The sequence below is a fragment of the Sciurus carolinensis genome, chromosome 11 (genome assembly GCF_902686445.1).
Source record: "Sciurus carolinensis chromosome 11, mSciCar1.2, whole genome shotgun sequence".
Lineage (NCBI taxonomy): Eukaryota > Metazoa > Chordata > Mammalia > Rodentia > Sciuridae > Sciurus > Sciurus carolinensis.
In genome coordinates, this window is record NC_062223.1 from 30,699,260 (window position 1) to 30,843,438 (window position 144,179).

At 35.4% G+C, this 144,179-nt stretch overlaps 5 protein-coding genes and 5 pseudogenes across 5 annotated transcripts; all 10 read right to left on the reverse strand.

Moving 5' to 3' along the window:
• Window positions 1-1,639: 1,639 nt before the first annotated feature.
• LOC124960201 (olfactory receptor 4C15-like) lies at window positions 1,640-2,574 on the reverse strand (annotated as a pseudogene).
• A 10,797-nt stretch (window positions 2,575-13,371) lies between these two features.
• Window positions 13,372-14,307, reverse strand: LOC124959889 (olfactory receptor 4C15-like). Its single transcript, XM_047518351.1, has one exon. It carries the CDS (start codon window positions 14,305-14,307, stop codon window positions 13,372-13,374), a length of 936 nt encoding a protein of 311 aa, XP_047374307.1.
• A 9,452-nt stretch (window positions 14,308-23,759) lies between these two features.
• Window positions 23,760-24,698, reverse strand: LOC124960574 (olfactory receptor 4C15-like). The gene has a single exon (XM_047519428.1). It carries the CDS (start codon window positions 24,696-24,698, stop codon window positions 23,760-23,762), a length of 939 nt encoding a protein of 312 aa, XP_047375384.1.
• A 10,886-nt stretch (window positions 24,699-35,584) lies between these two features.
• LOC124958035 (olfactory receptor 4C6-like) lies at window positions 35,585-36,436 on the reverse strand. The gene has a single exon (XM_047515701.1). It carries the CDS (start codon window positions 36,434-36,436, stop codon window positions 35,585-35,587), a length of 852 nt encoding a protein of 283 aa, XP_047371657.1.
• Window positions 36,437-39,688: 3,252 nt separating this feature from the next.
• Window positions 39,689-40,597, reverse strand: LOC124959427 (olfactory receptor 140-like; annotated as a pseudogene).
• A 6,442-nt stretch (window positions 40,598-47,039) lies between these two features.
• Window positions 47,040-47,966, reverse strand: LOC124958202 (olfactory receptor 4C12-like). Its single transcript, XM_047516014.1, has one exon. The coding sequence runs from the start codon at window positions 47,955-47,957 to the stop codon at window positions 47,040-47,042; it is 918 nt and encodes a 305-aa protein (XP_047371970.1). The 5' UTR covers window positions 47,958-47,966.
• Window positions 47,967-58,340: 10,374 nt separating this feature from the next.
• On the reverse strand, window positions 58,341-59,243 carry LOC124958155 (olfactory receptor 4A15-like; annotated as a pseudogene).
• A 9,225-nt stretch (window positions 59,244-68,468) lies between these two features.
• Window positions 68,469-69,457, reverse strand: LOC124959429 (olfactory receptor 4A16-like; annotated as a pseudogene).
• A 12,042-nt stretch (window positions 69,458-81,499) lies between these two features.
• LOC124959430 (olfactory receptor 4A47-like) lies at window positions 81,500-82,420 on the reverse strand. The gene has a single exon (XM_047517894.1). The coding sequence runs from the start codon at window positions 82,418-82,420 to the stop codon at window positions 81,500-81,502; it is 921 nt and encodes a 306-aa protein (XP_047373850.1).
• A 19,451-nt stretch (window positions 82,421-101,871) lies between these two features.
• LOC124958164 (olfactory receptor 4C45-like) lies at window positions 101,872-102,797 on the reverse strand (annotated as a pseudogene).
• Window positions 102,798-144,179: the final 41,382 nt, after the last annotated feature.

Consider the following 144,179-nt stretch of genomic DNA (forward strand, 5'->3'; position numbering starts at 1 on the left):
CTGAATAGATTTCTGTTTTTATTTCTCTATATACAGAGAGCAAATTCCCCAGGCCTATTGTCACACAACAAAAAATTCCTTTCTGTTCCTATTAATAATATATTCACATGCACATGCTTCCCAGGAGAAAGGTATGGACATGCATCTTAATTTGTTCATTCTAAACAGTTCTGGAACAGTTGCTGTTTTTAGGAACCAACTGTGGGGTTCTAAGCTATGTCTAGCCGGGATGAAGGAAGGGTTAACTGCCTGGAAACAGTGATACCAATAATAAATCAATTACTAATAAACTTATCTAATCAGTAAACACACAAGAGTCAATCCTCTTTTCACTTGCAAGGGGTTATAACAGATGGGGCCATATCAGAAATGACCTCCAACAAAATGGAGTGGCTCACCTCTGCTTTGTTTATAGTTGCATAAGCAAGTGGGGGCCAAGACCAGGAGAGGCATTTTCTGTGAGGAACAGGATGGTGTGGAGTAAGGAAAGCCATTTGCTTTGGGAACTAGCATATCACCAGTTGGTAAACCACTCCCATACAGGGGCACTTGCTCCTGGGCAGTCTGGAAGAGTCTCTCATGACTGCCAGTTCCTGAAAGTCAGACCTCTGTATCCCATGGCTTGGTATCTGAATCTGCTAGATGGATTCCCACATCTGATTATCTCCAAGATCTCACTTTCCAATACTGAACCTCACTTCATTCTCTCAGTCGCCCAACTTGCTGAGTAGCTCCTCTCCAGCTTTTTCTACTTTGAGTAATGGAGAAGGTGAGAGTGCTAACAGGTTCTAGTTTGCTTTCTTTACCTCCATCCAAAAGAACAGCATTGGGTATGTGTACTTAAAATATTATAGTGAGGAAGGTAGAAAGGTTAGAGAGAGGTAGGAGAAGTCAGGGTCAAAAGGAAAAATGTCATTTTGAGCAACAGCAAGAAAGGAAGAATAGCAGGGGATTAGATAAGGAAAAACCCACAGTCCAAAAATGAGCCAATCCATGGTAGGATAGACCATAGCTGGGAGGGAGAACATTGCAAGATTTGCAGTAGAATGGTCATTTTCATCTGATTTATGATGTGGCAAATAAAATTCCTGAATCAATTAAGTTATTAACCAGTTCACCATTAACTTATGTCAGATATACAAATGCACTAATTCCCACATTTTATATTGGCATGGCATTTCTAACTAAATTAATGACACAAGCCAACTTATGTTCACACAACAGTTGCAATGCCTAAGATAAATTCATTGAAATGAGTGTCATCATGGCCAGGCCAAAAATCAATATAGAAAATCATATGTAAAATAAATATTGTAGCCAGGATTCTGCAAAATTCTGGTAAGCAGACTTGTAAGAATAAAAAAATGTGAGTTAGATGTCTTCTGGTATTTATTTATTGACTGAATATTATATCATTACCTAAAGGTACAATAAGAGGATGGGAGTGGAAATGATAAAATGTGTTGTATTCAAGCATATAATTGACATATGGGTCTGAGTTGCCAACTCAGACTAGACACCCACCTTTTCTTCCATAGACATGTATTACCTCTTAATAGGTACTGAGCATCTCATAAAATTTTGTCTAGGATCATTCTGATTACTTTGCTCTTTATACAAATTTTTTAAATTTACTGTCTTATTTTTCATCAAAAACTCATGCTAATCTCTTCCACATTTTTCTTATAGCATTTTTCACTTCCTTATTTCTAAATGTATAAATCAAAGGATTGAGCAAGGGAGTGATGATGGTATAAAACATTTCTACCACTTTGTCAAAAGGGAAGACAAAGGAGGCCGTGCATTTATAAATATGCATGGTACAAAGAACAAAACCACAACAGCAATGTGAGATCCACAGGTGGACAGAGCTTTCCTCCGTCCTTCAGCACTGTGTGTCCTTAGGGAGAATAAGATGACACCATAGGAAACAAGCAATAAGCAGAAGATTATAATGCACATAAATCCACTAGTAGCAACCATGAAAAGACCTATGAGGTGAGTGTCAGTGCAGGCCAGCTCCAGTAATGGGTACAAGTCACATAAGAAATGATCGATGACATTAGGGCCACAAAAGGGCAGCTGGTAAGTGAAGAGGACCAGTATAATGGAATGCAAGAAACCCCCTGTCCAGGCCACCCCCACCAGAATGCCACAGAGCCTCCAGTTCATGATGGAAGAGTAGTGCAAGGTCTTGCAAATGGCCACATAGCGGTCATAGGCCATGACTGTCAGGGTAACCATCTCTGCTCCACCAAGGAAGTGCTCAGCAAAAAGTTGAATCTTGCATCCTGTATAAGAGATGGTTTTCCTCTTATGTAAAGAATCCACAATCACTTTTGGTGTGATAACACAGGAGAAAACAGACTCCAGAAAGGATAAGAATGCCAAGAAGAAGTACATGGGGGAGCCCAGCAGTGCAGGACTACAGAGGATGGTCACTACAATCAGCATGTTGCCTACAATAGTTGCAATGTAGACCATCAGAAACACAACAAATACTATTTTCTGTACAGTAGGATTCTGTGAAAACCCCAAAAGAACAAATTCAGTTATGAAGCTTTGGTTTTGCATCATTTTCAAGGGGATGGTGAAAATCAACATTTATTGAAATTGCCCAATTGAAATTTGCAATTATGATAAAGGAAGATTTGCTTCATATCAGATTACTATTTTATCATCATCAATGTTTCAGTGCACATTTACCTTTATTGCTTCCTTTGTCATTGAAAACACCAGTTCAGACATTTGTTGAGGAGAGATGTTGGAGATCAGGCAACATTGATTTGGAGTTAATTGATTCTGTACCTTAAATTTGCTAGAGATTCTATATAGGGAAATGCAAGCATCTTCATGTGGTAGTGATGATTAATGGTTTCTAACTCAAATACCACCTTTGAGAATTTACTAGTGTCTTCTCTAAATAAAACTTTGGGAGGCATTCTGAAGACTCATTCATTTAAGAAAATGAGGACAGTTATTTTATTAGTCTTGCTTGACACTGTCATGAAAAAGGAAGGGGTGACTAGCAAGTCATCTCTGATCTGGAGACTCTCATACCTGTAAATAGAAGAAGAAACATCATTCATTTTAGGAGGCACTTAAAGTACTATCTATACTTCAAATTTCTTTACAGTCTATACTGGATTTGCCTTTTCATGGATTAATTCCTTCTTTATAAAAGAAAAAGACCTATAAAATTGTGACTAGTCACACACTTAATACCTCTTTGAATGGAGAGGCCTTTTTTTTATTTTTCTCATCTTTGAAAATGAGAATGGAAACCCATGAACAAAAGAAAGCCTAGCTCCAAATGTTGTACTACTTACTAAGTGAAATAAGGCAAGGAGAGAAATCACACAAATACCACTGTCTAGGGTATAGTCCAGGTCTTATTAACACTATTTTACTGATAGGAAACACATGCTTTAAGATATTGAGTTTAAATAAGCAAATGATGAAGGATCAGGGACCTTACACAGAACATTCATCCCCAATGAGGCCCTTTCCACTGGATCAACAAGAAAAGAGGTAGGGATTTTTCTTTCCCTCAGGAACTTCAGAGCAAGCATGACCTTCCTGGAGTCTGTCCATCTGAAACATTAAGAACTCTCATAACTTCTGTGAAGGTGGCATCTCAGTAAAGGAAAGAGCAAATGATGAGGAACCAGAAGGTGGTAGCTCAATCACCTCCATATGACAATTGTCATCAACCACATAGGTGAGAAGGAGAAACAGGTGTAGAATATCAATCAGAGTCCTCAGGCCTTATTGATCATTTTCTAATTTTTTATACAATAAGCCCAATCTGGTCAAGTATAACTCTGCAAAATGCATATTACCTTTATCTGACTTTCTTTTAAAGCAGAGTTGCTATATGTAGCTTACCTGGTCATTTTCCAGGCTTCTGATGAATGTCAAATTTGAAAATGTGAAAGTGTCATTTATAATAATTTGCTCTTACCTTCGGTGGTTATCATATATTTACATTACAAGCCAGCTACCTTAGCCACACAAAGCATTTCCATTGGTCATGCAGATAATTGTCTGAACTCTGTTTTGTTTTGTTTTGTTTTGTTTTTCCCTCTGGAAGTAGGGATTGAAACCAGGGATGCTTTCCTAGTTAGCCACACCCCAGCCCATTTTTCATTGTTTATTTAGGAACAAGGTCTCACTAATTTGCTTATGACCTCACTATGTTTCTGAGGTTGGCTTTGAACTTGCCATCCTCCTGCTTCTGCCATCAAGCTGTTGGGATTACAGGGACTGCACACCACACCAGGCTAGTAATTAACTAAACACTTGCTGTCACATTCCCACAGGTAGACACAGATTCAAAAACTGATTAATCCTCACCTGTACAAACTCCTGTAATGTATCAGGCAAATAGCACATATTTGTGTGAATAACTTTATATGCATAACTATATCTATCTATATATGTTTGTTTAAAATATAATAAAAGAATAGTAGTGTTTATTATGAGAAATAGAAAATAAGCTTGCTAATGAATGCTTCAGTTAACAGAAACAATTTTAAATGTCAATAAAACTTACAAACATGTAATATGTCCTTTACTATTGGCCCTTCTGCTTACTTTAAAATGACCATTTCCTAACCAATGTTCTCAGGACCATTCCTAACCAATGTCTGTACTAGAAATCAATAGCCTCTCACTACCTCTTGGAAAATAATTATTTATTATAAAAGAGAGAGGATCCAATGATCCAGTTCTGGGCAGCTTACTATAGGCCTCAGCAAGGAAAAATAATTAAGTGAAACCAGTGAGAAATCTGGCTTCAGACTTACGCAAGCCTGGATGCAAATTCAGGACCTTACACTACTTCTGTGGTGTGGATCAGGATGCTTGAAATTCTTAAAATTCTGTAAGCCTCAGGTTACAGTTCTGCATCTGGCTTCAGTTAGAATGTCTATCACTAGAACTCCTGTGAGTATCAGATTAGGTCCTCAGGTAGAAACCTTGATGCAGTCAATAGCTCAGGGGAGGGTGATGTGTGGTGAGAACAAGCTGCCACTGCCCCTGAGCCAGAGCAGAAATGACAGCATGCTTACTTGTAATTCTTGCCTTGCCACAACCAAGGCTGATGACTGTATTACTCATCTTCAAACGTGCATGAAAATGTATTACATATTTTTAAACTTAGCAAAAAATATGTTTTTAAATATATGACAGTTTTAAATGTCCCTGGTGACCCCTAAAAGCATTATTGGGTTCTCAGACCCACATACATTTACTCCTGTTTTGACAGACTCATTGTATCAGGAAAACCAAATTGAGTGGGAGCCTTAAAGAAAAACAGGGCCCTAGGTTAAACTAATAATTAAATAAGATTTTCCTCTCCACTTCCTTCTTACAGTGTTCTAAGATCCATAGTATTTAAGTTTTTACACTTTCAACTAAAAACAAAACAACTCCTACTTTTATCAAATAAAGGGATTTCCAAAATTAAAGTCAAAACCTTGACAAAAGAGTATATACTGTGCTCATGGTTTATGATTTTAAATCTTTGGAAAGATTTAAATTGTATTGAATGCAACAAATATCCTGCATTGAATCCTATAACAGATAATGAACAGCAGTAGAAAAAATAATTACATATTATAATATGTTTAATTAATATAATATATCCACTATGATTTCATATTCTTCACAAATATTCTTTTTTCATCTAAAATTATAATATTACTATCTTGGCAAATGTTCTGTTAATCTAAACTTACTCTAATAAATTTGAAAATCATTGTGTCTGCCATCACAAACTAGAATCCCAGCTAACCTGGTTAATACTGTGTCATTAAACAAAATATCAGGCTTCCAATGTTTTAGCAATAAAAGAATTAACACTTGTCAAGCTGCGTAACCTGTAAGAATTGGTTTTAATTAGTATATCAAAAGGGTGTCAGAAAATATTGATATCAGCATTATTTTTAAGAAGTTTCTTCATATACAATGTGAGACTGAAGTTGAATTATTCATCACTTAGTTTATCTTTTTAAAATCATGTTATTTTAAATTACACCTCTTAAAATTTCAATGAAACTAATTCTTTTGGAAAACATATTAGTAAAAATTTTATATTCATAAACATGTTTGTATTTTATACTAGCAATCTCAACCCTAAAATGTGCTCAGGAAGTGAAGCAAGATTGGGAAGATTTACAGTGGAAGATGGTACTGGATCATGTACAATAGTGAAATGGAGAGATATGTAAGTGCTCAATACTACACTAAAGTTTAATGTGAACCAGGCTGTTGCAAATTCACATGCCATGGCATGATCAATAAAATATTAAAATATGAGGATTTGACATTTTTAAAACATGTTGAGAAAATCAGGTAGAAAATTCTAAACAACTCAACTTTTTGCATGAATGTATCATACAACTTTATAATCAAGATGGAAGTCTACAAAATAATGGTCTATTAAACTGCAATGTAAAATTGGTCAGTATTATAAAAAATATTTAAATGGATCACACATTAAATTTACAATGCCAGATTATCCATCATGTACATATAGTTCAGTTCAGAAAAAGAATAGGAGGTTTGAGGAAAATTTATTTATACTGGAAGAACTAAGTGACTAACATAGAATCTTGCATGAAAATGTTTACATAATTAGCTTTCCATAAATGACTGTACTACAGATGGAGCTCTTCCTTTGTACTCACCTGGTTGTGTCAATTGTAAACTCACATTCTCTCATGGGTGATGGTTTACTGTGTCCTTAAATTTTCTGGAATATTCCAGAGCCTTTTATTTCTTGATAGCCATGCCCTGAAATGTGTTGGGGCTGCAGGTGGGATTGCTAAGGGCTCCCTCACAGCAAGATCTGTGGCCATCTCCTGGGGCAGTGACCTTGGGAATTTTGCCTCCCTGGGCCCAACTATGCAAAATCAAAACTAATTCTAGCACCAATTGTTCTGCAAACAAGGGATTTTCTGTTTCAACTTCAAAGTACATATGACATTTAAAATTAAAACCAGTATTATAGGTAGTTTGTTGCAACAATATTCAAGCAAGAAATTTCATAAACATTCAATATGCATATGCATGCATATCATTCACATTTGCAGCTAATTCTCTAAACAAATATTGCTGTTATAAGTTAAAAGAATAAACTAACATTGTATCTGTAATTGTACATTTTAATTTCACAATTCACCATATTTTTGATTCAGGGTTATTATTCACCCATGAAAGTTTTTTCTTGTCTAGATATCTCAGCATGTTCCTTTTCTTGACTGGCTGGGAAATATGTTTTCTTCCAATTTCTGTACCTGTTTCTTCTCTTCAGTGTTGCTCTGCTGAGTTCCCTAATTGTCTCAACCTTTGTACTCTTAGCAGAATTTGAAAAATCAAAAAATATCAGCAAAAAAAAAAAAAAGACCTTCATTTCTGTCTTTGTCTACCCTAATTGATGCAAGAACCTGTCATTTCTGTTGTCTCATTTTAAGGGACAGACCACACCTCTACAACTAGCACACAACCAGCAGTAAAGCAGTTAAGAACTTCAGTGTCCACAGTTCTCCTGAGCAATTCTGAGGCACAAATCTGACATCAAATGAACTCAAGGAAAATCAAGAGGACACTAATAAATCAGAAGATTGTACTCAAAGAATATAGTCACTCTTTCTTACCTTTAATGTCCTTCCCTGTGGCAGTGGTTAGTGTGTAGGGTAGAAAGAGTAAATGTAAAATCTCTTCCAACAGTGTGAAGGTGCACCAGCACATGCATTTACCATCTCTTCACAATGCTATGCTTTATGTAGCCTCAAAAATTCCACTTCATAAACTAAAACATTAGGATGGTGAGAGCATTAGAGGTTAAAATGATAAATGAGCATATATTTTGAAAGAACCAATAAAATACTCTTTGAAATCCAGTTCAAAAATATGCACTTGAGGCATTTCTAGTATATTTGGTTTATTTTGAGTTGATGATAGAAATCTAAATAAAGGTCTAATTTTATTAGAATTGAAGGAATAAATTATAACCAGCACACCCAATTCAAACAAAATTTGAGTCTTATAGAAGAGCTATTGTTGCTTACTTGGCACTTATGTATTGCAAACTGTCCCATGGGCTCCACATGTATTACATCAATTACTTTCACTTTTTTTGATGTTGGAAATGCTCATGAAGAAGGAAAAGGAGTCTGAGTCCGAAAGGCTGCATAATTAGCACAAATATACAGTTTTGGAGGGGCCTAGGTTCTGCATTAAACTTGGTGCCCTGTGATTGAACCCAGGTTTAATCACAACATTACAACTTGAAATCTTCCATGCAAATCTGTGAATTATAAATCTCACCATTTATAAGTTCCTTGAAAATTCTAGTGACAGCTGTCTCCTCTTCTCCATGGAAAAATGCCTATTCAGTGGTGACCAAACTGTGTAGGTGGTTTTCAAGTCTTCCTTCCACATCTAAGGAAGAAAGAGGTAGAGTATCCCAGGCATTCAGGATAGGGGATATTCCCTCTGCACCACTAATGCTGCCTTCAATGTGGTCAAAGAAAAAGAACAAGTGAGAAAGTCATACTTTGCTCCTTGATTTCCAACCACAATTTAATGAGGATTCCCTGAGAGCTCGTGAACCTGTAGAATTCCTTTTCAGTTCCCCTAAGGGCTTGGGAATTTTCCATCAGCACAATTTGCTAAGACACAATTTTGTGTGGGTTTTACAATTGCTCAAGTGTTTATGAAACTACTAAATACCCCCAAATTTAATAGTTTCCCTCTTTTATTTTAATTTCTTTATAATTTCTATTTGAAAATGGGTTCATTTCCCATCATGTAAAAAATAGGACACTCTGGAGAGAGGATGGAAGATAGTGTCTGCTTGGAGAATTAGAACAAGATGTCAGTGCACTTACAAAATGTAAGAGCTGAGTTCTGCAACAAGGCAGCATATGACAGCACATGGTGTTTTGAGACTGTGGCAGCAAAAAGTTCTTATTTAATAAATGTATGTATATTTAGGGAAAGAATCATGTCAATTAGAACATAATTTTTAATCTCAGAAATTTATTTTAAGAGTCCTTGACCTTAAAACTAAAATAACAATTTCTGCAGAATAATTTTTATCACTAAACTCATTTGAATAGAAGTTATGACAGGTCTGTTTATTATAAGAAAAGAGAACATTAAGACTGAAACTGGGACATAAGACCTCAGATCCCATGAGGAGTGCCCAAAGTCTTCTGAACCACATAGTCGGGTTAGTCACAGCAACAACCCTATTTCTGTTTTAATTAGCTCTGTCACTGTGACCAAAAGGCCTGATAAGAACAATGTATATGAGGAAACTGACCTTATTTTGTCTCAGGTTTTCTGAGGTTGAGTCTATGGTCAGTCTACGCCAGAGCTCTGGGCCTAAGGTGAAGCACAAGACATTGTGGAAGTGTTTGGTACAAAATATGACCACCAAAATCATGCTACCAGGGACATACTTATTGCACTGACATCCTTCCTGATTACAGTAGTCACCTCATTAATTCATATCACAGGATTAATTTGCTGATTGGATTGGGGATCTCATATCCCAATCATTTCACCCCTGAACATTCTTGCACATCTCACACATCAGCTGTTGTGGGATACTTCATATTTAAATCAGAACACCTACTTTTAATAAAACTTGAAAATGATCTCTACATCTTCACTAACCAAAGTAAAGAAAGGGAGAGTAATAATGTACAATAGGCAGAAAAACTAGGAATTAAGGGAAGTAAAATTAATATTAAGATATAGAGAACATTGGAAGGAACATAGAAGGAGGAAGGAGAGAAAGAAGAACAAATTATAAGAGAAAAAAATGAGGGAAGGGAAGGGAATTCAAATGAGATAAAACACAGGAGATGGAAAATATCCAATTAATGAGTTTTTAAAAATATCTAAAATGACTTAAATATGTGAAAATATAACAAGGGAAAACAAAACAAAACAATATAAACACAATACAAGAGAAATAAAAGAACAAACAAAACAGTCTAAAAATCTTGTCAGGGTATTAAAGATGGTGAGATCTCTTTGAGAAGTTTTGGTTTTGGAACACACCAGGAATCCAGGTGTGACAAATGTTCAAGCTACAAAAGCTACAAAAGCTATGGCTTTTGAATGCATATGAGTGTGGAGGTGGTGACCAAGTCAACCAGATCAGAACTGAGATGGAAAACTATTTACTTTTTACCACATCTAGACCAGCAATCTGCTGCAAAAATTGTGAGACACCCAGGTTCCACAGTTCATTCACAAAGCCCTCAGCCTGCCTACCTCTAGTACAACTGAGGTAATTTCAGTAGCTCATTGAGCTCATTAGATCCCTCTTACACAAATAAGTGGAAGCTCTGTGAAACCCATGCCCTACCCTCATCACATAATCCTCAGTTCCCCAGGACAAGCACAACTTGTCCACATGATAGAGGACTTTGTCCAAGGGTAGCCTAGGATCTGTTCCAGCTGCCAACTGGTAGGTAGGCTTGGTGACTTTGGCTTTCAGCCATCTCACAATATATATTACTCAGAAGACTTGTGCTTTAGTCAGCTTTCATGTCACTGTGACGAAAATACCTGTGAAGAACAACTTAGGGGAAGAAAAGTTTATTCAGTGCTGACAGGTCCTGAGGTCTCAGTCCATAGATGGCCAATGATATTGCTCTGGGCCCAAGTGAGGGACCACTTCATGGGGGGAAGGGCCTAGCAGAGGAAAGGCGCTCCCCTCATGGCAGCAAGGAAGCAGAGAGCAGCATGGAAGGACTCCAGGGAAGATGCAGCCTTCCAGGGAATACACCCAGTTACCTAAATCCTATAGGTCTACCCCACCTTCCTACACTTACCATGCAGTCATTCAGTCTAGGACCTACTGATTGTTTCAGCTCTCATGATCCAACCAGTTATCATCCCTGCATCAGTAAAGAAGCTTTGGGTGTGGATACCTCATATCCAAATCGTAACATTTTGCTTGTGGCATTCATTTGCTCAGGGCCATACTATGCCACAAGGTAGATGCTGGCTGGGACAGCAGAGCAATATTTCCTGTAATCTCCAGGGAAAATGAAGATGCAGGGACTTTATATTTCCCAAAGCCTCAAACTCAGGCCTGATCCCACAAGATGGCTCACCACAGAAGCTCTTCATTTGTAAGTGCTGAAACTCAGAACACTTCTCACACACCTGCCTGCTATGTAGCTCTCAGATCAGCTAAGTTCAGACTTACATCTGTTGTACAGATTCTTCTATAACAATATTGTTCTTTATCTCATTTCTTTCCCTTCCCCCTTTTGTCAGAATTCTCCCCTGCCTGGCTCCAGATCTTCTAGGACTGGATTGGTGCAATGTATAGTTTCTCCCTCTGTTCTAATAACCAGAACCTCTGACTATCTCCAAGTATCTCACTGTACAATACTGAACCTCACTTCATTCTCTCAGTCACCCACCTTCCTGAATAGATGCTCTCCAGGTGATTTATGATTGAATACTGAAGAAACTGAGAGTGCTACCAGGTCCTACTCTGCCATGTTTACCTCCGCCCAGAAGACCAGCATTGGGTACGTGTATTTAAAATATTACAGTGAGGAAGGCAGAAAGGTTAGAGAGAGGTGGAGGAAGTCAGTCAAAAGGAAAAATGCCATTTTGAGCAACAGCAAGAAAGGAAGAATAGCAGGGGATTAGATAAGGAAAAACCCACGTCCAAAAATGAGCCAATTCATGGTAGGAGAGACAACAGTTGGGAGGGAGAACCATTGCAAGATTTGCAGCAGAATAGTCATTTTTATCTGATTTATGATGTGGCAAATAAAATTCCTGAATCAATTAAGTTATAAACCAACTCTCCATAAACATGTCAGATATCAAAGTGCACTAATTCCCATAGTTTATTTTGACTTGGCTTTTCTTACATTAACAAAACAGTTTTAATGCCAAAGATAAATACATTGAAATGCATGTCACCATGACTATGCAAAAATCAATATAGAAAATAAAATGTAAAAACAACTATTGTATCAGGATTCTGTAAAATTCTGGTAAGCAGACTTGTAAAAACAAAAAAATGTTGGTTAGTTTTGTTTTGGTATTTATTTATTTATTGACTGAATATTATATCTTATTTACTAATGTATATCATTATCTAAAGTTATAAGAGTATGGGAGTAAAAATGATAAAATATGTTTGTGTATGATGGATCAGAAATAAATCTGTGGTGGCCACTACAATCTGTCCTGAAAAACATTTTATTTTATGCTGTTTCAAATAATAGATTCTCAGGTCCATAAATTGATTGACCCAATGATATCAGTTCCTTGTTTCTCAAGCTGCATCTTAAAACTACATGAACTATTTAATGAAGAGAACTGTGTGAAAAGACAGGACATGAAGCTACCCCTGTTATGAGAATGGACAGCTAATGGAGAAGAAAGGGAACAGTGAAGGACAGGTACATTCCCATGCCTAAAATTTGTGACACACCTAGGACAGGTACATTCCCATGCCTAAAATTTGTGACACACCTGGTCTGCTACCATCCCCACACTTTGTCCAATTGGTGTTTCAGACCAAATCTTAATACCTCAAGTGCTTACACCAAAGAGCAATGAAATTTAATCTATATTTGGCCATGTCTGTTCTGGAAGAAAACTAATATATGCACTATTCTACTTTGGGCCTTACCTGGATGAGTAAGAAAATGACAGAAAATTTCAGTATTTTTGCTCATGATATTCAATAGGTATTTTATTAGTGTTGATAGGCTAGTAGAAAATTGAGATTTTTTTGTAAATCTATTTATCACAGCAGCCATATGGCAACCTGATATTAGTCACCTTAAGGGTGGGAAGGACAAATAAGAAGTGTCTAAATTTGAATGATCTCCTTATTGATAATTGCTCAAATAGAATTATTTTCAATTGCCAGCACAAAATCACAAAACTTCAAATCACTGAGTAAATTGAGATATAATCTTCTGAGATTTCCTTTTACTCTCTGGTGTCTCTAGCTTCAGGAGTAAGCTTCCTGATCCTCATGTCAAAAATATGTTTGTTTTGCCTCCTCATGTTTTGGGGAATCATAAAATTATTGTCATACATTCTGACAAGTAATGTTTCTCTCCATTCTGTTTTTTATTAACTTCCAGATAAGTGTGAAAGTCAACTATCTTTAATTAATGTATCTGGATACTGATGTTTCAACTCAGGATAGACACCTGCTATAAAAGTAAAAACATCATCTTTGTCAGCCCAAATACTTTTGTTCTACTGAAGTGTATTACCTCTTAATAGTACTGAGCATAAAGTTTTGTCTAGGACCATTCTGATTACTTAGCTGTTTACATTATTTTTAATTCTAATATCTTATTTTTCATCAGAAACTAATGCCAATCTCTTCCACATTTTCCTTATAGCATTTTTCACTTCCTTGTTTCTAAAAGTATAAATCAAAGGATTGAGCAAGGGAGTGAGGATGGTATAAAACATTTCTACCACTTTGTCAAAAGGAAAGACAGAAGGAGGCCGTGCATTTATAAATATACATGGTACAAAGAACAAAACCAAAACAGTAATGTGAGATCCACAGGTGGACAGAGCTTTCCTCCTCCCTCCAGCACTGTGTGTCCTCAGGGAGAACAAGATGACACCATAGGAAACAAGCAACAAGCAGAAGATTATAATGCACATAAATCTACTAGTAGCAACCATCAAAAGACCTAGGATATGAGTATCAGTGCAGGCCAGCTCCAGTAATGGGTACAAGTCACACATAAAATGATCAATGACATTAGGGCCACAAAAGGGCAGCTGGTAAGTGAAGAGGACCAGTATAATGGAATGCAAGAAGCCCCCTGTCCAGGCCACCCCCACCAGAATGCCACAGAGCCTCCAGTTCATGATGGAAGAGTAGTGCAAGGTCTTGCAAATGGCCACATAGTGGTCATAGGCCATGACTGTCAGGGTAACCATCTCTGCTCCACCAAGGAAGTGCTCAGCAAAAAGTTGAATCATGCATCCTGTGTAAGAGATGGTTTTCCTCTTATACAGTGAATCCACAATCACTTTTGGTGTGATAACACAGGAGAAAACAGACTCCAGAAAGGATAAGAATGCCAAGAAGAAGTACATGGGGGAGCCCAGCAGTGCAGGACTACACACAATGGTCACTACAATTAGCATGTTACCCCCAATAGTTGCCATGTAGACCAACAAAAATACAGCAAATACTATTTTCTGTACAGTAGGATTCTGTGAGAACCACAAAAGAACAAATTCAGTTATGAAGCTTTGGTTATGCATGATTTCCACAAAAAGGGCAAACATACTACAATTTTTGAAGTTTGTAATTATGATAAAGATTGGCTTCAGACTAGTTTATAGTTTTAGAGTCATCAACCATTTTGTCATTCCAAACACAAATTTAAACATTTATTGAGAATAGGAGCTAGACATCAGTCAGAACTGAAGATATAGTATTCATTACCTTTGAATTATTAGAGCTTCTATAAAGATGAATAAAATCATCCATGTATGGTAAAAAAAAAATATATAATAGATTTTAATCTCCAAAGACAGCTTTGATGATTTACTAGTGACTTTCCTAAGTGGATCATTGGGAAGCATTCTTTACTTCAGCCCCATAATGAGGAGAGGAGGACTGCAGCTGTATTACACATTTCTGCCATGGTCACAGGAGGAGGTAGGGGTGACCAGCAAGTCATCTCTGAGTTGGAGACCCTCATTCCTACAAGAAGAAATGATATGTAAAATAAGCAAAAGTTTTAAAGAATGGCTACTCCTCAAAACTTTCTTTAAATTGAATTTGTTTTATATCATTCAATTTCTTCTTTTTCAAAATGAAGTATTTGTGAGAAAGTACCAAGTGACAGACAACACATAAAACTGCACTAAATGTTAAGGTTTTTCTTTTTAATTACCTAATGGTCATTAGAAGAGCATTTCATGAAAACAATAATTCCTACCTCTGAATGTTGAAATAGTGAATAAGTGAAATAAAGAAAGGGGAGCATTTATACAAGACTGATTGCCTAGTGAACCCTGAAGGATTTATATTCTTATTTCATTGACAGAAAATTCATGCTTCAGGAGGATAAGTTCAGGCAAACACCAAATGTTTGCTCTAGGATGTTACACAGAACATTTTTCACCACAGCCAAGTCCTTTCCACTGGATCACTCAGGAAAGGAGTAGGAATTTCTCTTTTCTATCAAGGTCCTCAGGGTTGGGGATATCTTTCTAGGGTTTTCATCCATCTGAATCATTAAAGCTTCTGATTCTTTGTTCATTAGTGAAGGAGCATCTTAATCAAGGAAGTATAAAATGATGATGAATGAGAAGATGATGACCAGCACTCATCTATACAAATAGACAACTGCCATAGACAAGACTCTTCAGACTCTATTAGTCATTTTTCAATACTTTACACAATGTGACTGGGTCTGATTAAGTGAAACTACCCAATATATTCTTATTGAGCTTACACATTCATCTCCCAAGTTCATGTTGAGGGTCATATTTGGAAGCTTGAAAATGTTGCTTATGATAATAGACTGTTACTAATTATAGTTATTAAGTACTGCAGGAAAAGCCAGTTGCCTTTTCCACTGAAAACATTTCCATGAGTCATCCAGTTACTCCATAAGGTTACTTAAAACAGTTAAAATTCTGTAACCCTCAGTTAACACTTACATGTGAGTTTAGTTAGAATGTCTATCAATAGGACTCCTGTGGTGATCAGACTAGACCCTACATGTGGGAACCTTGCTGCAGACAGGAACCAGGGGAAGGTGAGACGTGGTGAGAACTGCTACAGCTCCTGACCCAGAGCACAAATGGCAGCATGCTTATTCCTAAATCCCACCTCGCATGACCAAGCCTGATAAGTATGTTACTCATCAAATCTATTTTATGATGAAAAAATATATTCTTCAATGAGTAGCAAAGAAGAAATAACCTGTTTAAGTGTGCAATACATTTAAATATAATTGACAGACCTTGAGTACATCATTGTGGCCCTCAGCCCACATGCATTCATTTCTGTCTCAGATACATTCATTGTGAAAAGAAAACCAAGTGGAGCAAGAGGGTAAAAGGAAGACAGGTTTGATGTTAATCTAATAACTAAATGAATCTTGCCCTTTCACTTACTTTTTTAAGGGTATTTTTAAAATAATTTAATTTTAAATTTTAAATATTCATTAAATATAAAAGAAGTAACCTCTCATTTTATCAATTAAAGACATTTGCCAAATTGGTGTCAGAACATTGACAGTGGAGAATATAGTGAATTGATGGTGTTGCTCACAAATTGTATCCTTTTAATTTTTTTGTAAAGTAATTGTCTTAAAAGCAATTGATTATTTTGGATTGAATTCTAGAACAGAAAAAAATAATAGTAGAAAAATTAGCCAAATATAATCTAATGTTTAATAAAGAGTAAGTTAGTAGCCATTATCATTTTGTATAACTGATAAATATTTCTATGCTAATTCATGGTGACAATATTAGGGGAAAGTGAGTAGTACACAGGATGTTTGCAATGTTATCAATTTTCTGTTTACCTGGACTTACTTTAACAAAATGTTAATTTTAAAATTCTTTCAGTGTTTGGTATTGGAAAACTATCAAATCCAGGGAAGTACGTGGTAGTCATGTGTCACTGAAGAAACCAGCATTGACACTTCCAGGAGTCTAAAATAGAGAAGGCTTCAACTGCATGACCCCAAAGAGTTAGTTACTTATAAATAATATGTTTTGTTAAAGTATAAATTAAAAGGATGAGACAGAAAATTGGTAGCAGCAGTGTTTTAAGCACTGCCTATATACACAAAGAAAGATGAAGTTGAGTTACTCTAAAAATTTATCCTTATAAAATCACAGTATTTTGTTATACCTCTTAAGATAGCAATGAAACAGGTTCACTCATTTAATTCTTTTGTAAAATATATTTAAAAATAACTTAAGAATCATAAATGTTAGTAATATTATACTAGCAACCTCAACCCTAAATGATTATTCTGAAAGTGAAATGAGGAGAGGAAGCTTTACAGTGGAAGATGGTACAGTGCTGTGTGTGATGGAGAAAAGGGAAACATATCTAACATATTCAATTACAGAAAGATGTTTATGCAATCAAATAGTTACATATTAAGCATATGCTAACACCATAGGACGTATCAAAAGTGTTTAAAAATAGGTGAAGCACTTTTACAATATGTTAAATAGGAGAAAACAACATTTCTAATAGTTTGTTTGCATTAATTAGTTAAATATAATATATCTGGAAGAAACAAAAATGATAAAAATAATTTTTAAAAAACTCTTAAATTGCAATATATCTGGTTATGATTTTAACAACTTTAAAATTGATCATAAGTTTAAACATACAATACCAAATTTTCCACCATCTGGAGTTCAGCAAAAAAAAGGTGAAATTAAGGGAGATTGGCTTGTGTAGGAGGAAATAACTGGTTAAAATAACAGAGAATTTACATCAAAAATTTTTAACTATTGTTAAGTTTCCATAAAAAGTCATACCATGAACAGAATCCTCCCTGTCCTTATGCATTAATTTTGATTTCAAATTTAAACTGATTGTCCTACAAGCAGCAGTTTATTCTGACTATTTTTCTCCTTGAACACTCTGTGGTCTTTTCTTTCTTGATTTGCCATACTATTGAATATGGTGGAGTTGTATTTGAAATTTCTCAGGGCCTCCTGGGTGCATGGACTGTGTGGACACTGGGCCATCTCCAGAGCAATGATCTTGGGAAGTTTACCTCACTGAGTCCCACTACCCACATTGCACACTGTTTCCTTTTGTGCCCACATTGCCCACTGTTTGCTTTCCATTCATTTTAGCAATAAAACTAACTCTATCACCAATTGTTGTGAAAATAATAGAATTTCTGTTTCAACTTAAAGTACACGTAACATTCACTACTGGAAAAGGGGTTAGTAGTGAAGTTTTCATTATAAGTAGTGTTTTGTAACTATATTCAAGCTGTAAATTTCAGATGCAGGTATATATACATAAACCTGCATATCAGTCACATTTCATCCATTTTACTAAGTAAGTATTGATATTGCAAATTAAAAAAAATGAATTCAAATCCTGTCTGTAATTACATTTTATGTTAAACTACTTAACAATGTTTTGATTCAGGATTTTTATTTACCTATATAATATTTATTCCCTATCTAGCTAAGCATATTCATTTTGTGGGCATTGAGACATATGTTCTTTTCAGATTTCAGTGCCATTTCTGTCTTCAAGATATCCCCAAATATCTCATTATTTATACACTTAATATTTGTGAAATTTGAAGGGAAGCCATTTCTTTGTTTCCACATTTGACCTTTCTTATGGGTGCAGGAACCCTCTTATCTCAGTAATTTAGCTCATTTGAAAAAAGAGATTAAGTCTTATCAACTAGCACCAAAGCAGTTCAGAAATTCAGGCCCTTAGATTTTCCTGAACAATTCTGAGGAGGGAAACTAAAGCATTTTCTTTTTAGGTTTAGAAAACATTTACTAAACCTTTTTGTTTTCATCCAATTCACAAAAAAGAAAAAAAAAATAAGATTCTTTGCTTTATTACAAATACATCAGGACCATGTAGGGATTGTCTTTTTGCATATGCTTGGACAATTTGATATGTATTGCTGCAGGTGAGTAAGACCTAACTTACTAAGGATTTGAGTCAGAACATATGTTATGTTTCATACATTAATTTATATCTATTTGTTTTGTTGGCATCTTTCTATGGCTGAGTGGTAAGTGAAAATATGTTTGCGCTAACACATAATATATTCCACTTTCTGGTCATATGCAAACAAAGATGAAAATATTGTCCTGCTTTTTCAAAAGTCAAAAACTCTGTCTTAAGAACATCTCTTTAAACCCCATTCTAAGGGATTCTTACCACATTTTAAGCCAGTTTTTCTTTTTGCCATCAATGTTTCTACTGCTAGGGATTTACAACCCCTAATGCACTAAAGGAAAATTAAATGGTCATTATTAGAAGGCTGGACTCTGTGGCTTGAGTCCTTCTTTCTTACATTTAATATTCTTTCCTGTGCTACTTGTGAGTTTGTAGTTGTGGAAATAGCAAAGGCTATATTCTACATCAATAATTGTGAACAGCAGTACTTGGATTTACCATGGTTCAAGTTCAGTGTATTATATACAGCCTCAGAAAATTCCACTTTTTGATCTTAAACCTGCAGATTGGGAGAACATTAGAGGATAAATAATAAATGAAATTTTATTCAGAACAAAAAATTGCTGTAGGAGAACGAGGACAAAAATATGAAGTTGTAGCCTGTAAAAATTATTTGGCCTTATCTTGATGATGAAAATCTAAACAGTAGGTCTAATTTTATTATACTTGAAGGAAGAGATTCTCCCCACCACCAGATCCTGACTGAAAGAAATATTTGAATCATTCAAATAGCTGTTGTTATTTCTGGGTACTTAGTTTTTACCAACTGCTGCCTGAGGCTCCACATGTATTATTTATTCCATTTCACTATGACTGAGCTCAGTAAAATAAGGTCCATTAAAGATAAGGACTCTGAGAACCACAATGGCTAATTAGTTCAATATGCACAGTTATGGATAGGCCAAGGCACGGCTTTAAACTTAGTACCCTGACCTCAACACAAACACACACTTTTAAACACTGCTTCACTATTTGAAATCTCTATGAAAATGCAGAAATGTGAATTATAAATCTTACCCCATATTGATTCCCTGAAAATTCTAATAATGGTCACCCCCTATTCTTTGTGGAGGAAATTCCATTCAGTGGTGGGCAGAATGTGAAAAGTCTCCCGATTCTTCTTTGTACATGTACAATGGGGTGGCAGATCCTCTCTGGCAGTCAAGGTGGAGAATGTTCTCAGTGGTCCACAATTGTGGTCTTGAACATTGTTTCAGGAAAGGAAAAAGGAAGAAGCAGGTTTCCTCCTTGGTTTCCTACTGGGATTTAAAGAGGCCTCCCTGAAAGGTTATGAACCTACAGAATTGCTCCTCAGTTCTCCCGAGACTTGGGAATTTTCCATAAGCACGATTTGCATGAGGAATTTTGTGTGTTTTTTCAACTGCTTAAGTGTTTATAAAGCTTTGTGTCTACCACCAATTAAAAAACACACAGCCCATTTTTTAATTTCTTTTGGGTTTCCGTGTGTGCATTCACTTTCCTTGATGCTCAGGAATGGAACACTGTGTATGGAATATAGGGCCTGATTGTAAAAGTAGGACAAGATGCCAGGGCACTTTTTAAATTCATGACTGAGATTTGGGACAAGACAACTTCAATCTACCTGGACAAGGTGTGCTGTACTCAGACTGGGGCATGTGCTTGTTAAAGAGACACATTTCTGTACACAGATAGAAATTTTTATGTTAATTAAATTGTGTTTTTTTTTTTTTTTTCTCTCGGAAATTGAATTTGAAATTCTATGACTTTAAAAATAAAGCACAATTTCTGGAGATTAAACTAAATTTCTCTTTTCATTTTATTTGAAAAGAAAGTATGACAGTTTTCTTGAGTCTACAGCCATATCATCCTGATGCTCCTGATCTCATCTGATAGTTCTGTTGAATGAAAAGGATCCAGTTTTTAAAACTGAAGCTTGTATATATACACAATGGAATATTATTCAGTCATAAGGAAGAATAAAATTATGACACATTCAGATAAATGGGTGGAGTTGGAGAATTTCATGCTAAGTAAAATAAGCCAATCCCAAAAAACCAAAGGCCGAATGATTTCTCTGATAAGTGGATGAGGATACATAAAGGGGGGAGGCAAGAATGGAGGAAGGATGGATTGTGTAGAAGAAAATGAGGGGTGGGGAGGGGATAGGGTGAAGTAAAGATAATAGAGTGAGATAAACATCATTACCCTATATACATGTGTATTATGCAAATGGTGTGACTCTACTTCGTGCACAACCAGAGAAATGAAAGTTGTACCCATTTCTGTACAATGAATCAAAATTTTTAAAAAATGAGGGGAAAAGGGAATGCAGCACCTCAGGCCCCTTTTTGGTGGGACCACACTAAAAGATTTGCTTCTCTGGAGAGTCTTTACATGAATATTCTACCTTTAAGAATAGCCTTCTTTCATTTACACTTCAACATCTTCTATTTTTTCTATTTTACCATATTTTGTGAAACAAAATGATACCAGTTCTACTTGTGTGCTTCAACCTAAAATAGAAGAGAGAGTTTAGCACAGAGAAAACATTCCAGAACAAAAATCCAAACTCTTTTTATACGACAAGGAAATCTCTTACACCCTGTCCCACCGTGGCAAAGCCTCACACTGCAACATTCCAGGTGCAGACAACCTAAGTCCAAGAAACCATAGACCATCAAGAACACCACTACCATGTTCAGAACACATACCACTTACCATGGATGCAAACTTCAGGATGAGTCAGCCTGACCAGCTTGCCCTATGCCTATTTGTAAATGATAGTAAGGAAGACATGGGAATATTAAGTAACAATGGGAGGATTAAGAGCCAAAAGAAAAAAAAAATGTTATTTTCATTGAAAGTAAGACAAGGCAGGATAATTGGATAGTGAAATAAGGAAAAAGCCACAAAGCAAGGATGGGAAGAGATCCGTGGTAGAAATAAACTGAATTTTGGGATTGGGGAACACTATAAGATATTGAGCCAAATCATGATTCTATTGGACCTGTGATGTAACACAATATACTTCATAATTAATTTCATTATTTAAACTTAAAATCAACTATCATCTTCCTTCTGGTATCTAGTTTTTTAAAAATATTCACATTTTATATTGGCATTGTGTTTCTGAAAATTATTTTGATAACTATATTAACTATAAGTCGATTACTGTAAACAACTGTTACATAGCCAAGAGTAAACATATTGGAATGAATTTTACCACACCTGGACAGAATCACCATGAAATAGGATACAAAACTAAAAGAAATAACTGTTGTAAAGATGCTTATGCAAAATTCTCTTAAGTAAATTAGAAAGGATTGAAACCTTAGATAGATGTCTTTCAGCATTTGTTTATGCTTCTGCTGAATGTTTTGTTTTCTTTAACTAGGTATCATTACCAGAGTACACAATGAGGGTTTATGATTAAAGTGAAAACATTTGGTCTATTTCAAGTTTATGATGAATCAGAGAGGAATCGGGTGGTCACTGAAAACAGTGCAGAATAATGTATTATTTTATACTATTTCAAAGTTTGGTAAAGTAACTGAGCCAATTAGAGCAGATCTCATTTCTTGAGCTAGTTCTTGGAGGTGAATGACTGCTTAGAGTTTGTAGGGATGAATGTATCTCTGTGTGCCTCAGAAGGACATGATATCTCTACTATAAGAACAGACAGATGATAGAAAGAAAGGGAGAGGTAAAAGACAGGTGTGCTGGTGTGTCTAAACCTTTGTCACACACCTGGTCTGCTGCAGGGTTCTCACATTGTCCAGGTGAAAATTTAGACCCTAATTCTCAGTTCCTCGTGGATTTATAAATAGCAGTGAAATCTTATCTATCTCCTATAACATTTATTCTGGAGAAGAAAAGTATTATCATTAACTCTTTTACTTTGGGTATGGCAAAGGAAAAAAACAGAAAGATTTAGTACTTTTCCCACCATAAACAATAGGTGTTTTACTAGTGTTGATGGGCTAGGAAAACTGAACAATATTACTGTAAATACATTTATTCCAGAAACCACATTGCAACCTCATATCAACCAGCGTTCACTGTGAGACTGACATATAAACTGTATAAATTTGAATGATCTCCTTATAGATACTTGTTGAAATTAGTGTGTTTTAACTTGGGTACAAAAAAACACAAAAATTAAAATACCAAATAAATTGAAATATTTTCTTTTTTTTTAAATTCCTATTTCTCTCTGGTGTCTCTGAACTTCCTCTTTAGCTCTGGGAGGAGTCTGCTCTCTACATTCACAGTTGATCCTGTTTTTTTTTTTTTTGGTTATGCCATACATATGTCAATTCCCTTTGATTGTACTTGAATAAGAAATACTCGTTGTTGAGTCCCACATGAAATCTGCCTCCCCTTACTCTCCAAAGTTGATTGATATGAGGTGGTGCTGACTGAAGAGGAACTCACCTTAGGCAGGCAGCTCTGGGCCATCAGGGTCTACCTGTCATGAAATTCAAGAATGACTAAACCTGTAGAAATGGTAATGGACCCACCTTAAAGAACAAGATTTCAGCAAACAGGAAACCTGCAATCAAAGTTCCACTAATGTTCTTCTAAAGGCCCCTCCTGAGTTCAGGTTGATTTTCCTCCAGCATCACTGTGATTAATGAACTAAGTAAAAATTTCTTATCAATTGAAATACTTTGAATAAGTATCAGTCTCTAAATTCTAAGATGCTTTTGTCATCTGTCCACAAATTTTTTCAAAAATGGAGACAGTGACCAACAAACTAAAAAGTATTTTATCTTTCCATTTAAAAATATTTGACTCTAATTAAGCATAAAAATCAAGAATCCTAATTTATATAAAAGGATGTTGACTTGCCAGCTGGAATAGAGACCTGATAAGATAGTGAAAACATCATCTCTGACCTCACCCTAGTGACATTTCTATAGAATTTTTACCACTGTAGAGATAATTAGAGTTCCATCAATATTTTTGTTATAGGATCATTTGGAATTTGTTACTCATTGTTTTGTTTTCATAAAGTTTGATGATTTTATTTTTTATCAGAAAGCACCACCAAACACTTCCACACTTTCCTAATGGCATTTTTTATTTCCATATTCCTAAAAGTATAAGTCAAAGGATTGAGCAATGGGGTTAGCATGTTGTAAAATATCTTGACCATATTGTCAAAGGAAAAGGCAGATGGAGGCCGTGCATATGTAAATATGCATGGAACAAAGAACAAAACCACAACAACAATGTGAGATCCACAGGTGGACAGAGCTTTCCTCCTTCCTTCAGAATTGAATGTTCTCAGAGAGAGCAAGATGACACCATAGGAGACAAGCAACATGATGAATATTATAAAACAGATAAGCCCACTGTTGGAAACCACAAAAAGTCCAAAGATGTGGGTGTCAGTGCAGGCCAGCTCCAGTAATGAGTACAAGTCCCATAAGAAATGATCAATGATATTAGAGCCACAAAAGGGCAGCTGGAAAGTAAACAGAATCTGAATGATGGAATGCAAGAAGCCTCCTGTCCAGGCCACCCACACCAGAATGCCACAGAGCCTCCAGTTCATGATGGAAAAGTAGTGCAAGGGCCTGCAAATGGCCACATAGTGGTCATAGGCCATGGCTGTGAGGATAATCATCTCTGCTCCAGCAAAGAATTGTTCTGCAAAAAGTTGAATCATGCATCCTTTATAAGAGATGATTTTTCTCTTATAGAGTAAATCCACAATCATCTTTGGGGCCATGGCAGAGGAGAAGCATGCATCCAGGAAAGACAGGAATGCCAAGAAGAAGTACATGGGCGAGCCCAGTAGTGCAGGGCTGCAGACAATGGTCACTACAATTAACATGTTGCCCCCAATAGTCAAATGTAGACCAACAAAAACACACACAAAAAATGCTATTTTCTGAACAGTAGGATTCTGTGAAAGCCCTAGGAGTACAAATTCAGTTATGAAGCTTTGATTGTGCATGATTTCTGGGGAAAAAAGTATTCTAATAAAAGATGTTTCTACTAGAAGATAAGGTATTCTCTTAATCTGCAATTATGATAAGGAAACATTTCCTTCAGACCAGTTTATAATTTTGTGATTCTCAATAGTTTGGTGCACCCATATGAAAAATTATCTTTCATGCTTCTTTTGTCACTGACAACAAAAATTAACTCATTTTCTGAGGGTGGAAGTTGGAGATCAGGCAGACTTAAGGTAGAGATGAATCTTTGAGGACTAAAATACTAGAGTGTCTATAAAAGGGGAATGTAAACATCCACAGGTGGTAGAGAAGATTCGTAGTTTCATCTTGAGTTCCAGGTTTGGTAATTTAATTGTGACTTCCTGAAATTCCTTGTTCAGAAGCATTCTGAAGTTCATCCATGTAATGAGAAAATTTGGACTACAATTGTATTAGTCCAGTTGGCCACTGTCATGGAAGTGGGCAGGGTTGAATAGCAAGCCATTTCTGGTCTAGAGACCTGGAGACTGCTGAAGCTATAAGTAGAAGAAATAAAGTAAATTTTACAGGGCACTTGAAAATCCTGGCTACTCTTCAAAATTTCTTTAAATTTTTCTACTGAATATGCTTTTAAATGATTTGATTCTTCTTCATAAAATACAAGGATCTATGGAAAAGTGCCCAGCTACAGGAACAAGTGTCCATAAAAATTGATTTTTTTAAAAATCATCATTTAAAAATGAGAACAGAAGTTCGTAGAGACAATAATACCTGCTTCTGAGTGTTGACATAGGAAAAATTGAAATAAGGCAAGAAATCATTTAGTATAATTATTTACCACACCGTTTACAATAATTACTTGCTACAGGGGAAAGAATTTCCATATGGAATCCACCCTTGGTCAGCTCCCCCATGGGCCAACACAGGAAGGAGAATGAAGTGAAAGCAACGAGAACCCTGGCTCCAGGCTCTTCACTGGCTCCATGGCAGGCTACCCATCACTTGAAAGTCTGGGGGCCTAAAACTCTTCAGCCTATGGTTTACTAAGCATGTCTGTCAGTAGACTTCTTGTGAGAATCACGTAAAGACTAGATTTAAAAACATTGCTACCTTCAGAACCACTGGGGAGATGATGTGTGGTGAGAATAACCTGCCACAGCCCCTGATCCAGAGCAGAAGCAGCATCATGTTTACTCCTAATTCCAGCCTCACCATATTCTATACTTGTTTTACTCCTCTTCTTGTATAATAGGCCATATATTTTCTTTAGGTATTCACAGTGATAAACATATTTTTAAATGTGTAACACCTTTAAAGTTCCCTGGTAGACATGAATATTTAAATATTTAATAGACCTTGAATTACTGTGGTCTCAGACCCACATACATCTACTCCTGTTCAGATGACCTCATTGTCCAGAGAAAAGCCAAGAGGGTTGGAAGTAGGAAGGAAGGAAATGTTCTATATTAATCTAATCAATATTTCTTCTGCTTCCACTTTCTTTATCCTAGGTGTTCTAAAGTAATACCATTTTAGAATTGAAATATGCATAGAACCTAAACAAACCAACTCTTCCATTAATCAAATAAAGAAATATCTAAAATATTGGTGACGGACTTGGGCAAGGTGGTGCGGGCCTATAATCCCAGCAGCTCAGGAGACTGAGGTTGGAGGATGGAGAGTTCATAGCAAGTCTCAGCAACACCAAGGCTCTAAGCAACTCAGTGAGGCCCCATCTCTAAATAAAATACAGAAAAGGCTGGGGATGTGGCTCAGTGGTTGAATGCCCTGAGTTCAATCCCCCATACCACCCCACTCCCGAAAATAATGGCAATGAAAACCATAGTGTGCTCATGGTTCATGATTTCATATCTTCTAAAGGAAATTGTCTTAAATTCAATGAGTTATTTTGGATTGACTCCTAGAACAGAAAAATAACAACACTAGAAAAATCACTTAAATATAAATAAAATTGGTATTTAGTTTAGAGTAATGAATCCATATTTATTTCATCATGTTGGTGGATGTACCTATGATGATAATAGGATATATTGAGTGAGAGGTGTGCAGGGAGTTTCTATACTATCTAAGCAAGTTTTCTCTTCATCTGAATTTATCCCAAATAAAAATTCAATTAAATAACTTCATTTTCTGCTACCAAAATGCTGGCAATTTTAAATTCATCATCTAATAGACCAGTGTCCTTGAATGATTACCTTGCTCCTCTCTCCTATACTGTACAGCAGCAGTAGTACCACTGACCCAGTTGTCTGACCTGCAAGAATGAAGTGCACAGTCATTACGAAGAGTTTTATTAAAAATGCATCAGAAGGAAGGTAGGAAATGTCAATGCTGACATTATTTTTTAAGCAGTAAAACAAACACAAAAAACCTGGAAATCAAAGCAGCAAAAGAATAAAATATGCATCTTAAATATCAGGCAGTTAATTAGTAACACCTATTGCAATTGCAATGAAACTGGTTCATTCACGTAATCCTTTTCACAAGATGTTGGTAAATACTTACAGAATCATAATCTTTGTACCAGTAACCAATCTTAAAACTTTATTCTAAAATTTAAATGACATGAAAAAGCCTTATTATAGAAGACAATGCATTCTCATTTGAAACAGTGAAGCATCTAAAATAGAAGAGTAAGATGTTTATGCAAATCAGATGATTATACATTAATTTAACCTGATGCTATGAATAAGCTGTAATAAATAATATGAGGATTGAAAAGGTGAAGCATTTTGCATTATACTGTGTATGTGTGTGCGTTTGTGTGTGTGTGTGTGTGTGTGTGTGTGTGTGTGTGTTATTGGGGATTGAACCCAGGGACATTTTACCACTGAGTCACATCCCCAATTTTATTTATTTATCTTTGTTCGTTTGTTCATTTACTTTGAGGCAGTCTTGCTAAGTTGCCCACACTATTTTTAAATATGTGATCTTCTTGCCTCAGTCTCCCTAGTCTCTTGATTACAGGTGTGTGCCTTTGTGCCTAGCACAAAAGAAAACATAATAATTTTTTCCATTTGTACAGATATTTTCAATATAATTTTACAATCTGTAAAAGAAATATATAAAATTGATAGGGAGTTTAAATTTAAATACAAATTGGTTACTATTTGAAGAATATTTAAAATTGCACATACATTTAAAACAGCACAAGGTTCTTTATTAAACAGTTCAGAAAGGGTATTAGTTTGAAACTAATTTGTTTATAAAGGTAAAACTAACAACCTAAAATTACAAAGAATTTTATATTATATGTTAAATTATCGTTAACTTTGTTTGGTTAAGGAAATGAACAGAGACCTCACAGAGGAAGATCTACAAGCAATCAAAACGCTTGAAAAATCAAAAATATTTGAAAAAATGTTCAACATCTCTAGTGATATAAGAAATGCAAATCAAAACTACCCTAAGATTCCATCTCACCCCAATTAGAACGGTGATAATCAAGAATATAAGCAACGATAGGTGTTGGCGAGGATGTGGGAAAAAAAGGTACACTTATACATTGCTGATGGGGCTGCAAATTAGTGTAGCCACTGTGAAAAGCAGTGAAGCCACTCTAAAAAGCAGTGTAGACATTCCTTAGAAAACTTGGAATGAAACCACCATTTGACTCAGCTAACCCACTCCTTGGCCTATACCCAAAAGACTTAAAATCAGCATACTACAGTGATGCATCAATGTTTATAGCTGCTCAATTCACAATAGCCAGATTGTGAAACCAACTTAGATACCCTTCAATAGATGAATGGATAAAGAAATTGTGGAATATATACACAATGGAATATTATCTAGTCATAAAGAAGAATAAAATTATGGCATTTGCAGACAAATGGATGAAGGTGGGAAATATTATACTAAGAGAGATAAGCCAACCTCAAAAAACCAAAGGACGAATGATCTCGCTGATAAGTGAATGATGATACATAATGGGAGGTGGGAAGGAGGCAAGAATGGAGGAAGGATGAACTATATAGAGGAAAAAGTGGGATGTGAGGGGTAGGGTGAAGGAAAAATAACAGAATGAGTCAAAAATCATTACCCTATATAAATGTATGATTACACAAATGGTACGCCTCTGCTTCATGTACAAACAGAGAAACAAGTTGTACCCCATTTGTTTATAATAAAAAAAGAAAAATGGGAGGGAACCTAAACTTGGGAAGACTAGGGTTGTTAAAAATAGAATATAGGTCGGTTGCAGTCGAAGAGCGAGCTGGCAGGTGAGTCAGGTCACCTGCACCACAGAGGTAGCAGGCGGGCACCCAACCCGCCTACCTTGCGGAGCTAGGCAAACAGCAGCCAACCCACCCAACCACCAGGCCAAGCACAGACACCATCTCTGAGCGACCCTGCCTGACCACCACGCCAAGATCTGTTGCTATCGCTGAGCAAGCCGGCAGATGAGCCAGCCCGCCTGCATCACGGAGCTAGCCTGAGGCTTCTTTATAGGCTGGTGCAGGCATTTCAAATTATTTCTGAGGTGCGACCATCATCATTGGAAGACCAGCTCCCTTCCTGAGACACCTACAGGAGGCTAGAGGACCTTTGACAAGACCCAGGAGTCAAGAAGAGGTATTGAGAGACTAGGGACCAACTCAGAGCCACCTGCTGACTCTCTCCCACTGGTCAGACTCCTCAGATGGGGCAGTGGTCCCAAAACACAGGGAACTTCGTGGAGTAAAGTGGCCCAGTGAGACTCCCCCGCTGAAGCTGTGAACCCAGTCAACCAGGAGCATTGCAGAGGAGGGTCACACAGAGAGAGGCTTCCACTCAGAGTGAGGGTCTGAGGCCCAGGCAGTAACTCTGGTCCCCAGAGAATGTAGCAGAGGAGGGCTGCTCAAAGAGGGAGTCCCTCACAGGGACAGGCTCCCCAAGCAAGGTGGTAAATCAAGACCCCTGGGAACATCACAGAGGAGGGTTTCCCAGTCCAAGTGGTAGTTCTGGACTGAAGGGAACTGCTCAGAGGACAGCTGCCCAGCAAAACTTCCCCACCAGGTTAATCTGCCCCACTTGGTGAGGCTTTACCAACAGGGTAGTAGAACCAGAGACACAGGCCCAGATCAGACATGATCCAATCTGCAGTCTAGTCCCCTTTTGACTGACCATGAATCAACAAGTGGAGGCACCTTGGCCACTGAGAGGGAATATACCCCACCTGAAGGCAACCACCCCTAAAGGAGCAACTTCCTAGTGGACCACCCCATTGTCAAGTTCCTCCAAGACTTCAGGCTACTGAAGTCTAAGAGGTGAGCTACTGGAAATCTACAGAGACAATATTAGTCAATAGAGAAAATCTGCAATATCTCAGAGTTTCACTATTAGAGGAGAAGATACCTGAGCAATATGAGAAAACAAGGGAAGAAAATGTCCCAAACAAACCTAGAAACTGTATCAATAAAACACAATGACAGCATGGCAGAAGAAATGATGGAAAGGGAATTCAGAATGTACATAATTAAAACAATCAGGAAAGCAAATGAGGAGATGAAAGAGCAAATGCAGGCATTGAATGATGAGATGAAAGAGGAAATGCAGGCATTAAATGATCGCACCAATTGACAGTTAAAAGAGCAAATATAGGAAGCAAAAGATCATTTCAATAAAGAGTTACTAATATTGAAAAAAAAAAAAAACAAACAGAAATCCTTGAAATGAAGGAAACAATAAACCAAGTTAAAAACTCCATAGAAAGCATAACCAATAGGTTAGAACACCTGGAAGACAGAATTTCAGACATTGAAGAAAAAATATTTAATCTTGAAAACAAAGTTGACCAAACAGCGAAGATGGAAAGAAATCACAAACAGAATCTATAAGAAATATGGAATATCATGAAAAGGCCAAATTTAAGAATTATTGGGTTTGAGGAAGGCTTAGAAAACTAACAAAGGAATGAACAATGTATTCAATGAAATAATATCAGAAAATTTCCCAAATCTGAGGAATGAAATGGAAAATCAAGTGCAAGAGGCTTATAGGACTCCAAATACACAATATTACAACAGAACCACAATAAGGCACATTATAATGAAAATACCTGACATACAAAATAAAGACAGAATATTAAAGGTTGTGAGAGAAAAAAAATCAAATTACATTCAGGGAGAAACCAATAAGGATATCAGCAGATTTTTCAATCCAGATCCTAAAAGCTAGAAGGGCCTGGAACAACATTTTTCAAGCCCTGAAAGAAAACGTATGCCAACCAAGAATCTCATACCCAGAAAAACTTACCTTCAGATTTGATGATGAAATAAAATCCTTCCATGACAAACAAAAGCTAAAAGAATTTACAAAAAGAAAGCTGGCATTACAGAACATTCTCAGCAAAATATTCCATGAGGAAGAGATGAAAAACAACGATGTAAATCAGCAAAGGGAGGAACTACCCTGAAGGAACAGCCAAATAAAGGAGAAATCAAGTCGTGTCAAAAAAAAAAAAATGAGCCAAATGACTGGGAATACAAATCATATCACAATAATAACCCTGAATGTTAATGGCCTGAACTCATCAATCAAAAGACATAGACTGGCAGATTGGATTAAAAAAAAAAAAATCCAACAATTTGCTACAAGAGACTCATCTCATAGAAAGAGATTCCCACAGACTAAAGGTGAAAGGATTAGAAAAAACATAATATGCACATGGACAGAGCAAAAAAGTTGGAGTATCCATTCTCATATCAGATAATGTGGACTTCAAGTTAAAGATAGTCAGAAGGGATAAAGAAGGACATTTCATACTGCTTAAGGGAAGCATAAATCAGCAAGACATAACAATCATAAATATCTATGCCCCAAATCATGGCTCATTCATGTACATCAAACAAATCCTTCTCAATGCCAGAAATCAAATAGACCACAACACAATAATAATAGGTGATTTTAACACACCTCTCTCACCACTGGACAGATCCTCCAATCAAAAATTGAACAAAAATCCATAGACTTCAATAACACAATCAATAATTTAGAATCAACAGACATTTACAGAATATACCATCCAACAAAGAGTGGATACACTTTCTTCTCAGCAGCACATTAATCCTTCTCTAATATTGACCATATTCTATGCCACAAAGCTAATGTTAGCAAGTACAAGAAAGATAGAGATACTACCTCATATTTTATCAGATCATAATGGATTGAAATTATAAATAAATGACAGAATAAAAATCAAAAACTACTCCAACACCTGGAGATTAAATTATATGCTATTGTATGATGAATGGATAACTGAAGACATCAGGAAGGAAATTAAAAAATTCTTAGAGATAAATGAGAACAAGGAAAACATCATATCAAAATATCTTGGACACTATAAAAGCAGTACTTAGAGGAAAATTTATTTCATGGACTGCATTCAATAAAAGAAGAAAAAATCAACAAATTAATGACCTATCACTGCAGCTCAAAGTCCTAGAAAAAGAACAGAGCAACACCAAAAGTAGTAGAAGACAGAAAATAGTTAAAATCAGAGCTGAAATCAACAAAATTGAAACAAAAGAAACTATTGAAAAATTGACAAAATAAAGAGTTGGTTCTTTAAAAAAATAAACAAAATTGATAAACCCTTAGCCATACTAACAAAGAGAAGGAGAGAGAAAATCCAGATTACTAAAATTCTGAATGAAAAAGGAAATATCACACAGATACGATTGAAATACAAAACATAATTAGAAGCTATTTTGAAAATCTATACTCCAACAAAATAGAAAATCTTGAAGACATCAACAGGTTTCAAGAGACATATGAATTACCTAAACTGAACCAGAAGGACAAACGCATTTTAAAAAATGAATTTCAAGTAATGAAATGGAAGAAGTCACTAAAAGCCTACCAACAAAGAAAAGTCCGGGACCAGATAAGCTCTCAGCCGAGTTCTACAAAACCTTTAAAGAGAGCTCATTCCAATACTTCTCAAAGTATTTCATGAAATAGAAGAGGAGGGAACCCTCCCAAACTCATTCTATGAAGCCAATATCACCCTCATACCTAAACCAGACAGAGACATATCTAGGAAAGAAAATTTCAAGCCAATATCCTTAATGAACATTGATGCAAAAATTCTCAACAAAATCATAGCAAATCACATACAAAAATATATTAAAAAGATAGTGCACCACAATCAAGTGGGTTTTATCCCAGGGATGCAAGGTTGGTTCAACATCACAAAATCAATAAATGTAATTCACCATATCAACAGACTTAAAGTAAAAAATCACATGATTATTTTAATAGATGCAGAAAAATCATTTGATAAAATACAGTTTCCCTTCATGTTCAAAACACTAGAAAAAATAGGGATAGTGGGAACATTCCTTAACATTATAAAGGCCATCTACGCTAAACTGATGGCCAATATCATTCTAAATGGTGAAAAACTAAAAGCATTCCCCCTAAAAACTGGAATAAGGCAGGGATGCCCTCTTTCACCACTTCTATTCAACATTGTTCTCAAAACTCTAGCCAGAGCAATTAGACACACCAAGGAAATTAAAGGATGTGAATAGGAAAAGAAGAAGTCAAAATATTCCTATTTGCTGATGACATGATTATATATTTAGAGGAACCTGGGAATTCCACCAGAAAACTTTTAGAACTCATAAGTGAATTCAGTAAAGTAGTGGGATATAAGATCAATGCACATAAATCTAAGGCATTTCTATACATAAGTGATGAATCTGCAGAAAGAGAAATTATGAAAACTACCTCATTCACAATAGCTTTGAAAAAAATAAAATACTTGGGTATCCGTCTAACAAAAGTGGTGAAAGACCTCTACAATGAGAACTACAGAACAGTAAAGAAAGAAATTAAAGGAAACCTTAGAAGATGGAAAGATCTCCCATGTTCTTGGATAGGCAGAATTAATATTGTCAAAATGGCCATATTACCAAAAGGGCTATACAGATTCAATGCAGTTTCACTTAAAATCCCAATGACATATCTCACAGAAATAGAACAAGCAATCATGAAATTCATTTGGAAGAAAAAGAAACCCAGAATAGCTAAAGCAATTCTTAACAGGAAGAGTGAAGCAGGGTGTATCACAATACCAGACCTTTGACTATATTACAAAGCAATAGTAGCAAAAACAGCACGGTATTGGCACCAAAGTAGACAGGTAGATCAATGGTACAGAATAGAGGACACGGACACAAACCCCAATAAATACAATTTTCTTATACTAAACAAAGTTGCCAAAAATATGCCATGGAGAAAAGATAGCCTCTTCAACAAATGGTGCTGGGAAAACTGGAAATCCATATGCAACAGAATGAAACTAAACCCCTATCTCTCACCCTGCACAAAAATCAACTCACAATGGATGAAGGACCTTGAAATCAGACCAGAGACCCTGCATATTATAGAAGAAAATTAGGTCCTAATTTTGAACATGTGGGCTTAGGATCAGACTTCCTTAACAGTACTCCCATTGCATAAGAAATAAAAGCAAGGATCAATAACTGTGATAGATTCAAACTAAATAGCTTTCTCTCAGCAAAGGAAACTATCAGTAATGTGAAGAGAAAGTCTACAGAGTGGTAGAAAATCTTTGCCACTCATACTTCAAATAGAGGACTAATCTCAGGAATCTATAAAGAACTCAAAAAACTCTACACCAAGAATACAAATAACCCAATGAACAAATATGCTAAGGAAATGAACAGACATTTCACTGAAGAAGATCTACAAGCAATCAACAGGTGTATGAAAAAATGTTCAACATCTTTATTAATAAGAGAAATGCAAATCAAAAGTATCCTAAGATTACATCTCATCCCAATTAAAATGGCAATTATCAAGAATACTAGCAACAATAGGTGTTGGGGAGGATGTGGAGAAAAAGGTACACTCATACATTGCTGGTGGGGCTGCAAATTAGTGTAGCCACTCTGGAAAACAGTGTGGAGATTCCTTAGAAAACTTGATATGGACACACCATTTGACCCAGCTATCCCACTCCTTGGCCTATATCCAAAGGACTTAAAATCAGCATACTATAGAGATACAGCCACAACAATGTTCATAGCTGCTCAATTCACAATCAGCAGATTGTGGAACCAATCTAGATGCCCTTAAATTGATGAATGGATAAAGAAACTGTCATATATATATATGTCATGTATATATATATACAATGGAATATTACTCAACCATAAAAAATAATAAAATTATAGCATTTGCAGGCAAATGGATGAGACTGTAGAATATCATGCTAAGTGAGATAAGCCAAACTCAAAAAACAAAGGATGAATGATCTTGCTGATAAGCTGATGATGACTCATAATAGGGGTGGGAGGGGGCAAGAATGGAGGAAGGAGGGACGGTATAGAAGGTTAAGAGTGGTGGGAGGGGTGGGGGGAAGGAAAAAATAACAGAATGAAGCAAAAATTATTACCTAGGTAAATGTATGATTACACAAATGGTATGCCTCTACTTCCATGTACAAACAGAGAAACAAGATGTATCCCATTTGTTTACAATAAAAATGAATTAAAAAAAATAGAATTTAATTTAAAAGTTTTTCCGCTCACTTTTGGGGAAGGTGAGTCAGTACAAAATATACCCATGTGAGGTCCTGGAGGCATATCACTCACTGTTAGACAGGACACTGTGGTATCTTGTTTTTTAAGAAGTGGATTCTGCTGTCATGTGTAACTAAAATAACCAATAAATAAAATAAAATAACATAAACTAAAATAAAATGATGCATTGGGTTTCCTGTGCCCAATGGATTGGAGTCATCTGGGAACCAAGACTACATCGACTTTTTAAGGAATATATGCTGCTTGGAATGCAATCTAGTGAGTACCAGGGCCCCTTACTTCACCCATAGTTTCCTCATGGCACTCTTCACTTCTGCATTCCTCATGGTTTAAATCAAGGGATTTAATATTGGTTCAACAACGGTAAAGGACACAGCCATCGCCTTGTCTATGGGATAAGTGACCACAGGCCTCACATACAAGAAAATACATGGCACAAAGAACAACACCACAACCGTGAGGTGGGAGATACACGTGGAGAGGGCTTTATGGCTCCCTTCAGAGCTGTAAGACCTCAGGGAGCAGAGGATGACCACGTAGGAGGCAAGCAGGATGAGGAAGATGGTCACACACATCACCCCACTGTTGAGGATGACTAGAAGACCAAGGACATGGGTATTCATGCAGGCCACCTCCAACAGTGGAAACAAGTCACACATAAAGTGATCGATGATATTGGGACCACAGAAGGGTATTCTGTACATGAAGAGAAGCTGTATTGTTGCGTGCATGGATCCACCCACCCAGGCCCCTCCCACCATCAGGCAGCACACTTGAGGACTCATGATGCTGCTGTAGTGCAGGGGCTTGCAGATGGCCACGTAGCAGTCACAGGCCATCATGGTAAGCAGGATGATCCCCACACCACCAAAGAAATGCTCTGCGAAGAGCTGGGTCATGTAGCCCTCGAGGGAGATGGCCGTACTCTCAGAGAGGGAGTCCACCATCAACTTGGCAATGACGGAAAAGTAGGTGACATCCATGAGGGATAAGGAAGCAAGGAAAAAGTACATGGGAGACTTCAGACTCTGACTTGCACTTATGGTCACCATGATGAGTAGGTTTCCCAGTACTGTGACCACATACATGATTAGAAACAAACCAGAGAGCATTTTCCTCAGCTCTGGATGCTTTGTAATGCCCAAAAGGATGGATTCAGTGACGTTGTTTGGATTCTCCATTGAATGTGGACTGAGGACAGCATGTCACTCTGCACTGGAAAATCTGCAGAAGGATTATCATTTTTAATTATCAACCACTAGGTCGTGCTGTCCCAGACCCTCCTAACCTGCCTTTGTCTCCAGCTGCTATCACAGAATCCAGCTAACAATCCAAGTCTGACAGCAGCTTGACCCTACTGATCCCTCAGCACCTCCTCCTCCCACCGGCACAACTCTTTGCTCTCTGTCCCACTGCTTGTGCCTGAGACACTTAAGAAACTGCTTCATTGTGGTGCACATACCTACTCCTGTGGTATGCAGACATCAACACCCTTGGGGAATCCACTGACCATGGGTCCATAGGAGCCAAGGGATAAATGGAACCAGCTTAACATTCTTTTATTTCCCTCATTCTCTCCTGTGTTTCCATTCAGTTTTCCAAAATAAACCTGTTTTGTTTTTGTTTTTGTTGTTTTTTAGACTACCATGCTAGGTTACTTCCTGTCATTTCTCACACCCAAGATCTTAGAAAAATATGATTTTTCCATTGATTTATTCCATATACTTATTGAACACTTAGAATGTTCTAGTTGAAGTACTCTGAGATAGGTCATAGCTAAAGGACTCTCTATTTATTATGGATTACATTGTTTCCATCTATATGTCTACCTCCTAAAATTGAATAATGGATAATAATATTATTATTATTGTATAACACTGATATTCAACTAGTCCTTACCATGTGTCAATACCTTGTGAAATAGTTTCCAGTTGAAATTTATGTTCAAACACAACTTTGTTTGTATTGTGAAACATTGTTTATCTAGCCCCTGAAATTATCGGACTTACTATAAGAACTAAACAACATTTTGAAATAGATAACATAAGTCAAAATTTCCTGATTATAATTGTCAAGTAGTCCTATTCATGTATGGAAGAGTCTGGGAAAATCCCTGTAGAAACATCATTTGTCTCTTCAAGTTCCCAAACTTATATCCATAAAGGACATCAAACCATCTCCCTGACTGCATGGCTTATCTTCCTCTAAGCATCTCCCTCACCCATGTGTCAACTTCCTTGGAATTGAATCACTATTCATTCCTGGAGTTCAGTGCATCCCAGTTTTGATGATGATCATACATGGGTGGGAATGAGAGGGCCAGATGGCTTTTCCCTGACACAAAAGGAATAAAGAGAGTGTGCGTATTCTGGGAAGTGGAGGCCAAGCAGAGCTAAAGGGAGGAAGGTAACCCCAAAATAAACAAGGAGACAGACCTGAGAACAATCTTCACGACACAGACAGAGACCCGGGCCATGTTTTGATGTTTTGCATGCCACCAGCAAGAAGTGTTGTGACAAGAATGGCAGAGAGGGTAAAACCCAAGATATCTGGAACCTCTCTTAGCTTTGCTGAGTCTCATTTTTCTCTTGTACAAAATGTATTCAGTCTGAACTAATAATACCTGCTGCTGCATTAAGAGATATAAAATGTGTAAAGGAACTAACAATGCACATGCCTCCCAGCAGGCTTAACTATAGTTCACTTACTCTCCTCATTAAATAATGGCTAATATTTTCATTGAATTAAACATTGAGTTTAAAGCAAGAATCCTTAAATATAAACTTCCAATGCAGTTTCTCTTAAAAGATTTTAGAAGAAAACCTACATATTTCTTTTTAGGTTATTTTATTTTCAAGCACTAGAAATAATCATATGCAGTGTCTGCATGAGAGATTCTTAGTAATGGATGCCAAGGATCATCTTAACAGTCCCTAAAATATTTACAAACCAGTAAGACCATCTACTAGGATGTCAGGATTACTTAGATATTTTCCTTACAAGTTTGCTGTTGAAAATTTATAATTTCATTAAACTCAATCCTCCACTGAGCAGTTGATGTAACCTCAAAGACATAATCCTTGGCCTTAGTTTCCCCCTTCAAACATTCTCTTTTAATTTGGAGTACAAATGAAAATTTTCTCACTACTGTCCCCATCCTTATTCTTGGATTACCTTTATCTCCTGTCTATCATAAGACAAAGTGAATCACAAATTATTCAGTCTGGAGTCTATAGAAATAATTATTTTTCACCAGCAATGAAAACTTATCATTTTTACTAGATCAGGGGCTGACTACATCAGCTTCCAGGCCTATACATTGTTGGGAAAAGGTTCTATTTCTTATGAATTTTAGACATTCATGCATAAGTCAGAACATACAGTCCCCCTACCCCCCAACAAAATGGGAGTTATACATCTGAATTTACTGCATGTTGAAATTAAAGGAGAAAAAGCTGCAGGTGACCAGTGAGTCTGAGAAAGGAAACATTTGTTAGAAGAAACACAAGTGGACAGTTAAAATCAGAAGCTTTGATTTACAAAGATATTATGGTAACGTAGAATGACCTGATATTTTCTGAATATAAGATAAATATATTTATGACACATATCACATCCAACAGCTTTACAAACTCATACCTTTTTAGTAAGAGTAAATAAAAGAATGTTTACACTTGTTGCTGCAAATGACTCCTAAAGTATTGGTAAGAAAAAAAAAATCCTTGATATTCAAGAAAAACTGAGCCATGAGAATATCTAAGAAAAGAAGAAGAAATTAAGAGTATTTTCAAAAATTCTGACTTATTCTGACAGGAAAAGAAACAGAGACAGATCAGGAATCATTTCTTGTTAGGATATGAATTGTTCCTTTCATCCTTTTATGGGTCTCTTTCTTTATTTTGTGTATTCAGGTTGCAAAAAAAAAAGCAAAATTAAGAAAATCAACAATGATTCTTTCACTCCTCAACTGTCAACACTTCATATGTTCATCTAAGGATTTCCTTTACCACAAAAGGCCAAGCAAATCTTTTTTTTTTTTAAAGCTCTGAGACCAATTTGCAGAAACCCTTCTATAGAAAGCCAATTTCACACAAATAACCCATGTATGAAGAATATAATAAATTCTCCCTGAAACTGTGGAGAAACACACTCCAGAATCATCAAACCAAAGATTTACAGTTCTTTCCATTGAAGATCCAGAACCTTTGCATGTGAACATTGCAGCTTTAGTAAAACACATTAAACACTACTAAAAGCACCATAGCAAAAGTCTAACTAACCACTATTAAGTAACCAATAAATGTTAGTTTTTTGAGGGAGCCCTTTTGTGTTTTTCCAGTGATATGTAAAATGTGCTACTCCTCTTGCACTGTGTGTGCAGTAGGTTTGATCTTCCATATTTAGGGTAGTGATCACTTGGCACGATAAATGGACTACATAACTCTTTTCTTCAACAAACTCCTTATGGCACTTTTCACCTCTGTGTTTCTCACTGTGTAAATTATAGGATTCAGCATGGGAGTGAGGATTGCAAAGAACACAACCACCAATTTGTCCACTGGGTAGGTGGCCACAGGATGCATGTAGGTAAAAATGCAAGGCACAAAAAAAAGAACTACAACTGTGAAGTGGGAGCCACAGGTTGAGAGTGCTTTGCACCATCCTTCAGAGCCTTGGGATTTCAGGGAGCTCAGGATGACCATGTAGGAGATGAGAAGCATGGAGAAAATGAGCAAGCACATCGCTCCACTGTTGGCTGCCACCACCAAGCCTGTAGGTGTCTCTACAGGCCAGTTTTAATAATGGGAAGAGATCACACATGATGTGGTCAATGACATTGGGACCACAAAAGGGCAGGCTATCATGAAGAGAATTTGCACAGTTGTGTGCAGGATCCCTCCAATCCAGGATACCACCACCAGGAGGCGGTAGAGTCCCTGCCTCATGATGGTCATGTAGTGCAGGGGCTTGCAGATGGCCACATAGCAGTCATAGGCCATGACAATGAGGAGGATGATCTCTGAGCCTCCCAGGAAGTGCTCCACAAAGAGCTGAGTCAGACAGCCACACACAGTGATAGTCCTCCTCTGGTAGAGCAGGTCGACGATCATTTTAGGGGTGGTGACAGAGGTGTAAGAGGCGTCTATGAAGGACAGGTAGGTGAGAAAGAAGTACATAGGAGCGGAAAGCGTGGGGCTGAGGGAAATGGTGGTGATGATGAACAGATTGGCCAGCACAGTAAAGACAAATATCAACAAAAAGATGATGAAGAGCAGTCTCTGCAGGTGTGGATTCTGTGTGAGCCCCAGGAGAACAAATTCAGTCACGTTATTGGGAGGCATGAGGTTATCCTTGCAGGAAGTAATGCCTTCCTGGGGCCTGAATTACCTGCAAAAAACGATAAAGAAAGATAGCCAACTAGTTATAAATGTATTGCATGCTGAGTGTCATAGTATGGAGATGGGGCAGTCATTGCTACTGCGGAGCATATCCTTGCCCACAGTCCCCCACCCTAGTAACTGCCTCAGTTATTCTTCTTCACTCTCCTCCATGATGCTTTCCTCTCCTCAGATACCTACATGTTACCTATAGCCTCCGTGGGTTGACAGTTATTGTGTAATTTACTGAGAAAACACTGAGCTATACACACAAGCTCTTGATTCCCGTTTCCAGCTCCATGTGATCCTGCTAATAATCCCAGTGCCCTCTGCCTTTGAGTCCCCTCTGCATCTGTGAAATCACAAATTATAACTTTGGGATGTATTTTGTAAGCTGTAAAGTGCTGCACACTGATAAAGACTATTCTTTCTTCCAAAATTTACATTTGAACCCACTGCTTTACCCATGAAAGGACATGGACAATACATATCTGCAGTGAGCAGGCAGATAGGAAATATACATAAATTACAGGAGACTCACCTCTCTGGCACCTACCATAGCAATATGCTATTTTTGTCTCTTTTCTTGGTGTACTTAGTACAGGGTCTGGCACAGTGTCTTCAACATCAGGTACCTGTGAGGTAATGAATAAATGTACAGTGAATTCCCTCACTTCCTACATTTCCATATGTGATGATACACAAGCTTCTGTGGCCATAAACCAAGAACTCAAGTATCCCTGTCTTCCCAATCTGCTTCTCCACATCATCTACTTATGAAAAATATAAACTTCTCAAACATAAACTTCAGTTCAGTTTCTGGCATAATTTTATGTAATGTTATTGGGGAAGTTGACTTTCAAGATAATAATAATGTTGGTTAATTAAAAGTACTCCTTTAAAATTATGCTATACATATAATTTAATATAATTACTTTCATTAAATTTATATTTCAAATATACTGGAACCAAAAAAAGCCTTTTGAATTGGATTTCAGTTTATTACAATCTACTAAGCCAAAAGAAAACCTTATTACAAAGTTCTTAAAAAAGAAATTTAATGTGGAAACTAGAAAGTGATGGTCAGATGGATAGATAAAGTACTATGCCTCAGCACACACCTATAAATACAAATACATGATTCATAATAACTGCAAGTAACTATTATACTCAGCTCCACAAATATTCACTGGATACCTGTTATACATATTAATGTATTTTTGTGGATACAAATTATACAATCATCGCTACCAAAATCCTTTAGTGATCCCTCCCCTGGTTTTTTCACTACACAGCAGCAGCTCATCCATTCATGAGCTGGATGATATCCTCTACTTCTCTGTTTCTGCAATGCACAGTCTCATGTCTTCATCTTCCCACAGCATCCATCATGCATAACTCGTGGTTAAAGAATATTTCACCATGAACAGAATGGGGAAAAATCATCCCAATTTGGAGACATAAATTCCCCAATGTATTGAACAGAAAAAAATAAATAAATATAACCAAATATATTCTGAGAAAAGCAAACATTTCTTTCCCTTTCAAAGTTAAGCAGATAAAGTACTCTCTATCTTAATTTTAAAAAAATTGTGTACATAAAGGAAAAGGAAATTGAGCACTTTCATTGTATTCCACTATTCTGAGGTCTAATTGGTAGATATGAAGAGTATGGTGTACGTAAAATGAGAAACAATCAATAATAAAAGTGACTGAGAAATAACGCTGAAGAAATAGAAATCATTTTGTCTTTTCTCTTTGACTTCACACTAACCTTTCTGGAAATAAACCATCTAGGGAAATATTTTTAGAAGTGGAGAATTCTTAGGTAAAACACATTCAGCACAATTACAAAAACCATGAAAGATTGGAAACTGCAGGTCCAACGTTAGGTAAGTTTATGAGTATAATATAGTGCATCCCATAATGGGTAGTTGTTAACAGAGATATTTAAAATTTGTATAATTTCATAATTTTTATGTTGTAATAATGGGTAAAATTAAGAATGCAAATTTTAATTTCTACTATAATTCTTATTAATTTTAATATTTGCATCTAAAAAGAAAAAAAGACCCAAAATATTTTTACTTCTAAATTGATAGGATTATAGTTGATTCAATCTTTTTTTTTTTTTGGTGGTGCTGGGGATTGAACTCAGGGTCTTGTGCATGCAAGGCAAGCATTCTCCCAACTGAGCCATATCCCCAGCCCCTCAATCTTTCTTGGTGACTGACATGCCAAAGAAGAGATTAAAAACTCAGCATGGTAGAGATGAGAGGTTGTTATATGATTTTTAAGGTGCATTAAATCCTGTGAATCTGTAATTACATGGTTTCTCATCTATCTCCTATCATCTTGTCTGACATAGCTCCATGGCCAGGGCCCCAAGCAGGTGCTAGTTCACCAAGAAGTAGAGTGAGGGTAAAAATGCCATGTAGCTCAGCCACAGTGAGCCCTTGTTGATTTATAAGTGCACCTCTGGATGGTGCCTTTCTCTGGAGCCTTAGCAAGAGCTGCCACATATCCTGTTTGTACACACTTTCTGTGACCTATCTTAGCTGTGGCTAATTAGACCTCAGGGGTGTTTCACGCCATTAGCAGAACTTGCCAAAACCCAATTATTTCACCTTAACTGAACATTAGAGGACTTTCACAGCACTCATGTTTAATTGTTAACTTTTTCCTTAAATCCACACGAAGACAAATCCCTCTGTCAAGAAAAAACACAGCAAAAATGAGTCTGTCATTACAGAATTTGGATATTTGATAATATAGGAACTTAGTATATTACTATGGAGTTTGAATATTTGGTGTGCTATAAATTGAACATTTGAGTAGGTAACTCTGATGTCTTAAATTTTATTATAATATTGTCTTTATCAACCGATTCTTCATTGTTATACTTTTTATTTTTGCAGTGCTGGGAATAGAACCCCAGCTTTGAACATGCTAGAAAAGGGCTCTACCACTGAGCTACACTCCCAGAACTGTGACCCATGTCATAAGAACAGCACTTCACAGCAGGTACAATTCATAGTACTTCTTCAAAGCAGTCGTTTCTAATGCCAACTCTGTAACTAGATTAATGTTATAATGAAAATAATTGCATTCACAAATTATATTTAGACTTGTAAAATACATTTTTTCAACTATTTAAATTTAATCTAATAAAATCCCTCTGGAATAGACAAAAGGCATCCTGCCTAATAGCATGGAAAACTAAGTCAAGGAATCAAAACATCACCTCTCAAGGTAACACAAAAGCATCGGGCCAGGGTCTTTATTTATAGATTGTTTTGCTTTGTAACTAATGTGTGATAACACTTTTATGCTGCCAACAGTTGTGAGGTCTATTGGAATCATCCACTAATATTCAAAATTATTTTTAAGAACAAACTGAATTAAATTAAAAGCAGGAATATTCCTATATAGAACTATATTCACTCATCATGTTCAAATATATTTTCTAAAATAAGAAAAATAAATTGTACATACCTCTGAATTGGCACAAATGTCATCACTGTGAGCAGTGTGTATCAGCATAGAAAAACAGTTTCAGAAAACTGAAACCAAATGATCAAACCTAGTTTGACCAGATACTTGAATTATTATAGTGCTATTACATTTGTGATAGAAGGTGACAAAGAAATTTGAATGAGGGATTGGAACTGTGAAAATAACTATAATGAATATGTATTTTGCTAAAGTTTCATTTGTGAAAAGTTCTTCAATTTTTCATTCAGTTCTGGAATAAACGCACAATCTCAGAATAGAGAAGGAGCACATACTTAAGTTTCTCATGTCCAATCTAATAAAGATTAAAACCCATTCTTCACAGCCCATTCATCATTCATCCATCCTCTACTGAAAAGACAGATGTGTAGAGAATATTTTGGATTCCCCACTGCTGTCTAGTTGAGTTCCCCAGAGCATAGAATTCTGTGAACTGGAGATAGGCAGAGTCTATGGAGTTAGGTCCAGATCAGTGAGCATTGTACAAGAAGGGAACTTTATAACAGAGGATTTCCGAGAGCTATAAGGGAAAGTCTGATTCCAGAAGGAAATCCAAGGAGTGAGTATACAAAACTCTGAAGGGACAGCACCACAGATATTTCAAACATAATGCAAACCAGAAAGAAAAATGGGAGAAATTAAGTATGGATCAGATCGCAGTCAGTAGGAAGGCAGTCATTGTGTTAGCATGACATTTGACAGGTTCATGACAACAAAAACCACATACCCGCCTACCTGGAAGCCTTATAGAAATTTTCATGGCCTTTCATAGGCAGAGGAACACTCCTCAGGGCAACAAAAGACTCACATGCAGGGCTCATATTGCCTTAGTCCAATTCAAAACCCCTTTTGTCCCAGGAAGACACTCATAAACTGCTCACAAAAATGAAAAAGTTTAGAAACATGACCAATTATTCATCTATCATATATAATCTCTCAAAAGCCTTCCAGTTTGACTTCTTCTAGTAAAGTAGAATAAAACAATAATTAAGGTAATAAACATATTAACATGGACAGAATCACTTATACACCTTCTAAATTTCCTAAGTAACCTGCTTGTAGAAATAGGATGAGCTATTTAAGGTCATGGAATGAGATGATGACTCAGTGAGAGGTAGACCCAGGCTTCCTGATGCTGAAGCCTGCATTCTTATTCTCCAGGAAGCTTCTGCAATCAGTATAAGCTTGCTAAATATTGTTACATATCAGAGTCCACTGATTCCTTAAACAAAACATGTGGTAGCTGTGAAGTGGGAGACTGACTCTACCCAAAGTGGCAGCTTAGACACATCTATAAGCATGACATTTGTATTTCCACTGTGGTCACAGACTGCAGTTTTTGAAAGACCTGAAAGTTATTCCCAACAAAGACTTTTAAGTATGCTGATCTGGTTAGCTGAGAAGTATTTTCTTTGGTCAATTATAGAGTTTGTTTTTGTTTTTTTTTTTTTTCTTTATGATTATAAACCATCTCCTAAAGTAGTTGTCAAAAAGGATTCCAGATTCAAGGAACTAAATATAAAAACAACTTTTTAACAGTGGAATAGTTGTGTGGTGTGCTTTTGAAAAAAATCAGAATTTTGTTACCACTGATGATTTTTAACCTAATAAATTGGCACTTCTTATGACATATGATAAAAATATTTTTATGCCAACTTTTAATTAAACACTAGCCCAAGGGAATTCTATATATGGAAAATACCACAGGATATGTATTAAGAATATTTGGAATTGAGGTGAATGTATGTGTTGTATGATTTAGTTATTTAACTTTTCTGATCCTTTTTCTCTGTAATATAGAACAATAGATTTCAATTTTATAAGTTCATTGTGACCATGTAAGGACATTTAAAAATTTTCACATAGGTTTACAAAAAATTCATTTTTATTATCACTGTCAATATTTACTCAGTGCAACCAGAAATGAAATATAAATTCAAAACCAGATATATCAAGGTATTCCAAGATCTAATCCTGTGTCTTTGTTTCAAAAATGTCTTAAATGCCAGTAAGCAGTACAGCTTTCTCAAACCAATTGATTATATATTCAGCATGTTGTGCAGATCTGAATTTATAACGGAAAAGTTTTCAACTCATTACAAGTCAAGAGAGGCTCTAATGCAAACACTTCCCTTTTTCTAATGCCCTTTGATATATTTGAAAGAACATTGATTTTGGACCTAAAAGAATGCAGATCTGAACACTAGGTCTGTCTCTGACATTGAACTATTTAATGAAACTTCTTGAACTGCATTTTTCTCCATCTATAAAACATGAATAATGATAATAACATTTACTTTGTGAAAGTGTTTTGACAGTAAATCCACAGGTGTGAGAAAGGCTTTAAAGTACAGCAATTTTCACGTATTCATGCCATGGTAAACCATGCTCATAGATTAAATTCCAAAAATAAGTCATAAATTTTAAATTAAAAGCCATCCTTAGTGGTATGAAGAAATTTCACATCATCCCATCCTGGTGGGACATGAATCATCCTCTTTGACCAGCATATCCACATCTATTATGTACTACCCACCCGTTAGTCATTTAGTATGTGTCTAGGTTATCAGACAGACTGTTATGGTAGGTATCATAGTTCTTATGTTCAAATACTTATCTCAATAATAATCCCAAAGTACAAAATTTCATTACATATTATAATTGTTTTATTTTGTTATCAGTTGTTAACCTGGGGCTGAACTTATAAAATGAAGTTTATCATCAATATATGTGTATAAGAAAAAAAATACTATAGTTATAGGGTTTAATAATACTCCTGGTTTTAGTCATCCAATAGGTCTTGTAATGTATCCCCCATGAATGATAAGATGGATTACTGTGATAAAATATAAAATTGCAAAGGTCATGACAGAGATAAAATATCTGAGTTGGATCATTTATTGTCTGGAATCACAATCCTGTTAAGTAACATTCTAATGGCATTTTTTACCTCTGTGTTCCTCACTGTGTAGATAACAGGATTTAACATGGGAGTGACAAGGGTATAAAATACAGTTACTGCTTTATCCATGGGAAATGTAGTTACTGGTCGCATGTACATAAAAATACAGGGCACAAAGAAGAACAGAACAACTGTGATGTGGGAGCCACAGGTAGAGAGGGCCTTCTTCCTCCCCACAGAGCTGTGAGTCCTCAAGGAGCACAGGATGACCACATAGGACACCAACAACAACACAAAGGTGATCATGGCAATCACCCCTCCATTGGCAGCAACCAAGAGACCAAGGAGGAAAGTGTCCGTGCAGGCAAGCTGTACCAGGGGGAAAATGTCACACATGAAGTGATCCAGTGTGTTGGGGCCACAGAATGGCAGCCAGAAAGTAACTAGAATCTGCCCAAAAGAGTGGAGAAAACCCACCACCCAGCACAGGCCCACCAGCAGGCAGCACATGCGGTGGCTCATCATGGTTACGTAGTGCAGAGGTCTACAAATGGCTACATAGCGGTCATAGGCCATGACCACAAGAAGGACAATCTCTGAACCTCCTAAGAAATGTTCAACAAAAAGCTGCATCATGCAGCCATTGAATGAGATAGCTTTGGTCTCAGAAAACAAATTAGCTAGAATTTTAGGAATTATGGAAGAGAAATACCATGCATCTATCAAAGACAAGAAAGCCAGGAAGAAATACATGGGGGAGTGCAAAGTCTGGCTGCAGAGGACAGTAACCACAATGAGCAGGTTTCCTGTGACTGTGACAATGTAGGTAATAAGTAACACCAGAAATAGAATCTTCTGCATCTGGGGGTTCTGTGTCAGTCCCAGCAGGATAAATTCAGTAACATTCATTCAGTTTCTTTCTTTACTGTGTTGGTGATGAATTCAGAAGTTGTGGATTAACCTGTGAAAACAATATTCTTAAGTAGCAAATATGATGAGCAATATATCGAATTTTCATCTTAAGAATATAAGGTATTTTCTTTTATGTACGCTGGAAAAGAAGAAACAAACCACTTTTTTTATTTTGTAAAATGAGCTAATATTAAGCCTCTGCAGGTGTGTAATTCAGCTTCTGATAACAAGGATGCTGAAGCCCCCTTTACAACAGCTTCTGACAGTTGGTCACTAGACCTTTGCTGGAGGACATTTAGGCATAGGGAGCCTGTCTAGTAATAAACCCAATTTCTTCTCAGTCCGTTCAAAATGTTAGATGAGTTTTTAAAAACCTCTTGTAATAATTCTGTACACTTGACACTCCAATTAATCCAGTCCCTTCTATTTAAAAATTCTTAACTAAACTACAGAGAAAAAAGGCTGTTTATAACTTGTTTTATTTTTTATTGCAATATTTGGTTCAATGTCTGACTCAAAGAAGTATTCAGTAAATATCAATCAAATGAACAAATAAGTTGAAGGACTCTTTACTTATTTCTTGTTTCATTTGTTCCCTGCTGACTCCAAACAGGACAGCTCATGATCCTATGCTCCTTTCAGCATTCCAGATCTCCTCTCATTCCTCTCTACCTTGGGTGGCTGCGTTCCACATCCAGTTTCAACAGTGACCTTACTTCTGGCCAACACGTAGGGTCAGCTGAAAGTTAAAGGCCAGGTGGAAAGGGAAGGGCACCAAGGGATCTGTTTGCCTGTCTCCCTTCCATGGTTTGAATGATGGGTTACTTTCACCAAGACAGCAACTCTATCAGGCAGATGTTATGACATCTCCAGTTTGGGGTGCCCATAGTCGCCTTCATCTACCTCTCTCAGGATTGGTTGTGGTAATGGTTGCCTATTATTACTACCCTATTCCTTATCCCTGATTAGTTTCTTTTAATTTTTGGTATTTGTTCTGATTAGTATGGATGGATTTGAAGACTATCATGCTAAGCGAAAGTCAAAAACCAAAGGCTGAATGTTTTCTCTGGTATGTTGATGCTAACACACAATAGGGGTGCAGGGCACTAGGGAAGAACAGAGTTACTTTACATTAGGTAGAAGGGAATAAAGGGAGGGGAAGGGATATGGGGGTAGGAAGGATGATAGAGTGTGATTATATGACTGCATGACCAATGTGATCCCACAATATGCATAATCAGAAAAGTAAGAAATTATATTCCATTTATGTGTGATTTTTTAAAATGCATTCTATTGTCATGTATAAATCTAGGAATTGTACTGGTAAGTAATCTTGATTAAACTTTTTAATGTTCCACTTGATTATTATACTTTGTTTTATGGACTACAATGGATGCAAAAAGTTTATATTTTTTGTTTTCAAAAGAATGAGAAAATGATTTTGCTTTCCTGAAAATGCATTTTATTCAGGAGTCATTTATACTTCTTTTATGGCATGGCTGAAAATTAAATTTACCTTTTGTCTGGAAAGACTTTGAAGGGCAACATTCAGACTTTCTGGTGAAAGACAAAATGTAATATAATTTACATGCACTCCAAAGCACTTTTTAAGCCATAGAGTCTAGGATTCTGAGGAGTTTTTGTCTGTCACTGCCCGAAGCTATTTTACAAATACTTTAAGTTGCAGAGAACTGTTAATGATCCAAGTAATTCTTGTTGAAATAAATACAAATGCTGTCTGATGGAAGTCAAGTTATTTTCCTGAGTATTGCACATAAAGCATTTTCATTTATTTCTGAAATCATTACAAATCCCCGATTAAACAATGTAAGTGTGATACATTGCATTTTTCTTTACACTAATGATAATTTTCTAGTTCCATCACTAATGAGCAAAATAAAGTCTTTGTCATGTGTTTCTTTTACATTTTTATCAGAGTCATGACTCTGCTGCTTTTTAAAAATTCTTTTTCTTTAGGTATTAAAATTACTTATGAAAGTTCAATGAATTTTTTTTTAAATCCTTATATTCTTATACTGTGTATTTCACTATGAATTCTTCTGTTTTCCTGTATTTGGGATATTTTCATTTGATGTCAAATGGACATAAAAATGCTATTAAAGATCATTTTTGTGAAACTCCCAACTCCACCCCCAACCCCAGAGAGGTGTGCATATGTGGAGGGAATGGGCTGACTCAGTGCAATACGGTTTCAGGTCTGTTTAATAATTCCATTTTATGGCCATTTCCAAAATTTTTAACTATCTACTATGTGTCTCATAGAAATGTAGTAGTGAAAAATAGAAATGCACTCTATTTTTATGTCCTGGTAGAGAGAGAGAGAAAGAGGATGACAAATGAAGATAAGGAATGATAGAGTATGTCAGATTGTAACACCTGCTATCAGAAAAGGAAATAGGACCAATGAAGCATGGAGTCTGAGAAGAAGAGCCATTTCCAGAGGAAGCTTCATGGAAAAGGAACACATAACCAGACTGGAAGGATGTAAGGAAAGAGCCAAGAAGGTATCTAGACAACGGTTCCCTACAGAAGCATCAGCAAGGGCAAATCCCCAAGGAGGGGTCAGTCTCAGTATCCATAACCCAGGGGCCATGGGGATGAGGACTGAGGGCAGCTCCCTCAGGGCTTTGTAGGTTATTGTAAGGAGCATGGCTTTCAGTGACAAGCACAGCAGTGGGGGGTTTTGCTCCACGTGATGTGACTTAGATATCTGTCAGCGGGATCCTCTAATCACTGAATGAATAATGCAGGGAGGCTAGTTAGGATTCTTCTGAAAGGTGACTGGGATCTTGACCAGGATGGAAAAGGGTGAATACTAAGCTGGAAAAGTTGGAAAGAGTTGTAATATAAAACTAGATCTAGTAGAATTTTCTTGACATGGGAAGTCAAAAGGAAAAAGAGTGTAAACTTCACTCCAGTTACTTACCCCATCCCCTAAATAAAACAAGGCCATTTATTGAGAAATTTCATGTGCAGAAGCCACAACTCACAGAGCCAACATGCATGAGAGCTTATCAAGTTCCTGACAGTTTAATCCTTACCTCAACATTGAGTCAGATCCATTTTATCCTGATTTAAGATGTGAAAAGAGTCTTAGAGACAGAATGGAAGTTGCTCCCTTTGCTTAACAGGCTGTAGTCCAAACCTGGCATTGAAATAAATGGTTAAAGTCATTCTGTGAAATGTGTTTAATCCCTCAAATCCTTAAATATTTTCTGTAAAGTGAAGCTAATGGGAGTAATCTTAATTAAAGGGAGATTAGCTCACTTATTGGCACAAAGTAGGCAAGTGCCAACATCAGCTATTTTAATTTGTATTGTACTTTTTAGAAGCATAGGATATCACAACTTACTGTGAAAATGGATGACCTGTGGCCACAACTTTTAAAATGACAGTGTTATTTTTATGAGGTACATTGATATATGTTACCCAAAGGCAACGAATTATCTCGAAGAGTAACTCACTTGTTCATCATTTTTCGGCATGGATTTTGACCACCCAACATGGATCATGAATTTTCCTTCTTAATCAAAATGAATGTTAGTAAGCTATTTAACACACACACACACACACACACATACACAAACTTTGACACGATTACATTTTTAACATGAATGTCAAATATAATTTATGCAGTAACATATTTACTTTACAAAAGTTGATGTCCACTGATAATCTTCCCTTTAAACTCATCTTTTCTACTTTACAGCTCAGCAACCTCCCTCCAAAACAAAACAGAAACAAAAGCAAAACAAAACAAAACAAAATTAATTTCTACTCATTCACAGCTCTTCATCAACTTTAAATGCTTTGAGGGTTTTTTTTTTAATGCAATAAAGTAAAACAGGGAAAATAGAGAATACTGTTCTTTCTGCCTAATCTTTTAATTATCTACTATGTGTCTCATACAAATACAGCAGTGAAAAATATAAATACACTCTATTTTTATGTCCTGCTAGAGGGAAACAAGTGTTTCTCTCTTCAAAAGCAAGTGATATATTTCTCAGGTAAAGAAAATAATAATCTGGAAACAATGAAGCTACAATAATTTTCTATGTTTTATCAAGTAAAACTATCTCAACTCTGGGGGAGAAAGAAGTCCATGGATTTGACTGCTTTCAACAGTGATGCCAGAAGCAACATCCTCATCAGCTGTGATGTTTTCACTAACTTCCTCGCACAGCAACACACACTGACAACCAAGAGCAGCTTTCCAAGCAAACATCTCTTATTAGGAAACAAACTACACATTATGTCAAGAAGGAAAAGCTCTAATCATTCAATTTGTACAAATGTTATGTTGTTCCAGTGAGTTTTTAAAAAGTCATTCTCTTTTGCCTTCTGGAAATAAAAAGAATTTCTTCAAGAATTTTTCCTTAATACAAATACAATCATTCATATATTATTAATTTTTTTTCCTTTTTTGGAAAAGGAAAATTCAATTATATAAAATTATACATTGCAAAAACAGAAAATAAATACATAAAACAGTCCTGCTATGTTATAGTTTGCTAAAAAACTGAGACATTTTTAATATTTTTTATTTGTTTTATTTAATATTCTTCTGTAGTACTACATATCATTCTTATTTTAGAAAAGATGATTTTAAAGAAATTTTAATGTACTTCTGAATATTTCTATAGTTCTTTCTCATCTTCTCTTTACTCTCCTTTTTTGTGGCCTCATAAATACAACAAGTTCTGAGAAGTTTAAGAACTGAGGAAATTTTGCTTACTTCCCTCATAAGTTATGTGAATAATTTGGAGAGGTATAAAATCCTGTGTAAAGGTTAAGCATGATCATTGTATATGGTAATCAAAAATGAATACTACTTGACTGCTTCATTTACGCGAGCACTGTGAAAAGCACTTAACATGAATTGTTTTATTTAATATGTTTTTAAAAGAGCTATTTGTGGCAGGATGTTTACTCCTTCTATTTCATGGATATGAAAATTGAGACTTGGAGGGGGCAAGCCTGTGCTGCAGGGCACGTAGTTATTGAGGAGCAGATCTGAAGGTAGAGTTCAAGTCTGCCTGGCCTCAAGCCCTCATTTTGACTTGGTCCCATAATATTTCCCAAGTAACAACTTACCTGAATAGCACTGTCCTTCTTCAACATCACCTTTCACAACAACTTTAAGAAGACTGTTTCTCAATCAAACCCATGGAAGCATTAAAAACTGTGTTTAAAAACCTCTGGGTATTTGAAATACGTCAACTTCTCAGATTCTTTGTGAATTTCTCATGTACACTCTCAGGAGAATTTAGAATCACCAACTCATTCATTTACTTTTTTTTCTAGGTCAATTAATAGCAAATTATTCATCTGTCCTAAATTCACTATTAAAAGAAAATTTATACAGGTTATACATTATTTTTAAGCCACTTTCATATCAATTACAAGACAACTTTGAAATGAAATACATTATTTCCAATTGATAGAAAAGCTATGGCTTAGCATAATTTAATATCTCAGGATTCTGTAACTAATGATCATAGACCTGCACTTTAATTTCTTCTCTTTCATTTGCACTATGTTGTCTGCCTGATTTAAGACATCTCTAAAATGCAAAATCTCTGGAAATTGCTGGACTTGGCTTCATCTTAAACAAATAATGCTAGGCTTCATATTATATTGTAGCAAGAGTTTTATGAGAATTAAAGTCCAAAGAGATCAGACTTTGATGTGTAAATTAACAATAAAATTACTGAGGTCAGAATATGACCTATAGATAAGTAAACAGATAATAATATTAAGATTTCAATAGGTTTGGAAAGAATATATAGTTGTTTATTTTCATTTTGCATAAGATGAAACTAAGACCCAAGAAGAAAAGAACAATCCCCAAATTAGGCATTAACATGGTGGTACACTAGAATTTCAAATGTGGTGTCCTAAACCTCATGATTGGTGATCCCCTCAGCACAGTACATGACCTTAAGACCTGAGGACTGACCTTACTACTGCCACACCCCAGAATTCAACATGGGGAACAGTCCAATCAGTGACCCGTGATTTAAGCAACACCACCCTCCAGCACCAGTGACCGTGCTGTGCATAGTACATATCTCACAGGGTCTCAAACTGGCCCACACAGTGACCCCACCACTACCAAAGATGTATAACCGCCTCTACAGACACCTAAAGTCTATCCCACTAAAGCGCTTACACATACTACAAATGTTGATTAATGCTGAAAAATATCACACAAAGATTGTAATACTGCAATCACCCAAGGCCAAAGCAAAAGAAAAAAATAGGAAAAATCATTTCACTATGAAAGATACTCCATAAAAGGGGAAACAGTATTATTATACTAGATGAACAGATATCAATGTAGGGACAAAGAAATATTTAAAAACATGACACATATAGAGGAAAATAATCTCAAGTAATGGATACTGAAAAAAGGGAATTATGAAACTTCTGTAAAGCAATTAAAATGATTTAAGAGAACTTAAAGTGATTCAAAATAGTAGAGCTGATTGACTCAATGAAATGAGGAAAGCAATTCAAGATCCATATTTAAAATTAAAAAATTAAGCCACAGGTATAATTAAAAAGAACCAAGCAAATCATGGAAATGAAGAACTCAGTGAATAAAATAAAAAATACAATGGAGAGTTTCATTAGTGGACTGAATGAAGCAGAAGAATTTTGCAACTTTAAGAGAAGTCCTTTTAAATAACTTAGCAATATAAAATTTAAAAAGAACAAAAAAGGAAAATTAATGAAGAAAGATTGTAAGATCTATGGAATATTACTAAGAAAATGCATATTTAATTATTGGATTACTGAATGAAGAATGCAGGGAGAAAGATGGGAAAAATCCTAGAAACCCTATTTGATGAAATAATAGTGAAAATATCCTAAATCTTGGGACAGATGATACAATCATCTAGATTCAGAAAGTTCAAGGGTGCTAAGTGGACTCAACACAAAAAGGTCGTCTTTCAGGTATATTGTAGTCACATTGTCATATGTCAGAAACAAAGAAAGAATTTGAAAAGCAGCAAGAGAAAAGTGTTGAGTCACATAAAAAGGAAATTACATTACAGGAACAGCAAATCTCACAGATCAAACCCACAGGCCATAAGAGTATAAGATGATATTTTCAAAATGCCAAAAGAAAACAATGCAAGCCTAGAATATCATTCGCAGCAAAATATCCTTCAGGAATAACATGGAATTAAGTCTTCCCTAAGGAAGCAAATTTTAAGGAAATCCGTCACTACTAGACTGGCCTTCAAATTCTTGAGAGGGTAATACATTTGAAAGCAACAGGGTAATAACTACAATCATTAAATCAAGCAAAATTACAAAACTCACTTCCAGGCAGATACACAAATAAGAAAAAGAAATGAATCAAATTTAATCACTACAGAAACCCAACAAACCACAAAGATAATAAGACAGGAGGGGAAAAAAGTTATGTAAAATAGCCAGAAAAAAATTAACAAGATGATAAGATAACATATTATCTATTAATAACAACCCTAAGTGTAAATGGATAGATTTCCTCTAATAAAAGATATAAATTCACTAAATAGGAAAAAAAAAAAAAAAGAACCAACTATAGGCACTCCTGATGAATTACCTAAAAAATCAAGAAAAAAATCTTACTTCAACATAATAGGTTTTTCAAGCAAAACAAGACTACCAAAAGCATGCCTTGAGGTCAGAAGTGATCTCATTAACAATAGCTACACAAATCAAATAAATATCTAGGAATAAAATTAATCAAGATGTTGAAAAATCTCTACAAGTGAAAACTTTAAAATATTGACTGAATAAATTGAAGAGGATTTTCAAAAACATGGAAAGACATCCGATGTTCATAGATTGGAAGAAATAATATTGCTAAAATATTAATACTACACAAAGGGAACTACAGATTTCAGATTGTACTGAAGATTTTCATCTAAGCATTAGGAAAAGAAAAATAAAAAATTTCATAAACTTTGGTAAAGCTTTTATTAGTATGATACTATTTGGAAATTACTTATTCAAGAAGAAACTGAAGCATGCTTAAGAAGAACAATGAAATATTAAGGCAGCAATGGTTGTTTGACTTGAAATATAAAGTTACTTCTCATTTATAGCCTCTTCACATAAGAAAATATGCTAAAATTAAAAAGATTGATTCCCGAAGAGATCAAATCCAGAGCTCTTGGGACTCATGCCCTTTAGACCTCTGAGCCACCAAAAGGAAAGTTCCATCATGTTGAAGTTGGCATGCTTGAGAGAGCACATGAAAATCATGTAAAAAAAGGAAGAGAGATGCTCAAGGAGAGTTCCAATTATTTAAGCCCCCCCAACTGTTCAAGATATATATGAAAGTTCCTTTTAAATAACCAGCACCAACCAATTTCTGACTGAATCTGCTGAGATATCTGTAGCCAGAGTGCCCAGCTAAGCTGCTCACAAATTCCTGACCCATAAATGTCATCTGATAGAGTAATAGGGTGATTGTTGGTATTGTAGGCCACAAATATTATGGTGATTTGCACACAGAAATATAACTGAAATTTTACAGCAATGTAGGTACTATAATATTGGGTCACAAAGACAAACTAAATGAACAAAACAGAAAAACTAAGAATGAGAAGACTTGACTTATAGATTTTTATGCATGGAAGGGTGACATTTCAGAGTAGTGGGAAACTGATTATTCAATCAAAGTGCTGGAAAAATTAAATGCTTTTATAAGAAAGCAAAATGTATTTCCATCTTATACTACATTCAAAAATTTAAATGCTACAAGGATTAAATTTGGAAAACAAAACTTAAAAGTTTTAGAGAAAGTTAACATTATATACAACCCATGGCAAAGAAGAACTTCAAGAAGCAGACATGAGGACTTTCTTCTGAGTCCAGCTTCTTCATCTCTGTACCATGCACAGCTTGGATCCTAGAACTCAACTGTGTTCACACCTGTGTCCAGGTGTCATGTTCTGCAATTCCAATAATTACAAAGTTTTCCATTCTCTATATTTTATTCCTTTCTCAGGAAAATAACCAGAGTACTTTTTATTTTATCTATTAAATAAGAAATGAACTTTCACACTGACTTTTACTCAATATGAGTTGAATAGCTCAAGCATTAATATAGCTAAGTACCTTAAGCAAATCCATTATAAGTTGAGAAAATGATGAAGAAATAAAGGCCAAATTTTTATCATCTATGTTATACGTTCGCTTTTCAACAAGGCCTAAAATGTAATGCCAGAGCTATTTAAAAATATGGTCTTTGTAACACACAGTGTTAGATCTCCAAATGCACTACAGAGCAAAGACAGGGAAACATCTTTAATTTACCATTCAAGTCAACAACAACATAAAGTTTATGGAGAATTAGAAGGGAATTTGTCATATAAAATATAATAATCTCTTCCCAAAACATTTAGCATTTATATGTGAAAGCATAAATAAGTGCACCCAAAGAGTTGGATTTTATGTCAGCAAGTCTGAAAGTTCTACCGTGGTTTGACAGACTTAAAAATATTTTTTTTTTCTGTTAGAAGAACCCAGTTGATCTGTATATGCACAAAGATATTGAGCAGATTTTCAAAAATTCTGTCAGAAGGTAGAAATTCAACCATTTACTACCTAAGCATCTTACCTCCACATAGTACAAAGTTAACTAAGTTAATTTCTTCCGAGTTTCTCCTGAACTTTGAACACTTGGTATGAAATGTAAAATCCATCCAGTTGACCAAGAACTGTGTTTGTGGTTAGAGAGACAGGAAGGATTCTGTATTTGTTGTTTTTCAGTGCAGGGAATTGAACTCAGGGCCTCATGCTTTCTACAGCTCCTAGAGTTATATCGAAAGCTGCTAGACTAAAAGTTTGGCAATCAGAACATTTAAAATGTCCTTTTCTTGAACCAAAGAGAATGAGTTCTATTGGGCCACCTTTTTTTTGTGTGCAAGGAGGCATCATAAACCAGAAACAAGAACAGATTTTCAGCCCTCACCAAAAAATAAATGATAAGTTAGTGAGGTAATGAATGTTAATTAGCTTGACTGAAACTTTTAACCATATTGTATCCCATAAGCATATCTAATTACCATATGTCAATCAAAAATAAACTTTCAAGTTCAAAAAGAGGAAAGAGAATTAAAAGAACTTGAAATAAAAAGATATTGCTGTCCACCAAATAATCTGGAAGGCCATAGCATACTCCACTTAAAGATTAATTTGTATGGTTGATTCAGAATAAATAGAATAAATCACCAAAAGAGAATGGATATAAAAATGGATTTGTGGAAGGTCGAAGCATTGTTTGCTTCAGAGAAGGAAAGAAGGTCAGGTTCTGAAGGAGGGATACGGCCCTTTCCCAGCTACTGTCACTTTTTAATTCCAAAGTATTCTCATGGTATTTTTCATTTCTGCATTCTACCGGGTGTAGATTATGGGGTTCAATATGGGAGTTATGAAAGTTAAAACCACAGTCATGAATTTATGGATGGGAAATGTGGAATTGAGTCTTGCATAAAAAAGATACAGGGGACAAAGAACAAAATGACCACAGTGATGTGGGACACTCAAGTGTAGAAAGCTTTGTGTTTGCCCTCCAAACCATGGGTCTTTAGGGAGTATAATATGATCCCATAATAAACTAGGAGAATTAAGAAGGTTGCAGTGCAAACTGCCTCTCTGTTAGCTGTCATGGAAAGACCAGTGAGGTAGGTATTGGTGCAAACCAGGTTCAGTAAGGGATACATATCACACATGAAATTGTCAATGACATTGGGGCCACAGAAAGGCAGCTGATAAATAAAGAGAAACTGAACTAAGGAGCAGAGAAAACCCCCAATCCAGGTCAGCAACAGCATGGGAATACACACCCACTGATTCATTATGGTCAAGTAATGAAGAGGTTTGCAGATCGCCACATCTTGATCATAGACCATCACCACCAGGAGAATAACCTCAGCCCCAGCAAACAAGTGATCTATGAAAACTTGAGTCATACAGGCCTGGAAGGAAATGATCTTTTTCTCATAAAGCAAATCTATTATCATTTTGGGAGCAATGGCAGTAGAATAGACAGTGTCTATAAAAACAAAAAGTCACAAAAAAGTGCATGGGGGAGCCCAGGGACTGGCTGGCTATGATGGTAACCATGATGAGCAGGTTGCCCATTATGGTCACAATGTAGATGAGCAAGAATGTGACAAACAGAACTTTTTGCCCTTCAGGATTCTGGATGAAACCCAGAAGGATAAATTCAATCACATTGTTCCTGTTTTCCATGTGTTCTTCAGAATGTGGTAAACTTTGATGATAGAACCTGCAAAGAAGAAGGTCAAAAATGAATTTGAGATAATCCCAAGTTCTACTTGAAAACTGGAAATGACCAGAGCATGTAGTACACAGGTAGGAATGTGCCACAATGAAACCCACAATTCAGAGCAATCACTGTGCGCTAATAAAAAGGAAACACACAGAAAGGAAAATATGATGGCTTTCTCAGCAGTATTTCCTCCCAATGATCTCACATAGAGCAAAGCAATAGAAAAGGAGCATTTGGGATTTTTCCCACAATTTTTGTACTTATTTTCATAAATCTCTTCATTCAGCATCAATGATGAGGCTTCAAGATTCTAGATGGCAAACATGTGAAAGGATTTATCTGCAACACTACCTCCTTAACAATCATAAAGTCACATTCTCCAGAATGTCTCTCAGGAAGACTGCATTTGTAGCATTATATAGGTCTTATATTTTCCTGATGACATTTCCATCCTCCAAGATCTACCATGAAAACAAGTTCATGGGTAATGACTTCATTCCTGCATTTATATAAAATAATATCCAATAAATAGCATAAATTACAAGTCACTGTTTAGATATTTGCCAGCCTAGTACTTTCCTACAAGTTCCAGGAATCTAGGAATAATTCATGGTAATTAAATAACCAGGGACACTGTGAGTGCTCAGTGAATATTTATTATACTTTATTTAATTAATCTGAATTTCACAGCTCACCAGAAGATCAAATGAGCAAATATAAATATATTAACTTATTTCTAGCCATGAAAATTCAATGAAAGAACAGATTTTTTTAAAACACACACACACACACACACACATACACAAACTGAACGGACATTTATAGCAACATAAGTTATTAAAGAGAAAAAAACTCAGAATTTCAGTATTATGTCAAAGTGGATGGGCACTGCATAGATATTGTACACACTTTTCAAATTTGTTTACAATTGATAATGGCTAACCAGGAATCAATTCAGAATGTAAAAAAATTTGATACAGAATCACGGAAGAGAAAAAAGAACTCTATATTAAGAGTCTGGAAATATTTGTTGATTTTAGCTAAGTCATTCTGTGAAACTTGTGTCCCATCTCTATTCCTTATTGGAAACACTGTGTTTGTTTTTACATGCATGAGTTTCTGAATACTTATCATTGACAACATTCTCTGAAATGACATCATCACATTTTTCTGATAGACCATTTTTGTATTAATCGAGTTGACTTAGACTACTCTAAAGATTACATGTTCATAAGTCATCATTTCAGGCAGCATTTTGTTTATATACGTAGTTCTTGGCTATCGAGTCTATGCTGAGTTAAAGACATCTATTCTTACTTGAAAATAAATCCTGTAGCAGACCATGCAGCCACGATCCTGGGCTAGTCTTATGTGTGATATGTGCAATTTTTTTTGGCAGAATTATTTTAATATGCCCCAATTTAGTGCTACATTTCTGAATGGTCATTTATGAAAGTTAGGGGAATATTCTATCCTTTGTGTTTCCATGAGAGCAAAGCCACACTCAAGTGGGGGCAAAAATAAAATAAGAGATAACTGAGAGAAAGCAGGTCGACCAGCAAAGAGCAGAAACTGAAGAACACAAATATGATTTACAATTGTTAAATGGTTTGTTGGAGGCATGGAAAACTGAATGACTTGAGAGTAGAGATGCCTAAGATATCCAGATATATCAATCAGGAGGTGCCCTAAAGGGAGGGTTAGTATCAACATTTGTTTATGGAAATCTTTATCTTACAGGTAAAAGAAAAATGGGAAAATCAGATTTTGAACTTACATATATATCAGCAGAAAAGACCAACTGCCTAAAGAAAAAAAATCCATCTTTCTGTCTTCTGATATGGCATATATACGAAATTAATTGCCTTCATTCACAGTTATGATTCTATATCTATGTTTATAATGGAAAGTAAAGACATTCACAGTAGCTTTCTGAGCATTTAGAGATAACTTCTGGTAGGAGGGTCTCTCCTGTTGACAAGTCAAATCCTTACAGCACTTCTTTATATACCACATTGTATCTGCTCCATAAATATTTCAGTATTTAAAATATTCCTCAGCACATTATTACTCTAGACTGTTGAAAATAATTGATTGTCTGAATGTCACAAAATTCTATACTTTATCACTGTGGTGACAAAACATGCTATAAGCAACAGCTTTTTCCAAAGATGAATAATAATAGAAATGATACAGGTAAAATTTTAGGTTCTAATAAAAATCAAATCAACTCATTAGATAATTTTAAAACAAGGGAATGTTAAATTAATACAACATTTTTTCCTAGTTAATTTTTACATAGAAAATTAAATTGTTTGTTGTAAAACCTTCATACATTTGAATGTATTTTTAGAACCAATTAAGAGAAGGAATATGGTTTGCCTGTATCATATGGAGGGTCTGCCCATTTTTTATTTGTTTGTTTGGATGTTTTTGTGTGTAGGTGTGTGTAATAATTTTGCAAAGGTTGACTGGGATGCCTGCATTAGTGAATCTTTTGAGATGTCAGTTTCTAAATTCTTATTTGGAATTTAAGCCTCAGAATTTATGTTTTCCCATTGTGGGACTTTAGATAAATTACTCAACATTGTTTGCAGCATAAAAATTGTAACAGCATCTAACACATAGAAAAAATTTAAGAATCCAACATGATAAAGCAAGTAAGATCATAAAAAAACTATCTGGTAAATAATAAACACAATAAGTGCAAAATATTATTTACTCTCATTTGTTTCCCCCATGTTACTGTCCTTAAAGCCACATCTTTGTAGATTTGTATGAATTTCCCTCAAAGATTGCTCTCTTAAGTACCCAATGGAGCATTACTGGAGGATAGATGGGTTTATTAAATCACTATTGTTTACAGGTATGTAGACTTACCAATCACATTACTGTAGGAAAATCCATTGTTTTTTCTTTCTCCACAACTCAAATCATCTTTGAAATTCAACTGAGGAATAATTTTTAATTCAGAGGGTAAAGGAGTGCATAATATCATGTGCCCCAGTTGCATTCACTATATTTTTAGGACTCTAGATTTGAGAAAATATCCATACGATTGACCCATAGAAAGAAAGGCATTTTCTTTAAGATTATCTAGATCTTGTACCTAACAAAATTCATAACTTCTATTCCCACTAAAGCATCCTTTCAATAGGTAAAAGTAGGTTTATGAATAGAATTTCTTTAAATATGAGATTCCACATTTTATAAGAGGTTATTAATTTATACTTCAAAATGTAAGTTTTAATGTTCAATTGATATGCAAATATGGCGTTTAACATATTTCAATGCCAGTTGGGGCATATACATAAAAAGCATACTGAAAAAAGACAAGAAAAAGCATTCATACACTGAGGTTCATACCAGCATTATTTATAATACCCAAACAACCCAAGTGTCCATCAACTAATACATGGATAAACAAATTGTGGTATATACTTACAATAGAATAACATTCATGCCATATGCAGGGTAACAATTTGTAAAAACAAACTGTTAGATTCTCTAAATGATAAAAAATGCACATGATACATTTTATACTATAAAAACATTAAAGATAATAAAAATTTCATGCTATATTTTTTTTTATTGTAGCACCAGCTTTCTCTATTTAGTATTTATTTAAAATACCTCTAATAAAAATATGGAGAATTTTATTGCCATCATATGTATTTTAGTAACATTCTTTGAAATGAAGAAAATGAATCTACTCCCTTCTTGATTTTGACATAAAACTTTTGAGGTAAATTTAAAAAAAAATACTTCTTAAGAAAGATTTATAATTCATTTGAAGTAAACTTGTGCTTCCCTACTAATCATAGTAGTGATTAGCTTTTGTAAACATATAACCTGGATTTTCTATTTCCTCCTTGGTCACTTACTCCAAATCCAAGCTTCTGCAGTTTTACCTTTGGTCCCAAAAGATGATGGCTGAGTCTGATGAAGTTAATCAGGACTGCCACCAGGTCAATCCAGATGTGACTGCTATAAATGTTTTGTCACACGAAAAGAAAAGTACTGTAGCCTGTTTGTACTCTCAAAAGCAGATTAAACTTTACAGATTAAATCATGTATTTATCCAAAGTTGCCTTCAAGAATAATCAGTCAATATGCTTAAAGTATCATCAAATTTGAAAGTTGTGATTGAGAAAATATATCCAGAAGCAAAAAAATTAAAACTTCACTGCTATTTGCTGACCAAACAAACCTATTTTTAGTCAATAGTGCACAGTATTGGAGAATATAAAACATAAAATTTTGGAGGTATTTTGAAAGCATCAACAGGAGAGTGTGAATATAGCTCATGTCTGGAATTGAAGTGACCTCTTGACAGTTACATTAATACCCAAAGAGAATTTTTTCTCCCAGGTAAGGTGAGATCTGACTAGGCATTTAATAAGCAATGAATAGCAAAGTTCTTCACTGAGATGATCAAATTGTCCACAAGGTCACTCGTCCCAAATTAAATTCACTCAGGGAGTGTGCCACTAGAGAATGGATACCTTCCACATGATTCTTCCAGGTCATTCTTTATTTTCAGATGCTTCTGCTGGATGATAACTTTGGGAAGATCAATAGAAAAATAGGAATCTAAGAGCAAAGAGTAAGTCTCTCTGACATGTCGTTCTCAAAAAGGCACTGCTTCTGGGGAAGATGAGAACAAGCCCAAGTGAAAAGTGCTCTTGGGAGATTTGATGGCAAAGGAAAGGAAGGAAAAGAGAAAATAAGGTTCCAAGGAAACAAAGAAGAACAATAAGGTATATGATATTCTCATTCTTGTTTCCCATTTACATTTTTACTATACAAAAAATGAAAAAATATAAGAGCAGGCACTTGTGTACTAAATATGGTCTGAGACACCCAGAACTCTCAACTCTCATTATCTCCACATGGAAGTCAAACTGAGGAACCTCAAACTGAAGCCAAAACATAAATGATTGTAACTCCACCCAAAGCAACAGTAATAAGAAACAAGAAAGTGAAAATAAAACAATTCAACTCATGACCCCTTCCATAGAACAAAGAAGCAAAAAAAAAAAAACTTGTAAATGGAGTTCTCCAAAGCAATTGTTTCTTGCAGAGATTCAGATGCTTGTGGTTTGCTTGTGTGTGCCCTAAAGAGCAACACCTGTAACGAAACTGGATTATACAGAGAGAGATTCATATGAATGTAGTCACTTTGAAGACCACCATTCTGCAGTAGAGATGGCCTCAGAGATTCAGTTCAAGGTAACTAGGCTGAACCTCGAGATCCTTAATTCAGTAAGTAACTAGATACAAGCAAAGATGAGCCAGGATATAGAATGCCTGTCAAATATGTGTAACTTTAACCTCATAAGAAAGAATCAAATTTGAAACACATTCCTCAAATTGTTAATGCAATACTGAGTCACACTACTGAAGAGAAATTTGATGTCAAAATAAACTGTACAGACATGGTGACTAACTTCAAAGCTTCATTCTAGATTTAACCCTGAATATTGTCTTCACTTCTCTCTTTTAGGACCAAACTTGGATGACTGTAATGTAGTAAAATTCTGCCTGAGGTTAGCAGTATGTAAGCATATCCACATAAACCACATTTTCACCTTTAAAAGAATATATGTCAAACTAGGGTTGACAAAAAATACTGCAAAGAAATTACTGGAAACAAAAATAAGTATTTAAGATTGTATCATTTTTAATCAAGCAAATCCAAAAGAGTAAACTGAAAAAGCTGTCATTTTAAGGAAGGAAGGTGAGTAAAGTGATTGAATTCAAGATTAGACTTTCTTAAATACAAGTAACAGTGATGTAAAAATTAAAATATAGAAAGGATATCTTTAGTTAAGGCAACCCAAATTACAAAATATAAACTCAAACAAAAAAGTGAAATATTTATATAATGTAAACAAACCAAAAGAATTGCTGAAGAATCCCAAAGTCTTAAATAATAGTTCATGTTGCCAAATAGAATGAGTGCTTGTGATCAACTAGTCAATTCTTTTCCAATATAATGATACATTAAATACATTGCTGGTCAAAAATTCTTGTAGATTTATGCAACCTTATGAAATTCTAATAATAATGTTGGAATTTTTTTTATTTTTACAGACTGCATTTTAATTCATTGTACACAAATGGGGTACAGCTTTTCATTTCTATGGTTGTTCACAATGTAGATTCACATCATTTGTGTAATCATACATATATATAGGGTAATGATGTCTTTCTCATTCCAATATCTTTCCTATCTTTCCTTCTCCTGCCCTTTCCCCTCCTCATTTCCCTCTACATTATTACTTTTTTTTTTTTTTTTTTTTTTTTTGTGGTGCTGGGGATTGAACCCAGGGCCTTATGCTTGCAAGGCAAGCACTCTACCAACTGAGCTATATCCCCAGCTCTACATTATTTTAATATGAGTGTTGAGTGGTGGGACTTTTATCAAAATCTATTTACATGAACTAAAAGAAAAGGATATTGGCATAGAAATAATCAATTTGAAGAAGATAGTATAAAAATACATAAATGTTAAACATTAGATATAGTGAACATGGGAGGATTTTGTTTTAGAAATGTGTTACAAATGGTTTTAAAACAAAAGAAAATTAATAATGACAGTAGTAATGGTAAGAAAAGAAACAACCTGATTTTAAAATAGACAAAGAATCTGAATAATCATTTCTCAGGACCAGCAGGTTGTTGCTGAGGATTTGAGTAAAGGGAAAGCTTGTACTGCACACTGTAAGATTATATATTAGTACTTCCATATTTAGTAAACAAAGTGTGGAGTTTTCTCAAAAATTAAAAATGAAACCACCATAGATCCAGCAATCCCACTCCTGGGTCTACACCTACAGGGCATGAACTGCAGCATTATTCACTATAGAAAAGCTATGAAATCAAGCTAAGTGTTCATCAGTGGATAGATGGATGGATAAAGAGAAGGTGATATATGCACAAGGGACTATTATTCAGCCATAAAAAAGGAAATTCTTTCATGTATAGTCACATGGATGAGACTGCAGGACATTATGTTAGGTGAAATAAGTCAGGTTACAAATACAAACATTTTGAATTCACATTTATGTGTGGAATCTAAAAGGCTAAATTCAGAAGTAGCAGAAAGGTGGTTACCAGAGATTGGACTAAGGGATTCTGGTCAAGGGATAGGTATTTTCAATCAAACTAGAGGGACAAGTTCAAGAGCCCTATTATACAACACGGTGACCACAGTTAATAAAAAGTGTTATTGAAAATGGGTGAAAGAGTAGATCCCAAGTCTTCTCACTACAAAAATGCTAATTATCTGAGGTAATGCATTAGCTTGGTTTATGACTGAGCTACTCTGTAAAGTGTACATAGTTTAAAACAATGCACTTTATATCATAAATATGTACAATTTTTATTTGTCAACTTGAAAATGAATAAAAGATATCAAAATAAAATAAAAAATAAGATTAAAATGTTCCCATCCATCAAATAAAAGGATACTACTGTAGAAATATAAAACAAAAATGGAGAATTCACTTTACAGACAATCAATACAGAATTTGTACACAGGATTCCTAAAGGGTTTCAACAATTAAAAAATAATGGAAAAAAAGTGGAAATTTAGCAAAAAACATACATACACGTTTCATAGAAGATTAGAAAAAAAATGGATGTTCTCCTTATGCGCGTATGTTAAGCTTCAGTAACATTAGGGATTACAAACTAAAATCACAATGAGGTCACAGTCTTGAATCCAAACAATTCACATCAGCAGGCACTATTGGTGGGGATGCAGAGCAATGCAACTGTTATTCACTGTTAGTGGGGGTGCAACACTATTCTTTGTGAAATGCAATGCATAAACATCCTTTGGTACTTGGAAGAATTTCTTTCAATTAGAAAAAATGTGGAAATTTAGCAAAAAACATACATACACGTTTCATAGAAGATTAGAAAAAAAATGGATATTCTCCTTATGCGTGTATGTTAAGCTTCAGTAACATTAGGGATTACAAACTAAAATCACAATGAGGTCACAGTCTTGAATCCAAACAATTCACATCAGCAGGCACTATTGGAGGGGATGCAGAGCAATGCAACTGTTATACACTGTTAGTGGGGGTTCAACACTATTCTCTGTGAAACGTAATGCATAAACATCCTTTGGTACATGGAAGAATTTCTTTCAATTAGAAAACACTTACACAGCATACACGATGATCCATATTGTAATGAAAGCAATTCCATCTTCTTTGTGATGTTCCAAGATGGCTGCAGACTGTGGAAAACTGGGTTGTTGCACAAAATTGTAAACAAAATTTCATTTATGTCATAACAAATTTATTTTTTACTTTTATTTATTCTTTTTCATTATATTATTTTGAGAGTGTTATTTTTTAAAAAAAAAATTTCAACATGTATATAGAGTAATAATTTCTGTCTCAATCTACCATCCTTCCCATCCCCACCAAATTTAAAACTATACATATTTAAGTTGAAAACAAATTTTAAGGGACAGGATGCTATGCAAAGTGTTATTTCTTTAATAATATCTTCAACATCATGAAGACAAAATAAGAAGCTTTACCTGTTCTTCAATGAGGGGTAAAATTGCACATGATCACTAGTGTAGACAGTAACAATAAAGTTTACTGGACTAGATGTTTTTCTAAAACAAGTACCTGCAAAAGAACTCAAATCTGTTTTCATCACTGACATCCCCACTGACAAAGTCTTCACTACTAATGTCTTGAACAAAAGTAATTTGCCATCCAAATATCTTAAACTAAAACTTCATAGACATTGACCCCAACAGAAAATTAATCTTAAAACAAAATATATATACAGCTAAAGAAATGTGTCAAGCTAACAGAATAATGAATATTAAGATTTAAGAATTAATCTTCTGGCTCCAGATGTTTATCTGGAATTTCTTTCTGATTAATTTGGGTGACACCAAATTTTTGAATTTTAATAGACACTTTATTTAAAGTCTCATTTCAAGATAAATTGAAGAATGAATTTTTAGTTTAGCTTCATTTTGTTTTTGCTTAGAATAAACACCCATACCTTTTATTCATCAGTTCTAATTCTTTTCCAATTTGATCCCACACTCAAAAGATAATTTATTCTACTCTTCGATGATTATGAGTAAAGAGAAGCATCCCTGGAGACTACATTGAGTTGACCACACCAATATTTGTTAGAACTTACCACCCATTTCTTGTTTTAGAATTAGTACCCAAAGGATTCAACATGGGAGATCCATTCTTATTTTACCTGTAGTTAACTTTTTACACCAGAGTTTTTTCATAGCGTTTTTCATCTCTGCATTTCTCAATGTGTATATTAAAGGATTCATCATGGGAGTGATAACTGTGAAAACCACACTTATGGGTTTATCAATAGGAAAGGTAGAAACAGGTCTGACATAAATGAAAATACAGGGAACAAAAAAGAGGACAACCACCGTGATGTGGGAGCTGCAGGTAGACAGGGCTTTGCGTCTGCCTTCCAGGCTATAGGATTTCAGGGAGTTTAGGATGAAACCATAGGAGAACAGAAGAAGGATAAAAATGACCATACAGATTGCTCCACCATTGGCAACCACAGTGAGGCCTATAAAGTAGGTGTCAGTACATGCAAGTTCCAGTAATGGGTACATGTCACAGATAAAGTGGTCGATGACATTGGGACCACAGAAGGGGAGATTGTACACAAAGGCAAGTTGAACCACAGAGTGTACAAAACCTCCCACCCAGGCCACCACCAACAGGAGGATGCAAACCCGCCTATTCATGATGCTCAAGTAGTGCAGTGGCTTAGAGATGGCCACATAGCGATCATAGGCCATCACCATCAGAAGGAAGACCTCAGCACCCCCAAATAGGTGATCTGTGAAGAGCTGGCCCATGCATGCTGGGAAGGAAATTGTCTTTTTATCATAGAGTAAGTCTATAATCATCTTGGGTGAGATGGCACTGGAATAAAGAGCATCCATGAGTGACAGATAGGCAAGGAAGATGTACATGGGGGAGCCCAAGGAGGGGCTGGCAATGACGGTCACCACAATGAGCAGATTGCCCACCATCGTCACAATGTAGATGAGTAATAACATGACAAATAATGCCTTTTGCCCATCAGGATCCTGGGTGAGGCCCAGGAGGACGAATTCTATGACATTGTTATTCTGTCCCATTCACTCTCCCATGAGGCTTGTTTCATAGGTGAGAGCTCAGAGAACAGCACCTGCCATGGAACTGAACAGGACATGAATCCCCTCTGTCATGGAGCACACCTTCATCTTTCCATCTTCTGCAGTGGTGAACACACTGTGAAAACTGAGTGAGCACCTGTTCAGGTCCTCTTCCAAGGAGCCCAGTAGACCTTCCCTTGAAAATTGTGTTTCCCTTTGGATGATTTTGATGGACTTACAAGTAAGAGATTCTATCTTAAGATCTCAGTGGGTCTCTGTGGAGAAGGGTAGACAAAGGTCCAACTGTCATTCATACGTTTAATATCTTCTTTCAATCATCTTTCTTCTTGGCACAGAAGTCAGCAATCATGAACAGGAAAAGAGTTTCTGCTTTCAAGATTCCTATTCGATAATGGTGGCATAAACCCTAAACATACAAAGTATTGTAGAGTCAGTCCTTTGAGTTAGTTGTATTTATGGGAAAACTTTACCAGATAATCTGTGTAGTACCAAAAATATCACCTCTTCTGGACAATCTAGCTCAATACTATGTAAGTGCACTACTAGACATCTACTGTGCATGTCTTAATGACATTCAGTCTTCATACACCTCTCATTAAATTTGAAAACTGGACCTGAACTGTATCAAATAACTGCAAAAATGATAGGGCACATTTCCCCCTGTACCAATTACTTCATGGGGTCCTGAATGTCAACATTTTCAGAATCTATGATTCTATGGATTGTATTCCTGCCTCTGCCACATGCCACATTCTTTACACATTTATATACACTATCCTGATTTTCAACATTTTTAATTTTAATGAAGTAATCCTTCAAGTGTCACCATCACCACCCACTGTGTCAGCTGTTAGTACATTATTTTCAGAACTATTGGGGTGAGCTGGGTGGTAAGGAAAGAAAAAAAGGGAAACTGAAAAGTGAAAGAACAGAGGAACAAGACTTTCTAGCTAATGTTTCTTAGTACACAGAGTGCTTACAAACAGAACTGCATTGTACAGATTCCAAAAGGCAGCACACTAGAGGAAATGTCCATTCTTAGCATGAGAAGGTATGAGTTTTTGTCATTTTCTAAATGCAATTACAAATATGTCTCCATTTTCACATTGGAAAATAAAGAGAATGAACTATATGAAATCAGAATTCTTTTCTGTCCAACTACAACACTATAAATGTTTTGACTTCACCTTTTCCTATTCTTTTTACTTTTTTCAATTTTAAGATTTGCAGAATTAAATAAAATTTCCATGGTTATTACTGTTTAAAAGTGCTAACTAGTGGTAAACAGGAGGTGGTAACTATGGTGACTAAATAATGACTCTAAATTTCTCATTCAGTAGTTACCAACATAGGACCCAAGACATTCATGAATGGAAAGTAGAGAACCTGGATGAACACTGTAGATTCTGGACCAATCCCAGGTTCATCCACTTGCTCTCCATTGGAGCATGGGCAACTGAATAAACCTCCCTGTACCTCTGTTTTATCATTTTTTAACATACGGAGACCCACAAATCTACTTCTTAGGGGCATTTTTATTGCATGCAATTACTTTGAATGAGTGCTGTTGAGCACCTGGTAAAATTGAAACAATGAGAGCTATTATTATTATTTTTTAATTTTTAAAATTTGTTCTAATTAGTTAGACATGATGGTAGAATGATTTATGCATTTTGATTAATCATATATAAATGGAGTATAAATTTTCGTTTTCAGATTGTACGTGTTGTACAATCACATTGGTCATGCAATCATACATGTACATGAGGTAATAATGTCTCCTTCACTCCACAATCCTTCCTACCCCTTTACCCGTTCCTTCACTCCCCTCTACCTAAAGTAATTCTATTCTTCCCTAGCACACCCCACTACTGTGAATTAGCATCCACATATCAGAGAAAACATTTGTCCTTTGTTTTTTGGGGATTGGCTTATTTCACTTAGCAAGTTATTCTTCAACTCCATCCATTTACTAGCAAATGCCATATTTCCATTCTTCTTTAAAGCCGAATAATATCCCCTTGTATATATGTATATGTATTACATTTTCTTTATCCATCAATCTATTGAAGGACGCATAGTTTTTGTTCCATAGTTTAGCTATTGTGGATTGAGCTGTTATAAACATTGATGTGGCTTTGTCACTGTAGTATGGCTATTATTAATGTTCCTCATAATTTCACCATGAGCAGTGCATCAAAACAAATTAGAATCTGTATTAATCCAATAAGAACCATTGACAGAATCCAGGTTTAAAGAACAGTATTCCTGTAACTTATGAACACATTCAGGGTGTAAGATAAACCTGCATGTCTAAGGAATTATCTATTTCATTATATAAAGTACTATGAATATTTACCTATACAGGAACATATTTGGAAAGAAAGTGAGAGGATACTATTCTCTGGATTTGGTAGTGGGGAGAACATGTACAGATGAGCTTTCTTTAGAGTCCAGCTATGATGAACCTTCTAAGTGTCTTGTTCAAGTTACTCTTTCTTTCTGATTCAGGAGTACTGTGGATGTTAAAGCTATACACTGATAAAGGCATAGCTCTTAAAAACACAAGGGTATAAAGTAGTCTATGCCCAATTCTCTTTTTTTCACATCTTACGTCCTGCAATGTTCAGTGTATTTACTGTCATTGATTGTCATTGTAGGATTTCACTAGGATGAATATTCTATAGAGTGCCCAAACTATACTATATACACTATTTAAATGTATAAAACTATACTATTTAAATGTATAAAACTAAACTATGCAACTTATGTAAGTTGCATGAATGTATAGTTTACATTGTCAAAGATTTGATACTATAAACAGTGAAAAAATAATATTACTGTAGTTTCCAACGAAACCATGGAATTAACACTATACCATAAAAATAATTTGACACATTTTTAAGGAAAATAGTTCTTTAAAATGATACTCATAATTTAAAATCACCATATGTAGTTCTGTACTATAATAATTTTAAAAATGCCGGTGACAGTAGATGAGGTACTTCCCTGAGCACGGGTTTCTTTATGTACCTATCTCTGACATATATTCTGGGATAATTTCAAGACTGACATAGAAAAGTTCCTATGTGCTTCCAGGAAATAACAGACATTTGTCATCTTATATTCTCACATTCTTGGTATGTCATACAATTTTAAATTCACTCATCCAAATGTTCTAAAAATGATTATACTTTTTTATTTACATATCATGTAAAATATAATATCCCATAAACTCAAGTAATAAAAACAGTGGATTCTTCTTTGTACTTTTAACATATATTACTCGTCATTTGGCAAACTTTAATAAATATTAATCAGGATGTACCATTAAACCAAATATACTTGGTATATTTGAATTAATTTGTGTTTTGTCAACTCAATTTTCCCAGTTCTAATACCTCCTTTGAGAATACATGAACTGTAAGATATTTGCTATATTTAATTAGATCACAGGACTTTTCAATAAGTATTCATTTTTAGTAGTTCCATGAATTCACATTTGGGTCTTGTCCTTGATCCACAAATCAATACTTCATTCACTGAGGGTACCTGCAGTGCCTCATGTACCTATGAGTCTTCATAGAACACATGGTAATATGTGGCTAACCAGTGAATCCATGAATAGTTCTAAGTGGCTACAGAAAATATATTTCCAGAGATCTCCATTATCTCAGTCTCTCAGAGAAGCATAAATGTATCCATGTGTATACCTTAAATATAAAATCATTTTAAAATATCGGTATTTATAGTACAAATGTAGTCTGTTATTCTCCCCTGCTGGGAAAACAGATTCATAGAAAATAAAATGTTATGTTTGCAAAACTATCTAAAATCAAGACAATTGTATTTGCAGGAAACATGGAACTGGAGAACATTATGTTGAGCAATATAAGCCACACTCAGGAGTCAAGGGTCATATGTTGTCTCTCATCTGTAGAAGAGAGAAAAAGCTATTTTTAAGAAAAGGGACCTCATGAAAATAAAAAGGAGACCAATACAATTGAGGAAGATGGAGGAGAAAAGGGAGGAAAAGGACAGTTCTGAGAAATGAAGTTGATCAAATTATGTTATGTGCATTCACAAATATGTCACGATGTATCTCACTCTTATGTATACTCATAATGCACCAAAATTTGATCTAACTAGTGAAAATGAACTTGGTCAAACCCATTATTTGATGGCACAGTAAACAAATGATCAAGCAACACTAAGATTGGTTACATAATATTTTTGTCTATTCTAGACAATTAGTGTGAAGAAACCAAGAAGGACATGAGTTTGAGTGTTTATGATAATTCACTGCTTACTTATTAAGCACTTTACCTACCAGAGCAAAGAGTGAGATGTAGCCTCACTACAAAGCTGACGATGGAGTTTTCTCACAGGTAGACACAGAACTCTTCAGTGTGCTGCTCATTCAAAAGAATCTTCGTAAGTCCCCTTCCTTACTAATTAAAACAGTGTCCATATCTGCATAATCTCATCCCAGAAAAATGAGACCTTCTGGAAACTTCTCTAAATAGCCAGACTATTACAAGAAAATGGGACATAAAGGACTAGATACTAAGAGAAGACTTGTTCCAGAATTTGAGTTTTCAGAAATCTCTTGGGTCATTCTAACAAGAAAATAATCCTTCCATTTAAATGTGCAAATTCCATCTATGATTTTTTATATCATCTCTATTTCTAATAGATTAGCTTGTTAGCACATTTGGAATGAATTCAAATTAAGTAATCTCTCCTGAACAGTTTCCTTCCCTTGAGCATTCCCTAGTGGAGGAGAATTTGGGTCTTGCCAAGAAAGTAGCTGACTGCCTAGAGTTATGGAAAAAAAAAAAAAGCATCTAATTTGAAGAGAAAAAATTCAGATCCCAGGGTAATACTGTCTCATAGAATGAATCTGAAGAATTGTTTCCCTTTTATGTTTTTGGAATGGAGAACAATAGACACTAGTTCCTCCTTAAAAGATTGGTAGAGCCAGGTGCAATGGGGCATACCTGTCACTTCAGTCAATCAGGAGGCTCAGGGAGGAGAATCAGAAATTCAAGGCCAGCCTCTGCAACTCAGTGAGGCCCTATGTAACTTAGTGAGACCCTGTCTCAAAATTTAAAAAACAAGGGGCTGGAGAGATAGCTCAGTTGGTAGAGTGCTTGCCTTGTAAGTACAAGGCCCTGGGTTTGATCCCCAGCACCCCCCCAAAAAAATTGAAAAACAAAACAAAAAAGAAAAGAGCTGGGGATAGAGCTCAGTGATTAAGTGTCCATGGGATCAATCCTTGGTACCAATAAATGCATAAATAAATAAAAATTTGATAAGATTCTATAATGAAGACATCGAGTTCTGGGATTTAATTTTCTTTCTTGGTTGACTTTTATTACTGATTGAGTTTTGTTATGCAATATTGGTATACTTAGATCTTATGTTTTTGTCACATTTCAATCTTGATGTCATATGTGCAGAGGGATTCATCCATGTTTTCTATTTGTTTGCAATTTGTTGGTATGTATTTGTTTTTAAGAATCACTAATTATCTTTCATATTTCCATGATGTCAGTTGTAATACCTTCATTTTCATCTCTGAGATTGTTTGTTTGGGTCTTCTTTGTTTTAATTTGGTTAGCTAAAATTTTGTTTAATTTTTTTTAACTTTTAAAAATAACTTTTTATTTGTTGGAATTTTTAAAATATTTGTTGCATTTTTCATGTTCTGATTTTAATTATTTGAACTCACTCAATTTTTTTGTGTAAACTTTCCTCTTTTTTTTTTTTTTTTTTGCCTTTAGAGCTGTGATCCAACCCAGGGACTTGCACATGCCAGTCTAACACTCTTAACACTAAGCTGCATCCCCAGTTCTAAACTTCCATACTGCTTTTTCTCCATTCCATATGTTTGCAAATATTCTCAGTCATTTTGGGGGCTTTCAAGAAGTTTACCCTTCCCTTTTTATATCTTCATTAATCCATTTGTTGTTTTAGAGCAAGGTTGAATAATTTCCAAGTGTTTGCACAACTTCCACAATTTCCTTTGTTGTTGACTTCTTATTTTGTTATAGTCAGAGAAGACACATGATATAATTTTGATATTTTAAAAATCTGGTGACTTTCATTTTGTGGCCTAAAATGTGACCTTTCCTGGAAAATGTTCTGTGTGCTGATGAAAAAAAACACAGTTCACAGCTGTTGTATGAAATGTTCTGCAAATATCTTTTAGGTCCATTTGGTCTATAGTGTAGATTAAGTCTGAAGTTTCTTGGTTGATATTCTGTCTATAAAATCTTTCCATTAATGAAAGTGGGCAATATAAGTCCTCATCTATTATTATTATTATTATTATTATTATTATTATTATACTAGAATTTGCCTCTCCCTTCAGATTCAGTATTTCTTTTTAGGTGGTCAGTTATTGGGTGCATATGTCTCTACAGCTGTAAATAGAAGCAGAGATTATACAACATATCAACTTGTTTGTTTACCATCTCTCAATGTTTCCCGTTAATTGTTTTCTATTGTCAAATGTGTTCAAAAGAGTTGTCTCTGGGATTGGCTTGTTTTACTTAACCTGATTTTCTCCAATTCCATCCATTTATTTGCAAATGCCATAATATTATTATTCTTTATGGATGAACAATATTCCATTGTGTATATATACAACTTTTTTTTATTCATTCAAAAAACCAAAGGCCAAATATTTTCCCTGGAGAATGATATATAATGGGGGTGAGGGTTTGGGGAGTGAGAGAAGAATGGAGGAACTTTAGATTATGTAGAAGGAAATGAGAGGGAGGGGGTATGAAAAATGGTGGAATGAGACAGACATCATTACCTTATGTACATATATGATTACACGAATGGTATGAATCTACATCGTGTACAACCATAGAAATGAAATGATGTACCCCATTTGTGTACAATGAATCAAAATGCAGTCTGAAAAAAGTAAAAAAAAAAAGAGTTGTTTCTGTGTCTTTGGCTTATTAGCTTGTCATAGATGTAAGTGTAAATCTGTGTTTTCCCATCATGGTCAAAATGAACATTCTAAGAACAAGTATAATTGAATATTGGAAAGTTTATATATACTCATAAATAGGTCCAAAAGAAAGACGATAAGTTCATTTAATAAGTTCTTAAAGAATAATTAGTTAATGCTATATAAATTTCTGAAAATACTTATGTTTATTATTTTTTTTCTTAACATAAAATGAAGAAATAAATCTTATACCCAAAGTCAGTACCATGCTTAATAGCAAAACACTAAAATCAATTATTCTTTAAGTATTTTAAAAGAGAATATTTCTCCTTTTTATGTGAGTTTTCATGTCAAAACAAAAATACAAGAATCACAAATGGAATTCCAGTTATTACCAGTTATTAAGGATGCTCCTAACATCCTGAGAATAGGCAGTAAGAACAGTGTGCATCCTGCACCACATGAGCTGAAGGAACAGGACTTCATACAAGTCCTCCAGCCTCTGCCAATCCCTCCAGCACCTCCCACTGCAGATTTCTGCATCCACAACACACTCACTGCACAGAAGCTGCCCCTTCTACTCTTCCTATTGGAGGAGACCTTCAAAACCTTTTCAGGCAAACATCAGTAGAAACTAGATAAAATGTTAAAATCATGAGCTGCTCATATATGGGTAGACTCATACCTTAAAAATTCTTTGTTCAGATTCTCTCTCTCTCTCTCTCTCTCTCTCTCTCTCTCTCTCTCTCTCTCTCTCTCTCTTTCTCTCTTTCTCTCTCTCTCTCTCTCTCTCTCTCTCTCCCTCTCTCTTTTATAGTGTAATATCCAAAAGGAAGAAGAGAATATTGATAACAAATGGAGAATCAACTGAACCAGCTAACACATGGTAACACCTAGACATAATTTCCTGAGAAACAAATTACATTTTACATTTTTTTTTGTACCAGGAATTGAATCAAGGGGTGCTTAATCACTAAGCCAAACATTCCTAGATCTCTTTTATTTTTTTTAATTTGAGACTGGGTCTTGCTAACTTTCTGAGTGCCTCCGTAAATTGACTGAAGCTGCCTTTGAACTGGTAACCCTCCTGATTCAGTCTCATGAGCTGCTGGGATTTTTTTTTTTTTAATATAAAGTCAAATTGTACTGAGGTACAATTTGTAAACCAAAAACTAATTCTATTAATGTATTCAGCTGTATAAACACCACTACAATTAATATATAAAATGTTTATTTCATTTAAAAACAATTCTTTAGGGCCTTGTCATAATCAATCCCTCTCCCCACCTCAGGCCCTGGCAATCACGAATCTATTGACTATCCATATTTTTTTTTGCCTTTTATAAAATCTCATGGAATCATGTGTATGTAACTTTTGGAGTTTGGCTTCTTCAGTTTAGCATTAAAAAAATGATATATTCTATCCATATCATTGCTTATATCTGTGGTTTTCCCTCTTTATTTTTGTATTGTATTCAGTTATATATATAACCCAGTTTTCATATCCACTCATCAATTGAAAGACACTGAGATATTCCCAATTTGGGATGATCATGTAAAACAATCACAATAAAAATTTGTGTGCAGTTTTTTGTTTTTTTGTTATATTTTTGTTTTTTACAGTACTGAGAATTAAGCCTCAAGTCTTACATATGCTAGGCAAACAGTCTACCACTGTGCTACATCCCCAGACATTTTAATTTTTATTGAGACAAGGTCTCCCAAATAACCCAGCCTGACCTTGAACTTACGACCCTCCTGAATCAGTCTCCTGAGTTACACTACTGTGGCCAGTGATGTGCAGTATTTTTTTTTTTTGATTCATTGTTCACAAATGGGGTACAACTTCCATTTCTCTGGTTGTATACTTCCATTTCTCTGGTTGTATACAAAGTAGAGTTACACTGTTTGTGTAATTATACAGTTCCTGGAATTATGTGTGTGCAACACTGTGCCTGGCTATTTTCTGAAAAACAAATTATCTATAAGTTGTTTTAAGGAAGTGCCTCCAGAGTCAACTCAAAGTTGGCTCACAATTGTTTCTTGAAGAGTAGGCATGCACAAAAGATATCATCAAAGCCCAGTGAATAAATGTGGCATTGCAAGTAACAATTCAGATCACAGTGATGAACATGCGTGTGGTATGTAAGAGGAATTCAGGATCCCATGCAGAACCTCCTGCCAAAGACATGACTTGAACCTCAACCTAAAGAAACAACCCACAAATCTAAACAGGAGCACTTAGGAATTTCTCCCAAATAACTGAGATTTACTCTGCAAGTCTTTGCAGAGTGAGAAGCTCGAGGGGAGCTCTAGGGGAGCTCTAGGTTTCTATTGTGCAGGCCTAAACGGTCATTATGCCTCTTCATAGGTAGCATCATACTGCTCAAGGTGGGGGTTTCATCATGAGCCATGTGGAGGAGTTTGACCTTAAAGCACACACACACACACACACACACACACACACACACACACACACAGTTTTTAATATGGACATGCAGCCTTCTATTGCCTAAGTCCACTCCTGAAATGCTTGTTTGAGTGGATTCCAGAGGCAAATTCTATAAAAACAACTTAAGTATACTTGAATCCAGAAGAAAAGAAAGGATCAGGAATGGTTCCCATGAAAGGAATCCTTGCTTTGCATATGACAGGAAAATGCAATGTGTGCCTTTGTGTTCTCTTTTGCCATAAGGGGGATGTGACTGGAATAGTTGGTGAAATAGCAAAGAGCCTCAGAGAAAGCGAGGCACTAAGCAACTCAGTGAGACCCCTTTCTGTAAATAAAAATACAAAATAGAGTTGGGATGTGGCTCACTTTTTGTGTGTCCCTGAGTTCAATCTCCAGTGCCCCCCAAAAAAGTATTTCTATAAAGCACTCATTCAACAATTATTTACCATGGCTAGCTCTATTAAAGGTGCCAAGAACTGATCAGTAACTTCTATTCTAGAGAGAAATAAATAATAGAAAACTTAAAGTAAAATATACAGAGAAGTGCAGCTCAGAGGACTGAAGCAGGAGGACTGCAAGTTTAAAGCCAGCCTCAGCAACTTAGGAAGACCATTTAAAAAATAATTGAATGCAGCTCAATCCCCAGTACTGAAAAAATTAAAAATAATGAAGTCTCTCTAATGGAAAAAAAAATAAAACAAAACAAAAAAACACAGAGAAGTGAGTCAACAGTGCTACCTTTAAATGTTGTAATTGACCAGAAAGTATGATAGGGATATAAAATATTGGGGTGGATTTTTGAAATATGATCAAAATCTTGGTATATAACTTTCCAAAATAGTGTTACATATGTGGATGTTTATACCTTTTTTAATTATACAAATTGATGCAAAAAACCTTGAAAAGAACCATAAGAAACCTTCAATATAAGGAAACAACATAATGTAACCCTACCAAAGTTTAGTCCACAAATGCCAAGTTAGTTTAATACAATAAAATCCTATGTAATAACTGATCACATTAATATGTATAAGGGTAAAATATTTTAATCACCTAAATAACTGCAAACAAAGTGTTTAGAAAAAGCATACCAGTTTGATTTTATAATTTCAATAAAAACATTGACATATCTCAGCTGTCTTCACCATTATTTCACATTATCCTGGATGTAGCAATCAATCCAGTTCACCAAAAGAAATCCATTAGCAGTGTTAGAATTTGATAAGAAAGAAATGCTTATTGTTAGGACAATGACCAAAGAACACAGCAGGAAAAACCAAGAAAGAATAAAGAAGTAACAACTAAATTTAAATAGGAACCACCAAATGAACATAAAATTCATAAAGTCGGTGACATCAAAACAAAGAGAAATGGACAACCTAATAAAGTTGAAACATAAATAATACAACTGTGAATCTCAACTAAAAGAGAATTTATGGGCAAAAAGAACTGCAAAAAATAGTAAATCATAGAGTAGTAATCATATTTTAGCAATAATAGTAGTATCATCTTTAGTTTCTTTAATTTTTTCAGTTCTACTGATATCTGATTGACAAATAATAATCATACAGGTTTTGGGTGGACAATGATATTTGATATATTCGTACATTGTGAAATGACAACTATAATTAGCATATCTATCATGTCACATGATTAGAGTTCTCTTTAATTTTTTTGTAGTAGGGCGCTTCAGAACTACACTCTTCTTGGGAGTCCAGTATACAATAAAGCAAAAGTAACAATAGCTACCATGCTATCAACTCCAGAAATAGTTAGCTTCCACATGAAACTTGCTACTCCTAGACCAACATCTCTAGTTGTCCTACTCTCTAGTCATGATAGTCGTCATTCTTCTTTCTTCTTCTGTGAGTGTGAAGATTTTAGTGTTCACATATGAATGACATCAAGCAGTATTTGTCTTCTGTGTCTGGCTTATATCATTTAGCATGATGTCCTCTGAGTCCACCCAGGTCACACAAATGATAAGCTTTCTTAACTAAGAACCTGAGAAACACAGTGCCTGCACCTGTATCAGGACTGGGAGATGCTGGTGAGAAATTCATCATATATATTTTTTCAGATTTACCATTTTACAAGTGTTCCACTGTAATATTCATACTTATTGTGCTTTCCATGTTTATTTTAAAAATAAAACTATTGCACTAAAGTTATGAATGTAATGCTAGCAAAATAAAATAAAAAACATATTTAGCACTTAATACTGTAACAGAAAAATGGGTAAGAAAGTAAACACAAAATGATAAATGATAACATAGTTACTAAAAATAAATGAAAAATATTAAATAAACATGATTGTAATACTATAAATATTTTATTAATAAAGAGATTACACATTTTTATTGACTTCCTAGTATATGTGCACAAAAAATTCCTACGTACCTCAATAAATAAGACACTACAGAAAAAGCAATACACTAGGGAACTATGTTAATGTCAAAACTAATAATTTATTATTTAATTATTTTAACAAAAATGCCTTAGCAAATCAGTATCAGTTTTGATTCTGAAATAAATAATGCATCCTAAGAAGACAGCTTCACTGTGAAATGTTTCTCTTCATAGTGAAAGACTCAGTGATTTATTACCTGATATGACTTATTTTCCAGAGTTTCTTCATAGCATTTGTCATCTCTGAGTTTCTCAGAGTGTAGATGAAGAGGTTCAGCATGGGGGTTATGACAGTGTAAAACACACTCAATGACTTGTCAATGGGGAAAGTCTTAGCTGGTCTTGCATACATGAAAATACAGGGAACAAAGAAGAGGACAACCACAGTGATGTGGGAGCCACAGGTGGAGAGAGCTTTCCGCCTCCCTTCCTGACTCAAGTTCTTCAGAGAGTGAAAGATGACCACATAAGACAAGAGTAAGAGCAGAAACACAATAGAGCACATCAGCCCCCCATTGGCAATCACTAAGAGGCCAGTGACATAGGTGTCAGCACAGACAAGTTGCAATAAGGGGTACATGTCACACATAAAGTGATCAATGATATTGGGGCCACAGAATGGGAGTCCATAAATAGTGCCCAACTGAATTATTGAGTGTAAAAATCCTCCAACCCATGAAACTACCAGCAGCACAATACACACCCATGGTCTCATGGTAACTAAGTAATGCAAGGGCTTACAGATGGCCACATAACGGTCACAGGCCATCACCAAAAGAAGACATATTTCTGACCCACCCAAAAGGTGTTCTGCAAAGAGCTGAAACATACAAAATTTGAAGGATATGATAACTTCCCCTAAGAACAAGTTTGAAATCAATTTGGGGGAAATGATTGATGAATAAATGATATCCAAAAATGATAAGTTAGCAAGAAAGAAGTACATTGGAGAGGCCAGGGACTTACTGAAGGTTACAGTTATGACAATGAGCAGGTTCCCCAGAATTGTCAAAATATAAAAGAGCAAGAACATAACAAAAAGTACTTTCTGCTCCTTTGGATTTTGTGTGAGGCCCAAGAGGACAAAGTAAGTTTCATTGTTCCTATATTCCATCTGTTCATTTATTAATGCTGATTTCGGAGAGTAATACACCTTACCTGTAAAACAACAACAACAAAATCCTTATTCATCTGTCTTATATGTAAAAAATGTGTACTGGTGGCACACTACCTTCAGTAGATAGCTGAATCCAAGTAAAATAGGACAAGTTTTCCTGCCCTGAGTGATTTGATACATAACTATGCAGTCCAACATTTAAACTTCAGAAATGTGTTGATAAATACATTTGTTGATGCCATGCTATAGATTCACAATGCTGCAATTGCTAAAGCTGTTGAGATTTGGGAAGGTCTCAGATGAAGTTACTCTTTAGATGAGTTTAAAGATATGAAATAATAAGAGAGAATGAAAGGGAAATCCATGAAAAGATGTGTTATGTATAACCTCACACAGTGTAATACCCAAGTTTCACTCAAGGTAATTTTCATAGGAAGGGGGATAAAATAAATTACTAATGGAAGACTACAGATCACCAGTCACTATATCAACACTGGTGCTGAGTCTTCAGAAAATGATGCCCTTCCTCCACTTCCTTTGGCCTCAGGTCCACTGGAAATGTCACCTCACAGCACCTTAGTACTCATGTTTCCAAGAACATTGTGCTCACAGTGATGTCTGTGTCCCCTAAGACAGATGCCATCTCCATCGCTCTCCTCCTTCCTTGCTGAGCCCTTACCAGTCTCACCTTTCAATGTTCACAATTTACCCACCATCCCTTCAAGAAAACCTGGTTCTAACATATTTCCCAAATATTCCCCAGCATCTACCCATTAATCAATCACAAAGTTGACTTCAAGTGTTAGATACTTATTGCAGCAGCAACCACTTCCCAGTGCCAAAAGCCATATTCACCTGCCAGAGCCCCAAGTTGGTTTAGAATGCTGTTGCTAGGCATTCAAAATAAAGGTATAGGTATTGGTCGATCCCTCACACCATGAAGGAAAGATCAGCCTTGACTTCCAGATGACCAGCTTATGTTCATGTATCATTCTCCCTGAATCCAAATTTTCTACTCCACTAAAACATGTTGTATAATTTATTATCTCCATTGGATGGAGAACCAATCTAATAAATGTATTGTTATTGCATTACACTTACAAACTCTGTATATCCAAATAGAGCCCCTTTTTGAGGTACTACATGTAGATCCTCAGCAAACAAATTGGGAAGGGACACAACTAAACCACAATTATTTCATGTGATAGTATGAAGAACCAGTATGTACCACAGTCTCAGACAGCTTGCCAGTCACTGAAACCTCCTACTAGCTTTTACTTGTGTATCCCTCATTTACCTAACCTGTAAATCCTTAAAACACTCTGATTTGGCCTATCTTCAGCACTATTCCCCCCTCCTTTCAAAAGTGATGTCTGCAACTACATAATTGACATCTTCAATTAGATATTCATTTCATATTTACAAAAGAAAATTTTTAATTTTTCACAATAAATCTTTCCTCTTAGATTTTGTCAACCTAACTATAGGATACCTCCTTCCATCTTGTTTTTCAAGCCAAATTCTGGCAGTGTTCTACCTTCCTTTATTCCTCTCATCTTGCCTATCCATATATTTATTCATTCCCCTGGGCTTTCTATTCATACTATCTTGCAAATGTGATCATTCTCATTCCATTCCCTTGCATCCCCTGGGTACTGTGACAGTCCCTACCACATCTATCATTTACTCTTTGACAGATGCCAATTTCAGAGATCAGAGCAGATATCACAAACTTTAAAGCAATGTTGAGTATTGTACAAAGGATGTGGTACATTAAATATTTTCTTCATTCATCCAACCAACAAGTATTCACAGATCACTATGTTGTGTCACACTGTGCACATAAGGCAAACTTACCGTCATCAGTGAGAGTCCACTAGTTCACCAAGGCTCAGGGTCTACACTGGACTCATGTCATCAGAGGAGAGAAATCTCTATGCTGACGGAGGAATTAGCTTTTTCACCTCGCACCTTCTTCCTTTCCAGATGGAAGCAATTGTGTTGAGTACATAACTTGGTCCCTGACTTAAATTTTCAATTTTTAAATATATTTCTGATGACCATCTTATACAATCTGGACAGCAGCTTTCTGCCTACAGAAGTTTATCAATATTTTCTTACATACTTGTGTGATATAATTTTCTCTATAATGAAACATTCACACAATCTCAAAGTCTGATTTCTGCTACTGACAACAAAGTCTTACCTGTGGAGGCTTGTCTGCAGTTTGAAGGAGGAAATTTTGCCTCGCCTGCAATAAGTGAGTAATCTGTCTTCCATCTAGTATGCACACAGAAGAGAAAAAGCTGGGTTACTCTTGGATAATATATTAAATTCACACATTTGGTTTGTCAACTTTCTCCAGAGTCTTCCAAATACTGGCATTGTACATGGTATTCAAAGGATTCCTTGGTACAAATAAAACTAATTTTTCCATATTAAAATAATTTAGTAAATACTCAGACAAATAATTTCAACATAGTTATATCACAACTAGCATGTTTTGAAAAGGAAAGTTTTCTAGATTATTTCTGATAACTTTAATAAACACCATTCAGCTTTTTAACCTGTCTCCTTTTGTTCTGGGTAAGGCTAACTACTGGTGTTTGGTAGATGGAGAGTGTTGCCCTGTCCTAGTCTGCAATGCTGGAGGGTCACCATGTGTTGCACTCTCCTAATCTACAACATGGGACAACTATGAAAAAAGGAAACTCACTCCCTGCACAAAGTTCTGAGGAGAAGAGCTTTATTCAGGAGAAATGGAGCACTTGTCAACTTGTCACATAGGAAGCTGCTTCTGTCTTTATTGCATATAACTAGCCTATGATTTAAAGGTCAAGGCTTGTGAAAGCAGTACTAGCCTATTTGGCAGACTATAGGTTGTTAACGGAAAGTAAAAAACAACTGTGTGAACACAGAATGTGGCAGTTTCACAGACCACAGAAGAACTGTTTTTCAGACTGCAGAAGAGCATCCAGTTCACAGAACACAGGAGAGGAAAATGTCTCCTTCCAAGGGACAGAGTCCACAGGAGAGAATACACTTGTGCCCCTAAAAGTTCTTCTTTAATAATAAGAAACCATCTCTCTAAATAATTAAATCTGTTACTAACAGAACAGATTGTCTACCTGACAGGATTAAAGATTCGCTGAAGATTTTATACCATGAGCACACATTAAACATGGAGCCCTGCATCTGGAACACATCCAAGCTGATTCTTGCTTAATTACACTCCTTGGGACTCTCCACATATTTTTAAAAGAACATCCATGTGTCCACATGCACTAAATCAAACACATAAGTAGAGTCACAGTGATTAAACAAGAAAAAATAACTTCAGAACATTATAAGACAAATATAAATCCAAAATAAAACACAGACCTCTTAGTTTGTTCCAATGTATGTGAATCTGTCATTCATTTCTCTTCCCTGCCAGAACCATTTTGATTCTCCATTTTTCTTATGTTCAAATTTTTCTCCCTATTGATATGGGATGGTATATTTTTAAAAAGATTCATGCAGATGTAGTAACTAACTAGTTATTTTTGTGTTCATCTTTTATTATTTTTTAATCACAGAGTGTCTATACATTATAGATAATAACTTAGATGGCTATACAATAGTAGATAAACAGAAGGAAAAATAAAACTATAGCCCCTATGGCATTAACTTTTTCTTCTAATAGGACCACACAATAATCATGGTAGTAATTTAAATTATGAGTTTTAATTTGTGTTTAATATGAATAAGAAAACCAAGGGGTCATTGTGAAAGAATAAACAAGACAATTTTGAACAAGGTAATTAGATAAGAATGTTTTAAAGGTAATATTTGAGCTGAATTCCAGAGAATCAGAAGCTGCTCCTTGAGTCCATTGATATATGCAGGAAGATCTAACATGGAACAGAGTTGGGGTAAGTTCAAGATAATAAATAGTCACTGTACATGAAGGAAAATAGAACAATGCAAAGTTTATGACACAAGCAAGAATCAAACCCTGCAGGAGTATTACAGATATTTCTAAGAAATTTAGATTCCATTTAAAGTCTTTTCAAATAAGAGTATGCAAGACTTCCACTTAGTAGTCCAGCAATAATTCCACAAAACATTTATAAACCAAATCTAACCATGTATAGAAAGAATTAGACATCATGACCAACTGAGATTCGTCCCAGTATGAAATGCTGGCTCAATGTTAAAAAATCAATTAATGTATTCTATCACACGAGAGGTTAAAGAAAAATCACAGAATAACATCAATAAAATTCTACACTTCTTCATTATAAGTACTTTCTGTCACCATGGGTAGAATCATACTTCCTAAATTTAATAAAGAATATCTACAAAATAACAAAAAAAATTGAAATCATACTTAATATTAATAATCTATAAATTTTTCTGCTAAGATCTAAACAAGGGAAGAATGTTCTCTCCCACCAGTTTTTCCTCATTTACTTGGATGTATCAGTCAATGTAATAAGACAAGAAAAAGAAAAAAAATGCATACTAATAAAAGAAAGCAAACTGTCTATGCAGATGACATCATCTATGCAGAAAATCCCCCAATATTCTACAAAACTCTGGAATCGACAAATGTATTATGGATTAGATATAAAGATCCTACAAATACTCACATGTGAAAAAATGCAAAAGCATTTGGAGGTGAAATGATTGGGCTGTGAGAGCCTTATTCTGCAGTGCAATAATCCATGTATATGAATTAACTGAGTGGTATCTCTACACAGGTAACATGTGACTGGGGAAGTGAATCACTAGGGGTATGCCTTTACTTTTTATATTGTGTCCCTGCTGAGCTGAGCTCCTTCTCTGCTTCCTGATTGCAATGTCCTGAGCTTCACCATGATGTTCTCCCTCACCTCTGGCCCTGATGATATTGGCCAACTATTGACTGAGACCTCTGAAACGGGAGCACCAAATAAACTTTTACTCCTCTAAATTTGTTCTTTCATGTCTTTGGGGCTCACAACAGTGAAAAAGCTGAGTAAAACAAAATTATTTGAATAAAGCTATAATACACAAGGTTAATTATCCAATTATACTCAGTTTAATATATGCCAGCAATGAACAGGTGAAAGTTGAAGTTAAAAACACAGTAGCGCTTACTTTCAAAAATGAAATACTTGGGTATAGCTCTAGTGAAATATTACAAGATCCTATGAGGAAAACTACAATGCTCTGATGAACACAGAACTAACTAACTAAAAAAAAAAAAAAAAAAAAAAAAAAATTCCCTGTTCATGCATAGAAAGAGTCAACATTGTCAATCAAGGTCAGTTCTTCCCAATTAGATCTTTTCCACAATCAAAATTTTTGTGTCTTTCTGATCTGATTTTATAGATGTTGCCAAGCTAATTATGATGACACAAAATGGATAACAACAGCAGAGGAAAAGAACAAAATTGGACATTGAACACTACCCAACATCAAGACTTGCCACAAAGCTAGGAAAGCAAGACATGTGTTGTTGAAAGTGTTATAGGAGGTGATCTCAGAAAAGACATACACATTGACCATTTTAGAAGACAGGTTTGTAGGTTCTCATGAACTAACATACTCTTATTATTACAGTCAAGCGATTAGGCTCCCTGGTGCTCATCCAAATGAATCAGAAGTTTATGTTGGCACAGGAACTTGCACACACATTTCTTTCATCCTTGCTCAAAATTGCCAGAACTTAGAAGCAACAAAGATGACATTCAGTGGTTGAATAATAAACCATGGGTGCTCATACAATAACATGTTATTCACTACTGAAAAGAAATGCCCTATGTTACCACAGAAAGGCATAGAGGAAACACAACACATACTACCCTGTGACAGAAGCCAGCCTGAAAAGGCTGCATATCGAATGGTTACAAGTATATGACTTGTCAAAACTGTGGAAAAAGTAAAAATTTCAGTAGTTTTACAGCACAGCTGATTTTTATTTCAGTTAAACTGTTAGGAAGAGGATGCACATCATTACATATTTTTCCAAGCCCATATAAAGTGCAGCACCAACAACCAAGGGTGAACCCTAATGTAAACTAGGAACTTTGGATGATGTCACTATTGATGAATCCAAATGAACCAGTGTGGTGTGGGAATTTGATAGTGTGTGCTGTGGTTCAAATGTGTTCCCTGATTACATATGCTAGCATCAGTGCAGACATGTTGACAGGTGGGACCCTCAAGAGGGGATTCATCCACTGCTGATGATGTTTTCCTGGGAGTGGGTTAGTTAACACAGGAGCAGGATCCTGATCAAGGTGAGTTCAGCCCTCTCTTGCTATCTCATCCTTGCCCTCTCCTGCCCTCCCACCTTCACTATGGCTCTCAACTCCCAGGGCATCTCCACATGCCAGAGTCATGCTCTTGGACTTTCCAGCTGCCAGAAACATGAGAAATTAATCTGTTTGGCATGAATTAATCAGTCTCAGTTATTTTGTTACAGCAGCAGAAAGTGGACTAAGGCAGTGGGTGAGCTGTGTTGCCAGGGACAAAGGCTATATAGAAGGTCTAGGTAATTTGTGCACAAATTTTGTTGAATCTAAAACTGCTTTAATAATAAATTTACTATGTTAAAAAGAAGTCATGAAATTTAGAGTTGGGAAGCATCCAAGTACCTGAAAATTAGTTACATGACCCAGGAACCTAAATTTGGAGCCAAAATCCAGGCAGACCAACATATGAGCTAAGATCAGACCATTAGAATTTAGCCTATTATGGATTTTGAAAGAATTGATTATAGTTAACTATTCTTTTTATTACTTGATACTTGAGAAAGTTTCTTTATACTGTAAGCATCATTATTTTTCGTGAAACAAGAGAATTTTTGTAACTGAACATCTATAAACTGCTTATATAATGTTTGATAAACAGAAGTATACAATGAACTTTTCAGTTCTTTATATTAGAATAAGAAACATGCCTGATTCTACATTTTAAATAAATCTAGAAAAAAAATGAGAAAGTGAATAGAAATCAATTCTTACTTTTTAGTTGGTAAAACCAACAAGCCTATTTTTAAAACTCTTTTGTGAAGGAGAAAATCAAAACCAAAATTCTAGAAAGTATAAAATTATTCAAACAAAAATTTTATCTGAAACCAAGAAATATTATAACTGTAGCTCAAAGGAAAATTTAAGGCCTTAATCTTTTTATTATTTAAAAACAAAAGAAAGAGTAGGTTAGTAATCTTCCAATTAAAAGTGTTAGAATAAAACTCTAAAATTAACCTAAAGAATGTATTTATAAAGAACTTACAAAACTTTACACCAAAAATACAAAGAACCTAATCAATAAATGGATCAAGGAACTGGACAGACACTTTACAGAAGAAGACACATAGGCAATTAATAAATATATGAAAAAATGTACAACATCTCTAGTAATTAGAGAAATGCAAATTAAAACAACTCTAAGATTTCATCTTACACCAATTAGAATGGCTATTATCAAGAACACAAACAATAGTAGATGTTGGCGTGGATGTGGGGGAAAAGGCACACTTTTCAATTTAGAATATGTAGAAGGAAATGAGAGGGGGGGTTTGAAAAATGGTGGAATGAGACAGACATCATTACCCTATGTACAAGTATGATTACAAGAATGGTGTGAATCTACATTGTGTACAACCATAGAAACAAAATTATGCACCTCATTTGTGTACAATGGAATCAAAATGCAGTTTGTAAAAAATTAAAAAACTAAATAAAAAAAAAAGAATGTAGGTAGGAGAACACAACGAAAATAAAAATAATTTCCAATTATAGTATCTGTGTTATTGTTTTCCATTACTATAACGAAGAAAGGCTTAATAAGAGAAAAGGTTTACTTTGGGTCACTGTTTGGGAGGCTTCATTTCCTGACCAAGTGACCCTTTTGTTTTGGGCCTATGATAAGGCAACTCATCACAGTGAGGAGCATGTGCTTGAGCAGACTGTTCCCAGCATTTCTGGAACATGAAAATGAAAGAGAGGAAGAGATTAGAGGCCAGTGTCCTAACAATTCTCATCAATAGCATTCTCGTCAACCACCTAAAAATTTCCACTAGGCCTCACCTTTTAAAGTATTAACCATCTTCCAAAAGCCAGAGGACCATCCTTCATGGACAATTGGGGGCATCCCAGGTTCATATGATAGCAATATATAATGTGTAGTCCTTTGAATTAAAAATTAAAGACAGAATGAGAAACTTAATAAATAAATCACTACTAACAAAATTAGTAAAAGAAGCATAAATCTCAAATTTAGAGATGACACATAGAAACCAAAGAAAGTTTTTAAAAAGTTAGTAGTAGAATTAAGTAAAATACATTTTCATCTGGATTACATTAATGATTTCACAGGAAATTATAGACCAACAAATTTTCAAAAATATTTTTTATTTTATATTTAAGGTGTGTTTTTTATAGGCATTTATAAGTGAGTCTTGTTATTTATATGGAGTCTGTAATCTTTGCATTTTATTTTCTTATTTAGACCATTTACATTTTATGTAATTGTGGTAAGGGTAATTTAAAGCATATAATTTTGCTTTTTTTTCCATGTGCTTTGTGTTTTTTATTCTCCTTTTTCATTTTATGCTTTCTTTTGAGTTATTTATGGATTTTATCTTCCTTTTTATTTTTGTTCTTCACTTATTGAGCATACCTTTTAATTTTGGGGTCTTGTATATTACAATTTAACTACTTATAGTCTACCATGAAGTGATATCATACCATTTTATGTATTTATTAAAACTTGCATAGTAAGCTTACTATTTCTCATTCCAGCCATTATGATATTGAGACAGGAAGCTAGACCAGCTGTAGGTGGATAGGAAAAAGGTCCTCAGAGGAGGGAAGGTGGGAGGAACCATGCCTCCTAGAAGGAGACCCCAGGCCTGGAGGACACCCTGCAGCTGCCCTGACAGTCTCAACTGTAAGGGCTCTTCCTCAGCTACTCCTAGCAATGGCCAACCACAAAACCTACCCCAAGCACTTGCTTTCCAAAGGAGGGACCAAATTCCAAGACTAGGTCTGTCCTCTTAATTATGTAAATAAGGAATTAAACTTGTGCAGCTCTGATTGACCTATTAAATTCAGACCCTGAAGAGCTTGACTGGTCCAGGACAGCATCCCTCATTTATATAGGCTCCACCAATCACCTGCACTGGGCCATCAGCAATGCCTTTAAATAACACCCAAAGCACCGCCAGTAGTGCTCCCCTTTGGGACCCCTCCTATACTCCAAAACCCTTTCTGCTTTAAATAAATGTGGTTATTCTACCCTGCACTTGTGCCTGGATCTCATTCTTTGAATTCCTGAGACAAAGAACCCACCTGACATCATACTCCCTGTCGATTATTGTAAACTGCATGTGTGCATATTTAAAACCCCATAAGACGATACTGCCGTTGTCTTAAACAAAAATATTTTAAAGATATATGTATATATATAATGATATATTATAATACATATAATTATATATAACATAATATAATATATATATAATGTATAATAAGAAAAATCTTAAATATTTTCTCATGCAGTTATTATTTTTAGTTCTCCTCATTTGGTTACATAGACTGATATTTTCACCTAGGATTATTTTGTATGATTCTGAATGACTTCCTTATCCACTTGATGAATTCTCTTTTTGCATGCCTGAAAAAAGATGATTTCATGTTAGTGTTTGGAAGGTTATTTCTCATGTACAGTCTCACAGTTTAGGAATTTTTTCTACAAAGAAAAAACATGGTCCTTCCCTGTCCCTTTGGTTTCCCTGTTTCATAAAAGACAATTGGTAACACCATTATCTGATTCTGGGTATATTTTTGAAGCTGATTTTAATATTTTCTTTCTTATTAAATTTGAGAAATTTGCTTAGGATGTGCTTTTGTATCACTGTTTTTATGCTTCTTATGTCTGGCTTCATGCAGCTACTTGGGCCATATTTATAAAGTACTCCCCAAATTTAGAAAGTATTCTTCTATTTTTTTCCACAACTCTTTTTCCATCCATTAATGTTTTCTTCAGAAACCCTAGATTACATATTTATTAGGTCAAGTAAGTGGCTCCACAACTCACTATTATGTGTTCCTGTTTTATACTTTTGATATATATGTATATATATACTTTTGTGTTTTGATATATACTTTTGTGTTTATTTTATTTTTAATAGTTTTAGTGTATCTGTAATAAATTCTTTTGAAATGTTCAATGTGCTATTAATTCCATGCCTGATTTTTGTTTTAAATATTGTAATTTTTGTTTCTTAAGCAAGTTTAAATCAGGTCATCTTTTATCTTTTGTATCTCTGTGTAATTTTTAAGTATGAAATATAACTACAATTCCATATACTAACCTTGTAGGCTATTACTCCTGTTTGTCACTGATGGACGTTTCAATTGATTTACTTTTTTCCACTTAAATTGTGTCATTTTATGCTTTGTATCATAATTTACACTTCTTGCATTAGATGCTGGAATTTATCCTTTTATTGGTTATTTTTAGTTATACATGAAAATATAATAATATACTAGGACATGATTATAAAAGCATGAAATATAATTTGTTTTAATTCAGTCCCCAGTATTATCCCTTCCTGTCCTTTCCTCCCACTCATTGTTCCCTTCTCTCTACTCTACTGATCTTTCTACTATTTACTTAGAGATATTTTTAAAATTATTATCCTGTGGATGTGCATGTTGGTGAGAATCACCATAATCTATTCATATATGTACATAGGAATGTTATGTCAGATTCATTCCACTGAATTTCCCTGAATTTATTGTTTTATCATATAGAATATTATGTATGATTATATTTCTAAATATTCTTGAGCACTGTTGTGGTGCAGTGAGGTAGACTGGAAATAATTTTGAGTTTGTTTCCCTATATCTTTCTGCAAAACTCTTATTATATTTTATCAATCTAGAGAAATAGCCATTTTAAGTCTAATAATGACACACTATTGAGTAAAGATTTTTCTAAGTACTCAACCCAAAGACTTGCCCTGTACTGTGAGGATCCCTGTCCAACTGGTGAATATAGACACTATCCTCAATCCTAAGTGCCAGGCACTGTTCTCTCTAGTGGATCTGGCTAGACCTTCTGCTACTCCAGGTAATTTCCTCAAATGCATGTACTATGCTGAATATTGAGTGAATTTCTCTCTCTTTCTCTCTCTCTCTCTCTCTCTCTCTCTCTCTCTCTCTCTCTCTTCTTCCTTCCTTTCCTCTCTTTCTCTCTCTTTTCTTTTCTCCCTCTCCCTCCCCCCTCTCCAACTCTACATCTGGAGACCTTCAACTCTCAGTAACGTTGGTCTCTTCAGACTCACACTTTCACTTCCTCAGGTAAAAGCATGTCCCAGGATCTCCCTGGTCACCCTCTGTGAAGACAGCATGGAAACTTTCCAAAAGTAACAAGCAGATCTACCTGTCTCCCATCTCTCAATGATTACTGTTAATTATTTTCTGATGTGAAGTGCATTGGAAATCATTGTTAATTTTTTCCTAGCTTGTTTGCTTATGATAGACAGGAGAATAAATCTTCTCTGTGTTTCCCCATCATGGCCAAAAGTCACATTCCAAAACCAAGTCTAAATGAATATTAGAAAATGTATATTTACTTCTTCAAATATGTAAAAATTAAAAATCAGTTGTTTGTTTTAATAAGTTCTTAAATATAATTAGTCAATTCCTTTTCACTTTCTGACTATATATGGGGAGAGACTATATATCTGTATTTATATATATAAATAATATATGTATATTTATGTATAAATTATATATATAAATAATTTCTCAACCTGAAAATCAACTTAAGAACACTTGGATTTAGAGAAAAGAAAGTTTCAGGAATAGTTTCACATGAAAGGAATTCATGCTTTACATATGACAGGAAAATACAATGTATGACTTTGTATTTTCTTTTGCTAGAAAAAGGATATTATTGGGACAGTTATTTCAGAGGCAATTGAACTGCGTGGATTGTGTAATAGTATTGTCCAAAGGTCAACTTCTTGATTTTGATAACCCTGTTGTGGTTATTCACAAACTTTCTGGAATTTTGGAAAGGCTTCAGGTTTTAAAACTAAAAGGTCAACATGTCTACAATTTACTGCTCAGACTTCAAGAAAAAAACTGTCAATATGTTTATACATGTAAATGAAAGAATTTAAGAATGAAAACTGATATTAGCATATGTCTATAATTATATATATATATATATATATATATATATATATACACAAAATCAAAAGAGATAAGAGAGTAAAAAGCAAATGTGGAAAAATATGAATAAGTGGTAAGAAACTGGTGGAATGTTCTCCAGGATATTTTGCAACTTTTATCTGAGTCTGAAAATATGTAACACTTAAAATTTTTTAAACAGGCATGGGGTTGTAGCTCAGTGGTATAGAGCTTGCCTCAAATGCATGAGACACTGGGTTGGATCCTTAGCATCACATTAAATTAAATAAAGATATTGTGCCCATCTACTATTAAACATATATTTTTAAAATTTTTAATTAAAAAAAAAATATATATATAAACTATAAAACTACCAAAAAAGAATCAATAGATACTATTCACTCCGTTTATGCAAACAGCTCTGAAGACCTGACCATCATCACCAGGTAACAGTACCTACCACCCATGCCCCGGCATGACTTCTGGATATTGTGTCTGGCATGGAAGCTCTCTAAAGTCCATCACCTTATACATGGTTTTTAACCTCTATGAGTCTTTAAACAAAGGTTCACAGTTTGCGCAGATGTAAAATGGATTCAATTATGGCATCTGCCTCAAAGTAGCATTGAAAAAAATAAAAACTCATAGTACTATGGAAGGAAACCTAAATGATGTTCTTGGAACAATTCCTGATAATGCCATAATTTTATTCTTCCTTATAGATAGGCAACATTCCTCTGTATATATACACCACAGTTTGTTTATACATTCATTTATTGAAGGGCATCTAGGTTGGTTCCACAATCTAGCTATTGTGAATTGAGCTACTATAAACATTGATGTGGCTGAGTTACTATAGTATGCTGATTTTAAGTGCTCTGGTATAACAGAGGAATGGAATAGTTGGGTCAAATAGTGAAATCATTCCAAGTTTTCTGATGAATTTCCATACTGTTTTGCAGAGTGACTGCACCAATTTGCAACCCCACCAGCAATGTATGAGTGTACCTTTTTCCCCACATCCTCTCCTATACCTATTATTGCTTGTGTTCTTGATAATAGCCATTCTAATTGGGTGAGATGAAATCTTAGGGTGGTTTTGATTTGTATTTCTCTAATTACTAGATATGTTGAACATTTTTTATATATTTGTTGATTGATTATATATCTTCTGTGAAGTATCTGCTCATTTCCATAGCACATTTATTGATTAGGTTATTTGTATTCTTGGTATAAAGTTTTTTGAGTTATTCAAAAATTCTGGAGATAAGTGCTCTATCTGAAGTGCATGTGGTAAAGATTTTCTCCCACTCTATAGGCTCTCTCTTCACATTATTGATTGTTTCCTTTCCTGAGAAAAAAAACTTTTCAGTTTGAATCCATCAGATTTATTGATCCTTGCTTTTATTTCTTGTGCTTTGGGAGTCTTGTTAAGGAAGTCTTGTCCTAAGGTAACTTGATGAAGATTTGGACCTACTTTTTCTTCTATTTGGTGCAGGGTCCTTGGTCTAATTCCTAGGGGTTGATCCATTTTGATTTGTGTTTTTTGCAGGTTGAGAGATAGGGGTTTAATTTCATTTTACTGCATCGGGATTTCCAGTTTTCCCAGCACCATTTGTTGAAGAGGCTATATTTTCTCCATTGTATGTTTGTGGCATCTTTTTCTACTGTAAGAAAACTGTACTTATGAGGGTTTGTCTCTGTTTCTTCTGTTCTGTACTATTGGTCTTCCTGTCTATTTTGGTGCCAATACCATGCTGTTTTTGTTAGTATAGCTCTGTAGTATAGTTTAAGATCTGGTATTGTAATACTGCCTCCTTCACACTTCTTGCTAAAGATTTCTTTGGGTATTCTGTGTGTCTTATTTTTCCAAATGAGTTTCATGATTGTTTTCTCTATTTTTTTGATGTATGTCATTGAGATTTTAGTTGGAATTGCATTGAATTTGTATAGCACTTTTGGTGGTATGGTCATTTTGACAATATTAATTCCACCTATACAAAAACATGGGAAATTTTTCCATCTTCTCAGGTTTTCTTTAATATTTTTTTTTTACTGTTCTGTAGTTTTCATTGTAGAGGTCTTTCACCTCGTTTGTTAGATTAATTCCCAAGTGTTTTTTTTCCCCTCTGAGGATTTTGTGAATGGTGTAGTTTTCCTAATTTCTCTTTCAGAGGATTCATCACTTATGAATAGAAATGCATTAGATTAATGACTCTGGATTTTATATTCTGCTACTTTGCTGAATTCATTTGTTAGTTCAAGAAGTTTTCTGGCGGAATTGTTTGGATCCTTTAAATATAGAATCATGTTGTTGGCAAATAGTGGTAGTTTGAGTTCTTTATTCCTATTTGTATCCCTTTGATTTCTTTGGTCCATCTTATTTCTCTGACTAGAGTTTCAAGAGTGATGTCGAATAAAAGTGGCGGAAGAGGGCGTCCCTGTCTTGTTCCAGGTTTTAGAGGGAATGCTTTCAGTTTTTCTCCATTTAGAAAGATATTGGCCTTCAGCTTAGCATAGATAGCCTTTACAATGTTGAGGTATGTTCCTACTATCCCTATTTTATCTAGTGTTTTGAGCAAGAAGGGGTGCTGTATTTTATCAAATGCATTTTATTCATCTATTGATATGATCATATGATTCTTATCTTTAAGTTTGTTGATGTGGTGAATTACATTTTTTGATTTTAGATCTTGAACCAACCCTGCCTCCCTGGGATGAACCCCACTTGATCATGTCGTGCTATCTTTTTAATATGTTTTTGTATGCAGTTTGCCAGAATTTTATTGAGAATTTTTGCATCTATGTTCATCAGGAATAGTGATCTGAACTTCTCTTTCCTTCATGTGTCTTTGTCTGGTTTTCATAGAATGAGTTTGAAAGGGTTCCCTCCTTTTCTATTTCATGGAATACTTTGAGGAGTGTTGGATTTATTTCTTTGAAGGTCCTGTAGAACTTGAGAATCCATCTGGTCCTGGGATTTTCTTGTTTGGTAGGCTTTTGATGGTTTCTTCTATTTTATTGCTTGAATTTGATCTGATTAAATTGTGCATGTCTTCCCGATACAGTTTGGAGGATTATATATCTCTAGAAATTTGTCGATATCTTTAAGATTTTCTATTTTGTTGGAGACTAGATTTTCAAAATAGTTTCTAATTATATTATGTATTTCAATCATGTCTGCCTTGATCCTTCCTTTTTCATCACAAATTTAGGTAATTTGAGTTTTCTCTGTTCTTCTCTTCATTAGTGTAGTTAAGGGTATATCCTTCTTCTGATAGGTAAGGTTGTCTGGAGTTTGCTGGTAACTCCTGACAACTGGTTTGCTGGTAGCACAATCCTCAGGATGATGACAGTTACTAAGGTGGGAGGATTAGACTTAGAGGTCAAACTCCTGGAGGCAGTGTATAGCAATTGCCTTCCCTCTGGAAGATTGCACCCCAGGACTCTCCTTTGGAGTCCAACTTGTGACCCAGGAGCCTGGTCTTAGCCCTTTCTCTCAATTGTGGACCCCACAATTCTTGGTCTATAATTTAGTCACTAAATTGTATGTCTTATGTCCCTGACAATCACTAACCTCTCTCTCTGGAGGTGCCAATGGTTGAGCACCAGGACCTCTGGGCATATCTTGGAAAGTTCTTCTATAGTGGGTAAATCAGGACCAGGTGTTGAAAGTTGTGTGTCAGCCACAGAGCTGCAGGCACTCGACCAGTTGGTGTTTAGGGGATGGTTGGGAGACTGAAGATTGAGGAGCCAGAGGGCCCTGTATGTTGCCAAAACTTCAGGAGCAGGTGCTCAGTGGAGTCATGGATGAGGCTGATGTAGGATCACAATAAGTGCTTGTGGGTTGTCTCTGAGATCCCAGTGTTTGCCAGACTAATTGGCTGAACCATCTAGGATCAAGATTCCCTCAATTGCTTTTCCCACTTATTGACCCCTTGCAAAGCTCTCTCCTCCCTCTGCAGCAAAAGGGTGGCTATTGGGACAGCTAGCAGGGATTCCTTAGAAGCACCCAAGTCTGTAGGGCCCTTGATGATGATCTTTCAGGACTTAGCTGATATCACTGGATATAAGTGGCCATGTCCCAAGTTGGTAGCTGTAGTGATGGCTAACATAGATATCTTGATAATGAGTCTCTAGTCTCCAGCAGGTCCCAGAATGGACACTGCCCCAACTAAAGATGGTGGCATCGGCATTGGGGATAATCTAAGCATCCCAAGGCACTGGTAGATGGGGAGCCGCAGCACCATGGGCACAGCATGGCAGTGTCCTTGCATGGGGCTGGCCAGTGCTGGAGATCTGAAATTTCTTTCTTAAAGGAATATATTAACATATATTTAGTTATGAGGCATTCTGCCAAAACTCTTGTGTGAGACAATGCAATAATTATCAGAGTTGAAATGATTAGATTAAGAAGAATTACTGAATATGTTGATTGAGCCACTGATATTGATTAACATGGTGGTAAATGTAGGAAGGTAGGGTGTGCCTGGAGGAAGTAGGTCACTTGGGGGTGTGCCTTTGAGTTTTATATTTTGTCTGTGGTGAGCAGTTCTTGTTCTCTATTTCCTGGTTTTCATGCCCTGAGCTGATTTCCTCTGCCATGCTCTTCCACCAGGATTTCCTGACTCACCTCAGTCCCAGAGATATGGAATAGGAAGACCATGGACTAGACCTCTGAAACTGTGAATCAAATTAACTTTTCTTTCTCTAAATTGTTCTCATCAGGTATTTTGGTCAGCATGAGAAAAAGCTAATAAAGTAACATATATGTCAATAATTTGGGTAATTTTTTTCTTTTGTTTTTATTTATCAGAGGAAAGTAACCATCCTACAAGCTACAGACTGCTTCTTCAAACACAAGTGTTACAGGAAAGGAAAAATAATAATTAATTTGAAAGACATTTCTTGTTACATGAGAATCAAAACACGCATTGCAGTATAAATATCTTACAAATCATGAGCTGGCTTTTTGAAGACAGCATTTTCAGTCAGGTATGTCTATGAAAGCAAATGAAGGCTGAGGGATTTCAAAAATCAAGTTACAAATAGAACATTAGAAATTAAACAAACATAGGAAATCAACTTGTTTGCTTATATCTGGGGGAATAACTGTGAGATTGGGTGAAGAACAAAAGTATTGAGTTAGACTGAGACTGGAATTCTGCCTAAGCCAAGTTTTAGCTAAAGAAAATTTAAGCCAATTTTAGCTAATTAGATTTTGAGAATTCTTAGCCCTGAAATGATAATGATATGAGGTAACACATATGTTAATTATCTCAATCTATTCATCCACAATATATGTTTATTCAAAAACATTATGCCATATACATGATGTATGGATTCTTCTTAAGCTCTTACTCTATGATTTCAGAGCAGCTGACACTTTCTAAATCTAAGAATTTCATTATGTTCATGATTAGGATTTTTTCTATGATCCAGATTTGAGAACATTATCATTAAGTTCCATTTCACAACTTGACCTTTGAACACTTTTAATTTCCTGGAACAGCTCTTTTCAGAGCATTTTTCTTCTTTGTGTCTAAAACCCAAATTCAGTGTTCAGATGATTTCAGCTCTAATGCTCCAAGATTTATCAATTATTTCTTTTTCTCTAAACAATTTTGCTCCCACTTCCTTTTGTAGATAATTGTGCACAAGAAGGAATGGCAGAGATACAATTTTCACAATAAGAGTTTTGGTGAAAATGCTATTTGTGTGATTGTGTTAAGATAAAAATTTTCTATTGCTGTAGTGGAACTTATGTTAACCTCTCAAACTCATGAAGATAAAAATGTATATTTTGATGAATGTACATTTAAAGACATTTCCTACTGCTCTTCAGTCTTTTCATGTGTAGTTTCTGTTTCTCTTTTAAAATAAACTTCACTATGGCTGTAATGAAGAGCATAAAAGGCATCAGGAATGTTGCCCTTGGTATGTGTCACACCACAATGAGACTGGCAGTACTACTCCTATAAATCTTTGGTAGTGTTGCCCTCATATGTCTTTTCATAAAAATATTAAAATTATATTTTATGATTGCTTTGGTATAAAGATGATAATAATCCAAGTTGGATTTGGATTATATTTATTCTTATTTTCAAGAAATGAAGCAATGCAGGCATTCCTTAATGTATTATGGTCTCTTGGCACTGTTCCCAACATGTCTTGACAAGTATGTCAGCCTATCTCCGTGTATGAGCTACTAATAAAAATTGATGTGTCCATCAGTGGAAGATGGATAAAGAAAATATCATGTGTGCACATCATATGGATATGCAATAGTGTGTGTATATAGTGAAATTTTATTCAGCCACAAAGAGAATGAAATTCTGTTATTTGTAGAAACATGAATAGAAATCTACATGTGATGTAAAAAAGACAAATACTGTATGTCTCACCACTGTGGAAGCTAAAAAAGCTGATCTCAAAGAAGTTGTGAGTAGAACAGTGTTCAAGAGAGTCTAGGAAGTATGTGGAAGAGGAGAAGGAACAAAGAAAGTTGGATAATGAGAACCAAAGTGAACTTTCTTATGGTTTATATATGAGGTATTCTTCAAAGGCTCCTTGTCAAGGCAGCAATATTCAGAAGTGAAATGATTATGAGACTGTAGCCTAGTCAGTTCCTCATAGTTCAAATGGATGGACTAAGGGGTAAGTGTAAGTAGATGGGGTGAAGCTGGAGGTGGTGGGTCATCCAGGCAAGCCCTGGAAGGATGGATCTTCTCTGTGGCCCCTTACTACCTTCTCTCTCTCTCTTCTTCCTAGCTAGCATGATTGGGTCAGTGTTCCTCCACCATGCCTTCCACAAGGATGTCCTACCACATGTTGGGCCCAGAAAAGTGGCATGAGCTCAAATCAACTTTTAAACCTCTAAGTTCTTGTAAGGTATTTTGGTCACACAGATGAAAAAAATTATTAAAAGTTAATAGAAAGAATCATTTTTAATGTTCTACAGCCCAGGATGGTGATCGTAGTACATATTTTGTATATTTTATACATGATTAGAAAAGAGAGTTTAAATATTCCAAGCATGAAGAACTAATAAAGTTTAAGGAGGTAGAAATTCTAAATATCCTGATTATTTTTTCTACTCTACATGTACTGAATTATCACACTGTACCCCATGAATATGTACAATTGTATGCCAATTAAAATTTTGATGCAGATGGAATAATTGACCTTAGTAATTTTAATCAGTCAAGGAGAACAGAGCTTTATAGACCATCACTCAATGTTCTTACCTGAACACACTGACCACAGGGTTTATTTGTGATCTGCTTTCAGCATTTGACCCCAGAGCTTCTTCATAACCTTTTTCACTTCCTCATTTCTGAAGGTGTAGATCAAAGGGTTTAACATAGGCATCACTAGGGTACAAAACACTGTCATGGCTTTGTCAATGGGGAGGGAGACCACGGGTATGAGGTACAGGTATGAGCAAGGTATGAAAAACAGGACAACGACCATGATGTGAGAGGCACAGGTAGACAGGGCTTTGCAGTGCCCTTCAGAGCTGTGAGTCCTTAGGGAGCACAGGATGACTGCATAGGAAGCCACCAGCATGGAGAAGATGATCAAACACAATGACCCACTGTGGGCAGCAATCAGGGCCCCCGAAGTGTGGGTGTCCAGGCAGGTAGGCTCCAGGAAAGGAATTAAATCACACATAAAGTGGTCGATGACCTTGGGGCCACAGAATGGTAACCAGGCCATAAACAAAATCTATATGACCCCACAATTGAACCCCAAGACCCCAGCTGCCCCCACTAGGAAACCACACACCTGCTGCCTCATGATGGTCATGTAGTGCAAGGGCTTACAGATGGCCATGTAACGGTCACAGGCCATGGCCATTAGCAAGATGATCTCAGCTACAGCAAAATAATGTTAGCAAAGAGCTGAGTCATGTAGCCACTGAAGGATATGGTGTTCCTTTCAGAGATCAAGTCAAAGATCATTTTGGGTGCTATGGAGGAAAAGTAGAAACTGTCTATAATGGACAAACAGGAGAGAAAGAAGTACATGGGAGAGCCCAGGGCTGGGCTGATGAAGATGGTGACGGGAATGATCATATTACCTACCAGTGTGATCATATAGGTCACCTAAAGCACAGTAAATAAGAGTTTCTGCAGGTCTGGATTATGAGTGAGACCCAGCAGCATGAATTCTATTACATTGCTCATCTTTCCTCCCAATTTGGCTTGTATTTAGGGCATATGTTTCATTTGAAAAAAAAATCACAGTATTTCAAAGTGCTGATATTTCAAAATCCTTGTTAAAATACTCCATTGCCTGTTAGACTCATTCTCTGCAATTGATGGATTTAGACTTCGTTCGCTTTAGGTCTTTTGCAAAGAGCAGAAGGAAGTCAGATTTCACCCAGTTCATTTTAATAAAATAGTGACAATACATTAGAGGTAACACAAGAAAGTAAGGTTTTAGGAATGGTGACTCGTGAACTTTTCTCTTTCTCTAAAACAAATCTCAGAGATGACTTTGTTTCATTGTTTTTTTGAGGACAAATATCCTCAATAACAATTATTTCAAAATTATGTTTGTCTGTTGTGGATATTTATAGATATGTGAACACAAGAAAAGCCAACTGTATGTGATACCAAGGTGTCAGATCTCTTTGAATCTAAACCAGCTGTGTGATGGAGCTTCCTCTCCATCACAAATGCATGTAGGGGTAGAGCGGAGATGAAGTATTTCCCTTCCCCCCCTTTTTTTTTTTCCAAATACAAACGAATGGTCTGTATCTCAGCTCAGTGATCATGATTCATTCAAAAGTTCTTATGTGTCTGTCTCCATAACACCCTTTCTTTCATGTTCCTTCTATACACTTCTCTGGTTTCAGAATGTAAATGGTACCAAGTTCCAAGTATTTCATAAATAAATGCCCCTTTCAGCTGAATTTTTATCACTGAGAGCATTATTCTCTGGGTTTAATAAATTTTCCCAGTCATATTTTACAAATGGAATTACATGAGACGTAGGTCACCCTGAATTTCCCATTGATAAGATGAATGTTAGGGCAACATAAGATAATAATATTTTCATTTATTATAAATCATTGAGATAAGATGAACTTGCATTTCTCATGGCTATTTGGTAAAAATATTCACTGTATACAAAAAAATTCTTTAAAATAAACTGATGTAGACATGCATTTGCAAAGGTCAATCCATGTTGTCACGAAAGAATAGGAGGTATTTTATTCTTTCTTTACATCTTTTCCCCCTTTCTCCCCAATCCCTGACTTAAACCCACAATCACATAGTTAAAAAAAATTCTGGACACAGAAGTCAGCATCATGATATCTCAGCTTACATAAAAATGAGGAAAATAATTTCTCTGGTTTTCAGGAAAGCTGAGTCCCTGAGTCACTTCCCTTTTATTCTTGGCTCATACAGATGATAACTACAGTTATTACTTATTATTCTTAAAAGATCTAATTCACAAATTCTAATTTTAAAGTGGCAACATGGAAGAAATAAAAAGGGGAAAAATTTCAACCCATTGCAAGTATAACCATCCAGATTCAGTGAATTTAGTGAGACATAAATGTTAACCTCCGTGTTTTAAAAGTCACTCTAGTCATTTTTAGCTGGATCACTTTTGCAAAAATGCAGATAGTGTTTTCTAGTGATATTTTTATGTTTTTCTGTCCAAATTCATTCTCTTAGCAAAATACTAAGTTTCCAGTTCTGTATTAACTATACAAATAACTTCAGAGAAAATTAACCTGCTAAATCAAGCTGATCTGCTTAAAACTTTGAAGAAAAGATTTACCTTTCACTGACCTGGGTCTGCTTACTGTGGAATACTCTGTCTGGAGAAAGAAGTGCTGTGAAAGAAGTGCTGTCACTTCTTTCTCCCCCTGTGGGTATACGCAATACAACTTGCAACAGACTCCACCAGCTGACTAGTGGAACACTGGAATGGTAGACCACGCTCCAGTGTGGACATTTTAGTTCATTTGGTTCCATTGTCAATCTGAATGTCCTCAGAAAAATGAACTGTTCCACTTTGTATGCATTGGTAGCTCTAGTTCTTCATTCCTACTCATTTTCTTGGTGTCCTATGAAAGCATAAATGAATCTTCCATGTGTAATTCTTCAGAAAAAATATTTTCAGACATTTTTGAACTATATTCAATCTGAATTAAAAACAAAGGGAACACAGCCTAATTATCCAAATCAGGAATACATATTATATTCAATAACAAAGCATATAAGTGAATTCACTTGGTTGGACATGGTTTTCTCAATAAATTTGACCAAACTTTTGCTTCCTAAGAGCCTAGGAGTGATGTGGAGAGGGGCTTCGTTTATCTTAACTCAAGTTCACTTTTCAACTCCATTACTCTAGAAATGAACTCAGCTCATGAGTGGGATCTTACAAACAAATCTTCATTTCATCTGTCATGGCTCTACTGTGGTCATTTGCTCACAGACCCTACTTTATAATTCTCCGCTCATGGACTCTAGAGGGATGTTTAAATTGACTTTCATAGACTGCATGCTTTGGAAATGCTCTGAACTTTCCAGTACCCAGAGGATCCATAATTGCTGAAATCTTTTCTAAGCCAAATAGTAAAAACCCTTTGCTTACTCCCACTTGGTGCCCACAAACATCATTAGTGGCTAGTTTTAGAAATACACTTAAGTTGAGGCTTCAGGTATGTCCAGGCTATAGGATAGGATAAAACTTGAGAAATACTATTTGGAACACTTTTTTATAGGGTTTCTTTGTTAATTGAGGTCTCGTTGACCATGGCTTAGGATATGGGTTGGTTTTAGGCCTAGATCAGAGGCCAGAGAATGGATTTTTCTCTGAAACATGACTGGTATTAATGATATGGTTGCTCTGAAGAATGGAACTGCCAGTGATCAAGATTGCATCTGAGTATGTTGGAGATTGTACATTCTTAGTGACTAACTGAAGAGAATGAGATAACAGAATTCCCAGCTATCAAAGATCACATAATTTAAAAGTCATGTCAATATTAACTTCTTTCAAGAAGATTACCTAGATGACACATTTTCATGGTTACTTCAGGGGCCTGCCTCTTTTCCTTCCACTCCACAAAGAGAGAATACTGATAGGTAGACTTGGACACTATGCTTCCCACAGTAGCTATAGAGAACATCACAGTCACCCAAGCACTGTGGATAGAGACACACAGAGCACCCTGGAAGGAGACCACACCACTATCTCATCTCCTGCATCTTCTGAGGTGATGAAGAATGGCTGCCACCTCACCTGGAAACACCTTTCTTTGCAACTGACCTTTAAAACATACTGAAGCACTCCTACAGTCCAGGACAGAAAAGGAAAGAAGGGATGTCAGCTCTGGTCTCAGTAGTTGTCAGTTTACTGCCTTTGTGTGCCCCAACCACACTTATAGTCCTCCTCCCCATTTGTTTAAATTGTGGTTTTAGCTGGGCATGTTTGTGAATATCTATTTTCCCAGAGGCTCTGGAGGCTAAGGCAGATGAATCTTCAAGTTCCAGTCCGGCCTGACCCACCTAGTAAGACCCGCCATAAAATAAGAATTAAAAAATACTGAGGAAAAGTCTCAGTGATAAAACACACCTGAGTTCTATCCCAAGTACACACACACACACACACACACACACACACCCCATAAAATGCTAATTTAACCATTTTAAGTGTAAAGTTCAGTGACATTAAGGACATTCACACTGTTGTACCACCATTTTCACCACGAATCTATAGAAATTTTCACCTTCACAAAGGGACTCTTTACTCATTAGTTTCTTTTTTTCTATGGTTTTTATGGATCTACATAATGGTGAGATTCATTGTTACATATTTGTATATGCAGGTGATATAATAATATGTTAGCCAATGTCATTACCCAACATTTCCTCTTTCCTCCCTTCCTTCCTCCCCTGGTCCCTTTTCTCTACTCTACAGCTCTTCAGTTTTCATGAGATCTCTTTCCCTTTATTTTACTTTCCCCTCTCTAGCTTCCACATGTGAGAGGATACATATGAGCCTTGACTTTCTCAATTTATCTTATTTTCCTTAACAGAATGTTCTCAAGTTTCACCCAACTTCCTGAAAATAATATAATTTTTCTTTATGACTGAATACAACTCCATTGAAATAGTTACTTTTATATTCTTCTTTCCCTAAGTCTCTGGGAACCATTGTACTGCTTTGTGCCCAGATGAATTTGACTATTCTATCTACTTCTTCTAGGTGGAACAGCATTATGGATGTCTGTGTGTGTATCTGTCTGTGTGTCTGTGTGTTTGTGTATTGCTAGCAATCAAACCTGGTGCCCTGGGTTTATTAGGCAGTATTCTGCTACTGAGCAACCCCCCATAACTTTTGTGTATGTGTTCTTTCATGTAGTGTCATGCCTTCAAAGTTTATCTGTGTTGGAGTTTCTGCAAAATTTGACTTGGTTTTGAGATTTAATTAGTCATAAAAATTTTCTGTGAAAGAAGAGACATTCCTAAATCAAGTAACTTCATATCTCAAGTCTACCAAACAGTCAAAGAAGAAGTAATACCAGTTCTTCTCAAACACTTACAAAAAATTAACAAAAAATTTCAAAACTCACTTTTTCAGGCACTATGAATCTAATACCAAAATCAGACAAGTATATCACCAAAAAATAGTGGTAGATATTTTTGATGAACATAGGTATAAAATACTCAAGTACATGCTACCAATGTAAGACTGACAACACATTAAAAATTACTCATCATGACCACATGGTTTTAATTGTGTATTGTTACACAAGTCAATAACACCACTTTAATAGAATAAAGGAAAAAATATTTTTTCCATGCAGAAAAAGAAGAATTTGATAAAATTTAGGTTCCTTTCATGATGAAAACTTTCAGCAAATTCGATATAGAAGGAATGTACCTCAGTGACAATATACCAAACCCACACCTAATGTCATACTCAACAGTGAAGAGCTTTAACTTTGATATACTGAAAAAGACAAAGGAGAGCACTTACGCCTATTCTTCCAACACAGTACTGGAAATCATATTCAGAAGAAGTAGTCAAGTAAATAAAAAAGGACTCAAGGCATCCAGCCTGGAAAAGAGAAAGTCAAACTGTCACTGTTGGCAAATGTCTTGATCTTGTATATGGAAAACCCTAAAGGAACACATAAATAGCAACACTGGAGGACATAAAATCAACAAACAGGTATCAGTAATGCTTCTGTACAGTAATATCCAACTATCTGAAAAGAAATTAAAAAGACACATCAAGTCACAATAGCCACAAAAAAGATGAAATGCCTAGGGGAAAATTTATCTAAGGAGGTGAACGATTTGTACAATGAAAACTGTAAAGCACTGATGAAAGAACATGAAGAAGATACAAATAAATAGAAATACACCCCATGATCATGTATGAGAAGAATCAATATTGTTAAAGGTCTATACTATCCAAAGCAAACCACAACAAATTTAATGCAACCCTCTTAAAATATCAGTAACATTTTTTCACATATCTACCACACTATCCTAAAATTTATATGGAATCACAACAGGTTATGAAGAGCCAAAACAATCTTGAACAAATGCTTAAAGCATGGTACAAAGTCATAGGAACCCCAAACCTCATGGTACTGGCATAAAAACAGACACATATCCATGGGACACAAAAGGGAGCTCAGAAGTAAATCCACACATCTGCACTCAACTAACTTTTGACAAAATATGCCAAGAATACACAATGGGAAAGGCCAATCATCAATAAATAATATTGAGAAAACCAGACATGTACCCACAGAAGAATAAAATGTGTTCCTTATTTTATACCATATATAAAATTCAACCCCAAATTAATTAGATATATAAATATAAGACCTTAAACTATAAATCTAATGGAAGAAACTGTAGAGGAAGGGAATCAATCAATAGAGAAAAGATACAACTTATAGAATGGGAAAAATATTTGCACATTTACATCTAAATAAAGTGATACTATCCAAAATGTAGGAGGAATTAAAATAGCTTTTATAAACCAACAAAAAAAATAAAAAATACCTTGAACAAACTTTTCTCAAAAGAAGATATACAGTTGACCAAGTGGTATATTAGAAACTTCTGGACACTCTAATCATCAAGAAAATTCACATTCAGACCACAATGAGTACCTCACCCCAGTTAGAATGCCTATGGCCAAAAAGAGAAAAGATAACAAGTGTTGGTGAGGATGTGAGGGAAAGGGAACAATTACACACTGCTGGTGTGAATGGGAATTATCAGCCATTATGGAACTTAGTACAGAGGTTTCTCACATAACTAAAAGGAGAATTACCATAAAATCAAGATTCCCACTTCTGAGTGTATACCCAAAGGAAATAAAATCAATATTAGAGGAGACATTTAAACTCTCACATTTGTCACATTACTATTCTTAAGAGCCAAGATATGGAATCAATGGAGATGTCCATGAATTGATGAATGAATACACAGTGGAATACTGTTCAGCCATAAAAAGAAAACCCTGTCATTTTCAGCAACATTGATGAACCTGGAAGACATCATGCTAGGTGAGAAACCATATCCAGAAAGACAAATACTGCCTCATCTTACATGTAGGATCTATAAAGGAGGACCTATTAAAATGTATAAATGATTCTACTGTCATGTACAACAAATTAGAATAAATTATAAAATGCTCTTCCATCAAATAAAATAAAAATTAAGTAATTAAATAAAAAGAATGATCTCACAAATGTAGAGTAGAATGGTGGTATTGGGAAGACACTGGTGAATGGATACAATCAGATAAGAAAAACAAATTCAGGAGATTTATTGTACAGCTTGGGGACTGTAATTAATCCCAATATGTTGTATTCTTGAAAAATGTCAAGTGTGGATGTTAAAAGTTCTCACCACAGAAATGACAACTATTTGGGGGGTGCCTCCTTACTTAGGTAGATTTAACTATCCCACAATGTATGCACTCCAAAGCTCCATGTTGTACATGATAAGCATATACAATTTCACCTGTCAATTTAAATAAATAGCTAAAATTGAAAATGGCCTTCCTTTTCCTGCAGGGAACGTGTTCCAAGACCTCCAGTGGATTCCTGAAACTGGACAGCTCCAAACCCTCCCACTGAGCACTTACCTCCCTCTGTGGCCATAACTGCTGTGGTTAGAAGTGGAGCAGCCAAACTAGCCTGGGTTTCTTTTGCTTTCTTCACAATTTCATGGACAGTGATTCGCTGTTTTGGTGGATCTCAGCCACATCAGCATGTGACTTCCCTTCTTTCTTGTTAAGAACTTTCATTTTTTTCACTTGTAGAAAGCACTTGGTGGCTTTTCCTTGGAAGATCTGAACTGCCAGCATCACTGCTCTTGTACCCGGGGCCAGGATTAATGAAGTAGGGTCACTTGAACACAGGCATTGAGAAACTGTGACAGTCGACCTGACATCTGAGATGGCTACTGGGTGAATTGGGAGCACATAGCTCACATGGTGGAGAATTCGCCCGTCAGGTGGAAGAGAGATGGCACAGACCTCATCACACTGCCCTGAATGCCGTGCAATTCAAAACTTAGTGAACAGTTTTTGAAGTTTGCATTTAGTGTTTTCAGATCTCAGTTGATCACAGTAACAGACACAATGGAAAGATAAATCATGGATAATTCTCTGTAAAGAGTGAATAATATTCCATTTTGTGTATATAGAGCATTTTGTTTCTCCACTATTCCTCACTTTTTATTGTACTACTTATTTTATTTAATCTTGAGATCCACAAGTTTAACATAATTTCAGTATGCCATGCAGTACTATTAACTATAGACACAAAGTTGTATAGTCAATCACTAGAACTTATTGATCTTGTATAGTTAAAACTTAGTAATGGTTGAATAGACACTGAACTATTCCTCTCACCCAGCCTATAATAACTAACACTCTACTCAATATTTCTGAGCTGAATATTTTAGATTCTCATATCAGTGGAATAATGGGGTTTTGGTTCCCCTGTGATTGTTTTTCTTTAGTTTTTGTTTTTCATCTAGCATGGTATACACAAGGTTCATCTGAGTAGTTGTGTATGACAGGATTTTCTTCTTTTATAATATTAAATAGTATTCATTTGTATGTATTTCCCACAATTTATTCATCCATTCATCCATAAGTGAATGCTAAAAATTTCCATCTCTTTAATCTGGTCACAGTGAACACATTAAGTGTAGGTGTTTCTTAAATTTCTTATGTCAATTTCTGTATTTTATGAAGTTTTATTGTTGTTGTTATTGTTGTTGTGTTTTGCCCCCTGACCTTTTTGGGTACTGAAGAATGAACTGTGGCAGACACAGGTCTGGGAGGTTTGAGTGGTGGATGACTATGAACCATAGATTTTTCTTAAACTTTTAGTTTTATTTTTTTCTTCTTTTCTCACTCTATTTTTCTTTTACTTACCTATTCCCTTGGAGTCTCTTTCTCCTTTTTCTCATGCTAAACACCAACTCCTTTTGACCTGGCTCTCACTCTCCCTTTGATCAGGTACCTCTATTTACTCACTTCTTATTCCATTAAGAGTTACATCCTATACCCCTCCCCATCCTCTTCATTCACCACTAGGAGTTGTAGACCTCATTGCAAGCCTATTGGCTGAAGATAATAATGAAACTCATCCTACCTGTTAAGGTCTTTATAGGGGTTATCTGGTGTAGAACTGCATATATATTTGTATGTGGTGCCGCTGATAATGACCTTCCCCTCAGGGTGAGGTGTTGGAAACCTACAGGGTAACAATAAACCTGAAGGGGGGAAACTGCAATACCTCTGATCTTCACTGGTAGAGGGAAATATACAGAAATAATATTAAAAACAGGGGAAGATAGTGTCCCTAACAAACCAAAATGCTATTTTGGTAGAATCTAATGACAATCTGGCAGTAGAAATGACAGAAAAGTAGTTTAGAATCTACTTAACAAAAATGATTTGTGAATCAAAAGATGAGATAAGAGAGCAAATGTAAGCAATGTATGATCACTACAATAAACACTTAAAAGAGAAAACGCAGGAACCAAAAGAACATTTCAATAAAGAGACTGAGATTCAGAAAAAAAAACATAAATACTTGAAATGAAAGAAGGAATAATCCAAATTAAAAACTCAGTAGAAAGCAAAACCAACAGAATAGATCTCATGGAAGACAGAATCTCAGACAATGAACACAAAATATTTAATCTTGAAAATAAAGTTGATCAAAGTGAGAAGATGGTAAGAAATCATGAATGGAGCCTCCAAGAATTATGAGATATTATGAGAAAAGCAAATTTAAGAATTATTGGGTTGAGGAAGGCACAATGATACAAACCAAAGGAATGAAAAACCTGCTCAATGAAATAATATCAGAAAAATTCCAAAACCTGAATTTTGAAATGGAAAATGAAATAAAAGAGGCTTACAGAACACCAAATAAACAAAATTACAACAGATCCACACCAAGGCACATTATAATGAAAATACCTCACATATAAAATAAAGATAGAATTTTAAAGACTATGAGAGAAAACTGTCAGATTACATATGAGAGGAAACCAAAAGAGATATCAGCAGATTTCTCAGCTCAGACCCTAAAAGCTAGAAGGACCTGGAACAATATAGTTCAAGTCAGTCAAGAATCTTATACCCAGCAAAACTTTCAGATTTGATGATGAAATAAAATCTTTCCATGATAAACAAAAGTTAAAAGAATTTATGAATAGAAGGCCTACACTACAGAATATTCTCAGCAAAATTTTTAATGAGAAGGAAGTGGAAGACAACAATACAAGTCAGAAAAGGGAGGAACTACCTTAAAGGAAAGACCAATCAGAGGAGAAATCAAGTGAAGTTAAAAACCAAAATTAAGCCAAAATGACCAAGAATACAAATCATATCACAATAATAATCCTGAATATTGATAGCTTAAACTCATTAATCAAAAGACATAGAATGACAGATTGGATTAAAAAGAAAGATCCAAAAATATTTTTGCCTTCAAGAGACTCATTGCATAGAAAAAGACATCCATAGACTAAAGGTGAAAGAATGAGGAAAAACATACCATGCACTTGGACTCAGTAAAAAAAGCAGGGTTCTCCATCCTCACATCAGATAAAGTGGACTTCAAATCTAAGTTAGTCAGAAGGGCTAAAGAAGGACATTTCATACTACTTCAGGGAACCATAAACCAATGATTTAAACCAAATAACAATTTTAAATATTTATGCCACAAATGAGCAGCTGTGTACATCAAACAAAACCTTCTCAATTGTAAGAATCAAATAGACCAAAACACAGTTATCGCGCTCCCCGCCCGCAGAGAGACACGACACCTGGTTCTTTTCAGCCTTTTTATTGCGCGCACCCCCATCCTCTCAGTTCTTTCTTTGTTCTCCTCTTTTGAGGAACTTACACTCCAATATATACATTACTGTAACCAATCAGCATTTGAGCACGAGGGGAGAGCATGAACAGATACAGGCAGTAAATGCAGACATGCAGTGATCATGCACTGTCCACGAGGGAGCTTAACCAATCCCTGGAACTTCCTCAAAATAATGTCAGTTGTTTGTGCAAAAGTTAACTGCTCTGGCTCACTGCCAGGCGCCATCTTAGCCACACCTAGGGCCAGGGGTCCCGGGCACCCCGACAGCTCCCCCTTTTTTATTATAAAATTAAGGCTCGGGACCGTGCCTGTCTTAGGCGGAGTGGTCAACCACCGTCCTTACCCATCATTGGATAACTGTAGAGCATGCTACAGCTCCTGTCTTAGGTCGGTACGGGGTCACCTCCTTCCTTACCCGTATGACTACCGGTCCAGCATCGTGAGCCATACTTGTGGGGAACTGCCGGCCTCTAGGGCAGTCATGGCCTGATGGAAGATGATGCGATCTCTAGCATAATCTTGGCGCATGCGCATGATAAAGCGCGTGAGGAAGATAACAGTAATAACCATGAGGATAAATAAAGCTCCCATTCCTGCCCATTGCTTTACAAAGCTGAAAGAAGAGGATATCCAACTTAGCACTTCAGACATTGGCGCTATATCGACTCTAGTAGCGTTAAGGCTAACAATTTGAGATCTAAGAATAGCAGTAAGATTATCAAATTCATAAGACCAGCTGGTACGAAGCTGAACAGATAAGATTCTAGACAAGCTTGCTGCATAGCTGAAGTTATGGTAAGCTACAGATGTAACGCACAATCCCGTCAGATGATAAATACATCCCACATTTAACAGTTCCTGTAAAATGTCCATTTGTTCTTGAAGTAAGTCCACTCTTTGGTTTATAAGGAGTATGCCTGCTGTTAGATGTTGGTTTAGGGTCTCTTTAGTCTGTAAGGCTGCAACTGTATTTTCGGCCAAGTGATTGACTGTTGTTGCTGTAGGTATGGCAGTTGCTAGTGCTGCTGTTGCAGAAACCACTATTGCAGTGACCATAGTCGCTGTGATGCCAAATTCTCTCCTGTTTTTTGATAGTAACACTAGCAATTCTGCATCTGTAACAGAGACTGGGACTGGTAGGAAGGTAGGAACACACATTAAGTCTGCCAGCAGGAACCCTAGAAGCATTTTAACATTGAGAGATAGCACAAATCTGAAGTACAATTGAGAGAAGCAGTTGTTTTGTTACATAGTTGAACTGTTCCTCCTAAGAGACTAAAAAGAGGTTGTAAGTTAGTTTATTCCGTGGAAACACACAAACTGAGCCGCAGCTCCAGTAAAGCACCGGGTTACCCTTATTACCCAGAGTTAAAAAACCCCAAACAAAGAGACAAAGAGAAAGTTTATCTTTAGGGGACCTGAAGGTCTCCTTTATTCCCCCTTTTTGTTTATAAAGAGTATTTTTGAGGGTGAGATGTGTATGTTCAACAATACCTTGTTTTTGTGGGTTATAAGGTACATCTGTGGTTAGAGTTATTTTAATTTTAGTGAGGAATTGGTTCTTACCAATTTTAGTTTTTAAAGAAAAATTTAGACTTTATAACATAGTACAATCTTTAACAGTTGTTTAACCATAATTGTATAAACCCCTATTTTTAAGACAATTGTTTTAAAGAATAAAACTTAAGAGACACAAAGTTAAGAATGAATTGGTGTTTTTAAGAAATCCTTGTCATTTTACCATGTCATTTTACCATATAGATTAAACTTTGGCTTATATCAGAACATTAGTATTTCACCTTAGGAAAAACCTTAAATAGCTTTAGCTGTATTACATACATACAACCAATTTAGTTACACATAGACTTGTTGAAACATGCCCTTTATGACACACAGACTTTCTTATCCAGAAACATTTTCTTTTCCTTTTTATTAAATACATTTTAAACCCAGAACCTTTTATTTTCTCTTTCCTATCTGTTGACCCCTTTTTGTTCACATTCTGAAACAACTCTTATGAAATTTCTGAATTTAGATAAATCACTCTATTTTAATAAGATTAAATATTCTGTTGTTTATAGTACTCTTAATTGAAACACAGTTGAAACTTTTGGGACCCTTTATATATAGAATTCCACTTGTTAAGACATAACTTTTAGTAACCTTGTTTTTAGTTTAGTGAGGACACAAAGTAATTGTAAACCCTTTTTATTTACCAACCTATGAAAACACCAATAACGTTTAAGTATGTTACCCCATGTAATTTAAGGAGTTAAAAGTACTTGATGTTATTTAACAATTAGCATTTTAACTTTGTAAATTAACCAGACGTCTCTACAAACACATTTGAGTAATCCCATACATGTTAACTCTAATTTACTTATTCTATAAAAACCAAGAAAGCAGTCAAGTGTCCTGAACAGTATTTGCTGTCTCTTTCCTGTTGAAGAAAAGTCCTAGGAACAATTGATATTAGACATTTTATTAACATCAATATTTTATTAGCTTGACCACCTAGAGACTTGTGAGTTATTTTCAAAGACATTTTACTTTCATTAGTTTACCCAATTTGAATTGAACCTTTTTAAATCACGTGAATAAAAGTATTTAGATCCATTTTTAAATTTTAATTTTAAGAGCGCTCAGTTTTGACAAAACATGACATTAGACAGCACGACATAACACATAACATAAAATCAAAGGCCTTGTAACTTTATAGGTAAATGTTCATTGCAATGAAACAGATGTTCAAAAACTTCAGTTGAATAAAAAATAGAACTGATCAAAAAGAAAAAAAAATCATTAACCTAGGTATGCAGGATCAAAATTATGAGCTCAAAAATACAGCATTAAAGAAAAACAAAACAAATGAAGAATCCTAGAAAATAAGTTAGTTAAGTTTAAAACGGACACCCTTTTTTTTTTTTTTCAGGTTACCCCCCCCCTTTTCCCCGCTGAGACTGCTGTAATTTACATTCCATTGCAGGCTTTGACAAGGCCAGGCAGAGGGGAGGGAGGATCACCCAGGACTTTTTAACCCTTTTTTTCCTGGTTGAGAAATCAGGTTAGGTTTGAATGCAGAAAATCATGAAACAATTATCTCCCAATACTTGTGGGGACTATGGCTACTATATTATGTTCCCACTGTGGAATATTTAACAGCCCCTCATTTAAAAACTACGGAGAGACCTTCTCTATGGTATCAAGGAACGTTCGAGCTGTTTTTTGCTTTTAGTGGCATTCCATGACTTTTTAGCAACTCCCTAAGAGGCTGCTGCATTCCAGTCTTAGACAGTTCTGTTCCCATGATTAAATCTTACAGCACTAAGAGCTCCAAGCACACAAACAAGCCACACAACAAACACAAAAATAACACACCACACACACAGCTCTGATCACTGCTCGGACTCAAGGTCTTAATATGAACATTATGAACTGTTCCCTTGCCTGGAACTTCCCTTTTACTTTATACTGGATCCCTGCACTGATGGACTCAAGGTCTTAAAATGAATATCACCGCTTAGATTTACCTTTTAATTACTTCAGCTTGTCGCAATGCTGTGAAGGTCGAGACTGTCTCACTATCTTATCCTCGGACTATTTATGTCTTGAATTGAAAAACTTACTCTCGGACTATTTACGTCTTGAATGAAAACTTACTCTTGGACTATTTACGTCTTGAATGAAAAACTTACTCTCGGACTATTTACGTCTTGAATGAAAACTTACTCTCGGACTATTTATGTCTTGAATGAAAAAAAAAAAAAAAAACTTACTCTTACTTTACCTGTAAGGCTCCCGGGTTTCGGCCCCACCTATCGCGCTCCCCGCCCGCAGAGAGACACGACACCTGGTTCTTTTCAGCCTTTTTATTGCGCGCACCCCCATCCTCTCAGTTCTTTCTTTGTTCTCCTCTTTTGAGGAACTTACACTCCAATATATACATTACTGTAACCAATCAGCATTTGAGCACGAGGGGAGAGCATGAACAGATACAGGCAGTAAATGCAGACATGCAGTGATCATGCACTGTCCACGAGGGAGCTTAACCAATCCCTGGAACTTCCTCAAAATAATGTCAGTTGTTTGTGCAAAAGTTAACTGCTCTGGCTCACTGCCAGGCGCCATCTTAGCCACACCTAGGGCCAGGGGTCCCGGGCACCCCGACACACAGTAGTGTGACTTTAACACATCACTCTCACCACTGGATAGATTCACCAAACAAATCTGAACAAATAAACTGTAGAATTACATAATATAGTCAATGACATAGTCTTAATTGACAAGTACAGAGTATTTCATCCATTATGGAGCAAATGCACTTTGTTTGCAGCAGTTCATGGATACTTCTCCAAAATAGACCATATGCTATGCCACAAAGAAGCCATAAGTAAATACAAAAAAATAGAATTACTACCTTGTAGTCCACCAGACCATAATGGAACACAATTAGAAATCAATGATAAAATAAAAAAGAATAACTACTCCTATATTGGAGACAAAATAATATGTTATTGAATAACCCAATGATAACAGAAGATAACAGGGAGGAAATAAAAAAATATTAGGGGTAAAAGAGAACAATGATACAACACATGAAAATCTCTGGGACACTCTGAAAGCACTACTAAGATGAAAGTTCATTGCATTGAGCTTGTATATTAAAAAAATAATAATAATAAAGTCAACAACTAAATGCCCTAACAGTACATCTCAAAACCATAGGAAAAGAAGAATAGATCAATATCAAAAGTAGTAGAAGACAGAAAATAATTAAAATCAGAGCTGAAATCAATGAAATTGAAACAAGAGAAACAATTCAAAAAAATTCAAAATGAAAGGTTTGTTGTTTGAAAAAGTAAACAAAATTGATTAACCCTTACCCACGCTAATGAAGAGGAGAGAGAAAACTGAAATTACTGGAATTTGTGATGAAAAAGGAAAGATCACGACAGACACCATCAAAACACCATAACATAATTAGAAGCTATTTTGAAAATTTATACTCCAAAAAATAGAAAATATCAAAGGCATTGACAAATTTTTAGAGACATATGATACTCCCAAAGTGAATCAGGAAGTCATACACAATTTAAACACATCAATTTCAAGCACAAAATAGAAGAAGCCATCAAAAGTACCAACAAAGAAAAGCCCAGGACCACATGGATTCGCAGTCAAATTCTACGAGACTTTACAGAAGAACTAATACCAATACTCCTCAATATATTTCAGGAGGTAGAAAAGGAGGGAACTCTTCCAAAATCATTCTATGAAGCTAGTATTACTCTGATACCAAAACCAGACAAAGACACATCAAGGAAAGAAAAATTTGACCAATATCTCTAATGAACATAGATGCAAAAATCCTTAAAAAAATTCTGGCAAATCACATACAAAAATATATTAAAAAGATAGTACACAACAATCAAGTGGAGTTTATTCCAGGGATGAATGGTTGGTTCAACATCCAGAAATAAATAAATGTAATTCATCACATCAATAGACTTAAAGTTAAGAATCATATGATGATTTCAATAGAAGCTAAGAAAGCTTTTGATAAAATATAGCACCCCTTCATGCTTAAAGCACTAGAAAAAATAGTGATAGTAGGAACATACCTCAACTTTGTAAAGTCTACCTATGTTATGCCCATAGCCAACATCATTCTAATTGGAAAAAAAAAAAAACTGAAAGCATTCCCTCTTAAAACTGGAAGAAGACAGGGATGCCCTCTTTCACCAATTCTATTCAACATCATTTTGAAACACTAGCCAGAGCAATTAGACAGATGAAAGAAATTAGTGTGATATGAATAGGAAAAGAAGAACTCAAGCTAGTGCTACTTGCTGATGACATGATTCTATATTTAGAGGATACAAAAAGCTCCACGAGAAAACTTTTAGAACTAATACATGAATTAAGCAAAGTAACATTTCTAATGCATTTCTAATGCATTTCTATTCATAAGTGATGAATCCCGTGAAAGAGAAATTAGGAATCCACTCCATTCACAATAGCCTCAAAAAAAAAAAAAAAAAAGAAAAGAAAAGAAAAACTTAGAAATCAATCTGACAAAAAAGGTGAAAGGTCTCTTCAATGAAAACTACAGAACACTAAAGAAAGAAATTAATAAAAACATTAGAAGATGGGAAAATCTCCCATGTTCTTGGATAGGCAGAATTAATCCTGTCAAAATAGCCATTGTATACAGATTCAATGCAATTCCAGTTAAAATCCTGATGACATTTGTCTTCAAAATACAGAAAGAAATCATGAACTTCATCTGGAAGAATAAGAGACCTCAAATAGCCAAAACAATCCGGAGAAGAAAGAGTGAAGCAGGAGGTATCACAATACCAGACCATAAACTATACTACAGAGCAAGAGTAACAAAAATGGCATCATATTGGCACCAAAATAAACAGGCATACCAAGGTACAGAATAGAAGACACAGAGACAAAACAACAAAAATACAGTTACCTCACACTAGACAAGGAGTCAAAAACATAATATGGGGAAAAGATAGCCTGTTCAAAATATGGTGCTAGGAAAAATGGAAATTCATATGCAGTAAAATGAAATTAAACCTCTATCTCTCAGTCTGCACAAAACTCAACTGAAAATGAATCAAGGGCTTAGAAATTAGACCAGAGAACCAGCACCAAGTAGAAGTTAAAATAGGCTCGATTCTTTATCATGTTGGCTTAGGATCAAACATCCTTAACCAGACACCCAAAGCACAAGAAATAAAAGCAGGAATCTATTATAGGGATAGATTCAAATTAAAAAGCTTTTTCTCAGCAAAGGATAAAATCAATAATGTGAAAAGAGATCCTACAGAGTGGGAGAAAATCTTTTCCACATGCACTTCAGTTAGAGCACCATTCTCCAAAATCTATAAAGAACTTAAAACTTTACAACCAAAATACAAAGAACCCAATCAATAAATGGACCAAGGAACTGGACAGACACTTTACAGAAGAAGATATACAGGTAATTAAAAATGTATATATGAAAAAGTGTTCAACATCTCTAATAATTAGATAAATGCAAATTAAAACAACTCTTAGATTTCATCTTATTCCAATAAGAATGGCTATTATCAAGAATGCAAATAATAATAGATGTTGGCATGGATGTGGGGAAAAAGGTACACTTTTACATTGATGGTGGAGATGCAAATTGTTGCAGCCACTCTGAAAAGAAGTGTGGAGATTCCTCAGAAAACTTGGAGTGGACCCACCTTTGGAACCAGTTAGCCAACTCTTTGGTTTATACCCAAAGGACTCAAAATCAGCATACTACAGTAAAGTAGCCACATCAATTCTTATTGCAGCTCAATTCACAATAGCTAGACTGTGGAACCAACCTAGGTACCCTTCAACAGATGAATGGATAAATAAACTGTGGTATATATACACAATGTAATATTATTTAGTCATAAAGAAGAATAATATTATGGCATATGTAGATAAATGGAAGGAGTTGGAGAATATCATCCTAAGTTTAGTAAGCCAATCCCAAAAAACCAAAGTCAAATGTTTTCCCTGATGAGTGGATGATGATATATAATGTGGGTCGGGGTATGGCGAGGTGAGAGAAAAATGGAGCAACTTTAGATTATGTAGAGGGAAATGAGAGGGTGGTCATTATGAGGATCGATACTATGGTTATGAAGCTTTTCAAGTTGGAGCTAGAGGAAGGGGAGGTAGAGGAGCAAGGGGCGCTGCTACATGCAGAGGTTGTGGGGCTGCTCCTCCCTGAGGTAGAGTCGGTTATTCACAGAGAGGAGGTCCTGGGTCAGCAAGAGGCATTTGAAGTGGGAGAGGAGGTGCCCAACAACAAAGAGGCCTTGGGCAGGGAAAGGAGTTGAAGCTGGTACTGACCTGTTACAATGAAGACTGACTTGCTATGTGGGATTATACCAGAAGCTTGCAGTGGAGCAATGGTAAGGAAATCAAGCAATCTTAACTATCTCAGCGGTATAGGAGCATATTCTATTGCAGAAGACCTTCCTATGAAGATCATGGGATCAAATAATAAATATTGAACTAATATTTGAACTTTGATATGAGTTTCTTTAACAATTTTCTCTGCAGTGCAAGTTATTAAATGAAAGCTTCTCTTTTCAAATGTGTTCCAACAGAAATCATTCATAACTTCTAGTATAATATTTTAATAAGTTCTTCTCTTAAAAAATCTGCTGTAAATAGATTTTTTCCATTTTTTTTCTTTTTTTTAATTGTAAACAAATGGGATACATGTTGTTTCTCTGTTTGTACATGGAGTAAAGGCATACCATTTGTGTAATCATAAATTTACATAGGGTAATGTTGTTTGATTCATTCTGTTATTTTTCCCTTCCTCCCCACCCCTCCCACCCCTCTTTTCCCTCTATACAGTCCCTCCTTCCTCCATTCTTCCTCCCCTCCCACCCCCCATTATATGTCATTATCCACTTATCAGTGAGATCATTCGTCCTTTGGTTTTTTGAGATTGACTTATCTCACTTAGCATGATATTCTCCAATTGAATCCATTTGCCTGCAAATGCCATTATTTTATCATTCTTTATGGCTGAGTAATATTCCATTGTATATATACACCACAGTTTCTTTATCCATTCATCAATTGAAGGACATCTAGGTTGGTTCCACAATCTGGCAATTGTGAATTGAGCAGCTATGAACATTAATGTGGCTGTATTTCTGAAGTATGCTGATTTTAAGCCCTTTGGTTATAGGCCGAGGAGTGGGATAGCTGGGTCAAATGGTGGGTCCATACGAAGCTTTCTGGGGAATCTCCATAATGCTTTCCAGAGTGGCTGCACTAATTTGCACCCCACCAGCAATGTATGAGTATACCTTTTTCCTCACATCCTTGCCAACAACTATTGTTGCTTGTATTCTTGATAATCGCCATTCTAATTGGGGTGAGATGGAATCTTAGGGTAGTTTTGATTTGCATTTCTCTTATTACTAGAGATGTTGAACATTGTTTCATATATCTGTTGATTGCTTGTAGATCTTCTGTGAGGTGTTTGTTCATTTCCTTAGCCCATTTGTTGATTGGATTATTTGTATTCTTGGTGTAGTGTTTTTTGAGTTTTTTATATATTCTGGAAATTAGTCCTCTATCTGAAGTGTGAGTGGCAAAGATTTTCTCCCACTCTGTAGACTTTCTCTTCACATTGCTGATAGTTTCCTTTGCTGAGAGAAAGCTTTTTAGTTTGAATCTATCCCAGTTGTTGACTCTTGCTTTTATTTCTTATGCAATGGGTGTCCTGTTAAGGAAGTCTGATCCTAAGCTGACATGTTGAAGATTTGGACCTACATTTTTTTTCTATAAGATGAAGGGTCTCTGGTCTGACTCCTAGGTCCTTGATCCATTTTGAATTGAGTTTTGTGCAGGGTGAGAGATAGGGGTTTAGTTTCATTCTGCTACCTATGGATTTCCAGTTTCCCCAGCACCATTTGTTGAAGAGGCTATCTTTTCTCCATTGCATATTTTTGGCACCTTTGTCTACTATGAGAAAATTGTATTTATTTGGGTTTGTGTCCATGTCCTCTATTCTGTACCATTGATCTACCTGTCTATTTTGTTGCCAGTACCATGCCTTTTTTGTTACTATTGCTTTGTAGTATAGTTGAAGTTCTAGTATTGCGATAACCCCTGCTTCATTTTTCCTGCTAAGGATTGATTTAGCTATTCTGGGTTTCTTATTCTTCCAGATAAATTTCATGACTGCTTGCTCTATTTCTGTAAGGTACATCATTGGGATTTTAATTGGAATTGCATTGAATCTGTATAGCACTTTTGGTAGTATGGCCATTTTGACAATATTAGTTCTGCTTATTCAAGAACATGGGAAATCTTTCCATCTTCTAAGGTTTTCCTTAATTTCTTTCTTTAGTGTTCTTTGGTTCTCATTGCAGAGTTTTTTCACCTCTTTTGTTAGATTTATTCCCAACTATTTTATTTTTTTCGAAGCTATTGTGAATGGGGTAGTTTTCCTAACTTCTCTTTCTGAAGATTCATGACTTATGTATAAAACTGCATTGTATTTATGAGCATTGATCTTGTAACCTGCTACTTTACTGAATTCACTTATGAGTTCTAAACCCAGAAGTTCTGAAATATTCCCTTGAATTTGTGCATTTAAATTTTATTGTAGTTGTATGGATGAATGCCACTGTTGGTATCCTTTAATTTTATTTCTGCTCACCAGGGTTAATCATAATTGTGTCTATCTTTTTTGTAGTAATCACCTTTGAATTGTGTTCAGATATGTAGTCTCAGGTGTAATCATCAGAGCTGGTTAGTCAGACATTCCAGATAGCAGTTCTTTCAGAACTTTTATAAGTGTTGCTTTTTTTCAGAACCTTTTTTAAAGGGTTGGTTTACTACCTCAATAGTAGAGGATTGAGCTATATGCTGTCTGTAAGGAACATAGAAAATGTAGATAAAAACAAGGCTTGTTACAAATGACATGAGGGTAAGATTTTAATAGACCAAATGTAACATTGTTTGTTGCCTTTAGTTTCAGAGGCTTGTGAGACTTCTTCATGACCATCGTAACAGGGCTTGCTCTTGTTGTATTTTCTGGTTAAAAAAGCAGCCTTGCTTATTCAGATATTGTAGTTATTTGGAGGTATAACATTTAGCAAGATGTAACTTTTATAAGACATCAGATGTTCAAAAAAGTGTATCCAAACTTATACTAAATACTGAAGTGTCCCTTTATAAAAAGTCAGACCAAAAGTGACAATTGTACAGAAAAGCCTGACATTTGGATATTTTCAAGATTTTCATAAATCATAGAAATTAATATATGGCTGTAGTTTAGCTTTTTAGGTAAAAAGTATATTTCATTAGTGCATTTCTTATTGATAATCACTGTTAAAATGTGAATCAGCTTTCCATATCTTATGCAGGTCATGATAACTTGTAGAGGAGAGTACAATTATTTGAGTTAGGTTTTCAATTTTCCAAAGCCTGTTAATGAGAGTGGAAGTTCAGTGGTGAAGCATCCTCTGTTAAATCACCATCAAAATTTTTGGCCAAGTCCCAAGTTGATAGCTTAAAGTCAAAAGTAAAATTATAGTTTGATTGTGACTTGGAGTAAAGAAATTCCTTTCCCCCTTCCCCAAATGAATACTGTAGTTGTATCACATATCCAATAGGTACCACAATGAAGGTTAGAGCTTATACTTAATTAAGGTTTTATATATACCAGTTCCCCAGTAAATGTGAATTTAACAAGAAAATTAGTCATGTCATATGTTCAAAATGCTCATGGTAAACAATCATTTTGCATTCCTGCAAATAAAATTGTTTTATACTGTTAAAAAAAAGGAAAGTCTCCAAATAAATAACCTAACATTATACCTCAAAGCACTACAAAAAGAAAAATGAATCAACATCAAAAGCAGTAGAAGACAGGAAATAATTACAATCAGAGCTGAAATCAATGAAATTTAAACAGCCACTCAAACAAAGAAAATTCAAAAAATCAACAAAATTTGTTCTGTGGAAAGATAAACAAGATCCTAAACCCTTAGCCAAGCTAACCAAAGAAAGATAAAACTCAAATTACTAAAATCTGTAATGAAAAAGGAACTATCACCACAAACACCAGTGAAATTCAGATGATAATCAGAATCTATTTTGAAAATTTATAGTCCAATAAAAGAGAAAATCTTGAAGAGATTGACAAATTTCTAGAGACAAATGACTATCACCTTGAATCGGGAGGACATAGAAAATTTAAACACAACAATTTCAAGCAATGAAATTGAAGACTATCAAAAGTATACCAATCAAGAAAAAACCCAGGACCAGGTGAATTCTCAGAGGAGTTCTATCAGACCTTTAAAGAAGAACTTACACCATTATTCCTCAAAGTATTCCATGAATTAGAAAAGCAGGGAATGCTTCCAAACTCATTCTATGAAGTTCTGATACCAAAATCAGACAAAGACACATGAAGGAAAGAAAATTTCAAACCAATATCTCTTATGAACATAGATACAAAAATTCTTAATAAAATACTGGCAAACTGTACACAAAAACATAGAAAAAACATAGTGCACCATGATAAAATTGGAATGCAAGGATGGTTCAACATAGGAATTCAAGGATAGTTCAACACAGGAAATCAACAAATGTAATTCATCACATCAAGAGACTTAAAGACAAGAATCACATAATTATCTCAATAGAGGTAGAAAAAATATTTGACAAAATGCAGCATGTATTCACATTCAAAACACCAGAAAAACTAAGTATAGTAGGAACATACCTCAACATTGTAAAATCTATATATGTTAGTTTCGAAGCCAATATCATTCTAAATGGAAAGCTTATACCTAGCTCCAATATACCACACATATTTTCTGCTAAGACCTTCAGAATTTTGAGCTGAGAGAATAAGAAGCGCTACCTCAGAAATCACCCATGAAGCAATTAGATAAAACAAAACCTCATATGATATTTTGTTTAAATGTAATTTCATCCAAATAGTGAGGAATATTTTCATAATCAATTTAGTTTCCATGATCTTATCTTAAATCCATTTACCAGACATGACACATTTTGATTTTTTAACCTATTGTTTTTTAAAAATGTGAAAAAGAAAAAAAATCAATTGTTAAACAACAATGTAGTGGTAATTACTCTTAAATTTTTTTTTCCTGTACTCCAATGTGGGTATATATTTACTTATATATGTCTGGATACAAAGCTTGTACAAGAAGATGAATGATAAAGAAATTGTGGTGTATACAAACAATAAGATATTACTCAGTCATAAAGAATAATGACTTTTTGACAATATTTGGGAAATGGATGAATCTGAAACAACCTTGAAATGAAATAAACCAATACTCAAAATATCAAAGGTTGAACGTTTTCTTGGATATGTAGTCAGACGTTCTTGAAAAAGAACAAAGTTGTATTTTTGACACACTCTCATTTCAAATTTAGTAAAAAGTTATAGTAATCCAAACAATGAGGTACTAGCATAAAAATAGATACATGATACATAAATTAATGGAATTGAATAAAGACCTGAGAAATAAACACATACACATAGTCAATATAAAACAGAGACGGGCCAAGATCATTTAATACAACAGGGTAGTCTTTGTTAATAGATGATGATTAGAAAGCAGGATGAACTTTACAAATAAATTTGAGAGTTGCAACATGTATAAAAAATACTTGAAATGGACCAATGACTTAAAAAGAGCAAAATTTAAATCTTAGAAAAAATCCTGTGGTGCATGCCTGTAATCACAGTGACTGTGGAGGTTGAGGCAGGAGGAATGCAAGTTCAAAGCCAGCCTCAGCAAAAGCAAGGTACTAAGCAACTCAGTGAGACTTGGTATCTAAATAAAGTACAACATAGGGCTGGGGATGTAACTCAGTGGTTGAGTGCCCCTTAGTTTAATTCCTGTACAAAAAAGAAAAACTATATGACTTAGTATTTGTTAAGGATTTCTGGATATGACATCAAAATGATATAAAAAAAAAAAGTAAAGAAAAATAGAAGGAAGGAAAGAATAAAGGAAAATATCAAATGTTTGGAAGGATGTGAAGAAATTAGGTCCTTGAATTACTTCTTGGAATGCAAAATATCAAAGTTTCTATGGAAGTATGTGTGATGGATTCTCCAATAACTAAATATGGAAATAAAATATGATGCAGCAATTCCACTTCCAGGAAATATCAAATTAATTAAAAGCAGATTCTTTTACAGATATTTGTGACCAATTTTATTAACAGAAATAGCCAAAATTGGAAGAACCCCAAACGTTATCAACAGATGCATATGTCAATACAGATGAGCCAGGAACATATCAGGCTAACTTAAATAAGACACAGAAGGTAAATATTGCATGAATCTACATATATGAGATACTTTTAAGAGTAAAATTCATATTGACAAAAATCAATATCCAAATAAATACAATTTTCTCATACTACACAAAGGTGCCAAAAATATGCAATGGAGAAAAGATAGCCTCTTCAACAAATGGTGCTGGGAAAATTGGAAATCCATTTGCAACAGAATGAAACTAAACCCATATCTTTCACCATGCACAAAACTAAACTCAAAATGGATCAAGGACCTCGGAATCAGACCAGAGACCCTGCAGATTATAGAAGAAAAAGTAGGTCCAGATCTTCAACATGTCAGCTTAGGACCAGACTTCCTCAACAGGACTCCCATAGCACAAGAAATAAAAGCAAGAATAAATAACTGGGATAGATTGAAACTAAAAAGCTTTCTCTCAGCAAAGGAAACTATCAGCAATTCGGTGAAAGAGCCTACAGAGTGGGAGAAAATCTTTGCCAATCATACTTCAGATAGAGCACTAATCTCCAGAATTTATAAAGAACTCAAAAAACTCAACACTAAAAATACAAATAACCCAATTGACAAATGGGCTAAAGAAATGAACAGACACTTCACAGAAGAAGACCTACAAGCAATCAACAAACATATGGAAGAATGTTCAACATCTCTAATATTAAGTGAAATGCAAATCAAAACCACCTTAAGATTCCATCTCACCCCAATTAGAATGGCGATTATCAAGAATACAAGCAACAACAGGTGTTGGCAAGGATGTGGGGAGAAAGGTACACTCATACATTGCTGGTGGGGCTGCAAATTAGTGCAGTCTCTCTGGAAAGCAGTATGGAGATTCCTTAGAAAACTTGGAATGGAACCACCATTTGACCCAGCTATCCCACTCCTTGTCCTATACCCAAGGGACTTAAAATCAGCATACTACAGAGATACAGCCACATCAATGTTCATAGCTGCTCAATTCACAATAGCCAGAGTGTGGAATCAACTTAGATGCCCTTCAATTGATGAATTGATGAAGAAACTGTGGCATATATATACAATGGAATACTACTCAGCCATAAAGAATGATAAAATTTTGGCATTTGCAGGCAAATGGATTCAATTGGAGAATATCATGCTAAGTGAGATAAGCCAATCTCAAAAAACCAAAGGAAGGATGATCTCCCTGATAAGTGGATGATGACACATAATGGGGGGTGTGAGGGGTTAGTGTTAGGGTTAGAGTTAGGGTTAGGGAGGGGGGCAAGAATGGAGGAAGAAAGGACTGTATAGAGGGAAAAGAGGGGTGGAAGGGGTGGGGGGAGGGAAAAAATAACAGAATGAATCAAACAACATTACCCTATGTAAATTTATGATTACACAAATGGTATGCCTTTACTCCATTTACAAACAGAGAAACAACATGTATCCTATTTGTTTATAATAAAAAAAATAAATAAAAGAAATGAAAGAAAAAAAAAAAACAAATCCCCAATACAAGAAAAAAATAAAAAGAAGACAAGAGAGTATATAAAACCCTTACAGACTGCTGATAGGAATATAAATTTTGGTACAGTCATTATGGAAAAAGTATAATGTTTTCTACAATAATGAAAAATAGAACTACCAAAAAAAATCAGAAAAAAGAAATTACAGTAATATAATATGGATAGAATAAATGAAATATCAAAATAGAAGAAATTGAAGAAGACCTTAGAGGATGAAAATATTGCCTATGTTCCTGGATAGGCAGATTTAATACAGTCAAAATTGTCATACTCCAGGCCTAACTTTCATATGTGAGCATACCATCAGTGTAACTCCACATTATGTTCAATCCACAAAAATGGGATCCTAATTAGAATAAGTTACATCCCATGTATGTGTAATATGTCAAGATACACTCATCTGTCATGTATGTGTAAAAAGATCAAATAAAAAAGAGAAAAAAATAGTTATACTACCAAAAGTGATATATAGATTTAATGCTATTCCCACCAAAATAACCATGATATTCTTCATAGAACGAAAAAGAAAACATTTCTAAAATTTATTTGGAAGAATAAGAGACTTAGAATAGTCAAAGAAATCCTGATCGAAAGAGTGATACTGGAAACATCACATCAGACCTCAAATTATACTATAGAGCTTTAGTAACCAAAGCAGCATTGTATTGGCACCAAAGCACACAAGAAGATCAATGGAATCAAATAGAAGACAAAGAGACAAACCTGCTTAGACACAGTCATCTGATAAGTGACAAAGGTGCCAGAAACTTATGTGGAAGCAAAGAGAGCCTTTTAAACAAAAGACACTGGGAAACTGGATATCTGTATGTAGAAGATTGAAGTTAGATTCCTGTCTCTCACCCTGCATGAAAATCATATCAAAGTGGATCAAAGACCAAGAAATTAGACCAGAAACTCAGAAACTGCTGTAATAAAATGTCGGCTGATCATCCAACATATTGGCAACAGTTTCATTAACAAGACCCGTTCAGTATAAGAAATAAAACCAAGAATCAATAAGTGGGACATGATTAGACTAAAAAGCTCTACACAGCAGAGGAAACAGTGGTGTGCTTCAATAAAGAGCTTAGTGAATGGGAGAACATCTTTGTCACCTGTTCCTCAGGGCACTAATTTCAAGAATATATAAAGAACTCAAAAAATAAACACCAAATAAAACAACCCAATTAATAAATGGGCCAAAGATTTAAACAGACACTTCTCAAAAGATGAAATACAAATGAATGACCAGTATATGAAAAAATGTTTAACTTCTCTAGCAATTAGGAAAATGCAAATCAAAACAAGGTAAAAAATTTTTAAAGTATAAAATAATAAAGGAAAGATAAGTAGAGTAGAGGAAAGGAAACAAGTGTAGAGAGGAGAGAAAAAGAAGTAATGGGGACTGAGTTAGAGCGAATTATATTCCATCCATGTGAAAATCTTATCAAAATGAACCTTGATATTATGTATAATTAAAACAAACTAATAAAAATGCAAAGCAAAAAAGAAAAAGTCAAATTTATATAGACAAAAACTAGAATTTTTTTCTGGCAAAAGGGGAAAGAAATGAAAGGTTATGCTTTAATGGGTACAGATTTCCAGGTTTTGATGTTGGAAAAGTTCTGGAGATAGTAGTGATGAATGTGCAGCAATGTGATTTTTTTTATTGTCACTAATTTGTACAGTCAAAAGGGTTTAAAGTGGTCAATTTTATGTCCTGGGAAATTTAAATGAAATAAAAATTAATATTAATAATGCAGTAATGTGAAAAACACTTTAAAATGGATGATTTTTAACAGAGATAAATTTTATGAATGGCCAATGATCACTGAAAAGATGCTCAGAAATTGTGCTCATCCTAGAAACTCAAATTAAAGTCCTAATGAGGTATCACTACTCAATTGGTGAGTGAGTAATGATATTTAACTTTAACACAATATTTTTGACATTTAAAAATACCAATTTCTGATGAGGATATCGACAACTGTAGCTCAGGTGTACCTATTATGAGGCTAAAGCATATGCAATGTCCTATGCTTGTCACTCTCCATGGAAGTGAAGTCTTAAAATTCTGTACAAAATCTGTACACAAATTTTTATTTCAATTTTAAAATATGTAATGTGTGCAGTATTCCTGGATTTAATTGGGAATTTCGTAGTGTCCATGTGAAGGTGGTTGTTATTAAAGGCTCCCTCTTACCCAATGTCAATAGAGAACTGAAATGTGCATTAGTGGTACCTAACAGCAGTTATAAGACAATCCTCTCTTTACTCCACATTTGAAAGAGAAAGTTTGAAGAGAAGCAATAATTTCAATACCGATAGGTAATTGATGGATGGATAGATAGGTAGATGATACCTACAGATACACAAAAATAAAGGAAAGTCAGACACACAGAGAATTATATACACAGAATCACACACACACACACACACACACATATTTATGTAGATACAGTAATGATATGCCTTTTTGCATTTTGTTCTTCACATTTTGAAAAACTGCTCTTTATAAGGCATTGACAAACTTTTAAGCTATGCCATTAAAAACAATGAATGTAATAGTTTTTCAAAGTACTGCAAATAATAAACACTAATTTGAACAATTGAACGGTATTTCAGAGAAACATACCTAATGATATTAGAAAATAAAAAAAAATAAATCTAGCTCTCCAAAGTTACAGTCCATTATTCTTTCTTTTCAACATGAAAAATTGGAAATTTTATCTTTGACTTTTATTTTAGTTTGACCAAATAGGAATCAAATATTGGTTTTAATGTCCACAAATATTATCAACTTGACATCATTTGTTGTCTTATACTAAGTGAAATTATATGGCAATTGTAAAATTTGCTTTCACATACTCCAGTAGTAGTACAAAATACATCTATAAAAGAGTAGGAGAGAAAACTTTTTCTTTTAACTTTTAAGTGGTTAAAAATAGAATATCCACTAGGTGGCAGGGCAATACCATCATTTAAATCAAAACAACTTTTCTTTTTTTTCCACAGTACTAATTTGAAAAGTTCGAAATACTCAGTTGAAACATTATAATAACCCATTTCCATTTTAAGGACATAGAAAAAATTAAGAATAAGGCTTAGCATGATCTGATTTAGCAAGAAAAGCAGACATCAGAAAACTGAATTCTAAAAAGGAATTGCAGTTTTTCAAATGCAAATGAGCAATCACCAAAATCAAGTATATTTTAGCACATAAGTACAAAAATCATAAATTCAGCAAAAATGACATATATGTAAATAGTAAATAGTATTCCCTGAACAATATTTAATAAAATTATGAATTAGTAGTAATTTTTTCTAAATAGGCTTTCCATTTAAAAATGTAAATTGCTGTCATGAAAAAACAAATAGCATAGATTACAAATGCAAAATTGAATGGGAGATATACATAGACTGTGTATTAGGAGAAATTCTACATCCGTATGCTAAAAATGAAAAATAAACTTTCCACATAAGAGACCTAGAAAAAAACCTTAAAGTCATAATAGCATTTAAGAGTTAATTTCAGTGTTATCTATCCTCATTAAACCATTCAAACAAACACAAGCAATAATAAATCCAAATTTTTGCATCATGCACAACAGAGGTGCCTATGAACAGAAACTTGCCTATAACTAAAGAAATATTTGTTAAAAGTGTAAAGAAGTGCATCTCCCATAATTATCCCTATGATAATTTGAAGTGTAAAGTGTGGAGAAGTCTACAGAGATAGTTAGGAAAAGGAAAGTGGAAAACCTTCTAGTGGTACTAAATGATAAAATCATTAAGAAAGTTTTACTTTCTTAAAAAAAATTTTAAAAATTGAAAATATCTTCAGGGCCTATTAAAAACAACTTTTTATAGAACAAGAAAACTATCAATTGCTTGGACTGTAGAGAAAAACCTGGGGAAAATTCTTTGTGGGGGGTGGAGAAAGGGAGAAAGAAGAGAGTGCCCTTCCACTTTGCAATGTCAAGATAAAAATGAAGAGTAGATCAGGATTCTCTAAGAACAAAGTGGAAGTAACAGATGCTTAATGCACCAAGCACTCCAACAAGCATAGACTGAGGTGTCCATTTATATGGGTATAAAAATTAAATATACCATAAATTCAAATACATGTAGACACACATGTAGGTATATGCAGAAGTATAGGTGCATCTATATGCGTCTAACTATCTATTTGGATGCTTACAATCAGGTATGCAGCCTTAATTCTCTCTTTACCTTCTGTAGGACTAGTTGCTTTTCTAGAAATCAGATTAGTGCTCTCAGCTCCTGGTACTCAACAACCCGCCACACTCCACTTCCATTTTAAAGGATAGAGGTCAAAAAATTTTTCATTAAAATGAAATAAGTTCCCATAATTATTTTGTTTACTCTTATTTATAGCTTGACACATTAAAATATTAAAAATAATTTAATTTTCTTTGTATTTCAAACTTATTTGCTATAGGTACCCATAGTAATATTTTGTGTTGTCTAATTTTTGGTCCTCTTTCATTTTTGTGTGTTACCTAATAACTGAATTTCTTTGTGTGTTTAGAGATAACAAATCATCTTTGTTTGATAGAAAATAATTAGAGAAAGTTTGTGAACAAATTGTTTTATTTCATAGGCATATTACATTAATCTTAACAAGAAAAGTCCTGAAATAATTTTCAAGTTTTGTTTTCGGTTATAACACAGTCTGAGGTAGTAGTAGTAATATAATATTTTAACATAAATACAAAATTTTCTTGATTTTCCCATAGTTTGTAATATTTGGATAGTTTAATTAAAATTTAAAAGAATCCACTTTATTGGATTTTCCACACATATAGTTGCTTATCATATTTTATATTTTTAAGCAGACTTTATGCACAAAGAAACCTATTTTTCAACAGAAGTTAATATTTAAATAGATTACAGGAAAATGTCCACATAACACATGAGAAGATGAAAAAAAAGAAAAAGAGAATATTTTCTCAGAATATTGTAAATTCTGACCAGTCATTTTTATAATATGTTACCAACACAATTTTAAGTGAAAAACTAAGATAGACTCTACATATGAGAATATATTTCCAATTTTCTTAAAATCATAATATATATATATGTACTATATGTATGTACAATGCCTGGAATTCAAGGATGGTTTGGCATTAGAAGTTAATCAATGTAATACTTCAAGTAATATGACTAAGGAAACAGTAAAATAATATGTGATTATTATAGTTGACATAGAAAAATAATTTAGCAAAATCTAAGATCATTCCTAAAAAAAACACCTGAAACCTCAGCACAGAAAGAAACTTCTTTAACATCATGAAGACGATTCAGTATAAAACCCAATACTAACATCAAATACAGTACTGGGGATTGAAAAACTTATAACCAGCATCATGAAAAAAGCAAGTATGTCCACACTCATCATTACTATTCAGTACTTTGCTGAAAGTCTAGTTAGAACAATTAGAATAAGAATAAATAACAATATTTAATATAAGAAGTAGTAAAACTCTCTGTTCACTGACATATTTTTTTCAAAAAATATTCCATAAGAGGGGCACTAGACTAATGAAGTCATAAAGCTGCAAAATACAAGATCAAAGCATAAAAATCAAATGTTTCTCACTACTACAGTATGGACAATTTAATATGGATGTTAAGAAAGCAATTACATCTGTAGTAGCACATGAAAAATAAATTCTTAACAGATTCCACTAAGGATGAAAAATATTTTGCATTGAAAAAAGGACAAAATTTTACTGAAATTAAAGAAATTAAATAAATTGAAACAGACCCAATTTTCATGAACTAAAAGACATGATATTGTTAAGTTTGCAGTATTACCCAAAGCAACCTGCAGATTAATTGCAATCGCTCTCAAAATTCTAATATTCAACTTACTTTCTTTCTTTCTTTCTTTCTATCTCTCTCTCTCTCTCTCTCTCTCTCTTTCTTTATTGGCAAATTTAGTGGGAATTGAACACAGACCACAGGCACATGACAGACAGGCACCCTACCACTGAGCCAAGTTTCCAGTCTTTCAACATTGATTTTTTAAATAGAGAAGCTGATTATCCATTTCATTTGGAATTGCAAGGGGACCATTATAGCCAAAAGAGTTTTGGAATAGAAATAATGTTGAATCTTCCTTTTCCCCAGACTGGGCCAGGTGCCCCTTCTTTTTGCTTCCAGGACACATATTGCCAGATCTGAGGGAGCACGGAGCAGAGAGTGCTGTACTGTAAACTTTTACCACTCTGCTTCCCCTCAGTCTGTCTTTAAATACTGTGAGAGCAAGATCATGGCCACCTTGCTCACAGCAGAGTGTCTGAAACCAGGACTTGCTCACTAAATATTTGTTGAAATACAGGAGCGAATGATGGAGAAGAGTGTGTAGACCATGAAATATTAATTCGACCTTGTGTTGTTTCATTGCTGCATCATTCTGGAAAGAAGGACTCACAGGCTTGCCTTGAAAAAAGTCGGTGGTTGCTTGCTCAGAAACCAAGTTCCCTCATTTGGGAAATATTCCTGAAATGTTCTTTGGGGCAATGGTGAAGCACCTCCAAACATTTTGTTCATAAACCCCATAAAAGGAAGATGGCAGACTAGAGGGCGGCTGCATTTCACATTGCTCCAGGACGCAAGATTCAAAAGAGGAGATAGTGAGAGACTTGGGACCAACTAAAAGCCACTGGGTGAGTCTCTCCCACTGGGGAGGCGTCCCAGATGGGGCGGTAGCCCCGGAACGCAGGGAACTTTGTGAAGTAGAGTTGCTCGGCGAGACACCCCTCTTCCCACAGGAGCGGTAAACACGGACAACTGGGATAATCGTAGAGGAGGTGGCTCAGCACAGCGCTGGGACTCGGAGCAACCACTGGGGCTCCAGGCGGCTGCCTGAGGAGAGGCTGCATGGCGAGCTGTTCGGACTCAGAATGATCGCTTCTGAACACCGGGGGGTTGCCCGGAGAAAGAGGAGGAGCGTGGCAGGTCGCTTGGTCTAGGAGTTACTGCATCAGAGCCACAGGCGGCTGCCTGAGGAGGAGCTGTGTGGCGAGCTGTTTGAACTCAGAGCGAGCACTCATGAACACTGGGAGGTTGCCCGGAGGAAGAGGAGGAGCGCTGCAGGTCGCTTGGTCTAGGAGTGACTGCATCAGAGCCACAGGCGGTTGCCAGAGGAGGAGCTGCATGGCGAACTGTTTGAACTCAGAACGACCACTCCAGAACACTGGTGGCCTGCCTGGAGGAGGAGCGCGGTGGGTCACTTGGTCTCAGAGCCACCGTTCCTGAACACCGGGGGGGCTACCCCAAGGAGGAGCAGGAGGAACAGGGTGGGTCACTTGGACTCGGAGTGACTGCCTAGGGCTACGGGCGGTTGGCGGGAGGAGGAGACGCAAAGTGAGTTGCTTGGACTCCTAGTGACTGCGTCGGAAACCGGGCCGCTGTCCGGAGGAAGAGGTGTGTGGTGGGTCTCTGGGTCTCAGAGCTATTGTATGGGGCTCCAGGTGGCGGCTCAGAGGAGGGGCCGCATAGCCAGGCGATTAGGGGCAGAGCAGGGTCCCAGGAGCTAGGTGGCTTCTTGCTGGAAGAGCCACACAGAGACACGCCTAGGAGCGGAGTGAAGTTTCCAGGACTGCGGGCAGATCCTCTGGGAGAGGCAGCCTAAGGAGACTCGCCTGCGAAGGGTGAGGCTCCCAGGCCCAGGAGGTAGGTCTGGGCCCCTGGGAGCGTTGCAGAGGAAGACAAGCCAGGCCAGGCGGTAGTTGTAGATTGAGGGGAACCTCTAGGAGGGCAACTGACCAGCTAGACCTCCCCACCGGGTGAGTCTTCCCTGTCGGGGGAGGTTTTCCCACAGGGACGGTAAAATCAGAGACACAGGCACAAACAGGCCTTGCCTCAGCCCACAGCCTAGTTCCCCGTTGGATGAACATTGGTCAACAAGTGGAGGCACCTCTGCCCACTAGCAGGGAATATACACCACCTGAAGGTCACCACTCCTAGAGAGGCAGCTTCTTCATGGAGCTCCACATTATCAACTTCCTCCAAGACTTCAGGCTACTGAAGGATAAGAGGGGATATACTAGCAATCTTCGGGGACATTATAAGTCAATAGAGGAAATCTGCAATATCTTAATGACCCACTGATTCCTGAACAATATGAGAAAACAAGGGAAGAAAATGCCCCAAACAAATCTAGATGTTACATCAATAAAATCCAACAACAGCATTGCAGAAGAAATGACAGAAGGGGAGTTCAGAATGTACATAATTAAAATGATCAGGGAAGCAAACGATGAGATGAAAGAGCAAATGCAGGCATTGAATGATGGGATGAAAGAGCAAATGCAGGCATTGAATGATCGCACCAATTGACAGTTAACAGAGCAAATTCAGGAAGCAAAAGATCATTTCAATAAAGAGTTAGAGATATTGAAAAAAAAACAAACAGAAATCCTGGAAATGAAGGAAACAATAAACCAAATTAAGAACTCCATAGAAAGCATAACCAATAGGATAGAACAGCTGGAAGACAGAACTTCAGATATTGAAGACAAAATATTTAATCTCGAAAACAAAGTTGAACAAACAGAGAAGATGGTAAGAAATCATGAACAGAATCTCCAAGAACTATGGGATATCATGAAAAGGCCAAATTTGAGAATTATTGGGATTGAGGAAGGCTTAGAGAAACAAACCAAAGGAATGAACAATCTATTCAATGAAATAATATCAGAAAATTTCCCAAATCTGAAGAATGAAATGGAAAATCAAGTTCAAGAGGTTTATAGGACTCCAAATACACAAAATTACAACAGACCCACACCAAGGCACATTATAATGAAAACACCTAACATACAATATAAAGACAGAATTTTAAAGACTGTGAAAGAAAAGAACCAAATTACATTCAGGGGGAAACCAATATGGATATCAGCAGATTTTTCAATCCAGACCCTAAAAGTTAGACGGTCCTGGACAAACATTTTTCAAGCTCTGAAAGAAAATGGATGCCAACCAAGAATCTTATACCCAGCAAAACTTACCTTCAAATTTAACGATGAAATAAAATCATTCCATGATAAACAAAAGCTAAAAGAATTACAAAAAGAAAGCCAGCATTACAGAACATTCTCAGCAAAATATTTCATGAGGAAGAGATAAAAAACAAAGAAGCAAATCACCAAAGGGAGGAATTATCCTAAAGGAACTGTCAAATAAAGGAGGAACCAAGATGTGTCAAAAAATAAATAAATAAATAAATAAAATTTTAAATATGAACCAAATGACCGGGAATACAAATCATATCTCAATAATAACCCTGAATGTTAATGGCTGAACTCATCAATCAAAAGACATAGACTGGCAGATTGGATTAAAAAGAAAGATCCAACAATATGTTGCCTGCAAGAGACTCACCTCATAGAAAGAGATACCCATAGACTAAAGGTGAAAGGATGGGGAAAAACATACAATGCACATGGACTCAGCAAAAAAGCTGGAGTATCCATCCTCATTTCAGATAATGTGGACTTCAAGCCAATGTTAGTCAGAAGGGATAAAGAAGGACATTTCATACTGCTTAAGGGAAGCATAAATCAGCAAGATATAACAATCATAAACATCTATGCCCCAAACAGTGGCTCATCCATGTATGTTAAACAAATTCTTCTCAAATTTAGAAACCAAATAGACCATAGCACAATCATACTAGGTGATTTTAACAAGCCTCTCTCAGCACTGGACAGATCTTCCAAAAAAAATTGAACAAAGAAACCATAGATCTCAATAACACAATCAATAATTTAGACTTAACAGACATTTATAGAATATACCATCCAACCAAGAGTGAATACACTTTCTTCTCAGCAGCACATGGATCTTTCTCTAAAATAGACCATATATCATGCCACAAAGCTAATGTCAGCAAATACAAGAAGATAGAGACACTACTTTGTATTCTACCAGATCATAATGGATTGAAGTTAGAAATAAATGAAAGAGTAAAAAACAGAAACTACTCCAACACCTGGAGATTAAACAATACACTATTATATGATCAATGGATAACAGAAGATATTAGGAAGGAAATTAAAAATTTCTTAGAGGTAAATGAGAACAAAGAAACATCATATCAAAAATCTCCGGGACACTATGAAAGCAGTACTTAGAGGAAGATTTATTTCATGGAGCGCATTTAATAAAAGAAGTAAAACTCAAAAAATAAATGACCTAACACCACAGCTCAAAGCCCTAGAAAAAGAAGAACAGACCAACACCAAAAGTAGTAGAAGACAGGAAATAGTTAAACTGAGAGCTGAAATCAACAAAATTGAAACAAAAGAAACAATACAAAAAATTGACAAAATAAATAGTTGGTTCTTCAAAAAAATAAACAAAATTGATAAACCTTTAGCCACACTAACAAAGACAAGATGAGAGAAAACCCAAATCACTAAAATTCAGAATGAACAAGGAAATATCAAAACAGACACAGTTGAAATACAAAACATAATTAGAAGCTATTTTGAAAATCTATACTCCAACAAAATAGAAAATTTTGAAGACATCAACAGGTTTCTAGAGACATATGAATTGCCTAAACTGAACGAGAAGGACATACACAATTTAAATAGACCAATTTCAAGTAATGAAATAGAAGAAGTCATCAAAAGCCTACCAACAAAGAAAAGTCCAGGACCAGATAGGTTCTCAGCCGAGTTCTACAAAACCTTTAAAGAAGAGCTCATTCCAATACTTCTCAAAGTATTCCATAAAATAGAAGAGGAGGGAACCCTCCCAAACTCATTCTATGAAGCCAATATTACCCTGATACCTAAACCAGACAGAGACACATCGAGGAAAGAAAATTTCAGCCCAATATCCTTAATGAACATCGATGCAAAAATTCTCAACAAAATATTAAAAAGATAGTGCACCATGATCAGGTGGGTTTCATCCCAGGGATGCAAGGTTGGTTCAACAACAGGAAATCAATAAATGTAATTCACCATATCAATAGACTTAAAGTCAAGAATCACATGATTATTTCAATATGTGCAGAAAAAGCATTTGATAAAATACAGCATCCCTTCATGCTCAAAACACTAGAAAAAATAGGGATAGTGGGAACATTCCTTAACATTGTAAAGGCCATCTACGCTAAGCCCATGGCTAATATCATTCTAAATGGTGAAAAACTGAAAGCATTCCCTCTAAAAACTGGAACAAGGCAGGGATGCCCTCTTTCACCACTTCTTTTCAATATCGTCCTTGAAACTGTAGCCAGAGCAATTAGACAGACCAAACAAATTAAAGGGATGCGAATAGGAAAAGAAGAACTCAAACTATCCCTATTTGCTGATGATATGATTGTATACTTAGAGGAACCAGGAAATCCCACCAGAAAACTTTTAGAACTCATAAGTGAATTCAGTAAAGTAGTGGGATATAAGATCAATGCACATAAATCGAAGGCATTTTTATACATAAGCGATGAATCTTCAGAAAGAGAAATTAGGAAAACTACCCCATTCACAATAGCTTTGAAAAAAATAAAATACTTGGGAATCAATCTCACAAAAGAGGTGAAAGACCTCTACAATGAGAACTACAGAACACTAAAGAAAGAAATTAAAGAAAACCTTAGAAGATGGAAAGATCTCCCATGTTCTTGGATAGGCAGAATTAATATTGTCAAAATGGCCATACTACCAAAAGTGCTATACAGATTCAATGCAATTCCAATTAAAATCCCAATGATGTACCTTACAGAAATAGAGCAAGAAATTATGAAATTCATCTGGAAGAATAAAAAACCCAGAATATCTAAAGCAATCCTTGGCAGAAAGAGTGAAGCAGGGGGTATCGCAATACCAGATCTTCAACTCTACTACAAAGCAATAGTAACAAAAATGGCATGGTATTGTTACCAAAATAGAAAGGTGGATCAATGGTACAGAATAGAGGACATGGACACAAACTCAAATAAATACAATTTTCTCATACTAGACAAAGGTTCCAAAAATATGCAATGGAGAAAAGATAGCCTCTTCAACAAATGGTGCTGGGAGAATTGGAAATCCATATGCAACAGAATGAAACTAAACCCATATCTCTCACCATGCATGAAACTAAACTCAAAATGGATTAAGGATCTCGGAATTAGACCAGAGACCTTGCAGATTATAGAAGAAAAAGTAGGTCCAGAGCTTCAACATGTCGGCTTAGGACCAGACTTCCTTAACAGGACTCCCATAGCACAAGAAATAAAAGCAAGAATTAATACCTGGGATAGATTCAAACTAAAAAGCTTTCTCTCAGCCAAGGAAACTATCAGCAATGCGAAGAAAGAGTCTACAGAGTGGGAGAAAATCTTTGCCAATCATACTTCAGATAGAGCACTAATCTCCAGAATCTATAAAGAACTCAAAAAACTCTACACCAAGAATGTAAATAATCCAATCGACAAATGGGCTAAGGAAATGAATAGACACTTCACAGAAGAAGATCTACAAGCAATCGGCAAACATATGGAAAAATGTTCAACATCTCTAGTAATAATAGAAATGCAAATCAAAACCACCCTAAGATTCCATCTCACCCCAATTAGAATGGCGATTATCAAGAATACAAGCAACAACAGGTGTTGGTGAGGATGTGGGGAGAAAGGTACACTCATGCATTGCTGGTGGGGCTGCAAATTAGTGCAGCCACTCTGGAAAGCAGTATGGAGACTCCTTAGAAAACTTGGAATGGAACCACCATTTGACCCAGCTATCCCACTGCTTGGCCTATACCCAAAGGACTTAAAATCAGCATATTACAGAGATACAGCCACATCAATGTTCATAGCTGCTCAGTTCACAATAGCCAGATTGTGGAACCAACCTAGATGTCCTTCAATTGATGAATGGATAAAGAAAATGTGGTATATATATATACAATGGAATATTACTCAGCCAGAAAGAATGATAAAATTATGACATTTGCAGGCAAATGGATGAAACTGGAGAATATCATGCTAAGTGAGATAAGCCAATCCCAAAAACCAAAGGAAGAATGATATCGCTAATAAGTGGATGATGACACATAATGGGGGGTTGGAGGGGTTAGTGTTAGGGTTAGAGTTAGGTTTAGGGAGGGGGGCAAGAATGGAGGAAGGAAGGACTGTATAGAGGGAAAAGAGGGGTGGGAGGGGTGGGAGGGAAGGGAAAAAAATAACAGAATGAATCAAACATTACTCTATGTAAATTTATGATTACACAAATGGTATGCCTTTACGCCATGTACAAACAGAGAAACAACATGTATCCCATTTGTTTACAATAAAAAAAAAATGTTCAAACCTTGTAAAAAAAAACAAAACTTTTTCATACATTTTAAAACTGCTATCTAAATGTTTTACCATATGTTTAAATACTTGCAGAGTCTGTATTTTCCAGGGTACTGTATAATGTATATATTCCTTAAATATATGAGTTAAAATAGGAAAAAAAAAAGAAAAGAAATAATGTTGAAGGACTTGTAATCACCAAATTTAAACCTTACAACAAAACTCCATGAATAATGCATAAATCTGATTGACACTGGATTAGTTGTATACACCAATAAAATAGATTGTGGATCCCATATATAAGCATTACACACACACATGCGCACACACCCATTTTTGCAAAGTGTGGAAAGTCTATTCAATGTAGAATACACTCTTCAAAATATAATGCTAAACGATTAAATTCCCCCATGCAAAAAAAGGCTGATATTAGACTTCTATATGACAATGCAAAATAATGAACTAAAAATGGACAGATAACCTCAAATATCTAAAGTTATAAAAAATCTTAGAAGAAAATATACAGCTAAATCTTTATGGTCTTTATTTGTTAATGAATTCAACACTTAGAGTAAGAGCATCAAAATATATACACAAATTGATCTCCATAAAAAATAAAAATACTGCCTGTACATCAAAGAACACCATTAAAGAGCGAAAATATGACTCACAGAACAGGGGAAGCTATTTGTAGATGATATACCTGAAAAGTAACTATTGTCAAGAACCTAAAGAATTTGTACAACTCAACGCAAAGGACAGTGATCTCATTTAAATATAATTAGAAGACCTGAAGGCCTTTCTTCAAAGATGACTTAGAAAAGAACAATAGAACATAAAAAGATTCTGAGCATCATTAGTTATTAGGGAAATGCAAGCCACAACCACAATAAAATAACATTACATGATTGCTTGAATGGTTATTAAAATCGTTAAACATACACATAGAAAATAGTGCTGGTGAGGATATAAGTATTTGAAACATTTCTAGTGATGCATCATCTACAGATACAGTTTAGTGGATTTTTAAAAAGTTAAACATACAGTTGTTATATGTTCATAATAATATACTTCAAATAGTTAAAGTCAGAAATTCAAATAGGTCCTGGTATACCAATATTCACTGCACTTTTATTCACAATAGCCAAAAGGTGAAATCAACTAGTGTCTGTCAATAGAGAATGGATAAACAGAATATGGTGTAGAATAGAATATAATTAAACTAAAATGAGGCATGAAGTTTTGACAACAACTTCACAATGGAAAACAACAAGGGTGCTAAAAACACATTGGAAAAAGATAGTTTCTTTAACAATTGTTGCTGGGAAAACTGGAAATCCACATGTAGTAGAATAAAATTTAACCCCTATCTCTCACCCTGAAGAAAACCCAACTCAAAGTGGATCAAAAACCTAGGAATTAGACAAGAACTCCTGTACCTCCTAGAAGAATAAATAGGCCCCAAACTGCAACATATCAACTCAGGAACTAACTCCCTTAACAATACTCTAAAGCACAAGAAGTAAAATTTAAAAATCAATAAATGGTATGACATCAAATTAAAAAGCTTTCTCCCCAAAAAGGATAAAATCAAAAGCATGAAGAGAGAGCCTACAGAATGGGACAAAATCTTGCCAACTGCTCCTCAGCTAAGGCATTAATAAGTAGGATATTCAAAAAACTCAAAAGACAACACACAAAATAATAACCCAATAAATAAATAGGCAAAATAACTATTCAAACAGGTCTCACAAGCAGAAATAAAGTCACAAATAGATGAAACAATGTTTGACATCTCTATTTATTAGAGAAATGCAAATCAAAACGACCCTGAGATTTCATCTCATTGTAGTCAGAATGGCAATTTCAAGACTACAAGCAACAATAAATGTTAGCAAATATGTGGGGGAAAGACAAGCTCATTGATTGCTGGTGGGACTGCAAATTGGTACAATCACTTTGAAAAGTTGTATGAAGAATCCTTAGAAAATTTGAAATGGAACCACCACTTGATCTAGTTATCCCACTCTGTATAATACATGGAAGTTAAAATCAGCATACTATAAGGGTGCAGCTGCATCAATGTTTATAGCAGCATAATTCACAATAGCCAAGCTATAGAAACAAACTAGATACCATTCAACAGATGAATGATAAAGGAAATGTGGTGTATATACACAATGGAGTATCACTCATCCGTAAAGAAAATTAAATTATGGCATTTTATGGTAAATGGATGGAATGAAGACTATCAAGTTAAGTGAAATAAACTGATCCCCCACAACTAAATACTGAATGTTGTCTCTGATATGTGGGTGCTGACTCACAATAGGCAGGGGGAGGGAGAGGGGAGTGGGAAAGACAGTAGAATGAATCCTACATAACTCTTCTATGTCCATATAGAGTGTATCACTGAATCTCCACATGGTGTACATCCATCAGAAATTATTTTAAAATATAACTATGGGT

Coding starts and splice junctions, on each gene's coding strand:
- LOC124959889 (XM_047518351.1), bottom strand. CDS start 14,307: ATGCATAACCAAAGCTTCATAACTGAATTTGTTCTTTTGTGGTTCTCA.
- LOC124960574 (XM_047519428.1), bottom strand. CDS start 24,698: ATGCACAATCAAAGCTTCATAACTGAATTTGTACTCCTAGGGCTTTCA.
- LOC124958035 (XM_047515701.1), bottom strand. CDS start 36,436: ATGGAGAATCCAAACAACGTCACTGAATCCATCCTTTTGGGCATTACA.
- LOC124958202 (XM_047516014.1), bottom strand. CDS start 47,957: ATGAATGTTACTGAATTTATCCTGCTGGGACTGACACAGAACCCCCAG.
- LOC124959430 (XM_047517894.1), bottom strand. CDS start 82,420: ATGGAATATAGGAACAATGAAACTTACTTTGTCCTCTTGGGCCTCACA.